General features: G+C 39.6%; 25 protein-coding genes across 25 annotated transcripts; 13 read left to right on the forward strand and 12 right to left on the reverse strand.

Annotated features, from left to right (window-relative positions):
• Window positions 1-3,101: 3,101 nt before the first annotated feature.
• INS49_006707 (uncharacterized protein) lies at window positions 3,102-4,202 on the reverse strand (the record flags this gene model as incomplete). Its single annotated transcript, XM_043167476.1, has 1 exon — window positions 3,102-4,202. One exon carries the CDS (start codon window positions 4,200-4,202, stop codon window positions 3,102-3,104), a length of 1,101 nt encoding a protein of 366 aa, XP_043028620.1.
• A 1,011-nt stretch (window positions 4,203-5,213) lies between these two features.
• On the forward strand, window positions 5,214-9,275 carry INS49_006708 (uncharacterized protein; the record flags this gene model as incomplete). The annotated part of the gene is made up of 4 exons (XM_043167477.1): window positions 5,214-6,579; window positions 6,640-7,688; window positions 8,578-8,594; window positions 8,882-9,275. The coding sequence occupies 4 exons, from the start codon at window positions 5,214-5,216 to the stop codon at window positions 9,273-9,275; spliced, it is 2,826 nt and encodes a 941-aa protein (XP_043028621.1).
• Window positions 9,276-10,777: 1,502 nt separating this feature from the next.
• On the forward strand, window positions 10,778-11,149 carry INS49_006709 (uncharacterized protein; the record flags this gene model as incomplete). The annotated part of the gene is made up of 2 exons (XM_043167478.1): window positions 10,778-10,889; window positions 10,983-11,149. The coding sequence occupies 2 exons, from the start codon at window positions 10,778-10,780 to the stop codon at window positions 11,147-11,149; spliced, it is 279 nt and encodes a 92-aa protein (XP_043028622.1).
• A 415-nt stretch (window positions 11,150-11,564) lies between these two features.
• On the reverse strand, window positions 11,565-12,381 carry INS49_006710 (uncharacterized protein; the record flags this gene model as incomplete). The annotated part of the gene is made up of 4 exons (XM_043167479.1): window positions 11,565-11,652; window positions 11,713-12,005; window positions 12,094-12,149; window positions 12,363-12,381. The coding sequence occupies 4 exons, from the start codon at window positions 12,379-12,381 to the stop codon at window positions 11,565-11,567; spliced, it is 456 nt and encodes a 151-aa protein (XP_043028623.1).
• Window positions 12,382-12,687: 306 nt separating this feature from the next.
• INS49_006711 (uncharacterized protein) lies at window positions 12,688-13,602 on the forward strand (the record flags this gene model as incomplete). Its single annotated transcript, XM_043167480.1, has 1 exon — window positions 12,688-13,602. One exon carries the CDS (start codon window positions 12,688-12,690, stop codon window positions 13,600-13,602), a length of 915 nt encoding a protein of 304 aa, XP_043028624.1.
• A 2,506-nt stretch (window positions 13,603-16,108) lies between these two features.
• On the reverse strand, window positions 16,109-17,486 carry INS49_006712 (uncharacterized protein; the record flags this gene model as incomplete). The annotated part of the gene is made up of 2 exons (XM_043167481.1): window positions 16,109-16,725; window positions 17,444-17,486. 2 exons carry the CDS (start codon window positions 17,484-17,486, stop codon window positions 16,109-16,111), a joined length of 660 nt encoding a protein of 219 aa, XP_043028625.1.
• A 6,276-nt stretch (window positions 17,487-23,762) lies between these two features.
• On the forward strand, window positions 23,763-25,688 carry INS49_006713 (uncharacterized protein; the record flags this gene model as incomplete). The annotated part of the gene is made up of 1 exon (XM_043167482.1): window positions 23,763-25,688. The coding sequence occupies one exon, from the start codon at window positions 23,763-23,765 to the stop codon at window positions 25,686-25,688; it is 1,926 nt and encodes a 641-aa protein (XP_043028626.1).
• A 1,380-nt stretch (window positions 25,689-27,068) lies between these two features.
• Window positions 27,069-28,466, reverse strand: INS49_006714 (uncharacterized protein; the record flags this gene model as incomplete). Its single annotated transcript, XM_043167483.1, has 2 exons — window positions 27,069-27,609; window positions 27,907-28,466. 2 exons carry the CDS (start codon window positions 28,464-28,466, stop codon window positions 27,069-27,071), a joined length of 1,101 nt encoding a protein of 366 aa, XP_043028627.1.
• Window positions 28,467-30,830: 2,364 nt separating this feature from the next.
• On the reverse strand, window positions 30,831-32,565 carry INS49_006715 (uncharacterized protein; the record flags this gene model as incomplete). The annotated part of the gene is made up of 2 exons (XM_043167484.1): window positions 30,831-31,840; window positions 32,055-32,565. 2 exons carry the CDS (start codon window positions 32,563-32,565, stop codon window positions 30,831-30,833), a joined length of 1,521 nt encoding a protein of 506 aa, XP_043028628.1.
• Window positions 32,566-33,338: 773 nt separating this feature from the next.
• INS49_006716 (uncharacterized protein) lies at window positions 33,339-34,154 on the forward strand (the record flags this gene model as incomplete). The annotated part of the gene is made up of 1 exon (XM_043167485.1): window positions 33,339-34,154. The coding sequence occupies one exon, from the start codon at window positions 33,339-33,341 to the stop codon at window positions 34,152-34,154; it is 816 nt and encodes a 271-aa protein (XP_043028629.1).
• A 780-nt stretch (window positions 34,155-34,934) lies between these two features.
• INS49_006717 (uncharacterized protein) lies at window positions 34,935-35,423 on the reverse strand (the record flags this gene model as incomplete). Its single annotated transcript, XM_043167486.1, has 3 exons — window positions 34,935-35,159; window positions 35,232-35,305; window positions 35,372-35,423. 3 exons carry the CDS (start codon window positions 35,421-35,423, stop codon window positions 34,935-34,937), a joined length of 351 nt encoding a protein of 116 aa, XP_043028630.1.
• Window positions 35,424-36,308: 885 nt separating this feature from the next.
• On the forward strand, window positions 36,309-37,718 carry INS49_006718 (uncharacterized protein; the record flags this gene model as incomplete). Its single annotated transcript, XM_043167487.1, has 4 exons — window positions 36,309-36,554; window positions 36,626-36,751; window positions 36,814-37,402; window positions 37,474-37,718. The coding sequence occupies 4 exons, from the start codon at window positions 36,309-36,311 to the stop codon at window positions 37,716-37,718; spliced, it is 1,206 nt and encodes a 401-aa protein (XP_043028631.1).
• A 1,465-nt stretch (window positions 37,719-39,183) lies between these two features.
• On the forward strand, window positions 39,184-40,623 carry INS49_006719 (uncharacterized protein; the record flags this gene model as incomplete). Its single annotated transcript, XM_043167488.1, has 1 exon — window positions 39,184-40,623. One exon carries the CDS (start codon window positions 39,184-39,186, stop codon window positions 40,621-40,623), a length of 1,440 nt encoding a protein of 479 aa, XP_043028632.1.
• Window positions 40,624-44,548: 3,925 nt separating this feature from the next.
• On the forward strand, window positions 44,549-44,881 carry INS49_006720 (uncharacterized protein; the record flags this gene model as incomplete). Its single annotated transcript, XM_043167489.1, has 1 exon — window positions 44,549-44,881. The coding sequence occupies one exon, from the start codon at window positions 44,549-44,551 to the stop codon at window positions 44,879-44,881; it is 333 nt and encodes a 110-aa protein (XP_043028633.1).
• Window positions 44,882-44,960: 79 nt separating this feature from the next.
• Window positions 44,961-45,275, reverse strand: INS49_006721 (uncharacterized protein; the record flags this gene model as incomplete). Its single annotated transcript, XM_043167490.1, has 1 exon — window positions 44,961-45,275. One exon carries the CDS (start codon window positions 45,273-45,275, stop codon window positions 44,961-44,963), a length of 315 nt encoding a protein of 104 aa, XP_043028634.1.
• Window positions 45,276-48,218: 2,943 nt separating this feature from the next.
• Window positions 48,219-50,669, forward strand: INS49_006722 (uncharacterized protein; the record flags this gene model as incomplete). The annotated part of the gene is made up of 7 exons (XM_043167491.1): window positions 48,219-48,403; window positions 48,475-49,215; window positions 49,276-49,569; window positions 49,661-49,689; window positions 49,755-49,919; window positions 50,054-50,182; window positions 50,515-50,669. The coding sequence occupies 7 exons, from the start codon at window positions 48,219-48,221 to the stop codon at window positions 50,667-50,669; spliced, it is 1,698 nt and encodes a 565-aa protein (XP_043028635.1).
• Window positions 50,670-52,413: 1,744 nt separating this feature from the next.
• INS49_006723 (uncharacterized protein) lies at window positions 52,414-53,158 on the reverse strand (the record flags this gene model as incomplete). Its single annotated transcript, XM_043167492.1, has 2 exons — window positions 52,414-52,456; window positions 52,731-53,158. The coding sequence occupies 2 exons, from the start codon at window positions 53,156-53,158 to the stop codon at window positions 52,414-52,416; spliced, it is 471 nt and encodes a 156-aa protein (XP_043028636.1).
• A 1,847-nt stretch (window positions 53,159-55,005) lies between these two features.
• Window positions 55,006-55,683, reverse strand: INS49_006724 (uncharacterized protein; the record flags this gene model as incomplete). Its single annotated transcript, XM_043167493.1, has 2 exons — window positions 55,006-55,122; window positions 55,201-55,683. 2 exons carry the CDS (start codon window positions 55,681-55,683, stop codon window positions 55,006-55,008), a joined length of 600 nt encoding a protein of 199 aa, XP_043028637.1.
• A 1,733-nt stretch (window positions 55,684-57,416) lies between these two features.
• INS49_006725 (uncharacterized protein) lies at window positions 57,417-58,352 on the forward strand (the record flags this gene model as incomplete). Its single annotated transcript, XM_043167494.1, has 1 exon — window positions 57,417-58,352. One exon carries the CDS (start codon window positions 57,417-57,419, stop codon window positions 58,350-58,352), a length of 936 nt encoding a protein of 311 aa, XP_043028638.1.
• A 947-nt stretch (window positions 58,353-59,299) lies between these two features.
• On the forward strand, window positions 59,300-64,453 carry INS49_006726 (uncharacterized protein; the record flags this gene model as incomplete). The annotated part of the gene is made up of 6 exons (XM_043167495.1): window positions 59,300-59,450; window positions 59,533-60,993; window positions 61,129-61,842; window positions 62,982-63,179; window positions 63,275-63,293; window positions 63,367-64,453. The coding sequence occupies 6 exons, from the start codon at window positions 59,300-59,302 to the stop codon at window positions 64,451-64,453; spliced, it is 3,630 nt and encodes a 1,209-aa protein (XP_043028639.1).
• Window positions 64,454-70,800: 6,347 nt separating this feature from the next.
• On the reverse strand, window positions 70,801-73,480 carry INS49_006727 (uncharacterized protein; the record flags this gene model as incomplete). The annotated part of the gene is made up of 10 exons (XM_043167496.1): window positions 70,801-71,209; window positions 71,282-71,312; window positions 71,373-71,398; window positions 71,467-71,636; window positions 71,692-71,792; window positions 71,907-71,949; window positions 72,245-72,392; window positions 72,446-72,461; window positions 72,527-72,757; window positions 73,477-73,480. 10 exons carry the CDS (start codon window positions 73,478-73,480, stop codon window positions 70,801-70,803), a joined length of 1,179 nt encoding a protein of 392 aa, XP_043028640.1.
• Window positions 73,481-96,239: 22,759 nt separating this feature from the next.
• INS49_006728 (uncharacterized protein) lies at window positions 96,240-99,542 on the reverse strand (the record flags this gene model as incomplete). The annotated part of the gene is made up of 2 exons (XM_043167497.1): window positions 96,240-96,245; window positions 99,228-99,542. The coding sequence occupies 2 exons, from the start codon at window positions 99,540-99,542 to the stop codon at window positions 96,240-96,242; spliced, it is 321 nt and encodes a 106-aa protein (XP_043028641.1).
• A 2,590-nt stretch (window positions 99,543-102,132) lies between these two features.
• On the reverse strand, window positions 102,133-103,257 carry INS49_006729 (uncharacterized protein; the record flags this gene model as incomplete). Its single annotated transcript, XM_043167498.1, has 1 exon — window positions 102,133-103,257. One exon carries the CDS (start codon window positions 103,255-103,257, stop codon window positions 102,133-102,135), a length of 1,125 nt encoding a protein of 374 aa, XP_043028642.1.
• A 5,146-nt stretch (window positions 103,258-108,403) lies between these two features.
• Window positions 108,404-108,868, forward strand: INS49_006730 (uncharacterized protein; the record flags this gene model as incomplete). Its single annotated transcript, XM_043167499.1, has 1 exon — window positions 108,404-108,868. The coding sequence occupies one exon, from the start codon at window positions 108,404-108,406 to the stop codon at window positions 108,866-108,868; it is 465 nt and encodes a 154-aa protein (XP_043028643.1).
• A 20,455-nt stretch (window positions 108,869-129,323) lies between these two features.
• Window positions 129,324-131,129, forward strand: INS49_006731 (uncharacterized protein; the record flags this gene model as incomplete). The annotated part of the gene is made up of 4 exons (XM_043167500.1): window positions 129,324-129,359; window positions 129,624-129,968; window positions 130,051-130,083; window positions 130,260-131,129. 4 exons carry the CDS (start codon window positions 129,324-129,326, stop codon window positions 131,127-131,129), a joined length of 1,284 nt encoding a protein of 427 aa, XP_043028644.1.
• Window positions 131,130-132,055: the final 926 nt, after the last annotated feature.

Here is a 132,055-nt window from a genome sequence, read left to right on the forward strand (position 1 = left end):
GCAGCCCCTTTAGGGCCAGCCTATAATAAATAATTTAAGCTTTAGGGTTAAAGGTTTAAGTTATATTTGCTGCAATATATGGGCATTCCTTTTATAAAGAAGAACCTTGGCTTAAAAAGGCAATATTGCGGGTAAGCCTTGGGGGTAATTATACCACTATATTAAGGGGGTCTTGGGGGAAGGGGCTATGTAATGGGCTTAGGCTATTGCCTAAGCCTTATATAGTATGGCTAGATAATCCAAGGGAGCTTGGATTATTATATACCTTTTGGCTTAATTGGTTGCTGCTTTTGCAGCTTATGGAAGAAGGCGCTAGCCAGCCTGCAGCCCCTCTGGGGCCAGCCCATAACAAAGGGCGTGGTATGGTGATTTATGAAGTATTTATTTAATAAGATTTTAAATCTTTTATTTATATATTCGCCTTTATTATTAGTAAAGAATTCTTTTATTTTTTTATTATATTTATTTTCTGCCTTATTTTTATAATTATTAAAAGCTTTTAATGCTTCGTCTTTATTTTTAAGCAAAGAAACTTTTAAATATTAAGTTTTTTTATTAAGGAATAATATATAATATTTATATTTATTACATGTAGGTTTTAAGGGACTGCTTATATTACTATATACTCTTTTAAATATATTATATACTTAGTTATTTAGGTTAGTCTTATTTATTCTAGTTATATGCTTAGCTTTTAAGCATACTTTATAGTTACTTATATATTCTTAAATAGGTTTATTTATTAATATATTTATTTTATATTTTTAAAGAAATATTTTTAAAGCTTAAATATTTATATGGCTTAGTTTATAATGCTATTTATATATTTCTTCTTTATTTTTATTATTTATATTTAAATTTTATTAAGTTATATATATTTTTTAAGAGGTATATTTAGGCTTGTTTATTTATTTTATTATATTAATTCTTATAAAGTATAAGCTATCTTTTTAATATCCTTAAGTTATTAGCTTATTTATTTCTTAAGAGTATAATTTAATAATATTTCCTTTTAATTTTAGTTTAATTATATTACTTATATACTTATAATTAAGTATATTTAAACTTAAAGAAGGTATATAATATATATTAAAGAATTTCTTTATAATATTTATTTCTGAAAACTTAATTATTAAGTTCTTTATTTTATTTATAAATATAATATTTGCATTACCCCATTTTACAATTTTATTAATTGTATATATAGTATTAAAGAGATAAATATTTTAAAAACTTATTATATTTATAGCAATATTTATAACTATTTTTATAGAATTTATATATTATTAATTTCCTATAAATTTATTATTAGCTGCTATGGTTATTATATATATATATAAGGTATATAAGGGGTTATTTACCTTAATTTCTATTGAGTTATTAAAAGAGAGTTATAAGAGATTTAATAGATTTTTATTATATTTAATATTTTCTATTGAATTATTTATAGCCATATAGGCTATAGGTTCTTTCTAAGCGCCTTTTAAAGCCATGAAAAACTCTATGCTAGCTAATAAAGCTAAGAGTTGCTCTTATATTTTCTCTCGTTTCTCTTGGCTTATATTCTTCCTTAAAAAACTTAGTTTTTCCTTTTTTTATTTATTTATTTTCTAATTAATAAGCGCCTTATCTAAATAAAGGAAATAATAATTTTCTTAAGTATGCCCCTTTATTTTGCAATTAAGGTATATAATAGTTTTTTTTTTATCTTTTTTACCCTTTATATATAAAGCTTTTTTAAATAATTTAAAGAGTTTCCCTTTACTTTTATTTAATAAGCTAAAGAAGAGAAATTTAATTATATAAGCGTTTAAATCTTTTTTAAAACTTTAAGTTATATTTTAAATAAAGCTAATATATTTATTATTTAAGCTATGGAGAATTTAGCTAATTATAACTTATTTAGGAAGAATCATATTATTAAACTTTAAATCCTTTAAAAAAAGCTTTAACTTATTAATATATTTTTTTATAATCTTAAAATTATTAAAACTAATATTAAAGAACTCTTTATAAAATAAATATTAGCTTATAAACTTAAAGAATTTATAATAAAATTTAAGTATATCCTATGTTTCTTAGGTACTATTTATATCTTTTATAAATATAATAAGCCCCTGTTTATATATAAGTTTAATATTAGTAAAGGCTTTTTTATTTTAAGCTAAAGATAAGCCTTAAAAAAGATTCTTAAGATTATTTTTAATAACGTTTTCTTTTTTAAGCTAAGCTTAAATTTTAATGCTTTAATATATATAGTTTTTTATTTTATGAAAAAGTAAAATATTATATTTATTAAGGGATATTATTTTAAGATAAATAAATAAAGTATTTATTAAGATAATTAAGATAATAAAGAAAAAAATATAGTGAATTTTAAATAAGTTTAATAAGTTAAGGAATAAAGATATAAATATTAAAGTAATATAATTATAAATAAAAGAAGAAGGGCTTTTAAATAATATATTTTTAAGGTATTATGAATTGGAGATAACTGAGATATAGCTAAGTATTTTTAAGGTTGTTTAAGGTATTATTATTATTTAATTAAAATTTGCGTTTTTAGTGCTAATTTAATATAATTTTTTAAAATTTAAAGAAATGCTCTTATTATTTTTAATAAAGGCTCTTAAATGGTATATAAATTATATAGGTAGGTTAAATATTAATGGAGAAATGGTTAAGTGTTTAGGTAGATAAGGTATGGTTTTTATATATAGGCTTTAAGTTAGGAGATGAGGTTAATTTATAATGTTAAATGGGGCGATTTAATTAATTAAGAGTTTATTAATTAGCTTAATTAAGTAATTGGTTAAAAGGTATGTTTTTAAGTGTAAAGCTTATTTTATTTAAAAGGTTTAAAAAGTGGTGGTGATTAAGGGTGTTATATAATGTGTGTTTTTTATATTGGGTTAGCATTGCCGTTTTAAGTAAGCTTTGGAGCTTATAACCTTTGAAATAATAGCGTTAAATGCTTAGTTTATTAAGCTAGTTAATGTCTATTTTATGGGAGGGAAGGCCCTTATTTATAGTTATTATCCTTTATACAGTAGCAAACATATGGGGAAAAGGATATCCCGTATTAATAATAGCCTAGATATCTAGAATATTCCAACAGCATCGACCTGTTGATACTGCGTGAAGAACTTGATTCGCAACGATAGGACTTGTTCGAGTGAGGGGACGGAGTTGAGGAAAATGCCAGTGGTGGAATTCGAGGCTTCGCCTTCCTTTGAAGTCGTGACAGTGAGGGCTTGTTCTCTAATATCATTGGTCGAGTATGTGAAACTGCATTTGGTTCCATTGCAATTGGTCGGAGTGTGCCCGTTGATGGTAGTCCCAGCATTGATCCGTGAACCCGATAAGTCGATGGTGCTATTTCCCCCCGGTGTTATTGTATACTCTGACGCATTGAACGCCACAAATTGCTCCGAGATATCTTCGCATTGCCGGAAGAAGTCGTCCCAATTTTGGTGCCAAAAGAACGTCCACTCCAGCTCGCTTTCTTCTCCAGGGCCAAGAGTAGGCATAGCCGGATGTAAAAGGAAGACGCCTCGGGTATTCGAGAGAGTTGTGTCATCGCGTCCTTCCACGCTATGTCCGCTCAAAGCGCCTTTGACGAGCACGAGCCCGAGGTCCCGATCATGCCCACCCACCTGGTTCATCTTGACCCACGCCGTACTTCCTCCATGTGCCCATATGTGGGCATGTGCACGGTTTTGCAGGGCGTCAGACGTGTTCGAGTAGTGATCGTTGAAGGGAGTAAAGATAGCAAAGGACACAGCTCCTTTGCTTGTAAGATTCAGCGATTCATTGCCCACATTTTTGAACACGTACTTCTTGGTCAGTGTGCCCCGATGACCAGCAGTTGTGCGTTGGACGGTGATATCCAGTGGGCCTGCACTGTATCTTGAGGAACACGTTTCCTCGCCGTCGCATGAGACGTGAGGTGCGTTCCAGTACTGCCGGTGCAACGAGCTGGCGCCAGCGTCGAAGTCCCCGAGACCCCATCTGCGGCCGGTAGGTTGCCAGGGCGTGTTGCTTGATGATCCGACCCAGTTCCTGGCAGTAGAAGCTTGAGGGTCCGCAAGCTCAATTAAGGCGCCCGTATGATCGTCGACGGTGGCGCGGAATGCATCGCTTGTGATTACTTTCGCAGCGGCCACAGCCGCACTGAAAGTAAGAACCGACAATATTCTCATCTTGACAAATTCGGCGGACTCTTCAGTGTGGACAGTGGGTATGGGCTGGATGACCTTGTGGTTGGTGGTCGATAATTGTGTTTGCAATGACCAAACCAGAACGGCAGATATACATTCTTGTGCACGAGGACGGAGGATGTTTGGACTCCCTACGGAAGCAGCCCTCTGCAGAAATGTGGCAGCTTCCTGGGTCCCAGTCGACCCTTCCACAAGGATGTTTTCTTGTTAGAAATGTATCTCTATGATACATCTCCAGCTGTTAAACATGTAGCAGGCGTGATCCTCAATACAACGTTGTACGAATAGTAATCCTGGTGAGTCCCGGATTCCTGTCTTCCCCGCTACCTCCACTTGGATTCAGTCATTCGTCTTACCTTCAATCAAGATTCCTTCCACCCGAAATACTTCGCGACATGTACTGCCGATATTTCTTCTTGTCCCTGTGCATTCACATGTGAGACAAGAGTCATCACTCGGATTGTTGGTCACACGACATGTCCTAGCTGTTGGCCATGGAACCCCGAGTTGCAGCTCGATGGTTACACCTGACCAGCCGCAGTCTTGGCTCACAGCTATGAGAATGAGGTTCCCCGCAGGCCTCCTCCCTACAGGTTCCCCAAGTTGCCGTCATCTTTGAAAAGTATACATGTGTATTAGACCTTGACGCTGGTTAGTATATTAAAAGATTTTAATTTACATGTTGGCAGAAGCCCTCGTATCTCCAGTGGCATGTCCAATAACATAGATGCGTAGTGTGTATGTGTAGGGCGCAGGTGGGTCTTACAAGAGAAACTCGCCTACACGTCGAATACAGGGTAATGGGCGGTCAACGTCTTATGCAGCACAATGCCTCGATGTGATCTCATGACGGAACATCTCGCTATAGTGTAGACCGAGTGTCGAAATATACTAAGACTGGGCACACTCACCCTATATAAGAGTCACTTCTTGATCACCAGGTCGCTCGCTTATGTAGCAGCTTGTACTACTGTGAGATTCCAAACAGCCACCATGGCGGTCTCGATATCTGCTCTCTCTTTCGAACACCACCGGCAGGCACTTGGCATCGCCGAGGCAACACCTCGTGTATCATGGAGGTTCGAGGGAGATGCCGTCGATTGGGAACAATCAGGATACGATTTGGAGATCACACGAGGGCCTGACGGCGTTCCCAAGATCTACAACACACCCGATTCCTCTGAATCTGTTTTGGTCCCGTGGCCCGATGAGGCACTTTCTAGTGCAGAGTCAGCAAAAGTCCGAGTACGGTCGCACGGTAAAGAAGGACAAATATCGACAGACTGGTCGGAATACCACTCTGTTGAGGCTGGCCTGCTAAGCCCCGGAGATTGGAACGGCGCAGTGCCTATTGCGGCCGATAGAGCCACAGAGGTGGACTCTGCAAAGCGACCGGTTCTGTTCAGGAAGGGTTTTGACGTCGATGCCGAGGTTGCATCAGCACGTCTCTATATCACTGCTCTTGGGCTATACGTCGCCGAGCTCAACGGCGAAAGGGTTGGAGACCATCAGCTTGCGCCTGGCTACATGTCATATCAGTTCAGACATACGTACGACACTTACGACGTGACCGAGCTTATCCAACAGGGAAACAATGCCATCGGAATCACAATTGGAGAGGGGTTCTGGGCCGGGCGATTCGGTTTCAATGACCAACGAAACATCTGGGGAGATACGCTCGGTGTTCAAGCTTTGCTGGTTGCTGCCTTGAAGGATGGCAGTACGTTTACAGTGAAGACGGACCCCATCTCCGACTGGCATGCCACCGCGGAAGGTCCGATCATTTCTTCCAATATCTACGACGGTGAATTTTACGATTTCTCTGAGGAGACACCTGATTGGTCGACTGGAAACTTTGACGACAGCAATTGGCTGGGAGTCAAAGAATTACCTGCTCTAGCCGGCCGTCTTACAGCGCCCGATGGCGCCCCTATGCGGAAGCTCCTGGAGCTCGAGCCGCAGAGCATCTCCACAACTCAGAGTGGAAGAACGGTCATTGACTTTGGTCAGAACCTTGTTGGCTGGTTGAACATAAACGTCTCTGGCCCTGCTGGTACGAATATCACCTTCAGACATGCCGAGGTGTTGTTGCCGGATGGCGACATCGCTACGGAACCCCTCAGAACAGCTAAGCAGACCGATACTGTGATTCTCGCCGGAAATACCACCGTTTTTTGGGAGCCACACTTCACATACCACGGATTCCGCTATGTCGAAGTGACGGGTTGGCCAGCGGACAGTACCAGTCTGGACGCATCAAGCATCAGAGCCCAAGTCGTCTTCAGCGATATGGAACGAACAGGCTATTTCGAGTCTTCGCACGATCTGCTCAACAAGTTCCACGAAAATGTAATCTGGAGTATGCGAGGGAACTTCCTAGGTGTGCCAACTGACTGCCCCCAGCGAGATGAACGTCTAGGATGGACCGGCGACGCTCATGCTTTTGCACCTACGGCGAACTACCTTTACGATGCCTCGGGTTTCTGGCGCGCCTGGCTAAGAGACGTCTGGTCAGAAACGGACGCTGATCCTGAGAAAGCTGCGCCGGAGATTGTCCCCACGAACCTTCTCGAGGTCAGCAGTGGCAGCTTTCCTCGGCGGCCTGTGGCTGTGTGGGGAGACGTCATTGTTGGCAATCCCTGGGCGTTGTTCCAGGCCACAGGCGATCTGGGAATGCTGGAAGAGCAGTACGAGGGCGCGCGCACGTGGATCGATCAGGGCATCCCACGGAACGAAGCCGGCCTTTGGAATAGATCAACCTTCCAGTATGGAGACTGGCTCGATCCAAAGGCGCCCGAAAGTGATCCGGCCCGCGCGACCACGCACAAATATCTCATTGCAGATGCGTACCTTATACAGATGACACGTCTTCTGTCCAACATCAGTGCCGCGCTTGGCAGGGTCGATGAAGCTGAGAGATACGCCTCTGATCGACTGAATCTGATTTCGGCTTTCCACGAAGCCTGGATTGAGCCTTATGATGGTCTGATCGCGAACGTCACCCAATCGGCCCTCGCTCTCGGCATCCGTTTCGATATTTTCGACGCCGAAGCTCGTCCTCGCGCTGCAGAGGCTCTCAACAGCATCATTGCGAACAATTCTTACCTGGTTGGTACTGGTTTTGCTGGCACACAACAGCTTGGTTTTGCGCTAAGCTCTGTCAACTCGACTTCCACTTTCTACAACATGTTACTGCAGACACAGGTGCCTTCTTGGTTGTACCAGGTGGTCATGGGCGGGACAACTACATGGGAGCGTTGGGACAGTTTACTGCCGAACGGTACCATCAACGGAAGTGGAATGACAAGCTTCAACCATTATGCATTTGGAAGCGTAGCAGATTGGATCCACCACAAGATCGGAGGTTTGGCACCAGCTGTACCTGGCTGGAAAGTGGTGCGCGTTGCACCGAAGCCTGGCGGGGGGGTCACCAATGCTGATGCGAGTTACCTGAGTCCTTATGGGAAAGTCAGTACCAGCTGGACGGTAGGTCCTGAAGGGAAAGGGTTTTCCCTAGAGGTTACCGTACCTCCAAATGCACGAGCAGTAATAGTGCTCCCTGGTAGTCAGAGGACGGAGACGGTCGGAAGTGGAAAGCACGCCTTCCAGGACGGCACGTTTGAGATGTCAGGGTAAATTTGAAGTGATTGCCACAAGAAGTGGAATGTCGCAGAGGGATTTTGCATTGTTTCTATCACGCTCACAACTATGATTAATCAGAGTACACATAGCCACTTTAAGAGACTCCGGCCGTCTACGTGTGGAGTGGGGAAGGGTTCTGCACATTTTAGCAAGCACCCATGTCGAAAGATTGACAATTGTCTTCCACTATTGTTGACGGCACGGTGCCCACTAAACATAGAGAAGGAGGCAGAAGTGAGCCTGGCGTATGTGAACCTCTGGATATAGTTCGGAGTGGTAGAGTTGCAGTCGTTGCGATATATCGAGTGATATGTTCTTTGTGTCATGGGCAAGTTCAAGTTTGCTGCACGAGGCAGTCAGTACCAGACACACAGTCTCATGGATCTCTCCCGCCTAAGAAGGACAGGGCGAGGGAAGGACTGAATACAATCGACAGGTTTGACCAAGCCTGTATCTATTTGAAGAGACGTTGATGTTGCCATTGAACTCACTTCAGCCAAAGTTTCCAGCCGCTTTCAAGCGTAAACGATACATTACCTATCGTAGGACTGTGGCCTAGGTACTTGGATAGTCTGAAAAGATGAACGTTAGAAGGGAAAGGTGATTACTAGGCAAGTACACTGCCAAGACCTGAAGTCTGACAGTCTTACAAATCTACCACATCTTTTACGTGTCTCTGACAAATCTCGTCTGACTCAGACCACCGTTGTAACAGCGTGAAGATATTCCCAGGTATAAGGCACAAATACAGTGGGTAAGACGTGAGGTACTGCACACAGATACTATAGTATGTTCTCGTCCGGTCTCATCTGCGCTGAGCCTTGTCATAACTCCGCGTCATCCGTGCAAATGACATAAATTGTAGAAACTCTCGACTTGTAAATAGTGATCGCTTCATTCTTAAAATTATTCTTTTTCTACCAGTCTTCAGATATAACACATTGGGTATCATATTTGCCGCTTTCCGCAATGGCTTCTCTTATCGACGCTGTCTTCCTCGCCGTACGCGACGTACCTAGATCAATTGCGTTTTATAAAAAGGTCCTGCTGCCCATGGGAATCACATACGTCTTCGACTACGACGGAAAGAGCGCGCCTTTCGGCCATCCGAACCTGCACGGGTTCGGCAGAGACGGCCGTATGTTCTTCTGGCTTAGACAAGGCACGTCTGGCAACACCGGCGGCACCCATGTTGGCTTTGCAGCCAAGAGCAAGACAGAGGTCGACTCGTGTTACGAAGCAGCGATCAGCGATGGAGCAACACCGAACGATTCTATGGGCGGCCCGCCTGGTGCCAGGACTTGGTACGACCCTCAGGGGGAATACTACGCAGCCAATGTGTTGGATCCAGATGGGTACAGCCTTGAGTTCACCTACAAGAGCTTCCAGCATCCTGCGCCAGGAACAGACTGAATTGAATCATGGAAGGAACAAGATTGTCAGCGACCTAGGCTAGGGGATACATGTGAGCGAAAATGGGACTCTTGAGTGGGGCCAGGTCTCTACGCCAGCTATGGATGCCGACGAAGAATACCATGCACTTACGCAACGTGCTTCTAGCCCTGGCGGTGGGTCACAGGCAGGGGCACAGACTAGCAGGCGAGATCAAATGACGAAGCAAGCAGTTCTAAACTATGGAATAGGCTGCAATATTTTCACACGTCCAGACAAGTTGCAAATGGCTCTAGTACTAAGCAAATTGCTGGTTCAATCCACCCATAGTTTCAGAAATGAGGCACAAATGTCATCCACTCTGCGGCCCTATTACAATCCTCTAAACGACTCCGTAAAGCGAAGAACACAACGAGAATGTGGCGGATGACAAGAAGAGGGAAAGTATAACCTGCGCTGCTTTGACAACGGAAGTATCAGGTGCAATCACGATCTAACATCACAAGCTTGCTCGATCGTTGGGAACGGAAAATGATCTGTTGAAGCTCCTTACAACGGGGTTCACATCCAGCTTACCCTCGGGAAGCAATCAATTGGAGTGGAGTGGCAAACTTTTTGACCATATCAGGACCGGTGCCGTCGTCCACCCGGAGTAGCTGACTCGCAGTCAGATGATAGATTGTATCAAGCCTTCGACTCACGGTAAAAGAACTACTCCGTACTACCGCTGGCATGTGACCAAAAGAGAACAGCTGGCCATCAAGGTGGCCGAATCCCGCTCACCCTATAGTTCCGGTCCGGGGGCAAGAGGACCTTGCTCAACCATCAGAGTAGAACATACGGAGCTCCGAATTTCATGACGCAGGTTGAAATTAGAACATCTTGGTGGACCCGAGTGTGTCGATATCTACCGTATTAGATCACCGTTGCTGTGATGTTGATGGGACGTAGAGGGTCTCGCCTAGATCAGGGCAGTCATTACCCTAAAGAGCAGGCTCGTTTTCGCGTATTTTCCATGAATAGCGACTGAGAAATTCCCATGAATTATAGGAAAAGATCATGTATTCATCCTGAAGTGACTACTTATTGTATGGAGACAAGACGAAACAGGTTGCAGCAACGGCGTGACCGGGTGGTCGAGGTCGACTTGCCCTCGACCTAGGTGCTCATCGCAGAAGCTCCCATTTTCGGGATTTTCAGCGAAAATCAACCGTACTCGAGAAAATTGACTGAATTTTGCAAAGCATCATCATTACTCTTTGAAGACGCAGGTTATCGCTTGCGATATGTATCTTTAGTTCGTGGATCAGGGCTGAGGTTGATCTCCAGGCTTGGGGAAGTGGACGTACAGGGGTCAAAGCTTTCTAAGCGGGAAGCACCCGATTAGATAGCGCAAAGCCGAGAGTAAAGATTCTGAGCGTCACTCATCTTCACCAACCCCAAGCTTCGCAGACAGCGCCTCCTCTCCGTGACCAGCAGAAAGTAACAAGCCGCAGCCGAGAACATCAGCCACCGACGAAGCCATGGACGCCTCCACGATCGACCAAGCCGACCTCGACAGGCTCACCGACAAGGACAAGCAGGACCTGCGCCAGTTCATCCAGAACGAGCAGCAGCGCACCAGGATCCAGGCCCGTATGCGACCATCCCTCCCATACACGCCGCCACAACCTCCCGCGCGTGTTGTTGTTGTTGCCGCGAGCTAATCAAGGCCCCTTACACGGACAGAATCCCATGACCTGACAGAGACGTGCTTCAAAAAGTGCGTGACCGGCTCCTTCAAGAATGGCAAGCTGGACAAGGGCGAGGAGGCGTGCCTGACGAACTGCGTGGATCGCTTCATGGACGTCAGTATGCTGGCCGTGAAACACCTGCAGAGTATGCGCCAGGGCTAGGGAGGACATCGATGGGACGAGATTCATTGAACCACTACAATAATACGCCATACCGCTCCAGCTTTAGAGATTGCACGGGAATCATGACGAGAAGGCCGGGATCGCGTAGACGCATGCACGGCGTCGGACATTGAGCCCAGGTCTACGGGTCACGCTCCAAAATAAAGGGCCTTGTATTTATAGAAGACAAGTCGAACAAGCAGAGAATCACGCGAGTCGCGTTGGACATTCTGATTCTGGCAGCATGCATGTAGAGGCGCACTATCATGGGAGGACATGGACGTGTCAATTCATTCAATTGGTATACCCTTCAGAACCCTGTTGACGCCAATAGATGCCATAATCCCCTCCATTTTTTACTTGGTATCCGCAGACCCTCTCAAATCATTGCAATAGCCCACTTTCCAGAAGACATTTAGACAAGGGCCAGCTTGGTGGCAGCGATGTCGAGGGCATCGACGTCAGGGGTCAGACGGGCGTAAGCCTTCTTCTGGCCGTCGGGACTGTAACTGCGTGTTAGCGTTCATCCCCTCTTTAGATGTTGAGAGTCCATGTAATCATACCGGATGAGGGTGTTGATCTTGACGGTGTCGATGTCGTAGAGCTTCTTCAGGGCGTCCTTGATCTGGGCCTTGTTCGCCTTGACGTCGACAATGAAGACGAGGGTGTTGTTCTCCTCGATCTTCTTCATGGCGCTCTCAGTGTTGAGAGGGTGGACGATGATCTTGTGCTCATCGAGACGGGGCTGGTGGTGGATGGCCTTGCGGGGGTACTTGGGGGCGCGAGCCAGAGACAGGGTCTTGGGCTGGCGGAAGGTGGTCGAAGTCCTGACCTTGACCTTCTTGTGGGAGTGAACCTGGAACGCGGAGGTTTGGTCAGCAGATGGCTTCCAGACTCTGGTCGCTGTGTGCGCTGCGAGCACACGATGTTGACGGATTACTTACGCCCTTCAAGGCGGCCTTAGCGGCGTTCTTGGCCGAGGTCTTGCCCTTGGAAGTACCTGTGTGTAGAATGACGCATCAGCAATCGCTCTTTCCGGGATGAAAGAACTCGCAAAATCTGCTGCTGCTGGAATGCATCGTCGCCTGAGGGAGGGTTCGTGCGATCCGAGGTTGTCGTGCGTCTGCGGTCGGTGGAGACCTCGCCCTCAGGGTGGAAGCGCCGGCAACATCATCTCGAGCGAGCGAAGGAAATCGGTCTCAGGGTGTCGAACCTGTCTTGGAGGGAGCCATTTCGAATTCTCTGCGGGGGGGGGGGATGCGTCGTTGAATTCGGAGTCGTGGGGATCTGAAGGGTCGTTGAATATCAAGGGTTAAGGAGGAAGTCTGAAAAAGTTTTGGGGCTTTGAGAAGGCCGAATGCAAATGGTGGGCCGAGGTGTCTGCCAGCTGGTGGCCAGCTGGCTGCTCGGCGGCTATCCCTCATTGACGCGGCTCTACTCTACTCTACTCAGGCCAAAACTTCACCGACTACACCTCGTCTCACTCAACACAAGAATGTGAATTTTCGAGATTGCTTGCAAGGAACTCGAAGACGAAAATGGGAGTTAACAAGAAGAAACGACCCAAGCTCAATCTGACTGCTGGCCGGCCGCCAACTGTCCAGAAACCACCAAAGTCCATCTCACGGAAAGCAACCAGGACGCTCATCAACCAGATCCACACCCTGGAGAAGAGGAGAAAGCAAGCGGCTCAAAAAGGCGATGTAGCTGCAGAAGCTGCCATAGCCTCCGAAATAGCCTCTCTAGGCGGTATCAAGAAGTACCAGCAGGCAAGCCTCCAGGGCCAGAGGAACGACCGCGGGGGAGACAGTTCCAAGATCTTGCTGGACTGGCTGAAGCCCGTCGAATCCAGGCTTCAGGCCCTGGCAGATTCGGACCCCTCAAGCCGTCTACGCATGCTGGAAGTCGGTGCCCTGAGCACGACGAATGCGTGCTCCCTTAGTGGTCTTTTCGACATCGTCCGCATTGATCTGAACAGCCAGGCCGAGGGCATCTTACAACAGGACTTTATGGAGCGACCCCTGCCCGAGAACGATTCCGAACGGTTCGATATCATCAGCCTGTCATTGGTGCTCAATTTCGTTCCTGAGGCCGGTGGCAGAGGTGACATGCTTCTCCGCACTCTCGAGTTCCTTCACCCGCCGTCACGCTTCAGAGACGGGACGAATGCAGGGCTGAAACGGTACTTCCCAAGTCTCTTCCTCGTCCTACCTGCACCCTGTGTCTCGAACTCGCGCTACCTGGATGGGGAGAAACTCAATGCCATCATGTCATCCCTTGGCTACCAGGTCACGGAATCCAAGACTACCCAGAAACTTGTCTACTATCTTTGGACGCGGGTTGTCGATAGCCCCCCGCTCCTGCGGACAGGCGCATCCTTCACCAAGAAGGAGCTACGCTCGGGTGCGACACGCAATAACTTCGCCATCGTTCTCAAATCCCGACCTGAATGAACGGGAGAAATCACCTCGACGCATTTTCACCCCTTCTCTGGTATCTTGCGCGCCGCGTAAGCTATCGGACAACCTCCACGTCCTGATAAGACGAAAAGCAGTTCGCACCGCCATCCCGGGATCAGCGTCACGGACCCTGGCCAGACCTCCGCCGTAAGTTATCACGAGACAAACCTTCCCAATAGACCTTCGGGCGTAATTTGCCCCCCGCGTTCAACAGTCCTGAAAGCTTGGCTACTAAACTTTCACCTTACCCGCCAGGGCGTTTCTGCCCTGTCGTCGTCGCCTTGCGAACGTGCGGGCCGGCGGGATTGGCTGTTCTCGTCGTCTGGGCTTGGAGCCATGGACAAGTCGACCACATGACGGACTGCACATCAGTGATGTCAGGGTCAATTTCGGCACCTAGTATCGTTGCATGGCCTTGAGCGGACGTCCTCTCTATGGCTGCCGTGACTGCCATGGACTCTTCGCATTTGAACAAGGGCCTTGGGTTAGGATTGGTCTTGACTTGTCGGCGGTGGCCAGCAGCATCAGCTATCAGATCGGATGGCCAAGCTTAAATTGTTTCATACCGTCCTTTGCACTGTCCTGTACAGTCCGCACAGTACGACAAGATGTCATCGAGCAAAAGGGAAGGGGGTAGTCGCTCTTCAAGAGATTGAGAGCCTTGGGTCCCCCAGTCCCAGAGGCCTGGGACGTGGCTACCAAGGGCTTGTCATTGGGGCTTTGCAGAGACGGGCAAAACAACGTGCTCAACTGCAGCACAGACTCGAAGTCTAACTCCGGATGTGATGTCCAAACACCTCGAACGGGGAATGGGCTCACGTCGGGGGTGCATGGCGAAGCAATAGACCGAGTTTATCGCCAGCCGCTTCTTTTATGTGCCGTAAAGGGAGTTGAGTTTCCGGACATCGCGTAGGCTACCGTTCCCGGCAATCCATCAGGAGCTGTCAACAGGACCTATGTTGGCGGAATTCTCCTGTTGGTGGCACTAATATGATTCGTGTCCATAACCCGTATACCTACTTGTCAATCATCAGTCGCTGAAGCACAATTACAATGAGTGATGGGCATTTTGACGATTCTTACAAAGTGGTCGGCAGGACCGGCTCGGGTATCAGGGGTCCACAATGATAATGACCCGACCGGCAAACGTTTCCTGAAGCCCGGTAGGGACATATGCGCCAGAGGGACGTGCTAATATGGTTGATAAGTTCGTCAGGGCGGACCGTCAGGGTGGATACTTCCCGTGCCCTGCGGAGCGGACGGACACCCCGCCTAGACCAGATCAAAGAGAACGGTCCTCGCGTTAGACACACGCTGCCGTTCCCACGGCCGGAACCTTTTCATCTGAAAGCTAATAGTCGAGAAAGCCACATTTTCTAGACTCCTGCAAGAGTTAGGGGAAGCTTTGGCAGCTCTGCCTAGGTATGCTGGTTTGTTGCTGAATGAGAGACGCCGTTCCTCACGCCGGCACCCCTAGCAGCGGGCCTTCCTGCAGCTACCAGCGACCGCGTCCCAGCCCCTCGGACGGCGTTCGCGAGCATTCAGCAGCACAAGTCCCCCAAGCTCCCGCTAACAGCGAAGCGCGGCGGCCCCCGGCGCCCGGCGGAGATCTTGGGGATTGGGGGTGGCCCGTGACTACTAACTGAGCCAGCGATTGCAGCGGCCCGTCTGTCTCGTTGGGAGTGGTCAGACGATGATAGCCTCACTCACGCACGATGATGGGGCGATGAGGGACGCTTTCCCTCCTCCCCCCTGGTCCGCATTGGGGGAGCTCTGACCCTGTACTACCCCCCCGTCCCCCATCGAGGATGAGGGGGCATTGGCGAATCAGGGCGCGTGTCCGGCGAGTAATGGGGGTGCAGGTGACCGGGCGATCGAAACCGGAACTGGGAGCTGGAGGAGAATTGGAAACGTAGGGACCTCACCTTGTCTTACCCCGGATATTGCCTTGGAACAGCTCGGCGATCTCTGTGGCCCCGGCCGTGGCGGGGCTTGTTGAGGTCTTGTCTACCTGGGCCATATTTCTATGGCACGTACTGATAACTTGGATATGGGTTGGGGATAAATGGTCTTGTTCCGAGTGAGGTTGGATATTGTGGTACAAGTCGATGGGTGCTTAGTCACGACAGTCCAGCAGCATGCCGGGGGTTGTTTCATGGGTATTACAACATTTGTCAACTTGATGTAGACAACCTGCCTGATTCAATATCGTCTCATCGCAGGATCTATTGCCGAATCTACCGTATCAGAGCCTGCAGTGATGGACGGCACGTTTTCCCGCTATTCTCAGGGAGCAGTGATACATTGACCCATTGGAGTTTACTCAAGGGTAAGATCCTCGAATCCGAGGAAGGGGGGTAGCAGATACCATCATCTACAACTTTGATAACCTATCCACTGCGTAATTGGTGCCATCCATCGAAAGGGTGGCTTTGATGACGTCGGCTTGGTCCTCCGGATGGATAACCAAGGACGCCTGTGGGCTCTGTCGTTCGCCGAGCTAAGCCCCCGATAACGAGATCTCATCGAAGCTGCTGATGACCTTGTGCTGCTTCTCCATATCCGCCGGTAGGTCCGAATTCCCTGGTCTCTGGACGACGAAGCTCTTCATGCCAGCCGCCTTTGCCGCTTCTGCCTCCTTGACATTGTCGCTCAAAAATAACCAGCTGCTGGGAGGATACTGGTCATGAGCGGCCACAATCTTCGCGTAGCTCGACGCTTCTGTCTTTAGACCAGCGTTTACCGTATCGAAGTAGTCGGAGATGAGAGGGTTCAGGTCGGCTGGCTCAGAGTTGGTATATCTGAACAAGAGTCTCTGGGCTGGCACAGACCCACTGGAGTAGATCACGATCTCCAGACCCTTTTGCTTCCACTCCCGGAGCCGGGGCGCGACGTCGTCAAAGAGAGGTGCCTTGAGCTGGCCAGACTTGTAGCCGCTCTCCCATAGGTATCCCTGAAGAGCCTTGAGATACGAGATCTTGACGTCGCGGGCCATCAGGTCCTGCACATGAGCCTGGAACGCCTCGGGCGACGCCTTGTGCTCGGCTGGGAAGGCATCTCTGTAGGGGACGAACTCTGGGTCATCCCACTTGGACTTCAAAGTTTCAGGGATGGCCTCTAGGGCATAAGGGAACTAGAAGGGTGGTGGTGGTCTCGTCAGTTAGACGATCGCTGGTTGCTGCCACATTTCCAAGCCGAACTGGAGATCGTCGCGAGGACGAACAAAGAAGATGGTGGAAGCACTCCCTGAGCATGAGGTGCTCGTGCTCGTGCTCAGTGTGTGACATCAGCTAGCACACTGCCCGACCGTCCGTCTATCGACAGTCCAAGAATGGACACTTGTTCCAACATCAGGGCCCAAACGGAAAAGGATGGGTGACATCCCATAGGCCTGGTGTCTCGGGGACAGGTCGCGTGCATGCACATGGAGTAGGGAAAATGGGGTCGACTGGGGACGAGAAAGGGAAGATCAATGTGCCCACCAGAACAGCCTTCACGAATGAGATCGGGCAGACGGTACCCTCTGTCAACGACGCTCATCAGCTCATTTGTCCGGGCCAATGCACCGCTGCATCTGGATTTGGAGTCGCATCGCCCGCCGGTGAGGACTGGCGACGGAGCTCGGGTGGGAAAAAGTGGCATAGGGGGAGATGGGATACTGCATCTAGCAAGTCATGAGCTCGTAGGAAGCCCAAGAAGGGTCAGGATGTGCAGCGATGGTGTCGGCAGGAGGATGCAGGTTTCCTGACTGCCGGACTGGGCGCCTGGCGTTTGGAACCTGCAGGAGCTGGGTGCCTCGTCTGATTTTTTTCGTTCTTCGTTCTTTGTTCCTTACCTATGTCTAGCAAGGCGACCTTCACGGAGGCTAGTTCCGCCATGGTACCGGCCCAACGCCTGGGTGCGCTAACTAGCAGTTGCTCTTTGGTCTGGCGCTTTTCGCGGTGAAAAAAACCTTCGACAAGATGCGTTGCACCAGGTGAACAGCCCGGACGCCGATGGACAGATGGTCGATGAGAAGGTGCAAGCTGAGCGGTGAGAAGACAAGCTCCCTTGCAGGAAAAGCCTTAAGAGGCTCGAGTATGGGAAGTAGTGTTTTTTAGGCTGCTTGAAAAGAAAATTTTTCTGTCGTTGTGCAGCGCCAGACGCGACGTTTGCAGGCGGTGATGGTTGTCGTTGTTGGTGTGTCTTGCTAGAATAAGACCTAGCCGTTGTACTTACGGGATAGGTCATTTCCCTTCCAGACCACCATTCTCTAAGCTGATTCAGGCAGCAGACAAGCAGTCGGTACCTTGTCTACCTCACGGAGCGCCGATTACCCTCAAACACATAGGGCGCACCAGCTGTTGGCACCACCATGGGTAAGGGGAGCTCCAGGTGCGGAAAACAGCACAGCAGATTTCCCAGACCGGAAGCGTAGCGGCCCCCAACGAGCGGTAAGAGCAGCAGAAGGCCAGTGCTGCCCAGTGTCCCCCGTATTCTGGGAGGCCAGCCCGTGGCCAGGGAGGGCTTGGGATGGTAGTGCCGATCTACTGTGTCTGCCAACCCCACTATCACGCCTTGGCAAGCTGGCACAGCAGTGGCAGGGAAAGAAATGGAGACACGAACATGCAACCTCTTCGTCAACAGATAGATGATGACAATTTTCCGATGGGACTCGGTGACCTCCTGCCGCATGCGTATGTCTCCACAATACAGACGCTCAGTCTCTGCTAGATACACAGTACCCAGGCACAGTATCGCCAGGCTCGAACTGCACATGGCCAATTTCAACGACAACACCACCAGGAGCAAGCAAGGGAGGGGAGGCAGACGGTCAACAGACGGTCAACAAGTACTGACCTGACCGACTGGAGCAGACTAGGTACATAATGGCTTCAACATTGTGCACGAAGTGGCCTATGCATTAACCACGGGAGGAGCTAGGCCGGCTTCGTGCAGTCCCACGTCCACCCAGCCGCTTCATGTGGCACGGCAGTTGGACCGGCGCGCACAGCAAGACGAAGCGAGGACGAGATGGCGAGATGGCAACGAGGAAATCTGACCACACGACGCGCACCCGGCCACTCCCACTGCCCACTGCCACGGTAACGGCCAACACCAGCCTTCCACTTGCTGCCCGGCCGCCCGGCCTGCTGCAGACTCAGCCAATCCCGGCCCGCCCTGTCACCTCGTTACTTTAGCCAGGCATCCAAGCGTACAGGACTAGCACCTCAGGTACGGATCTTCACTTTTTCCGCAGTACGATCACGACAGCGACAGGCTGGTGGCGAGTCAACAAGCTCGCTCGGCATCGCAACGTGGACGGGGCCGAATCGGAATCGTCATGGGCGTGGCCAGGCTCGTGAGGTCTGCCAGCTTGCCAGGTTGCAGAGGATACGGTGTGACAGGCGATGCGCTTCAATCCTGCGTGCGTGCTTGGGACGACATGCGGCCGAGACAACCAATAACCACACGCATCAGCCCCGGTGCATCACAAAGTATGGGCTGGAATCCAGCAGTAAACAATGCGAGTTGTGACCAGAAACCCTGACCGCCAGAACGTCAAACCAGTTCCAATCTCAGCCAAGGCCCAGCTGTGACTGCCTCGCTCGTCACGCCCCGAGACGGCCCATTGTAGGACCCAGCAGCTGCTTCCAAGGGCCAATGGAGCCGTTCCGCTCCGCGACGCGTCAAGCAGAGCTCCTGCAGTTGCAATACCGTGCCGCCTCTCTTCCGCTGGGCTGACCTTCCCCTGAGCGGCCGCAGCAGCAGGCTGGCAGGCAGGCCAGCTGGCAATCATGGGAGGAATAATAAGAGAGTCCCCAAACAAGCCGAAGGGCTGAAACGCAGCAACGCAGCGCGGGGCAGATCGCACGTATCGCGATGCACGCCGTTTCTGCGATACCGAAAGACGCCGTTGCATTCCTGCCCAGGTCACGAACGCAGGGGTCTCCGATAGCTTGCCCCTATGGTGCGTAGCCTGTCAGGAGCTGAGGTAACCACGCTACCACCCACAAAGCCAACTCGCACGCATTGGCCTGTCCCTCCGATCCGATAGCGGCTCCGGCGCCTGTCACACGGCCTGAAGGATGGGGTCTAGACACTGGGCCAGTCTCACTCTTGCAAATGTGGCGGCCCGGGATTCAACGACGGCACGACGGCGCGATTGACCAGAAGACAAAGGAAAGGGGCGAGATGGGCTGCATCGTGGTCAATGAGACGACTTCCCGTCCGTTCACCAGCCATCGAGAATGAAAAGGCAGAGGACAGCGTGTGCAGTTGCAGCTCCGCAATGGCGCCACAGCTTCGTCGGCTCCCCGGGTCTGATGACCTCGAGGCCGCGAGGAATGGCTCGACGTCCTGGGCCTGTGTTGAGATTTCATCATCAAGCGCGCCTCTCGGGAGCTTAACTGGCCCCCCTGGCAGCAAAGGGGACTCTGGCCAGCTCGGTGCCCGTTTTGAGGGCGTCCCCTCCGGGCGGCCGTCCTGGACCAGCGTTTCGGAGCTCCATCCCAGTCCGCATTATTGCCGCTAGCACCTGGCATGACAAGATTGACGATGAGTTACGAGTTGCTGTGGGGTCCATCACAGGTCACGATGGGACGTGGCCCGGTTTGATTGATTTCTGCGGTTCCTGCGCCTGGAAGTGCATTGATGGAGATTGAATTCAGCCACCTGTTATGATTATTGTTATTTTGTCGGGCTGCCAATGACGTACTACGTACTGCCCTCTTGTTTGTTGTTGCAACGCCTGGCCAACTGCTGCTGGGTGTCTCTGATGAACCGCCATTCCTGCCACGGAAGCACGCACACATGGGGAGCCAGCACAGCGGTCTCAAGTCGTATCATGACGGAGAATTCCAACCTTGTCGCTATCGCCAGTCTCTATCTGAGACGGCTGACAGAGAAGCTCCCGTGCTAGTGGTCATGTTAAGCGGTTGGAACGCATGCAGTGGAAAAGGAGTACCTGAGCTTCAACCAATTAGGGGCCGCACGCCTACCGAAGTGAAACGGAACGGCATGGGGGGATACGTGGTGGGGGATGTGAGCTCCCCCATTGCTCCCTCTCATCTTTGGGGCCCCAGGCAGGCCCGACGGCCATTGCAAGCCAAGGAAATGGATCCAGATAACGTGGCTTCTTTTGCTGTTCTTGATCTGCAGGGACAGAAACGGGGTCCCTGGGGGGCGGCACGCGATCCCTCGAGACCATGCCGTGAGGGTTGAGCATAGAAAGACCCAGCCTTGCGCAATTTCGGGCCCGGACGATACCCAACACCGTGGTCTCGATGCCATTTCTGGTGGCCTCAGCAGTACGCGGGCAGCAGGTAACTGGCGGTGAAAGCGATAGCAGACGCACGCCTATGCAAGGACTGCTGCAACTTGTACACGGTGCATCTGCCTACTGCGGCGTCCTCCTGACCAGCCCCAAACAAGGCAAGGCCAAGCTCAGCAGGCTCAAAGAGTGTGACTCCCAACGGGGTTAGAGGGGCAGCCCGGACGGAGGGCGGACGGTAAGGGAGGCTAGCCCGATCTGTCGCCACGGCCCTCAGGGTCCCCAGGCATCGCTGGTCCCCAGCGGCGGGCGGTTCCTTGTTTCCTGATAGCCCGCGTTCCAAGAATACCAACAGTTGCCACAGGGCGAAGCGCATGCGACCAGGTACTGCACGGTACTCATCTACCGAATCCAACACAAGCCAGTCATACAGAAAGTCATCAGCCAGTCAAAGCATGGGCTCCTGACGTGCTGTTCCCGCCCGTCGACGTTGAAATGATGGCAGTTCAATTTACCGCCCTCCCCAGGCCCCCCCTGCCAAAACACCGTTCAGAGATAGCCAGAGCTCGTCATCTTCTGGGCCCCGTCACACCCAGTGCAGATCTCCCACAGCACAGTAGCGATGTCTCGGGCGGTGGTCAGAGGTTGCCCAGGGACACTGTGCCATCGAGAAAGCTGGCATGTTGTCAACAACGAGGAACTGGCCAGACTGGAATCCGACTGCTTGCACATGCAGACGTCTATGCCAGAGCCGGCCAGTGCCAGACAGACAGACAGGACTGAGCGACTGTTAGTCGCCGGGCAGGACAGGAAGCGGCCGAGCAACACAGCCCGATCTGCCCACCGCGGCAGATGGGCTGCATGGCGCACTGTGGGCACTGTGACCACGCGATGACTCCCAGACCTGACGCTTGCAGCCACCCCTGCCGCGGAGGCCCAGGACTACCCCAGGCGAGATTGCTAATCTCACCTCCAGGCCTGACTCTTTGCCCTTCCATCACCCCCAGAAGCTGCTGGACTGTCCCATCCGTTTCCCTCGGCTTCCATTGCTGCACGCCGCCCACACCCACGCCCTCCGTATTGGCCCAGATACTCGCACACCCACACAACCACCCACCCTCCCACACTCCCAACGCTCCCACACCCCATCCCTTCTTCCCTCTGGCACTTCCTACACTGGCTCTGGCTCTGGGCCTTCCTGCTGCTGCCGCATAGATACTGTACGCACACTTCCTACTCCTTGGCGCCTTGTCCTGGTCCTGGGCCCGGGGCCGGGACCAGCTCCTTGTCCTTGTTCTCGTTCTTGTCCTCACGCCCCCCCAGGCCTTCCGCTGCACAACTCATAGCTCGCACTCACACTCACGCTCTCTCACTTGCGCACCCAGGTCCAGGTCAACCAATCCTCTTCTACCTTCTTCTTCTTCCCATCACTTGATCCCTCCACCGCCATCTTCGTTTCGACTCACCCAACCTCCTCCCTCTGTCCTATCTCTCCCTACTTCACATCGCCATCCCCCTCCCACCAACCTCTCCCATCTTTCCCGTTCACAGCGTCCTCTTCCCACGTCAAGTCAAAGTCCAGTCATCCTCCTTGCAAGCCAATTTCACCAGTCGATAGCCATCGAAGCATCAACTCGATCGATCCAGCCATCCGACTCCCCCGTTATCAAGGAACACTGTGACGTCGGTCCTATCCGCCAAGTGATCTCTGTGACTCGCTCAGCGTTCAGCTCTCACACTCGGCCACGGACCACCGACCTCGACGACCACCGACCCGGCCTCGACCTGTCTCGAAGTCATTTGCACGCCCGCCTCTGTGCTGCCTACCGTAACTGCGTGTGCATCAGTCCCGAGGACACTTGACCAGCGCTTTCCTGCCTGTTCCGCGTTGCTTCACACACCCACCTCCTTGGCGATATATTGGTCACCTCTCATCCCCGACCCGGACCACGTCACCTAGACCGCTGCTCGCGAATCCGTCTCTCGTGATTCGCACTTTCTGGGGAGAGCTTATTGGGACGCCGACTATTGAACGAGGAAGGTTTGAAGAGTCATCTCTTCGCCTGCCTGTTCCGAACAGAACCCACACCCGGATGATAACGACTTGTGTGGCACCGGTGCTTGGATAAGTGCCTACACCTCCCTCACCCGTTACCCACTCGATTCCAGGGTCCTCCCAGCACCCGAGGTCCGCTTTCCTTGACGGCAGTGCCGTGCCTCAACGATTACTCACACTTCGTGTCCGGACCTCGTCATCTCCACCCCTTGCGGCCCTCCACGACAACCTCATCTGGAACGCAACCCACCGCCGTCGGGACGACCTTGCTGTTTCTTTAAGGACACACAGCACTGTCATCCCTCTTTCCATCGCCAACCCTACCACCCTTCGCTGAACGGACCTTACTCGAACAACGTCGCTCTTTATTCAACAATACATCTTTTCAATGCAACTTTGACGACCTTCCTTTTGTTGCCTCTGCTCTACCGGGCACCGTCGACCGACACAATCAGCACCATTAAGCCATCTTTTTCCATTTGTCTTGACCCACCGAAAATACCCATCGATGAGCCTCCGAAGTTGAACGATCTGGAGTTGCTTTTGTTTTCCACCTCGCGTTCTGTACATCGCCTTCTGCCACCTTCGCACCTTCCTACCAACGACTTTCCGCCTCCAGGCACCCACACCTTCCGCCGCTACCTGTTCGACTCTGTCACGCTGTACACAACTGGTAAACTGTTCATTGTGGATTCCAAAAAACGCTAGGCAACATCATCATTCTTCATCGACATAGACTGGCCTTGGGCTCTCGACAAAAGCATTCCGGGGATTTTTGTCACCACGCGGCCTTGTTAATTTGCAATTTACATCTCTTCTAATTTCTGATACTCTTTTAAAACGACAATGGAATGCTTGCGAGACGAGTTTACCGGCGGCGTCGTCCTGGGTGGACGATATGAAACCATCTCACCCCTCAACCATGGATCATTCGGCATGGTCTTCAAGGCCAGAGACCTCGTCACTGGGGACGTTGTGGCTATCAAGTGCTTGACGAAGAAGGCGGCTGCCGACGATGCCGGCCTGGAGTTCGCTATCGACGACAAGTCGGAGGAACTCACACTTCACCAACACCTCGGTAGCCACCCCAACATTGTCAACTTGGTCCACTCCTTCGAGACTGATGCCCACATGTATCTGGTCCTCGAGTTCTGTCAACAAGGTGATCTTTATGAGGCTATCCGCGTTGACCAAGGACCACTGGAGACGGAGCATGTGCGGCGATTCATGTTGGAGCTTGTCGACGCCGTTGCCTACATCCACTCGAAGGGTGTCTACCACCGAGACATCAAGCCAGAGAACATCTTCCTCGCCAAGGATGGATCTATGAAGCTTGGTGACTTCGGCCTGGCCACCACCGAGAAGTGGACATACGAGACAGGCGTTGGCAGCGATCGGTACATGTCACCGGAGCAGTATGACTCCGCCGGTGCCGGGTACGCTCCTGCCCAAGCTGACATCTGGGCCATCGGTGTCTGCCTTCTCAACATCCTCTTCTCGCGCAACCCCTTCACCACTCCGACTGAGTCCGACCCGCTGTTCTTGGACTTCTCCCGTGACAAGCAGTCCCTTTTCGACGTTTTCCCTTCGATGTCCCAGGACACCTACGAAGTCATCGTCGAGTGCATGAACATGGACCCGAGCAAGAGGTCTCTTATTGGGGCTCGCCGTGCGCTGAACCGCGTCGTGAGCTTCACCACCCTCGAAGAAATCGACGACGAGTTCTGCTCGTCGCGGGCCAACATCGCCTCGGCCAACCGGGAGCCGCTGCGCACACCGTCGATCCAGAGTCCTATGGCGGATACTGGTGCATTCCCTTGGGCCAAGGCCCTACACACCACAAGTGCTTTGCTGCCCATCCGGCAGCTGAGCGCCATCCCGGACGACGAGAGCTACTCCGAAGACTTGTTCTCCAAGTCTGCTGCGACGACCGATTGGTTCTCCACCCAGACCCCGTCCATTTCCTCCATCATGGACTCCAGCTTCCCCACCTCCATGCAGTCTCTCAACATCAACAGACAGATGCTGAAGCCAGCTGCAAAGGTGTCGCCGATGGCTGGGTCCCTCCCAATCACCATGTCCAAGCCACGCAACGTGCCTGCCATGTCCATGGTTTTCGGTGACAAGGGGGCCGTTTCCAAGAGCTGGAGCGACCTCTGGGAGGAGGAAGAGGAGGAGCACCAAGAGGAGGAGCGGGCCCGCCAGCTCCGAGCCCTCAAGAGGATGAACTCCCGGACTTGGAGCGAAGACAGCAAGGACGATGACGACACGCCCCGACAGGGCTTGTCGCCCAACGTCAAGTCTTCCGTCATCAACGCTAAGCCCCGAGTTTCGTCTATCGAGGACGCCATCGACATGGATGGAGACCTGCCAGACAGCTTCTTGTTCCAAGATGTCAGCCCGGTCAAGTCTCATGACCTCCATCGCCAATCGCCTCCTCACAAGCAAGGGTCTATGGACAAGTGGGCCAAGCTTGGGGAGAAACGTCGTGCGTACACGGGCACTCGAGAGTCCATGCCCAAGCCGGACTTTACCTTGAAGGCGGGTCACCAGGGCGGGGGCTTCCTCGGCCAAGGCCTCTTCGGCATTGATGGTTCGTCACATCACAACAATTTCACGCTCGCCAACCATCACAACCATGCGATGAACAACAAACATCAAACCCGGGAACGGGTCAAGGAATGTCCTTGGAGCAAGAACAAAGGGCGAGATTTCAATTGGAACTGGCGCTCTGAGAAGCGCCTAGAGTGGGTTGGTGCTAGCCCGGCGTAGCCGGCTTCACCACTTGTAGTTGGGTTATCACTTGTCTTTTCTTTCATCCTTCTCTCCAGCATCTCAACGGCTGGATCAGTATGCTGCTGGGTCTCTCTCTCTCTCCCCTTTCATATTTCCAAAGATGTCGCGCCTCGTGTTTGCCGCTCTGGGAAGTTGCATTTTTCTAGTTCGTTTCTCGAGGGTGGATAGGCTCGTCGTAAACTGCATCGCGTATGGGGTTGAGGATTCAAATATTGCTCAGCATTGGGAGTTCTTGGTATTTTATCTCTTTTTACATCTGTTTTGGTTGGAAAACACCACAAAAACAAGTCATTCATGGGAAAGGCGGCGCAGCGGCGAACTCGAGGCACTTTGGAAATTACGGGAGAGACCGGCTCAAACAGCAGCAAGCATACTAAACGGGAGAAGGGATCAGAAGAGGCATAAAGATCTTGCCTAAACTCGCTTTCTGTGTATTAGATATCTCCACACCATCACTCACACAATACCAGAAGTTACCCACTCATGTTGAACTCTCCTGAATGATCCTCGTTCACACGTGACTGCATGGCACTGTCAGACTGTTAAAGTTGAAGACTGGCAAGCCGGTCTGTCGGCCCCAGGTTGCAAGACATTCCATCGCCGGCTCGTAGCACCATGTACGCCCGCGTTATCATCTCCACTGTGACGGGGTATGTGTGACGATGCCGCAGGCTTTCCAACAACCACCAGGATCAGCCGTTGGACCGTCCATCATCTGGGTGACCGAACAGTGCTGCTTGTCCCCACCCATGATACCACCGTTGCACATCAGGCCTGCAAGAGATGTCTGGGGTGGCCGTGGTGGTGATAGGCTGTGTGTGTATGTGTGTGTGTTCTGGTTCCACTCGAGTGTGCTGCCGCACTGAACACGACATGTCTGTGTCTGTCGTGCGACGAGGCCATGTCGCAGGACCGGCCTGGTGGCTGGATGGCTGGATGGGCGACCGGGTGGGCTGACTGACTGCGCCAGTTATGCTGTCCTACTGTGCCATTTCATTTGACGGGTTGGCCGGTCAAGAGGGAGTACATGGTGGGTTGGAGGGGATTGGCTCGATGCCTCGGGTGTGGTTCCAATTTTCTAATTCTACTTGCTCTCGTTGAGGGAGGCGGGTTGGGCTGACCTGCTTGGTGTTGTCATGTCAGCGTTACCACAGGGCCCGTAATGTTGTTGCCAGGCCGTTGTGGGAGACACGTCACAGCTATCAGGTAATCAAATACATATGCATCATGAACGGAACTGTTAACCAGATGAATGGCCTCTACATAGTCTTCCAGCTCATAGAAACCGGAAAGCAGAAACCAAGATCTGTCCTGTGGGCCAGGCACGATGACATGTCTCTGCCTGCTGATTGCGGCTCAGGACGTAGCGCCACGAAAAGGTACGCCGGGTGGTATATCCAGCAGCCACTGCCGGAGGAGGTCGTTGAACCGCCGCCACGTTCTCGGGTCTTCGCCTTGCGGGAAGGCCTGAAAGCGCCGAATGATTTCATGGTAGGTCCGATCTCCGTTGCAGAACATGCCGTCGGAAAACCCTTCCAAGTGCTTTGCTAGGCATTCTTGGACTTTGCCAAAGAGAAACTCTAGGTATACTTCCTTGGGTTCGAGGAAATGGCAAGGGTCGTGCAACACTTCAGCAGAAGTCTCCAATTCAACGATCTTGTACACCACCTCGTTCAGTTTCGCTGCTTCGGTATCAGCCCACGAGCAGCTGTCTAGAGCCTTTCGCAGCTTCTTCCTAAACTGTCCCCAGTCGCTAAAAAGCTCCAGTGGCCCCACGTGCCCAAGAACTCTATAGTAGAGGTCCTCTGCTGAAATTGTGTAGTCGGCCAAGAGCGGTTTACTAACTGCTCCTCGCTCGATCAGTGTCAGGAGCGCATAGATCCGGTCTCGCGGGTCGCTGCATTCTCCATACGTAAAAGTGGTCAGGATATTGTCGATCGACTTGGGACTGGGTGAGTGCAAGAAGGTGTTGAGTAAAACATCCCACCAGGAGCGCCTTGCGGATATGAGCACAGGCAGTCCACCTTCCACAGTAGGCGGGACTTCCTCCCCCCTAAAGTGCTGATAACCCCAATATGCACCAGGCACGAACTTCCGATCATGCCAGAAATGGAGGAGGTCCTCCCACCACGCTGCCTCATGCCCACACAAGATGACAAGCCAGTACGGAAGCATAAACTCCTGTACAACCCACATACGGCGCCAGTATGATCTTTTTGCGAGCGCTTTGGTGGCCTTCTTCACATCGAAGTTATACTCTTGCGTATGTTTCGTGGCTCTGATTGCCTCCATGACCGAGCCCGAATTGTCGGCTTCATCACCCAGCCAGGATATCACAAGGCTAGCGATTGTAAATATCCTCCCCATCATATTGACCTGATGGTTCTTTTCCAAGGGGTCAGACTGGTTGATGCAGATGGCATCGATCCACATGAGAGGGTAGCCATTCTCCTGCTTCCTTGACTGTAGCACATCGAAGACCGGCGCCTTGCTTGGAAAAAGGCTGCGCAATACCTTCAGTGCCAACCGGAGATTGTCGCGGACAGATAGCACCGATCCATTGACGAGGATGTCGTGGCTCGGCTCGGGGCTTCCCCAGGTGTATGAAAGTGCCACGAAGCGAGGCACTCTGGCAACATCGTACGTCTCTAGAGCGAAGTGATCAAGCTCTGCGGACGGAGGCTGGTCTAGGAAGCGCAGGAGCCTGATGCACTGTTTGGATCGGTCAAGTGGGGTATGCTGAAACTTGTCCATGCTCAGTCACTGCGCTGTGATATCCTCTACATATACAGAGAGAAAAGTCGGCCGAACAGGTGAGAGCTGAAATATCCCAAAGGGTGACCTGGACGAAGATTGGGCTCAGGTCTTGAGCCACGAATATAACAGCACCAGGGTGTTGAAACAACGACATCGGAATAGAGGTAGGGTACTGTTTGCGGTGAAGCCTGCCCAATTTACACCGGACAGTCCCTCGATGGCAAAGTGCATGCGTAGTGAGTTTTTACACTTGGTAGCTGAAAAGTAGCGGCTGCTAGATGCGTGATCATGCAGCAAGCCCCTGCGGCCAGCACACACCACTCTCCGAGGACTGATTGGCTTTCCGCGAAACCACTCTACCTACCTAAATGTATGCAACTTTGATGAGGCCTTTCTGCCAAGGCCGCCCGCTTTTTCGTTGGTAAATTAGCTCCCAAGCGGGAAACTCTTGCTATGTCGACCTTCATCCTGTTGGTCCTTTCCACGCTGCTCTTCCTTCCATTTTCATAATCTTTGATCAATTGTGGCTGAAGGGCTCTCAAGGTACCCAAATACCTTGTGAAAGCACTATCAGGTAAAGCTTCCGTTTAACCAATAACCCTGCAATCTGTCTGTTGTCTAATGGTCCATGTCAAAACCGAGCAAATTAGCTCAGCTTGCGATGACCTGACCTCGTAATTTATAAACATCTTCGCAGGTGACCCCAGTATCAGCTAAATCTTCATCATGGTATCTGGAGCCTTCACTCGTTCAGAATCGCCTGGGCCGCTTCTGTTGTCACTCAACAGAGTGGCCGTCCTACCAACAATGATACGGAAATTCCAGACTCTGCGATTGCGGACACACTATCGTTGTGCATGCTAGACAATAAAAGCAGCAAGAAACCTGAAGTGGCGAAGCCACACGTTGTCTCATTGTTCTCAGGTTCGGTGGATTGGATTCATCACTGAGATCATGGTGAAATCACGTCACCATAATCTGCTCTATGACCATCATTCCCCATACTGACTTGTATGGAACACAGGAACACGCTCAATTGACATCTATTGGGATCCGCAGGGTTTCAGTCTCAAGCTCAATGAATGTGTCAAGCACCACAATTATGCAGACGACACCCCTCAACATCTTCCGACCAGGCTGCTTGACTTGGATAGTCCTGATCCAGACCGTATAAATCTGATCGTACCTTTCGATCTGGTCGCCCGGAGGAAGGCGTCTTTCTGCTTGGAAAAAGCGTGATATGTAGTCCCTTCGTACTGCTGGGCCATGAGCCTTCCTGATGGGATTTGCGATGCCCTTCCGTAGATGAGGTGAGATCAGGCGCTCAGATGCAGAGAAAGCGTAATGTAATTGCGTTGCCTCAAAAGTGGAAAAGCAGGCGAGAAATGAAGGAACACCTAGAGTCTCATGTCATTTCGTTGTACATGGCCAGCTCGTCCGGGCTGTTGTGCTCTGTTCGGGTGGCAAGTAAGAGCAAGAAATGACACGTCTCTCACTAGGTCAAATGGCCATTTCGGAGTTGCAGACTTGAACCGATTTGAGTGTAGAGTTTGTAACACATCCATAAGAACAGGTACATTTCTTAACACGACGTTGAGCAAATATCATGATAGATAAGTATGGATCTAGGAGTAGGCACCCGGGATAAATTTCGCACGTCATATATTACTATGCGCGATTCATTTTTAGACAACTTTCTCCGATAACGTTCATGAATCAGAATAATGTCGTTCCTCATGGTGGATGACAGATATCACTTGGAATATTGCACTTCGTATTGCCAAGAACTTCTCCATGTGTAGTCGGATTAGTGCACAGCGCACGTTCAGTTCCCAATGGTTGACATCGGCAGTATTGGCTAGTCAGGCCGTCACGTGTGGACCTCGAGATGACTCAAGCTCGAGGGCTTGCGCACTTGGTTTGAGCCATCTGGTATCGAGCGGAAAACCTCTTTTGCGAACAAGTCATGAGATTCGCGTGCAAAAGTCCGAGATGCCTAGGGACCAAGACCTCCAGATGGGAGTTGTCTTGCAATGCTTGCTCAATATCCCAGTTTAGGCTCAGTCTGCAGGAAGTTGTTCAGAGTGGAAAGGCTGTGGGTACACAAGCTCTGTTCCTTAGCCGACAGTAGGTATACCGTTGCATGGCCAGACCAGCCTGCAGGTCGCTGCCAAACGTTTCCATTACATTCACCTGATCGTGCTTGTCATTTGAGCGATCGACACATGTGGCCCGCGTTGTTCACCGCCACCTATGTTACAAAAGACCAGGAAAAGGCCAAATGTTAATTGAGAGCCTTCGGGCTTGATTTACACAACATGGTGAACCGCTGTAGTTACATGAATTTTCCTGCCGCCAAATCTAATACATCTCATACCGCCAGCCAAGAGAAACCATTTCCTGAGTAACACCACCCTTCATAGCCTTTGCAATCTCAGCCGGATCACCCGAGTCCAGGCGTCTGTTCTCGCGAAGCACCAGCCAACGGTAGACGGTGATGGTGGCCGCGAACAACACGGCACAGCCCATGAGGGCGCCGAATGCAGCGTAAAAGTGTGGAGGCGCATAGTAGAGATATGAAGTCCAGATGTTTGACGTGCCACCAATGGCATTAATCAGAGCAGAAGCTGCTGCGCGCTTGGAGACGGGTCGTGCGAGGTGAAGATTCATCGTCTTGTACAAAAGAATCTGAGGACCGACGGACGCGAAAGGCAGGATCATCATGGAGAAGTAGCGTGCACCAACGTTGTTTGTCGCCATGGGGATGATATACATTCCTGTTGCAATGGCGATGCACGTAATAATGATCGGGTACACCGTGTTCTTGCGGTCTGAGTAGAAGGTGATGCCGTAGTAGATGAAGCCAGCGAGGATGTAAGGGGGAGCGGTGAGCAGCAAGCTGATGGTTTGAGAGTAGCCGAGCGCACCGACGAGGGTGGGGAAGTAGTTCGCGATGGAGCCCTGTCCTTGCGAGAGCAGGTTGCAGAAGATGAGAAGAAGCAACTTCGGGTCAGAGAGGGCTTTCACGAAGCCGCTCATGGTGCCTTCGTCCTCTGTGCCCTCAGCTGCTCCCGCCTCAGACTCGATGCGCCACACTGCAAGGTCACGCTGGATCTGCGAGAGGACACGACTGTTGTGTGGGAACTCGGGCATGATGCAGGCACAGATAGCACCAATACCCACGGTCGCAGAGCCCTCGATGATGAAGAGCCATTTCCATCCTCGGATGCCATGTTGTCCATCAAGTTGCAGAATGGCCGCGGCGAAGAGTCCACCGAAGGCGTTGCCGACTTGCTGTGCAATGTAGAGACCGGCGAGTCGCTTTCCAAGCTCCTTCTTTGTATACCAGGCAGACAAGTAGTAGATTGCACCTAGTATTGGATCAGAAATTGATGGACACGAGATGGTTCTCGAACGGGGTAAGGGAGGAATATGAACACATGATGTTTGGATGTAGCCTCGTCCAAAAGCCTTGCGGATCCACAGGTACGTTCTGGACACATTGAACTTCCGGACGGCCAACAGAGGACACAACAATCGCGATGTGAAGCAAGAAAATAATATGACAGATAGAAATTCACTCACCAGGGAAGAAGACCGCTTCGACTGCTCCAAGAATAGCCCGAACAGCAAGCAATTGACCATAATTATGCACCGCAGCTGTGGCAGCAGATATGGCACCCCAGATGACAACAGCCGTGCATATGTACATGCCAGGACGAGAAATCTTTGTGATGATGAGGTTACTCGGGATTTGGAAGGGTAGGTAGCCGACGAATAGAATTGAGATGGCCGTTGCGAACTGCTCGGTGGTCATGTTGAGATCGTCTGTGATGCCTTGTAGCTTGGCTGCCGAGAGGTTCTGACGATCGATGTAGTTGAGAATGTACAGTATGCCGATGGGTGGCAGGATGAGCAGGTCGATCTTGCGGACGAGCTTCTTGTTGAGGGCCGCGATCTCAACATCCCCCAGGTTCGCGAGTGACTCTGGCCTGCGGTCGCCTGCAAAGGCAGTGTCCCCAATGTCGATCTGGCCTTCAGCACACGACTGGCCATCGCCAATGTCGCTGACGGGGAGTTTCTTGTCCGCGTCCATTGCACTCGGGAATAGTACAGTGAATATTAGGATGTAAGGAAAGAGATGCTGCTCTGCTCCCCGCAAGAACCACGGAAGAAACTAGGTCACAGAGCACCTCGGTGATTGTCTAGTCTGTGGCGTGAGGAGCCCTCATGGTCTTAACTGCAACATGGCTTACACTCCGAGTCTTGCAGGGCCCGGCTCTCAGGAACCTGGGGCTGCCCGAGGCTGTTTGCCGATAAGCATGCTGCTGACCTTTGGGTTCGTCCTGGGCGTTATCTTCCAATCTGCCAAAATCTGGGGTATCTTTCCGCAGCCCACCCGAGACCTTGGCACGGGTCTTGGGTTTAGTCAACCGCAGCGTCATGTGGGACCCCAAGATAGTGGGAGGAGCTCCTCCCGATTACACGCACCGCCTACCCTGTCCTCCTCCTCACTCAGCTCTGGCGGACGCGATCGCCTCGCGTAAAACGACGGCGCTCCTCCTGGATGCTCCTCCCAAAGAACATGTATGTGTGTACAGGCCAAGCAATGAGGCCTAATTATGACGAGAGAATGGAGGACACTGTACAAGCGGCAATAATAAGCCACAGCACACTCAAGTTAAATAGGCTGAAGACAAACTGCAATTCCGTGCGATACCTGTCAATCGGCCCCATTACCGTTTAGGAAAAAAGGCGAGAAAGAATACTTTGATACTTTGACAATTGCCTCTTGTCACATTCCTTGCCGCAATATCTTGATCGCGTCCGAACTTTACTATCGCACCCCTACAACAAAACTGTGGAAACATGGCTGCACAAACCACGGTCTGGCCGACCGCCCAAACAACCAATGTCCAAAACCCTCGACTCAAGCTCCTCGAAGGCCTCCGGGCTGGGAGGTACCCGCTCATGACGTTCATGGCCATTCCTTCGGTGCGCCAGGCCCAGATAGTCTCCCTCTGTGGGTTTGATGGCGTCATAATCGACTGCGAGCATGGTCACATTGGCGACGAGGCCATGCACAACTCGGTGTCTGCCATCGCGGCCCTGGGCGTCTCGCCCATCATCCGCATCCGCGGGCCAGCGCACGACATCATCAAGCGGGCGCTGGACACGGGCGCCCACGGCATCATGGTGCCGCAGATCAACAACGCCGAGGAGGCGAGCCAGATCGTCGCCTCGTCAAAGTTCCCGCCCCAGGGCGTGCGCGGCCAGGGGTCAGCCTTCCCGGCCATCGGCCACGGCCTGACCACGCCGCAGTACATGCAGACGGCCAACGAGACAATCATCACCATGATCCAGATCGAGACGCGCGCCGGCGTCGAGAACGTCGAGGCCATCTGCGCCGTGCCGGGCGTGGACCTCGTCTTCATCGGCCCCAACGACCTCGCCCAGTCCCTGCTCGGCTACACGCCCGCGCGCGGGGACGAGCCAGAGTTCGTGGCTGCCGTCGACAAGATAGTGGCGGCGGCGCGGAAGCACGGCAAGTGGGCTGGGCGCATGGTCAACAACGGCGAGGCGGCCAAGGAGGCGCGGGCGAAATACGACACGGTCGCCATGACGGGCGACACCAAGGCGATACAGAACTGGTACATGGCCGAGCTCGAGGTCGCGAGGTCATGACACATTGAATCGCCTCCGTAGTAACTGCATAGGGCTTATCACCTCCGTGGCTTGTAGCGTTCTAGCTTTTCCAAGAAATAGTATTACATAAAATTGCAACAAGCACCTGGTATCTCTTCCCCACCACAGTGTGAGCCTTGTCTAAGGGGTGCCGCCAGTACACGAATGCGTCTGCCGCCTAGGTAACCCTAGTAGTTGGCACGAGAGCGAGGGATTGATTGACTTGGTGAAAGCTTAGCCCTCATTGGACCTATGAGGTTTCCGGTCGAGGCTGGAGTGCCTTGCCCTAAGGGGCAAGTGTCTCCATCTTGCAGGGAGACTTATCAGACGGTGAAGGGCTGAGCGGTGGACGCGCAAGTGAGGCGTCCTTGATTGACAAGCAGATCTTACGAATTTGAAAAATGTACTTGTAGGTTCAGCTCATCATGTACCTCTGACATGCTTCAGCGGTCGACTGCTTCTCTGAGCCAAGTACTCTATCCTTCAGTTCTGTTGACGGTAGCCTCCATGTACAACTGAACCTGTGACTGTTGGTTACTATTTAGATAACAGATACATGAGACAGGAATAAGGTAAATCAATACCAAGGAACAGTACCTAATAGGATATCTCAGGCAGTGGGCGTCATCGCATTCAAGGGGACAGTTTAAATTGTGAGCAGTAAAGTCAAATCCTTCTGGAAAAAGTACATTGTCTTGCATGTTGATGGCCTAATTCCATTCCTTTCCTCAATTCTAAGAAGTGACAATCCATGATCCACCCGGAAGCAATGCTTGCAATTTAAGCCTGTGCAATGCACTCGATCTCAATGACCGTGCCGTCTCCTGGAGGAAGTGCCTGGAGGCACGACCGCGATGGCATGGGCTTGGGGAGGAATTCAATGTAAACCTCGTTCATGGCTGCGAAATCCTTCATGTCTGCAAGGTAGACATTATACTTGACCACCTGCTCAAGAGACGATCCTGAGAGCTCCAAGACCTCCTTGAGATTTTGCAGGACGGTCCTCTGAGGGAAGGGACGCAAAATCATCAGCTCATGTTGCCCAAAGCAAGAACTGATTGAATTGATCCAACTCACTGTTGCTTGCTTGATCTCACCCGTGGCTGTTTGACCAGCGAGGAAGACAAGACCAGGCACTTTGGTGGCAGGGCCTTTGAATCGTGTCAGCCATCTTTGCCTGAGGCGCATGACCGCTGGACTTTTCCCTGATTACTCACAGTTGTGTGGCTTAGGTGGGAACTTCTCGCTCGAAATAAGTTGACGGGACATTTTGGCGTCTGACAAGGAAGAGTATGTGGAGGTGTGTGGTGTGTGCGGTGTATGATAGGGATGGGAGGCAGGCCGGAACAGTGTAGAGTGAGTAACTTGGTTTGCTTGTCAAAAGTACATTGGTGTTCCTCTCCCCTATCCGTTTTAAGTATCTACAAAGAAATAGTGGCAATTGTCGTTATGGGTATGGCAGAGGAGCTCTCAGCTGTGTCTGTGCCCCCGGGCGATTCACGCTGGGACCCACCGGCAGTGCCAAGTCCAACCCTTCATGGCCAGTTGGGAGGAGCTCCTCCCACCGACCTGCAATGCGAAACCTAGCACTGTGGCTCCCGTATTCCGGAAGGCTACAACCTGGTCGGATTTGGTTGAATATGCCATTAATTCAACTGCCGCATAGCGGCATGGATCTGACAAGGCAAAGGAGCTCTCGGGCGCAAGTAGATCTGCGGCAGCGGCATAGGAGGACAAGGAGGAGCAGGAGGCGACCCCCATCGAGATTAGATTAGAGCAGGGAGGACAGGGAGGACATTTTGGCACGTGGAGGACGCGTAGGAGACAGAGGTCAGGCGAGGGTGCGAAGCAGAGCAAGGAGCATGATTGTTCCTGGCGAAACCCGAGTGAGCATCCAGGACATCAGGCCATTCTAGCCAAGCTTTGACTGCACCCAGGAACCGGTTGCGCAGTCTCATCGTGTTTGTCGAGCTGAGAAGCCCACACAAGCGATCTTCCTCTCTTATTCCGTAGCCTTGTGCGGAATATCGCAGTCAACTCGTGCCCAGGCTGCGAAAAGATATAAGACAAGGCTGCGCTGCTCCGGAAGGGATAGGATTCAACAGCATCAAACCCAGGAACATCCTTCTACAGATCATTCCAACAAACTCCATCATGGCACCTACTGCACCTTTCAACCCGCCTGCTGCTGACCTGCCGGGCAAGCCATCGGTTCCAGCATGGAACCCCCCTCCGGTCACGAAAGAGAAGCATGACTTTGCCGAGCTGAGCTCAATTGACTTGTCTCTGCTTGACTCGGATGACCCAAAAGTCGTCGATGCCCTGGTGAACCAGGTAAAGAGGGCCATCCGTGAGGATGGCTTTCTGTTCCTTGAGAACTACGGCATCTCTCTTGAGCAGGTAAGACCAGCACAATTCCCAGCCCCTAGGCAGAACGAAGCCACCAATGCTGACGGGCCTCCGTTTCCCAGCTCCACCGCCAGTTTGCCCTAGCCCAGTACCTGTACAACAATATCACCGAAGAAGATAAAGAGAGACTTATCTTCGACCCGGACACGGGACGATGGTCTGGATACAAGCACCCATATGGGTTCAAGGTAGGAGGACAGCGTCCCAACACAGCTGACTACTGGGCATCTCACTTACTCGCGCGTCCCAGCGTCATCGTGGAGTCCCCGATGGTATCGAGCAGTTCAACTGGTACAACCGCGAGTGGCAAGACATCAACCGTATCCCCACGTGCCTGCACCCCTTCATGGACGAGATTGAGGAGTTCTGCAACTACCTGACAAAGTCGGTCAACCGGCGGATCCTGAAACTCTTCTCCCGCGTGCTGGAGCTGCCCGATGACTACCTCTGGGACAATGTCCAGTCGCATGGCAGCCCGACCGGTGAGGGCTACTTCCGCCACGCCCTCTTCCGTCCGGTGGAGCAGTCAACCCGCGAGAAGTCCAAGGGCCTCCGGATGCACGGTCACACCGACTTCGGGCTCACCACGCTGCTGTTCTCTGTGCCCATCTCCTGTCTGCAGATCTGGGGCCAGGACGAGAAGTGGTACTACGTGCCCTACAAGCCCGGCGCGCTTGTCATCAACATCGGTGACACCCTCGAGATTGTCTCTGGCGGTCACTTCAAGGCGACTCGCCACCGAGTCTTCACGCCTCCGGCTGATCAGCTGCACGAGGAGCGCCTTTCACTGGTGCTTTTCAACAGCTCCGTCGGTGATCTGCGCATGGCACCCGCAGCCTGTGAGTACAATTTCCAAAATCTGGGCGGATTCGACGAGGAACATTCACTGACATTGATGGCTCTCTTGCAGCTTCACCACTGATCCAACGGGAAGGCTGTGTCGAGGAACAAGGCGTCTACAAGGAATTCAAGAGGCTCACCGAGCAAGGACAGCTTGTGCCCACAAACCGCCAGTGGCGGGAGATGCAGATTGCGCAGGCCACAGACCCGACGGACACAGAGCGCAACCGCGTCGGCGCCGACCAGATCGTCGTCAACGGCAAGCTCATGCAACAACGAGAGTATATGGGTGTCAGGGTTGTCCTGCCGGTGTGATAGTACCATGTGGTTCTCTCAACCTAGAGATTGTGTACAAAAGACAGGACTGCATTTTGAATCTCATAGCAATCAATTAGTCAAGGTCACTGAACAGTTGCAAGGGTTGTGGCTGAATCTCGTAATCCCAATCCCACGATGTTGGACCTGGAGAGTAACCCCGGAAAGGGACCCTGCTGCTCCCAGCCCGACACCCGACACCCGATCTCGGGATTCTCGGCGGGATATCAGAGACACGTAGGTAGTCTGGCTGGGTGCTGGCGCCACAATGTCCGGGCTAGGGTCCCATAGACAGACTGACTAGATTGTAACGGGCAGCGTGTTATTGGCTGAGGGGCCCTCGTCCGTCGTCCTCTCCCTCCCCCCCCCCCACTTAGATACCGAATCCAGAGTCCCGGCACCGCCCCCAGAAAAGCCGACACGTGCCCACCCCCAGAAAAACAGCCTCCTGATACGGCCCAGGGACCGTCCTATCGGCACCCACCTGGGCAAGCGAGTTGATCGCTGCAGATAGCAGGTGCAGAATGCGGGGGAGAAGGCAGGGACAGGGCTGGCATGTGGGCGAGATGAGAGATAAGCAAGAGGGCACAGCGGCAAACACGTCCCAGCCCCCTGACGAGAACAACCACCGGCTGCGGCTGGTCTCGTGTCTGCTCTATCGACATTCTCCATACCAGATGAGCCCATCCTCCCACCGCTGAACCGATCACCGAGCCGGCTGCTACTACTACTACAGTATGTCTCTGGTCGCGCCCGCTGCAGGGGAGCAGTCCCAGCAGCCTTTCCAGTGCCCAGACTGTCGGACCCGTTTTACCCGACAAGAGAACCTCAAACGCCATGCTGCACTTCACACTCGCTCCCAAGAGAAGGTCTCATTCCCCTGCGGCTTCTGCCGTACCACCTTCTCCCGGAGGGATCTTCGTCTTCGCCATATAAAGAGGAAGCATCCTGAACAAGAAGATGGATGGCCTCCAAAGAGAGTGCGCCGCAGCCCACCGGCGGCGGCGGCGGCGGACCTCGATTGCTCCAGTAGCGAGGCATCTGAGGACGCCAAGACGCCCTCGGTCTCGCTTTCAGAAAGTCAGTATAGCTTACTCTCCCAGCAGTGGGAGAAGGAGATGCACCTGGACTTGAGCGACGCGGCTTGGAACATCGAGCTGCCTTGTATGGACGGGCAAGGCCAGCTCGAGCACGACTACCAATATCGTCATTCCCGGGGAAGCTTGGCTTTGTCCACCAGCTTGCCAACAAGTGCTGGAGGGGGCGATGTTGTCCACAGCCGGCGGTTGATGGCGGCGGGCTCGACACCAACTGGTTCCTATCCACATGGCACCGCGGACTTAGACATGGCCATGTCACTTGGCACATCCGTACTCGACTATGAGCATGATGCAGGTGCTCAGATACCTTCACCCTCAGCAGAAATTTGCAGACCTCGTCTCCGGAAGCCAGTCCAGATACTGTCATGTGTAATACGCATATACCTGACGGCCTGTCACCCAGGGACCTGGCATATGTACAAGATGACTGGTATCCCTCAGGATCTCAGACAGTACGCGGCCTTGACCTGTACTTCGTCCACGTGTCACATTTCGTCCCATTTCTTCACCAGCCGACCTTCGATGCTACTCAAACCGCCCCTTACTTGGTGCTCAGCATGCTGTGCCTGGCCTATCAGCACGGCGAGGACCCCGACCGCGGTGACCAGGCGGGCTCAGGCAGCAGCATATCATTACGTTGCTTTCACAGGGCTCGGGTGCTGCTTGCGACGCAAGAAGAGAGCGACGACGACTTCACACACAACCTCGCACTGGTGCAGGCAAATCTGCTGCTCGAGATCTGCGCCATCATGTACCTCTGCGGGAAGGACTCGGCGTACGGCCTCAAAATGCACTCGAGGATAATATCTCTCGCGCGCTTCAGCGGACTGACGCAACCGACACCACCCGAGGTTGCAGCGACCAAGGACCTGGAGGCATTATGGGGGGAATTCATCAAGGCAGAGTCACATAAACGGACACTGTTCGCCGTCCATCAGATAGACGCGCTCCTGTACCAGTTCCTCTCCATCCCCCGCTCGCTCTCGCACCTCGAGATCAAGCACGAGCTCCCCTGCCCGGAGGCCTGCTGGGCCGCCCGGTCCGCCGCAGACTGGGCGTACCAGCAGCTGGTGACGAGGCAGTCCGCGCCGCCGGTGCAGTACGCCGAGGCGGTGCGACGGATCCTCTCGCCCGACCCGGACCTCGAGTCGCTCCCGGCGTTCGACCCCTACGGGGCCATTAATATCGCGCAGTTCCTGCTCTCCAGCGCCCGCGAGGTGTCGGGCTGGTCCACCATGACGGGCCGCCTGAGCCTGGAGAGGCTGGAGCCCCTGAGGTCCTCGCTGGTCGCACTGGGCCCTTGCATCCGGCCGCAGACTGGGACGGCCGCCGCCGGTGCCAGCAGCAGCAACGGGTCGTCGCCACTCGCCGCGTCGCGGGAGGCGACGTGGGAGATGGCCATGATCGAGCTGCAGATCTGGTCGCCATCACACACCTGCGGTATCGTAGGCGGGAGCGTGGACGCGGTCCTGAAGGAATCGACGTACCTAGCATCATCCAGCGAGATCCTCTTCGGCGCCGAGACCGCCCACGCCACGCAGCCGCACATAGACTGGTTCCTGCGATACCTCGACACGACGCTGGCGCCCGAGTCGGAGCCGCCGTGGGTCGCCCTGTACGCGTTCAAGGCGTTCCTGATCGCGTGGCAGCTCGTGCGCAAGGGGGTCTCGGGCGCGATGCAGGCCGTCGGCGTGCTCGACGGCGATGCTACGGGGGCTATCGAGTGGGCGAAGGGGGCGTTCCGCCGCAGGGAGCGGTGGCGGCTCGGGAAGTTGATCTTGGCTTGTTTGGAGGTGTTGGAATAGTGAGACAGCGCTGTACGAATTGATGTCTTATGCCAGCTTGGTAGGCTGAGCAAACTCCGTTAAAAGCGAATGGGTTCTCATCTTGTGCATCGTGATAACTTTTTTGTTTACTTACGCGAGTCAAAATTTGGTATGCGCTCCGACTTTGCGTGAAGAAACGCAGGTCCTATTTCGGGGATGCCAATGTGCGTGAGTTGACGTACGTCCGAATGTGTGCAAGGGCACGCATTTCCATTTAGATGGATCCTGGCCGAACCATCATGCTTGAGCAAAGCACTGCTTCTTTCGTTAGCCAAACGTCAGTTCTCGAGTGACACTCTATTGGGATATAGGTTCAACCATAGCGTTGTGTCTGATTTCCCCATTGTAAGGGGCTGCCTGGATCGCTGCATTCAGACTGTGGCATCTTCTTTCCACTAGACCATGTGCCGTGTGCCTCTAACACCCTCCTTCATTGTTGTAATCGTGGGAGGCAATTATCAAGAGCAAAATCACTTTAGAAGGTGGATTACATTGGGGGACTGCCTCCAAAAGCTACCTCAGCACTGCTTAGTCCGATGTAGCTCTGGATACTGTCTGTTGACGAGGCATCGCATGCGAGTGTCGAAGCTGTCTGATGCAGGGGGGCAAAGAGGAAGCCCATCGGCAATACTCTGTCCGCCAGTAGCCACAGCTGTTACACAGGTCAGAGCTACCCGGGAGGGCCCTATAGACTTGATCGATGAACGAAGTAGAATTTGTAGAGACAAATGTTAATAGACCAGGAAAGGGCCAATCACCATTTCAAACAAAAGTATCTTGTTGCTCATTGCTGCCACTGCTCTCGTCCTTATCGCAGTATTTTCAAAGCACCCAGGCCCTTGAGACCTTGTGGCAACTTTCATACAAGACTTAAAAAAGGAAGAGGAGGGAGAATTTCGATACACAATATCATCTTATGTTGTACTTGCGTATTGATGGCCCTCGACGCCCACGGCTGTCCGTGGGCATGTGCAGCCAGCCAATCATCTTACACGATATTTGTCCAATTATGGAGCTAGGGAAGATCCGGGATTAGGCGGGCCACATTGCTCATACTGCGCCAACATCTAAGCATGTTTTACCTCACCGTAATCTAGGAAAGACTTTCAAAGTGGACGTTAATCAAGAATAGTGCTTTTCCACAGCTGAGACCAATCATGCAACCTGCTTGCCCGTATCTGCTGTGCCTAGAGATCATATGTGCAGCCGAGGAGGCGGGCCATGGCAACCCGCGATAGCTGGTTGATGTTCATATTGAACATGGGCGTCTTCATTATTTATCATGTTTCATCCTGCTGACCGCAGCAGTATTTCTAAGAGCTATAATGTGAGACTCCCACTCATTTCAGATCACTTGTCGCCTAATGCCATCTTGCAGGTCTTCACCTCAGGTAACATTCATAGAGCTGTCACTTCCCACGTTCTCGAGTTTCTGAGTCAGATCGGGGGAGCTGTTCCATGGACTAAAACTTTTCAGCGTTCAAAATCACGCGATAATTCCATTGGGAGCCATAGACTATGATATCCCTACGGAACCAGCCCAATTCTTTATTAGCAAAGATCCATTTAGTCTGACTCTCAGCCCATCAAAGCACAAAACCAGGGCAATTATCGCACTTCGAGTACGTAAAGCATTCAGCAATGCACCTAGAATGATATTAGTAAGAGCTCATGCAGCTGCGAAGATGTAAAAGGAGGACCAGAAATCTTGAGAAACTCGCTTTTGATACTCGTCGGCCGACCCCAAAAGGTCCAAGCAATCGAGGCGGCACTTGATACAGGCTTCGCAGCTCGGAGTCCTTGGACTGCAGCTCAATGACTGGACTTTCGGGAGGTCACCTGGTGCGTTGGAACAGCCCGGGTGGTTGTCGTAAGAGACCCCGCCTTTGACCTGGCGTATGCACTTGTTGTCGCGGTAGATATTACAGCAGCCATCTCCCAGATACCACGATTTTGGCTGGAACGGCCAGGTCCCACCACAACATTGTGCATTTGGTGCGTCGCCGGAACCGTAGGTGCAGCTCACGTTCCCTCCGTCTGTCTCGAGCTCACTGGGCTCGCTGATGCAGTAGCTGTTGGGCCCCTCGCTGAGCTGCGTGAAGTTGTATTGATAACGTCCCCTCACCCGATTTGGACCACCCCTGATTCGGACCGCCCTCGCCACCACATATGCCACTATTCCCAACCTTAATTGCCCGCCATAACTATTACCAATCCCTCTTCCGTTAATATTAAGGAATTATTAAACTTTTCTTTATTTATAAATACCTTATTAGCGTTAATTTAAGCTTTTTAAATAGCTTTAATATTAATAAAAACTATATTTAAATTAATTTAAACCTTTTTCCTTATAACCTTTTTATTAACTTTAATTTAAGCTTTTAATAATTAATTTTTTTAAGGTTATTATTAACTTAATAGCTATTTAATTATACTTTTAAAGAATTATTTTAAATAATAATTATTATATAAGGCTTAAGTATTTTTATTAAGTATAATAAGCTATTAAATTTCTCATTTTTTATAATCTTTTTAAAGTTATAAAAATAAGGTTTTTAAGCTAAGAAAAAGATTAAAAGGTATAAAATTAATTATTTAAACTATTTTTATTATTAAATTATTATAATTTATATTAATTTTAACAATTTTTAAAAATATAAATATTTTTAAATACCTTAATTTTATTAATTAATTAAAGATTTAATGCTTTTTATTTAAAATATATATTTATTTTTATAAGTATCTTTATATAAGCTTTATAATAATAATAATAAAATATCTTTTTTGCTATTATTATTATTATTATATAAAGACTTAATAAAGTTTAAGTTAATAAAGATGCTTTTTAAATATTATTTTAAGTAAGTAAAAAATAGTTATATTAAAAGGTTAAAAAATATAAAAAGTATATATAAATAAAAAAACTATATATATTTAATGTAAAAAGCATTTTTATATAAAGTTGATAATTATATATATATAATGCTTATTTATTATTAATAAACATTATTTAAAAAGGTTTAAAAAGATAATTTAAAAAATGAATATTTTTTAAGCTAGTTAATAATTATTCTTTCTTTTATTTATTCCTTTTTTTAAGCTATAAATTACTAGTTATTATAATCTTTAAAGATTATAAGAAATTATTATTATTATATACTTAAATTTTTAAACATAATAAAAAGTAATAAAATCTTACTTATAATAAATATATATTTTACAAAGAAAGTTTATATTTTTAAATTATAACTTTTTTAATAAATAAGGCTATTATTAATATAATTAAAAATAAAGATATTTTTAAAATAATTTTTATTAACCCTTTTTTATTAACATTTTAATAATTATTTAACTTAATTATCTTTATAATAAGTAACTTAATAAGGTTAAACTAAGGCTTAATATTAGCTTTTAATAATGCTCTTAATCTTTTAGCCTTAATATATTAATTTTAATAGCTTTTAAGTTAAAGGTAATAAGTAAGAAAAAAGGTAAATTATTATCTTTTAAGGGGAAAGCCATTAAAGAAAGAGAAAGCTATTTAACTTGCAAGGATTATTATTTTAAAGTAAGTTAATGCTAGCCTTAAAGTACTTTAATTAAGTATAAATAAAGCTAATTAATTCTTTTTAACATTAAAAAAAGCCTTTAAGGATTAATAGCATTATAATAACTTTATATATTAATAAGGTAATTATATAATATAATTTTAAGGATATATTATATTTTAAAGGCTACTTAAATTAACTTATTATTTATAATTATATTAAGTATTTTATATAACTTAACTTTTAAATATAGCTTTATAATAACTAAATTAATAAGGAAAAGAAGTTTAATAATTAGAAAAAAATCCCTTATAAAGATATTTAGGAGTATATATAGGGTGGGACCAGACGCGTGCATGCGCGTACGCGGGTGTGGGGCGGTCCGAATCAGGGGTGGTCCAAATCGGGTGAGGGGACGTTATCCCGTGCAAGCTGGTTCGGAGAACAGTGATAGAGTCCACGGAGCGCCCGATGCTGAAGTCGACGATGACCCGGCAGAAGTGGAGCTGGAAGACGTGGCTGAGGTTTTTGTGGCCGTTGAAGATGATTCAGAGGATACCGAGCTAGCAGTGGACGAGTTCAAGCTCGTGGAGGTCGCAGCCATGGGTGAGGTCGAGTTGCTCGCAGTCAGAGTCACGGTTGAGAAGCCTGACCACCCGCTCGGCAGGTATGTGGGATCAGATGTGTAGGACACGGTGCCTAGAATATACAAGGTTAGCTTTCAAGAAGAATCTGGCGCATTGGATATTGTAACAAGTCCAGAAGAGATCATCCCCAGGCCATTGCCGGTGCCTTGGATAGAATAGCCTCAGGGAACTCCTTACCAGTGCTGTCATCGTCTGGGCCCACAGTCCCACCGCTGCCGCCTTTTTGTTTTGGACAGAGAATACCCTGTCCAGGTGGGGGATTGGGGAATCCGTTGACATTCTTGCATCTCTGGTCACCAAATACACCGTTGTAGATCACTGGAACGTAATCTGGTACTTGCCAGGGGAACTCGTCGATGCCCTTCAGGGCCTGGTTGATGATCTCGTCGTGGTCCAAGCGTTGGTAGGCGTAGAGCTTCGCAAGCATCACCTTCATCCGATAGCCAACGCTCACCGACTGCACATTTGGATCAAAAGGGTTCCTGCCTGCTGGCCAACGGTAACTCAACAGTGATGCTGCGAGGCCTGCCTGTTAAGAAGCCAACAGTTAGAACTTATTTCCCGCGGCACGCCACTCCCGATGCTGATGGCAAGTAGATGGATGGACTTACTACTTGTGGTGCGGCAACACTGCAACCGCTCTCAAGATAGGTTTGTCTCGGTCCTGTATTCGCTTGGCACGTCCTGACATTTACTGCCTGTGCGTACAGCGAAATTGTGGCATCTTCCTTCGTGCTTGAAAACCTGGAGCATGGGGGAGTAGTGTATTCCCAAAGAGAGCCATCATGGTACTGCGAATGTCAAAATTCCGTGAGTGTCACTGGATATGCTATCACAGTCGATTGATTGAGGTTATTCACAAGAAACCGTCTGGAACAACTGAGAGTTTTGCGACCTCTTGCCAGACTCCTTGAAGCAGGAAGGGAATCAGTTTCATGTACCGAAACAGAAGACCGGGATTTCGCCCGACTCTAAGATGCATATGTATATTATAGAAAAGCAAGGTTCACAGCACATCACCATACCATCCACTGATTTCAGTAAGTCGTATGTGTTGACCGCTCCTGCGAAGCGCACTCATGGAGGGTTGAAATTTGCGAACGTTGTAACACTCGCTTCCCAATTTACCCAACTTTTAATATGGATTGCTTAGATACGGCCACCATAACTTCTAGAAAGGTCGATTGTCTTGAGCTATTCGACGAACGGCTTCGTGATCGCACTCTTCCCGAGGCAAGTGCAGGTCCATTCTCACAGTGAAGAGCTTGTATTTATGTTGGAGTTAAAACATCAATTCATGACGCCATGTAGGAACACTTGAGCATTTTCTGTTGCCATTGCCCAGAGATGGACTTTTTGTTACAAGACATGAGCACACTCTGTCATGGATGTGTACTGGTGGCGAAGCATATGCCAGCAGGCAGGCATACGAGTCAAGGACTTGAGCACCGCAGTTTGAGAAATGAACAAGCTTGTCCAAACCTAGATAGCAGGGCTCACGATACCTCGGCCAGAAACCCAATAAATTCGGCATGTCTGCGTGGAAGGTTCGGTCAACCGGTAGTGTGAATGTCAAAACTTTATCGAAGTTCTATGATCTTCACCAGAACCTTTCTGGGAAACCACCTTGCTATCTCATGCCAACTAGTGTAGCACAATGTCGGAAATAAGCAGAAATATGAACCATTGGGAAAGGATTTGTGGGCGGCATGCTATATGGACTACACATGTAGTTTGCCTTAGCCATATGGCTGGTCGGTCACCATGTCGACGCAATTGGCTATTGCAGTTTGTCTTGCCCAACAACTTCCAAGGTTATTATTGACTGAACCCGCTGGTGGGCCAATTGCTGCAGCTCCACTCTGGATGGGCATGCTGCCTGCAACGCACCAGCGGAGCCATCCCATGCTTGTTATACGGCTTCTTTGAGATGCCAAAACCTACATTAAAACCATGGGAACGAAGCATTATGTACCACCGAGTCACACTCTACTTCCAACCACCTGCGATTACACACAGACAAGCTTGGACTTCATGCACCTGTCTCCTCTCCTCCAATATATCGACATGGTCTAAATGTGAAGATTTACGATGCTAGTGCAGTGCTCGACATAGCACTACCTAGGGAGATACATAGGTAGCTGCTGGTATGGAAGAAGCCACAAGTCATGCGTGGCTCAAAACAGTGAAGGCTCATCGTGTGCCGCCCAATCCGCCAGCTTATGCTACAATGTTATTATTAATGTGAAGCGTGTCTCGGACACTTGCTTGAGTTATCGGAGAGCCCGTGAACGGACAGAGACTCTTGTTGGCTATTTTCGATAGGGCACCGAGTGTTGCAGTACCAGGAACGGGTGGGGAAGTACCTGCCCGGACTGACGGCCCGTGGCTGCATCGTGTCGTTGAGGCTCAGAGCCTCCAAGTGATGTCTACACGAGATACCCGGGTACGGTCAATACACCTAAGCCTTGAAGCTGCAGACCGACCAGAATGACCCATCTGAATCAGATCCGGCACCTGTTTTGATGTGTGGCGGGTATTAGACATCAGGAGAGTGGACGTTGTTTACTGCGGACTAGAAGAGTCAGTCCCAATGTCATGCGGCTCATGCTCATGACCCGCTGACGCGGGGGAGTTTGTCAAGCTGCCATTGCCCAATGGGTGGGTAGAAGTTGGGCCCCGCTATCGCGATAAGCAAGCTCTTTGGAGAGTTGGCTTGGCGGCACGGTTGACCAGGGCAAGCTCGTACCCACCCCGATGATAACCTGAAGTGGGCCGACTGCACCTTCCTGAACCTTAGCACCTGCACGCGCCGCACGATCCCGTGTTACAGGATTACTTCAATGCATCCCAGTCCTGCATCGTTGATTTCTCTATCAAATATCACCTATCTATCAGTTTCTACCAGACCAGTGGCTGCAGCGACCTGAGGGCCGATTTGTGGGTACTGGCTCGATAACAGCAGTCTCGACCAGCATTGGCCTGCGCCTGGGCCTGCACCCGCGCCTGGGCCGCGGCATCACGCGGGCATTTCTGCTTGCTTTGCCCTGCTGGAGATTCTGCATCATTACGTATTGCCCTGCCCCAACAGCCAGGCCTGAGGTTTCTTCCTGCCCTGCTGCAGATAGACTCGGGCGATAAAGAGTCTGGCCATCACCAGATCCTGCTCGGTGGTTCTTCCCCGTTGCAACACCAGCCGGGGTAGATATTTTAGAGGGCTAGTCGCTGTCCCGTTCTTGTGCATGCCTGTTGACTTGATTTTGGACAAAAACTCTTTCTCCCCAACATCACATTGAGCCAGCTAACTATATCCTCTCCTCCCCATTCGAGCTGTCCTCAGTCCACCAAACCCGTCTTGCCTTCAGCACATCCTTCCTCCATGTCAGGAAGCAGCCGCAGCCGCAACCCCTCAACATGGGACCAGTATGAACGAGGGGGTTCGCCCGGCCGCGGCAGCGTCTCTTCCAACGGCGGGAGAAGCGTTGCCTTCGAAGATGAATACCTAGACCACAGCCCCGGCGCGGGCGCTGACGACCGGAACTTGACCAACGCGCGGCGCAGAAGGTACGGCAGAAACCTGCATGCAGTGCCTGCACTATTTGATCGTACCGTACTAAAATCTCCTCGCACCGCAGATCTTCCGTGACGCACCGAATCTCAGCCCTGGGCGATGTTGGTGGAGTGAACAGTATTAGGTCCTTCGCACGATCCTGGCAGCGGGCTGCAGGTTTTACTGAGGTCATACCCCAGCGGGCATCGTTCGTGCTGGCACCGGAGCAGGACCCCATCGGCGCCCACGATGGCCTACAATATGGCAGGTCGGATGAAGAGATTGGTCGTGCTGGCTTCCCCCAGAGTTCTGCCCCGCGCGTGTCGCTGTTGCGCCAGCATCTCGAGGCAGCTCCAGAATCGGCCGTACGCGATGACAGCCCAGAGCCCGGGGCAAGCGAGACGCAAGGGCTGCTCGAACCCGGTAGCCACCCCAGCATAGGCTCCTTCCGCGACCGCGAGCGCAAGGCCCTGGACGACGATTTACGACGGACCATCTCGATCAGCAGTGGCACGCCGACATCTCGCTCCATCTTCGCCGTTCCCCCGCAACTGGCTACACCAGACATCGTGGGCAGCTACAATGATTTCGTGGGAAGCTATGGGTCTCATCGCACCTACGGGACTATTGCCAGCGACGACAGCTTCAGCAGGGCGTCCATGGCCCAGGCGGCTGAGATGTGGCGACAGCAGCAAGCGAGCGGCAACGTGCCGGACGGAGAGACCCAGCCGATCTTGGTGAAAGAGGTCGAGGATCGGGACGGGAAGATCGTGTTGACGGTTGAGGGGCAGAGCACACTGCCTCAAACCATCTTCAATTCTACCAAGTAACAAACCCCCCTCCAGCCTAATTATGTCTGGTACCATTGCTGATTTATGTCTTGCAGCGTCCTGATTGGAGTCGGTCTTCTGAGCTTGCCAGTGGGCATGAAATATGCAGGCTGGCTGTGTGGCATGCTGATACTGTTCGGAGCAGCTGCAGTGACTTCGTACACGGCGAAATTGCTTGCAAAATGTATGGACCTGGACCCAAGTCTGATCACCTTCTCGGACCTGGCCTACATTTCGTTTGGCAGAAATGCGCGGATTGCCACAAGTATACTGTTCACCTTGGAACTACTTGCGGCCTGTGTTGCTCTTCTGGTCTTGTTTGCCGACTCCATGGAGCTGCTTTTCCAAAGGTGTTTTGTCTGGGACAGAGTGGAAGATTGTGTGTGCTATTATTTTGATACCCCTCAATTTCCTCCCATTGCGCTTTCTGAGCTTTACCAGCATCGTCGGGATTGTGTGCTGCTTTACAAGTAAGTCCTCACGGGCAACCACTGTTTGCTACTGGGCATATTTGGTACTGACGATGCTTACACAGTCGTTGCCCTTGTCATAATGGATGGCTTTATAAAGCCATATGCTCCAGGCTCGCTCCTTGAGCCAGCAGCCACATACCTCTTCCCTGCAAACTGGCTGACTCTGCCCCTCTCATTTGGGCTCTTGATGTCTCCATGGGGAGGTCATGGGGTTTTCCCTAGCATCTGTACGTCCATTTCGTTGTGATCCAATTCAGCTTGTTGTAGGAGTGCGAAGCGTGGCCTGCCCTACTTTTTGGGGGTGAAGGGCGGGCATCCCCTAGTGAAGGTATCTCCAGCCAATTGCTAACAGTTTGGGCAGATCGAGACATGAGACATCCGCACAAGTATGGCCGCGCATTGAAGATCACGTTCTCCTTCACTTATTTACTTGACGCCACGGCCGCCGTTGTCGGCTTACTCATGTTTGGTGACGACGTTATGGATGCTAGTAAGTCAATCGAGGAAGAACTCCCTTTTATGAACGGCGTCGATGGTCATTATATCTATGCCACGGGGATTCAGTTGAATGATCCTTGATAACGCCTTTGAAAGGTTATTCTTTGCAAAAAAAAGGACCAGAAAAGCTTGCTAACTGAGGGCTAGTCACTTCCAATATCTTGACGACTTCTGGCTACCCCCAGGCGATATCGTATATTCTATGCGGCGCCATTGCCATCATTCCCTTAACCAAGATCCCACTCAACGCGAGACCGATTGTTGCGACTCTGGAGGTGTTGCTAGGCGTACACCAGCAGGCTATAGCTGAGTCGTCCGCAATAGTTGGCATGTCGAGCTATTTCCGGGGCATAGCGAAGATTGCTGTGCGCATCGTGACGATCCTCATATTCTTGGCCATCTCAATCATCTTTCCAGCATTTGATAGTATCATGGCTTTTATGGGCTCTGCGCTCTGCTTTACCATCTGCGTCACGTGAGTCGGACATCCCATCGCTCCATCCCATTCCTCCTTACCTCTTTGCTTCCCCTTTTTCTTCCCGTTTTCCGTTTCCCATTTCCGGTTCCCCTCCCATTTCTTGCCTGTCTCAGGTTTCTTCCAGTACCCTTAGGGGCCACCAGATGCATACTAATGAATCTCCTCCAGCTTGCCCTTGTGTTTCTACTTAAAGCTCTTCAGCACAGATATCCCACGGCTCGAAAGGGCTTCTATATACGTTATGCTTGCTATATCTATAACCCTTTCGATCATCGGCACTATTTTCTCCTTCCTCCCACGATCTGTGTTTGAATAACAACAACGATTGTGGTGGCATGGATGGGTTGGCACTCTCGAGAGATCTGTCAGGGCGGCAGGGAGCGCAAGGTTTGGGCGGGTGGGAGTGATTGGGAATGTGAATGCTAGAGACTGGAAACTGGAATCGAGGCGCAGGAAACAGGAGAACGCGAAACTGTGTTTGCCAAACCGTTTTCAGGATTCCGACCACACCACCAGCCGGCCGACGCACAACATGTACCTGGGTCACGATGTACTTCGCCTGAACATCTCTGATTCCTGGCCTCGATCGCGCATTCTTTCTACCAATGCTACTACTTGGTCTCGAAATTGAATCTGAGGCATACTGTGAAGCCGCCGTGACCCACTTTCGAAGATGTTGCTTCCCCCCATCCCCTCCATTTAAAAATTCTTAGCTGCTCCCGCTCCATTTCCCGTCCATGGTCCCCCTACTGTGTCGTCTTGCACGCATAGATTACCAGATATTCTCAGAGCTTAAGGCTTGTTCTCGTAGTTCACAAAATGAATCCCGAGCCGTTCGACGAATTGGATCTTTCTTCTCTTGATCTGGACTTCCTTGGAGAATTCCAAGGCAGTGATGATGATGGAGTATCAAATGCACAACATACCAGTGCTACCAACATCTTCAGCCTCAGGGGACAAGACGTTTCTTGCCGCTGCTACTAAGGACCAGACAGACCACGGGAATCCATATACGCCTTCCGCTGGAAAGGTAGCAGAGCTAGGGACGTTGTTTGATGTCCCTAGTCCAGGAGAGGAACGACAGCAAATGCCTGACCTGGATGGGGCTGCATGGGCCAGGGACAACACGGCCTTGTTCCCGACGGTGAGCATCCAGCTAGCTATGCTCAGCCGCCAGACAACGGTCAATAGGGTAATGATGCCTTCATCCATGGCCACAGAAGGAGACAAGAACGTGTTGCTTCATGGTGAAGGGTGACCCGCCTTTTCTGTCTTGCATGACCTGGTCACGTCGCTAGGGAACAGCTTCAGTCGCATCGTCCCGAGATGGATCAGGTGGACGTGCCGGCTGGGGAACAGGACGCAGGTGCCGGAGGGTGAGTATTGCTTCCGTGTGTGCCCGCTGAGTACATGGGAGCATGCTGCCGACCTGGACGCCGTTCGGGACTGCATTGTGACGGCCTCGTTTGACCTGAGGTATAAGACGCAGCGTGCTGGAAAACCTGTGTTTCTTCGTGATTTGCATGATCTCTTGCAGAGTTTGATTTGGTCGACCTCAACCAAAGTTCTGATACATGTCTTTGAATAACGTGCTCTCCGCCGCCGCCGATGAAACCAAGTGTTCAGCTGCCCCATTATCGAAGAAAACAATATATCGTCAAAGGCAGCTAAAGCAAGAAGTGCAAAGAGATTCAACCGGAAACGAGTGTGTATATTCAGAATGTGTCTGTGCTATTGCCGACCCCTTAGGTTTCCCGCCATGCTGCTGCTGCAACGTCGCAGGTCAGCCTGAAGTACGAAATGTCTTAGCCTATGCATGGCGTTGGGTAAACAAAGGACTTGGCGCAGGACACCATCAAAACCTGTGCCAGGAACAATGCTTTCTGGCCAGTGTGGTGATGCCGTACCTTCTCGAATCAAGACCCCAACTCCGGCTTGCCCGGGCCCTTTGTCACGCTATGCGCGGTTCGCCCGTTGTCTCGTGTTTGGTGTGGTGATCCCTGCCCTTTTGTGACTTGAGCTGGGTTGGATTCCTCAACATGATCAGTCACTCGAGGCGCACCCTCTGCATCCACAACTGACGCATTGGATATCTTGATCTTCCTTGAGCTGTGTTCGAGGCACTCGACAGATACAAGTCGAGGCGAAATTGGTCTCCTTCGTCTGGACGCATCGCAAGCAGCAAAGCTTCTCATAGCCCTGTCTCTTCCACTTCGCGATCAGCATAGCATCCGCATAGCCGTTCTTTAGCAGCCAGTTATAAAGCTCCTTACTAATAGCCTCCTTCTCATAGTAGAGCTCGTAGATGTACCGACTCCGCTGGTGGGAGACCTTGAATATGGGCCATTGAGCCTGGTGCTTTGGGATGTCGTTGGTCGGCGTGTTCTGCGCGTCCTTCATCTTATTGCTGAAGATAAGTAAGTCGTCCTCGATGTTGCTGAAGCCTTCTGGTGGCGGCTTGCGCTCCGAGGTGTGTCTGATGGCAGGCATGTTGAGTTGATTCGGTGGCGGTTTGATCGGAAAGAAGTGTGGTGTTCGAAAAAATACAGAGCAGAACTCGTCGCACGAATAGTGGGGGGAAGGGGGCAAGATGCAGCTGGTTGTGAGGGTCTCTGATTCGGATGGTAGTTCTCGGTATCTGCCAGTCCCCTTTGTTGACATACGGAAGATTCTGGAAACAGCGTTGTCGGGGTGATCTGGGCCTTGGGGCAGGAACGAAACGGGTTTCAAAGGCAGGGGCGATGGGTTTGCTGGTTGAGACTCTGGCTTTACGGATACTTGGGGGCTTGTTTGGTCGGTCCGTTCTCCTTGTGTGGGCTTTGATCGGCTCAGGCTCGGTTTTAACTCTGGGATTTCGATCTTGAGGACTTGATCTCTGTGTCACGATCCGAATAGGACCTCCATGTAACTCCGCGACCAGTATGCGGAGAAGAAATGCATTAAATATAGTGCATACGATTTCGGGGATTTGGATGTGTAGTTATTGCTCGAAAAGACTAAATCTATCTCCGGGCCTAAAAACTGCCTATAGTCGCACCACACCAGGAAGTGCAATGCACCTGCGGCCACTAGGCAGGCACAAGCCAGTCAGTGCCAGACCAGCGTCTTAGCTTTTGCTTATAGAACAAGTTTAACCACGGAGGCACAGGATTGAGGTAGCGCTCTAGCCGGTTGTGGCAGCAGGTTGGGCCTGCCCCAGGAAAGTTTGTAGCTGGGTAGTGGGCGTCTAGTTGTAAGATGTAATATGGTACAGGTCAGCCTTAGTTCATTGACCTATTGTGTTGGCTATTGTGTTACTGCTTTGCAGGTTTCGAATGATTTGTGACAAAGGCTCCCGAGGTCGGAGAGTATCTGAATCAATCGACATGAACCGACCATACTGCTAGTACATATTACAAAATCTGCGAGTTTGTTCTTTGTAACTACACCACTTGACAACGGGGTCTGATATACCTCAATCACCGTCAGGTCGGCGAAAGGGACTGTTTCCATAATTGTTGCCACGAATCCTGATATCCCAGTCAAATCCAGTGGTGCTGCATAAACAAGGAATTAAGCGAATCTACGCCCACTCTCTTGCACCTTGATGACATGTTTACATCCAACCTCTTGTGTAAGCAGTACAGCTTTCCAGCCACCCTCTTGTACAATTCTTGTTTCGATGTTCGCGTCTTCCATACACCGAAGACAGTGGACGGGCTGCGGCGATGACTACGGCGGCTGCCCCTGCCCACCTGGCTTCCCCAATTTGCTTGTTATGGTGGCAAGGACTTGTGCACACGGCCGTGACAAAGTGTGCTTGTGCTTGTGTTGGATTCCACAAGCGACAGAATTGTGGCTGGGGGGGGGGGCGGGAGTGCCGTGAACACAGCCTCGCCTCCGTCGCGCCCGGAATGAGACAGAGCATAGTATGTGGGCTTTTTCGATGGTGGTAACGTAACGTCCTCCAGAAAACAAAAGAAAAAAAAACGACAAATCCAGATAATTTGGACTTCATTCTCTTGGAAGCCACGGGCGTGTCAGCATGAAACACAGCTGTTTAAGCCCCAGCAAGGCGGCCGGGGGGCGCAGAAACAATCAGGCAAATCGTGGCGTTGATCCCTGATTCCCAAGCGTGACACAGTGCTGGGAGCAGTATCTGGGGGGCTTAGGGAGGGACAAGATATTCATGGCAACGAATCTGATGCCTGGTGGTGATTACTATATGTGTCTACTCAAAGTCATTACCGTCATTAAATAAACCCATACCTGCACTCCTCCGAGGCGTTGATCAAAACTCAGCACACCGCTCAACACATAACCAGAGAGCCACGAGAGTGCGCCCTCGCTTGGCTGTCTTAGACAAAAGTGCGGGTCACATTGACCTCCTCGCACGTTGGGTTGATCGGCTCCCCCGTGGTGGCCCAAGCAAGAGCGTGGTAGTAGTAGCCAGTGTACGTGTAGCACGCGTACCACTATGGTGCAAATTGAGATTAGCCAGTCGGTTACACATACACACATTATCAGGTCATGGAAAACAGGGCGACACTCACCTGGTACTGCGGCACCGACGGCGCCCCCACGGGGTACTCGCCAGCCACGAAGGTAGACTCGTCGTAAGGGCCGGAGTAGATGAAGAGCTTGTTGTCGGCGTCGAAACCGACGTAGTCATAGCTGGGCGAGGGCGTGAACGTGGGGACGGCGACGTTGCTGTGCAGGTTCTGGCTGAAGGACAGGCCCGAGCTGAGGTTGAAGTCGGCGCCCCGGAGGATCCAGACGAGCGGCCCCGTCTCGAAATCGGTGCTGCCGGAGGTGACGTTGAGGGTGAAGGTGTTGTAGTTGACCGGGGTGCCATCCGTGCCGGATAGGCAGAGCTGCTCGATGGCGGCGCCGGCGTGGCAGGCGCCCAGGAACTGCCCGTTGAGGTCCTCGTTGTCGCTCTCGAGCTTCAGCGTGAAGGGGGCCGAGGTGTTGTATTCCTGAGCCGAGACGACTGAGAGCGTCAGGGCGAGGAGGGCGGAGAGAATCGACTTCATGGTGGTGGAGATAACGTCAAAGTTCGACGATGTAAGTTGACGGGGAGAGAGGAAGAGAGAGGAGACGTAAAGGTGAAAAGCACGGCTGACGGAGTGGCTGGAGTGGGTAGTAATTAAAGATTAACAGTAGATATGCTCGGTTGATCCTACGATGATCGACACTGCACTGAGTGGAGCGAGATTGAGAGAAGCCCTTGGCGGGGAGAAGAGGCGAATGTTGCATTTATATGTAGACCGCCTGCGTGCAGCAACTGCCTACCTAGGGCAATACCACGCAAATGTCCATAATAGGAAAGAGGAGGTGACAGACCTACACGTACGGTTCTCACAATACGAACGGTTGCGTACCTTCTGCTTCTTCACCTGTCGGGCTGTGCGGTGTTTGACCGACTCGGACAAGTTGATTCCACGGACCAGTGGTGAGCAGTCGCTAGAAAGGACACTGGCGATGAAGCCGGACGGCCCATCTCAGACACCTTGTTGGTTTTTCCTCTCACAATAAGCGAGCTAGGTTGCTTGCTTGGTGGCGGAGACAGCACTTGCCGTCAAGCGCTGGCCCCGGGCGCGATTAGCCTGCGCAACTGCACGCTCCCGTCGGTTCATGACTTGACGACTGAGGTCGGAGTCGGCTGTCTCGGGCTCGATCCATGGAAAGGGATACCTCGCCACAGGGCAAAGGCTTCGGTACGAGGTCTGTCGTACGACTGGCACTCACGCCCGCGGCTCAGAGTCGCCATGTGTCAGACTGCGGAGTGCGGTGAACGGATTGGGATACGAAATGTTGTTTTGGACGTTGCCCTTCTTTTTGGGTGCCAGTGAGGGAGTAGAGTAGAGTAGACCGTGGAGGGATCGGCAGGTCTCGTGACGATCTTCAACAGGGGCAGGGAAAACGGGAGGGGTAATCACTGCTCCTGTCGCCGTGTGGCCGTGCGGGTTGGCCTATGGCACATCATCCCCAAGATGCAGAGCACACTGCATTGGTGCGTGAGGCCAAGAGGATTTTGGTCTTCGTATTCGAGTGTCAGGTGTCATTCTAGCTTGGTTTTTATGAGCGTCCCTTTCTTACTCTGGCTGGCGCTTGCATTTTACATCGAGCGGACAGCTGCTGGCATTGGAAATGCAAAAAAGCAGCTAGTGAGTGGTCGTGCATGTTAGACCTCCGAACCCCTAGGGGAGGTCGTCGAAAGCCGGTGGGCGCAATGTATCCCTGCCTGACGAAGTGGATATGGGATATTTCCGCCGTGAGAATGCTGCTTCTGAAGAGCCGGCTGGTGTGCAGTTCATCGAGACAGTCAGCATGATTTCGCCTAGTTAGGATAGGCTCAGCCATAATTGATCCGATCTCTCCGATCGTTGTATACGTCACAAGTAAGCTGGGACTCGGAAACAAACCGATCAATTAAGAATATATCATGATCCAACGTCATAGGACCTGGTTCAATGGAAAGCCACCACGGGGTCGGAGCATCGGTAGTAGTAGTCCAGTCCTGTCAGTGACACTAGTGCCGCGAGAGGGGCACTGGGAGCAAGAGCCGATATCAGATCGAACTACTACTGTAAGGAAGGCATGTACGTCTGTCAGGCCTTCACACGTCTTGCTCCCCAACCGGTATGTCAGGGACAGGCCGGCCAAACCGAGCTTACCTGACCCTCCTGAAACGTTGTGCAGCATTTAGTGCAGCATTTCCCTCAGCCTTGCATTGAGCGCTGCATCTATTAAATCAGAGCCCACGATGACCGAGACAGGCTCGCCGCCGCCGCTCCGGGCCACCTTCGTGGGAGTGAGCACAATCCTCCTGTCCGCTGGGCGGGACGCGGTCCTCATCGACGGATTCTTCACAAGGCCGTCATACCTGCCAGTCTTTCTGGGCAAGATCCAGCCAGACGAGAAGGTAGTCGCGGAATGTCTCGCGCGGCTAGGTGTCGTCGAGGAGGATGAGTCGAATACAGCCTCGCCAACAGATCCGCGGACGCAGACGCTGCACGCAGTCCTGGTGGCACACACGCATTTTGACCACGCGCTCGACGCACCGCTCGTGTGCAAGCGCACAGGGGCGAAGCTTGTGGGCTCGGAGTCGCTGCACAACCTCGGCAGGGGCCAGGGCGTGCCCGAGGACCAGATGGTGCTCGCCCTGGACGGGGCGGTGCTGGAGTACGGGCCGCTACGGGTGAGGGTGCTGGAGGGGATCCACTCGCCGGGGGACGTGGCGCCGGGGGAGATCGACGGCCCGCTCGCGATGCCGGCGCCGTACAACGCGCTCAGGACCGGGAGGTGCTACAGCTTCCTGGTGGAGCACCGGGGGCGGCGGGTGTTTGTGCACCCGAGCGCCAACTACGTCAAGGGCAGGCTGGGCGGGCTGGGCGAGGCGGACTGGCTCTTCCTGGGCGTCGGGGTGCTGGGCAAGCAGTCGGGCGAGTTCATGGAGGAGTACTGGAAGGAGGTCGTCGAGGTGCTGGGCCCGAAGCAGGTGGTGCCGATCCACTGGGACAACTTCTGGAAGCCCCTGAGCGTGCCCTTGTTGCCGCTGCCGTGGTTCCTGGATCGGTTCTCTGTCGCAGAGGCATGGCTTCGGGAGAAGTGCGAGGCTGCGGGCATCGACCTCCGTGTGATGCAGGCGTGGGACAGCGTGGATTGTGCAAAGCCAGCCTCGAGCCAGCTCCAGCCATGAGTCGACTGCTTGCTGTGTCCCCGTTGATTTGACACATGCTGCATATTGCTGGTCAGTAATCCGGTCTAGCAATAGACCTATTGGTGGACGGTTGCCATTAGGGTGAGGGTAACGGAATAGCATCCGAAGACGAAAGGGTGCTTGTCCGAAACAAGCTTCGGCCGAGTGAGTCGGGCAGAGCTGGGACGGGAGACGGAGACGGGAGGCAGGGGTTCTTCTTGTTGGAGGAGCAACCAAGCTGCAGCGCCGGGCAAGGGTACACAGCTACAAGGTACACACACAGCCCAGGTGAGCTGGCCCAGCCGGGCCCACTCTCCCAGCCTCATGTTTACTCTAGCTTGCCTATTGATGATGCACCCTCAGGCCCAATGGTCTCAAATCCTGCACAATTCTCAATTCTCCTCTCTGTTCCTGGCCGTCAAGCGAGACATTCATTTTTTTTCCTACCGGGCGACAACGTGCAAGCACACCTGTTGCAGGGAAGACGCCGTTGCTAAACCGCCGTAGCTCAGAGCTTCTTCCTAGCACCCCGCCGCTGATTGCCCCGAGCTTCAACACTCACACGGCCGCACGCCTAGCGAGTGGTGTTAGTCTTGGTTAGCTGCTGATGAGTTGTCTGGCCGACCACCACCACCAGACAAATCCCATCCGACCTGGACACCCTTCCATGCCAACTTTCCGCTTTCCAATGACGAGTGGGCATTCCTTGCCTTGAGTGTTTCTCCATTCCTCGCCTATCGCTTCCAACCTCCTTCCATTCCAACCTTATCAGGAAACCGCGAGGCGAGCACAGCACAGCACAGCACATTGCTTCCACTTGATCGCTCCCGCTGTCTGTCTCTGTCCCCACGTGGTCTCGATTTGTCAATTCGTTCATTTGAAACCGAACGAACAATTCCGGCCGCTTTGCTACGCCGTCAGGCAGGCCGGTCGGGCGGACCGCCACCATGGCGCCGCTGAACGACATGTCGGCGCCCGGCACCGCCTCCTACGAGTCCGATACCATGGAGGTCGGTGACGGGACATGGGACTTCACCAAGAATGACTTCCTCCTCCCAAACCTCGTTGGTCTCAACTTCGAGACCATGCAATACAATGGTGAGTACCCGAATGTCAGAGCTGCAAATGCTGCAGCTGCAACGACAACTGCGGGACCGAATCTCGACACAATCGCTGACAGCATCCTCCTTCCTCACCTCTTTAGGCATGGGCAATCGTTTTTCGACTCTCGCACAATACCACACACTCATCAAGGCCCACGGCATAATAGGCGCCATCGTCTTCCTCTTCATCGTTCCCATAGCCATCTTCTACGCCCGCTTCTACACCAAACGCCCGGGCTATGCCATCCGATACCACGCCTACCTCCAGATCCTCGCCGTCCTCTTGACCACCGTCGTCTTTGTTCTCGGCTGGTTCTCAGTCGGCCCAGAGCGGAGCCTGACGAACCCACACCATGGCATTGGCGTGGCCATATACACCCTGATCCTCCTGCAGATCATCGGAGGGCGCATAATCAAGAACATCAGGGGTCGTTCGCTGAGGGTCATGCTGCACCAGTGGTTCGGCCGGACCATTGCCCTGCTGGGAATCGCCCAGGTCCCACTTGGCCTGACTCTCTACGGGTCCCCGAAGTACACATTCATCCTCTTCGCCGTCTGGATGGCTTTCCTGGTGTTCCTCTACTTCGTACTCGAGTACCGCGCCTACGACCGACCAGACTACGTTGTCCGTGAGGGAAGATCCGAGATCGTCCACTCGGAGCGCAAGTCCAGTGGGGGAGGTTCACGCTGGCTCGGCCCCCTCGCGGCCGGCGGTGCCGCATGGGCTCTGCTGCGTGGCCGCAAGAGGGAGCGGTCTCGAAGCAGGAGCCGCAGCCGCTCACGCGCGTCCCGCCTCCGCAGCCGAAGCCGAAGCCGTGCCCCAGAGGTCATCCCATCTCGACGTGCTAGCTACGTCGAGGATGAGAAGTACACCGATCGCTACAGTGAACGGCCGAGGAAAAGCACCGACGAACACGGTGGCGGCTTCATGAACAAGTTCCTCGGCGTCGGAGCTGGGCTGGGAGCTGGTGCGCTCATCGGCCGCATGATGGGCAAGAGAAAGCGCGGGGTCGACGACGACGAGTATTCGGCTGTGGCAACCGACACGCCCAGCAGGAGACGTCCGTCGAGGTCCGGCAGGAGGCACGGCGGCACGGTTTATAGCGACGAGAGCGAGGAGTATCACAGAGATGGGCACAGGTCACCTTTACTACCCGGTCCGGGTGGTCCATCAGCAATGGCAGCAGCTGTGAGCGCAGCCGAGGCTCGGCCGGGGGCTCGGAGATCATCGAGACCCATCACTCCGCCACCTTCTCATCGCCGGGGAGATCCGAGGCTCGAAAGTGTGGTAGACTCTGACTACTCGTCATATGTCAGCCCATCGAGACGGGAACGGGTGGCCAGCCATTCGGGCAGAGGGGCTGCGGAGAAAGGTCTACTCGCAGGGCTGGGTTTGGGCTGGTTCGCCAAGAAGATGAGAGATCGACGGGAGCAGAAGGAGGAGGACCGTATGAGGATTGAGGAAGAGGAGAGGCGTACAGGGCGCCACAGTCCGAGGTACACAGGAGATGGATACTCGCCGCGCAGGGACTCACGGCGTGCGTCCATTCGGCCAGCTGGGCCACCCAGGAGGGGGACATCACCATCCCGTCTGACGGAAGAATCGTCGCTTATCGAGCCGCGACCTCTGTCGGGATACGAGTCACACCCGCCACTTGAACCTCTACCGACAGGGGGCTACCGGCCACCACCGACAGCGTCAGGGCCTGCACCTCCGCCGGTCGGCCAGTACGCCAATCTAGTGTCTGCGCCTGCGCCAGGCGTCATACCAGTGCCAATGGATGGCGGAACACATTCTCGAACGCACTCTCGCCAGAGTATTGTCGAAATGCCTCTGATGCCCTCTGACCCACATGGCGTCTTACACACGGCTAAGTCGTCAGAAAGCGAATCATACCTGTCCCGGAGAGACAGGCGGTCCGAGAGTCGTCGCAGGGCAGGCGACGACGCGGCTGCAGCAGCGGCCGCATCGGCCGGGATCCTTGCAGCAGAGCAGGAGGCACAGCGCCGAGCGGAGTCGGACCGTGAAACGTCGAAAGACAGGACACCGCCGGTGAGCGTCAAGGTCAAAGTGCACGACGACAAGGACCGGAACGTGACGCTGCGCCGCCTCACCGAGGAAGAGGCTCTTGCAGCCCGGCGAGCGCGGAGGCGACGCACCGAGTCGATGAGCAGTCTCTCCGGGAGCGAAGCACCAGGGGGCTCCTCTCGAACGAGGTACAGGCGTGACACGAGCCGCCGGCGGGCGGCAGAGGAGGGGGCCGAGAGCGCAGCGGAATCGTCACTGTCACCGCTGCCGCAGCCGACAACTGCGTTCGCGGGCGGCAAGAAACCCAAGGACTCAGCGTATTACTCGGGGCAGCCTCTCCAGCAGTTCGGACCAGCAGGTACGACGCCAGCGGCGGGCGCGACGGTCTCAAGCCTGGGAAGTATCCAGAGCCCCGGTAGCCACGGGACCTGGAGCGGGATGAGTCCGGCCGGCCCATCTGTGGCTGGAGGCATGCCGGCGGCTGGGCCGAGTGAGGCGAGCGCGACCGCTTCGGCGGCTGACAGGAGGCGGCGGCGGCGGCTTGAGCGGCAGAATGCGCGGCCTGGGGCGAGCGGGACGGTGGACTTCACATGAGTGAGGCATGGCCGATTTTGCGTCCCCCTCCCCCCAAATTCCCACCCTTGGGGTTTCTGTTGTGCTCTTAAATCTGCATATGGCAGGTGGAAACGGTCCTGTCTGGCGTTCGAGGTTCGCTCAAGCACAGGGCGATGGGCACATGTTGAAGACAAGATCTGACATGATCTGGGTCAGGTCCGGTCGGGCTGTTTTCTAGTGACCCCTTTTCCTTTTTTGGTTTCACCTTGGGGGAGTGTAAAAATTGATGTCGAATAAATGAGACGAAGGAGGAGAAATGGTGGGATATGTGCACATTACGAAAGACAAAGATGTAATGACAGTAATACCAAAGATGCTCATGATGCAGTGTTGTTCTGCCTCTGCCCGGAGAACAAATAACCAAGTGTAGATGTTGATGTGTCGATGGTGGAAGTGGAGGCAACAGGGCTTGCCGAGCCGAGAGCCGAGTAACCCCTGCAGACCCAGCAGCGTGGCGTGGCGGGTTGTCAGGGTTGGTCTGGTCTGTTGCCTGCAGGGGTGCTTGTTCAATGTCGTCGTCTAGTTTAGAAACTTTCTGCTCCAATCTCAGCATGTGAGGCAGGCCTCAGCCCGCCCAACAGCAACCACAATACGCCTGTATATCCAGGTGTCACCTTCGTTTCCGCCTTGGTGTGATGCATTGTGATGCGTACTTTTCCCCATTCCTCATATCTCTCCAGAGCAGCGTGTAATACTCACGAGTTCGGGGCTATGACACGATCCTTGGCCGGGCCCCACACAAAGCGCGTCGACGAGGATCGGATCGAATTGTTGAGGTCGCCATCGAGATCCAAATAGATTCGAGTCTCCCATCGTGACCGTTGCAGCCACCACGTCTCGACTGCAGCGCCCGCCTCCTAACCTGAGCCATGTCGACGATAGCTCATGGCCAGTACCCCCAGCGCCGGCCCAACGGCCTGTGGCGAGGGTCCTCTGCCATGGTCATGGGTCTCACGGGCACGCTCTCCAAGGGCTTCCTCAACGGCCTCAACGAGGTCCAGACAACCGGGCTCGACAACTTTGTCAAGCTGCTAGACAGCCGTGAGGATCCATTTCGGAGGCAGAGAGGTCTCATCACAGGTATGTCATCACCACGTCTCGCACATACCTTCCCATTATTCATCATAATTCTTGTTGTCATCATCATCATCATCATACTCACGTTCACTTCATAGTCAGCAACCACATGTCAGTGTAAGTGAGATAGCTTATCCTCATCTGGGTTCTTGTTCGGGCAAGCTTCGAAGTTTCTCACACGGCCGGACAGAATCGACGACCCTATAATATGGGGCGTCCTCCCCCTCCGCATGGCGTTCCAGCCCTGGAACCTCCGCTGGAGTCTCGGCGCCCACGACATATGCTTCAAGAACAGGCTGCTGAGCACCTTCTTCACCCTCGGCCAGGTGCTACCCACCCACCGCGCCCTGCACTCCCAGCACGCGGGCCTCTACCAGCCCACCATGACCCAGGCCGTCCGCCTGCTGTCCGCGTACCCCTTCAAGACCACCGGCGAGCACACGGCCCTCGCGCCCGAGCAGCCCCGGACCGTCACCGCGCAGTCCCTGCTGCAGGACCTGCGCGACCCCTTCTCCGAGGGCAGCCTGACCTTCAGCACCGACGGCCGCGACGTGCACACGGCGCCCTCGGCCTTCCTGTCCAACCGCCACGCCTGGGTGCACATCTTCCCGGAGGGCCTGGTGCACCAGCACGCGCAGAGGCAGCTGCGCTACTTTAAGTGGGGCGTCGCGCGGCTCATCCTCGAGGCCGAGCCCATGCCCGACATGGTGCCCATGTTCATCGACGGCACCTCGGACATCATGAACGAGAACCGCACCTGGCCGCGCGCCGTCCCGCGCCCGGGCAAGAAGGTCCACGTCGCGTTCGGCGACAGGGTCGACATGGAGGCCGCGTTCGGCGACTTGCGCCGGCGCTGGAAGGCGCTGGTCAAGAAGGCGATGGAGGCGCGGGAGGCCGAGATCGCAGCCGCAGAGAGGCTCGCCGAGGCGGCCAACGGCGCCTCCACCACCAGCGCTGCCAAGGCCGCCGCTTCCGAGTCCAACTCGGGCAGAACGGGCATCGTCGCCGCGCTCCCGAGGCGGTCGCCCGTCGCGAAGCCCGATGTCCTCCGCGTGGGCGACCTCCCCGAGGAGCTGAGGAACAGCAGGGAGGCGGAGCAGATTCGGGTCGAGGTGGCGCTGCGGGTGCGCGACGAGGTGCTGAAGCTGCGGAAGAGCCTGGGGTACCCGGACGAGGACCCGGCGTGGGGGCTGGGGATGGCGGAGACGTGGGCGAAGGACCCGAAGAACACCAAGAGGAGCCCCGTGGACGGGAGCGCGGAGAAGCCTAGCACGTGATATAGATATTTAGATGTACAATGAACCGTGTAAGATTTTAGAACAAGACTGAAGGGATTGTGGTCGTGGTGCAGGTTGTTGTTGCATGCTTTGATCACACCAGCATCCCTACGGCCTCAGAGTCCCACATGCTTCGGAGGGCGAATGGCCTCGTGTGGGGCTTGAGATCAACACAGTGATGATTTGGATTACATGTGTCACCTTCGATCGAGTAGTACATGAAATCAAGACAAGGACGAGGCGAGACGGTGCATCACATAGAACCGATCAGCGGGTGGTCGTCCGCCCGTAGACCTATCTAGACCTCGTCGAAAAGGCCGCTTCGTATATCACAGGCCGACTGTGCCATCTCATTGCTTCTCCAAGTCGTGATCTTGATGCTCTGCGTTTGACGTATCGCTTGTGGCCTGGATAGGGCAAGTATTGGGGGATATCACGTCTGGTCCACGCAGGGGTCCCAAGGTGGAAGGGCTCAGACTGGAATCAACTCCGCAAACGGTCTTGGGAACCTCATTAAGTGTCTGGATTTTGCTTTTCTCTATGATACTATGTCTTCCTAGCTTCAGCGCATGTGCGCTGCACGAATCCCGGTACACACAGATGTTCCCGTTTCCTTGGCCTTATGAAAGGGAAGGTGGCCAGCTGGATCGAAGCGTCGATCAAGCCCAGGAGACTGCCAATGATGAAAGTCCACCTGCAAGTTACCAGTGCCAACTTGGGGATTCTCGGACTCCGAGTTATGCAGTCCTGTCTCGACCCCCTTCACGATACTTTTCAGCTCCCCACCATCGCGGACTTGAGCAACCGTGGCATCGTCCTGTACTAATTGTGATGGACTCTTTTGATAGTAGTTTACTCAATTTGACACACGCACGCAGAAACTTCCCACAGATGTCACACCGAACATCAAGTTGTCGAGCCATAGAGAAGCAGCAAGATACTGTGCACCCTTTGTGAGAAGCCAGAACTGACCAACACAAAGGCTCACATAAAGAGCTACCTGACACTATTGATCTGACCATGCACTCCTTTGCTCTGGCGTGTGACAGCTTTTCTTTTTCCTCTGGGGCCAGCACCCCCTAACTCAGTCTGACCCGTTGGCGGCTGATCGCCGCGTCTCGTGTTGCACGACACGAGGCCGATGAAGACTTCTTTATCGGCCTTGAGCACTTCCCGGGAGAATCACTTGTGGGAAAGACGGAGAAGAAGGAAAAATCGGCAAATAAAGACAACGGAAGGGACGTGGCGGCGCCTCGGAGGGGCGCGCCCCGAGACCTTGCCCTTGCTTTTCCCCTTGCTGCAGCCAACGGTTGAGCGTTGGCCACGCAGCTGCCACGAAGGCCGTCAGTCTTTGGGTGTGGCTTGACGATTCCTTCCACGCACGGTATGTGAAAAAAAGCAGGCCTGACATAAATTCCCCTCGCATCCGGCCCCCCCTCCCCCACGCGGGACCTGCGGCTCGCACTCGCGAATATGCTCACCGGTGTTGGACTTGTCCCCGGTATTTGCTGCAGGAAGAATACCTTGTATCGTGCAGGCGAAGTGCCGGGAAGCGCATATAGGCATTATATTACCCGAATGCGACGGGCTAGAGCCTGAGGCTTGACCATGGGATCAAAGGCTGCTTGAATGGTGATCCTGTCTGATACCGAGCAGGGCAGAGCGCACTGGATTGGGCAGATAGGCGTGGTTCAAGACCTGCGCCCCGTTGATGCTGTCTCCGGATGCCGGTATCCATCTTCAACCACCAAGGATCGATGCTGCCCCGGTACATATTGTCATGGCCATCCACGCGTTGCAGGAAGTCATGAGTGAAGATGTGCCCCCCCCCCACGAAGCAACACCGCACCATCGGAAATCCGCTGCATCTGAGTGAGATTCGCCTGGACGGGCTGATAGGTGCAGGTTGCAAGGTGACACCGTATGCGCATGCATGCCCTCCGATGCCGTGAGGCTTCACCGGTCCTGGAAGCGAGGAGCTGAGATGCGAGATCTGTAGAGGACGTGCCGTCCTGCCTAGACCACGCATAACCTGGCGGGAACAGATCCGACATGTCATATATTGACTGTCAAAGCTGTTACCAGCGAATGTCTCAATTCGTGGTCAATGCGAGCCGGTCCTGCATCCTGCACGAGGACGGACAGATGAGAGGCGTCACGTCGTCGGTTCCCCCAGGCGTGAGGCTCTCGGGGCCCTGTGGTTGCCCGCCCCAAGGTCTCTCTTTCTGCGTCCCCGCCCGAAATCTCGAGAATTCCACTCTGCGAGACGTGCTTTCGCGACTTCGGCCGCCGAACGGCTAAGCCCGTCGTTCTGCCAAATGCCACGTGGTGCTCCGGCTGGGGCTCCCCTTCCTCACGGCCGAGTTGCGCGGTAGTCTCAGCCCGGCTGGAAGGATCAACAGGGCCCCCTCCCCACACTGGATTCGTGACGGGAAATGTGACTTGACTCGCCGGGCTCGGATTGTAGGTGGTGATCTGCAGCTGGGTTGGCTGCGGTGGCCGATCACGTCGGCGCGACGACGCGAGTGCGTGGCACAAGTACTGTAGGTGTGTTGCAAGAACAGGAAGAGTGAGGGGAAGAAAGGAGAAAGGAGATAGCCGTCGTTGGTCTCATCAACGGGCAGCGCCACATGCGTCGTTGGGACGGCGTACTAAGGAGACTAGCGATTTATCCTGGGCGGACGGCAGTATCGAGAAGCTGCATACATAACTAGTGGAAGATGGATAGGCGAGGTAGACTGTGCGGTAGGTGGTCTAGATTGTATGCGTAACGAGGGGGGGTTACTACTTGTAGAGTGTAGACTGACTGACTACCTGGAAAGGGGCGGCGCGGAGGGCAGGGCCTGCAGGGCGGGCTGGTGAGTGCTTTCAGATGTCAGATCCCGGATCTGGCACAGGTGGACGCCCACTGCAGGCAATTTTGTCGCGGCCGCACCTGCCACAGGCACACGGAATGTTTCCACAAACCCCTGTGCAGGTAATACCTGTGATGCGGTCTGCGCTGCCGCTTTCGTGATTGGCCTTATTAGCTGCGCTGCACTGGCAGCCTTGTAGGTTTAGAGCGATACCCGGCCGGCAAGTTAAGCGGTACCTTTCTAATTATTAAATAGTAATTAAGTAGTTATGTATATTATAGCCCTTAGCTAAGGCGGTAGCGCTGCAATAATAAGCTAGGCTTTTTTATATATATTAAAATTATCTTGCTTTATAACATCCCTTTAGCTAACCATAATTAATAAACATAAAATGCTTAATTTATATTATTATATTAATATTATACTTAAAGTTATAATATATATATATATATATATATATAATAAGAATATAAGAAATATAAGAAATATAAGAAATATAAGAAATATAAGAAATATAAGAAATATAAGAAATATAAGAAATATAAGAAATATAAGAAATATAAGAAATATAAGAAATATAAGAAATATAAGAAATATAAGAAATATAAGAAATATAAGAAATATAAGAAATATAAGAAATATAAGAAATATAAGAAATATAAGAAATATAAGAAATATAAGAAATATAAGAAATATAAGAAATATAAGAAATATAAGAAATATAAGAAATATAAGAAATATAAGAAATATAAGAAATATAAGAAATATAAGAAATATAAGAAATATAAGAAATATAAGAAATATAAGAAATATAAGAAATATAAGAAATAAAAGAAATAAAAAGAAAAAAAGCATAATAATTTTAAGAAAAGATTATTTAATAAAACATAAAAAAAAGAAGCTTAAATATTATATTATATAAAGTTATTAAAAATTAAATTTAAATCTTTAAATAATAAATAAATATTATTTATAACTTTAATTATTAAATTATAACTACTTTATAAATATAACCTTTATATTTCTTAAAAAGTTAAAGATTTTAAAATATATAAAAATAATTTAAATAAAGTAAATATTAAAAATATTATATATATATATATATATATATATAATTAAATAATTAAATAATTAAAAATAATTAAATAATTAAATAATTAAATAAATAATTAAATTAAATAATTAAATAATTAAATAATTAAATAATTAAATAATTAAATAATTAAATAATTAAATAATTAAATAATTAAATAATTAAATAATTAAATAATTAAATAATTAAATAATTAAATAATTAAATAATTAAATAATTAAATAAATAATTAAATAATTAAATAATTAAATAATTAAATAATTAAATAATTAAATATAAGAAAAGTTATAATTATTATAATAATTTTTATTAATATATTATTATATATATATATTCTTTTATAATTTAAATATAAAAAATAAGTTAAAACTCCCTTAAAATTATTAAAATATTATTAAATAATTAATTATATTAATATGTATATATTTAAAGTTAAGGGAAAAAAACTTATATTATATTAAATAATATAAGTATAAATATAATTTATTAAATTTATAAATCTTTTATAAGGGTAATTTAAAAGAAATTTCCTTTTAAATTTCCTTTTCTTAATTTTTTAAAAGTTAAATAATAATTTAAAATATTATTAATATTTAAATATATTTTTATAAAATTAAAATATTAATTACTTTTTATTATTAAATAAGGTTAAGTTTATTAAAATATATTTAATATAATTATGTTTTAAGATTATTAATTAAGTTTTATTTTAATAAATTTAATATTAAAATATATATTAAAATAAAAGTATTTTAAAAGTATATTTATTTTAAAAATAAGGTTAATATTTATAAAGTTAAACCTTAGGAAAGTTAAGCCTTAAAAAATAAGGGGCTTTTAAGGTTTAAAATTTTATTAAAATTAAAAAGAATATTATAAATCTTTAAAAAAATATTATTAAATAAAGTAAAAAAACCGGCTTTTAAATAATAAATAACTTACTTAAAAATATAAATATTTAAGGTTATATATAAGGCTTAAAAAAAGAGGAAAAGAAGGAAAAGGGGGTAAGTTAAGAAGTTAAGAAATATTAATATATATTTTATTAAATTTTTTTAATAAGTCTTATATTAGGTGCACTTTTTAATGAGCAAGGCCCTAGAGAAAATAAATTTAAAACCGGCCGTAGCAATAGTCCTTAATTACCTTCACACCACCTATATTATATCTATCCATGGTTTAAGTATATTAAAATAAAGTATATATCATGAGAGGGAATATAAAGACAAGATAGCTATCCTTAATATATTAATTTAGATTAAGATGGTGCTACCTTTTATATAAGGAAGAAGTTTTATGGAAATTGCAAGGCAGGGGTTTTATGCCTAAGGGGTATAGGGCTTAAAGCCTTAATAAATGCATGCAGTTAATGGGGTTCTTTACCCATACACTCACTCATAATATAAAATAAAATTAATAATAATATTATAATTATAAAATAATAATAAAGAAATTGTTTTAAAATATAATAAATAATTATAAAAAAATAATAATTATTTTAAAAAAGAATTAAAAATTATATAATAATAATTTTTAAAATAATATAATTATAATATAAAAAAGATTTATTAATATTTTAATTTTTTTAAAAAAGAATTAAAAATTAATTTTAATTATTATTAATATTTATAAGTAATATAATTTTTATTTAATTTTTAATTTTAATTTATTTTTATTATTTATTAATAATAATATTTTATTAATTCTCTTAATTTTTAAAAAATTAAAATTAAATAAATAATAATTTATTTTTTTTCCTTAATATATATTTATTAATAATTAAAACAGTCTTTACATTAAATAACAATGAAAATATAAAATAATAATAAAGAATGGTTAATTTATAATTAAGATTGCCTTAAAAAAAAAGAAGCAAAAATTGCCCAAAGGCTGAATTGCAATTGCTTTTAAGGCCAGTTGGGCTGATAGGATCAGCCAACCAGACGGGCCCCATAATGGGGCTTGCGCACAATCAGCCCCACGGCCCTGACAACAGCTATATTTTATATACTTATAATAAAGTAAGCTGTCCCATTTAAAATCTCTTTTAAAATATCTTAAATTAAATTCATATTATAAGCCTCCTTAAATTATATTAAACTCTTGCCCTTATATAAAACTAATAGAAAATCTTGTTATTGTGAGTATGTATATGAGTGAAGGCCCCATTGACTGCTTGCATTCACTGGGGCTCTGGGCCCCACACCCCTCAGGCATAAAACCTTTTGCCTACGATTTCTGCAAGACCTCTTCCTTACATAGAAAATAGCGCCGTCTTAATCTGAATTTACGTATTGAGAACAGCTGCCTTGTCTCTGTAATCCCTCTCGTGACAGTTATCCCATTTCAAATGTTGATATAAAATACATGGACATGTTACTACCCTCCCAAGGGCGCCTCTAGGAAGAGTAAATACGTTGGGCCTCCCGTTCAACATCGCTCTCTGACGCTAGTGTTTGGTTTTGTGCTTGCTCAGTGTTCCGTGACTTCTCATCTTGGCCTTTTTGGCAAGATCCAACACGTTCCCTTTCTTTAGCAATATGTTTGATATTGAACCATTCCATCCCGCACGATGCTGGAAATGCAATACAAGCCGCGGCGAGCGATAGGATCAGGGTTTTGCGGACAGAGCTTGCATAAGCCTGACGCAGAGCTAGAAGGACTTCGGCCGAGCCGTTGGACAATGCTCCAAGACCAGTAGCTCCAGCCGCTGCTACTTGATCAGGTTTCACGGCCTCCGTGTAATTTGGCACAGCGCTGTACAGCTCACGTATCAGTAGATTTTGGCCTATCGCAATTCCGAGCGCCCTGTCTAGCGTCAGTTACTGTATAGAGCTGTCAAGAAGGATGCCAGGTCTGGGAAGTGACTGGCAGACTTACCCAGCGAATTGAGAGGCGAAGGTCGCAATGGCTACCACAGGTCAGAAAGGTCATCAGAAGTGGCAAGTCAGAGAAATTAATAGATGCATACCATTGCCAGTGGCCACATCAACCGGGCTAGCAGCTGTTAGCTCATCCGCGGCGCAGCATAGAATTAGAAGGATGTGAAGATCTGTCCAGCTTACTCAAGGACAGCCTGCACTGCCATGTAGGGGATCTGTCCACACATCCCGAATCCAAAACCAGTTACAGCGAGGTAACTAGCCCATTTAGCAGTCGGCGAGTAGACATCAATGGTTATGAGCAGACCACTCCCGACACATGTGATCGCCACACCGGCTATCATGTAAGGAACCTTATGAGAGTGTTAGCGGCTACATTTTGACATAACCGGCGTTATAAATACTTACATAATAGCCCCATTTAGTTACAATAGCACCTGTAACGGCCAGAGCTACCATCTGAGGTATAATCGACGACAGATAGCGAACCCCGCTTGTCACAATAGAGACTATAACAGGTTCAGGTCAGTTCTTGGTTCAAGTTCTTGCGCCTGAACATGAGTGCCGTGAAACTAGAAGTAGTCTATGAATCGATCGTCGAAAAGCTTGGTAAGCATGCTCACCTCCTTGAGCGGATTGAAAGAATATTGGGAAGTAGTAGCTGTCCTATGTCCTATGATGTTAATATGTGTAGTTGAGTAAACTGTAAACCAAGGGTCTTGTGGGAAATACCCACCACATTCACAGCCATATAGATTCCAAATAGCGCTACGGCCCCTGCGGATATCGAGCGCTGTCGAACCACTCGAGGTGGGATGAGAGCAAAGTCTCCCCGTCGCCACATCCAGGCGCAGAATACTGTTGTCAGCAACCCAAATCCAGTGAATAAACCAATGATCCTAGAGTCACTCCAGCTATATCGCTGCCCACCCCAGGTTAGAGCCAATAGGACACAACAGACAAGACCCAAGAACAGCACTGTGCCAATAAAGTCCATATGTCGTAGCTTTTCTCCTAAAGGCAAACTCCTGTTCGGTGCGTTCGATTGCTGTGTCTTGGGGACGAAGACAAAAACCATGATAATCACAAGGAAGCCGCATGGCACATTGCTTGGTGAAATAGATTAGCTACGCCTGCGGAGTAAACCTGCAGGTTCACTTACATCCAAAAGCACCAACCTGTAAAAGTCAGCTCAGCATTTGACATCCATACGAGCCATTGGAAATTGTGACAAGCCACTTACGCCAGCTGGTGTACTGCGTTAGGGCTCCGCCTATAACCGGACTTATTGAGACGCTCACGCCCAGGGCGCTGATGACAATGCTTTGGTACACTGGAACTTTCCCCAAAGGCACCGAATTCGATATGATGGCTAATGCACCTTGAAGCAGACCGGCTGCCCCAACTCCAAGAAGGGCTCGCCCGAAAATGAGAACATTTGATGATGGCGCAGTAGCACAAACGGTGGAGCCAACTGTTGTTTATGGTGCTTCAGCCAGATAATTGACACATGGGGAAAGAGATTGTGCACCAGTGAATCAATCTCACCTTCAAAGATGATCAAAGAACTTAAATACGTTATTTTGGGGTTGAAATAGGAATACAATGTGCCGAATCCCGGTTGAAATGCGGTTACCGTTAACAAGTATGCTGAGCCGTACCACGATATAGTGTCAAGTGAAGCAAATTCTGTCGTAATTTGGGGGATAGCAACGTTTAGGATGTTGATATCGAGACCAAACAAGAGAATTCCTAAGCAAAGGCTCCCAATAACAACAGCCAATCGCCATGATTGAAGGGGTTGGGAAGAATTGTTGAGGCCTTCCGGGCTCGCTGGCAACGGCCCGTGGCAGTCAGCGCCTGACATGTTCGAACTTGGAGCTTTCGCTCTCGCGTAGTCTGATAGTCTGATAATAGTATTGGCCAGAACCGTTTAGATTTGTTCTCACAAATAAGATAGCCTCTCCGCTGTGAGCGTGAGTGGTGCAGGACAGGCGGCTCCCAGGAACAACACAAGAAACTTAAAGGTCAGTAGAGCAAGATATTCAAGGAAGTGTGAACTTGCGGGTTTTACTGCCAAAAATGAGAGGCGCAGTGCGAAGTCTGCAGTGCATGCATTGGTGCACCTGCACTAGCAGGGAACTAAATTTGGCGAGACAAATGCAACTTGCGGGCTGAAAACTGGGCACCCACACATTTTTGTACAAGGTAGAGATTTGTACAACGCTGACTTGTTATTCAAGCATATTCACGATCTCTGTCATCTGCGAATATTTGCAAAGGAGGAACTTATCACTGGATGACAATCCAGCTCATTTGCGCTGCCACGATGTGGAATATCACATGTCGTCCATTGCATAAAAGTGGCTTGCCACAGCAGAAGCTGTGCGCAGAACTTCGATGGAGCTCCAAGCTAGATACTTTGGAAGCGTGGGCACGCGAGACTAGGAGAAGGCTTGTGTTCCTAACGGCATTTAGAAAACAAAGGGGGAAGATCTCGGAGTATGTCAGCTGTTGCAAGCCCGCCAGCGCATCGTGTTGGGCGTGGGGGCGGTCATGGGGCGACTGAGACAGACCCCTGTTGATGAGTTCGTGAGCAGTACACCACAAAGGGTCTTTGCAACGAGAGGCGACATTTTTCAGCTTGCATGTGATTGAGAATGATATGTGGATATTCTCACACGGCTGAGCTCAAAAGTGAAGTGCTGACAGCTGATTTGATTGCCACTTAATACAGGACACGCGTCCTTCCGGCCGCGTCTTCATAATTAGCAACGCCAAGAAATTGAAAGTGTTGTCTTTTCGGATCAAGACATGGCCATTGTCACATTAAAGGGCCAAATGATCTGTCGCAACGGTTATACGACATTTCGTGGTGTGAGTCACTCGGTTTGAATGAAGCAGTGCACAGTCTCATCAGGCTGAGATGCAGGCCAATAACTGTTGGAAGGTCAGCTCGGCTTGAAAGATTATCGTTATCGGCATATTTTCCAAATTCCAGGGCCAATGAGCATGAAGTAGGCAGAGTTGTCGCCATCAACGGTCGTTCACAAGGGTAGCATTGTGTAGGCATGGTAGCACAGCAGGTGGTCTGGAGCTCAGGGCGTTTAGCTGAGGACGTTATGGCTCGTTACAATGCCTTTAATCTCATGAATCACCTTGCAGTTCACCCAGGCTGGGGGTTAGGTAGGTGATAGGGCAAGCCAATATTTCTGCCAAAGATAGAACGAGAAGCAGTATGGCAGCACAGCAGGTGACTTGCAAACAGCTGGCATTCAGTGGTGACCAAACAACATGTTCCTACATGTCGCAATCTGCCACCCTCATTTATGCAGAAGTGGCTCAAGCGGGCTGAGAGGTGAGCTGGATCGTAGCAAGGCAGAGTTCAGGCAGATTTGCTTTCATCAATAGAATGAATGCAAGGGGTAATGTTATGTGAGTACAGCAGGTGATCTGCAGCTCTTGGCCTTCAATGTGGGCACCAAACTTGTTTCAAGGCTTCCAATATGATATTTGTATGACTATCGCTTACACACAGGCGGCCAGATGAGCCAAAGTATGCCCACCCAGCTTCCACAGTACGCCTACTTAGCTTTCAGCATTAACTCACCCAGTATAATTAAATTAGCTATATATACTTTAAAATATAAGTATATCTTAAAAGCTAGCTTTTTAAAGTTATAGTTATTTTATTACTTTATTATATTTACTTTATTATTTTTACTTTATTATTTTTACTTTATTATATTTACTTTATTATATTTACTTTATTATTATTTTTATAATATATTTAATTTATATTTATTATATTAATATAAGGTATAAAAAGGTTTTTATAACTTTAAATTAACTTATATACTTTATTATTACTTACTTTATATAATATTTAATTTAATTTATAACTTTATTATAAAATAACTTTTTATTTATTTATTTATTTATATATTTATATATTTAATTAATTAATTTATAAAATAATGTTTATTTTTTTAAAATTATTAATTATTTTATAATTTTTACTTTTAAATATTATTTTATTATTAATATCCTTAAACTTAAATTTAATATAATTATAATTAATTAAAATAATAATTTATAAATAATTTAAATATGTAAAATATTTATAATATATTATTTTTATTTTTTAAAGTAATTATAAATATTTTATAAATATAATTTATAAACTTATATTTTAATTTAAGTAATTTTATTATTTATTTATTAAAATATAATTTAATAATTATAATTTTTATATTAATATTTATAAAATAAAGTATAATGTTTATTTTTAAATGTTATGGGCTAGCCTTGGGTTATCTATCATAAGGTGTTTAAATGGGGTTTATATTTAAAGTATAAAGGAGAAGGTTTACTTTCCGTTTATATTTACGCTGAAGCCTATTCTTATAAGGCTAAAGCTTATTAATTAATTATAATGAGTAAAGCTTAAATTATAATATATCCTTCTTTTCCAGGTTTTTATAGCGGGTTTTAAAGGGTAGCTATATAATAAAAAATAAAGAACATTATAATTTAATTATAAATTAAATATTGCTCTTTACTTAGCTATTTAATTATACTTTAGCGCCTTTTAATTATATTAAAGGCTTAAATTATTATTTATAATTAGCATGCTTTAATCTTTATAATTTAATATACTAGCTAAAGCAAGCTAATGAAAAATAATTATTTAAATATAAGTTAATAGCTAAATTAATAGTATTTTTATAATTTTTTAATATAAGCCTTTTATATAAGCTTCCTTATTTAAAATCTTGGGATTATGGATTTATTATATAATTTGTAATTAATTAATGCTTAATTATAAGTAATTTGCTTTATTAATAGGAATTTCTTAAATTTTAAGCGTTTTTATAAAGCTAAACTAGCTAGTATGTAGTTAGTTTGCTTTAAGTTTAGGCTGGCGTTAAGCTGGCATTGCTTTTAGGCCCTACCTTATAGATTAAATTTTGCACCTTTTTAAATAAACTTCTTTTCTTTGCCAGCCTTAGTTAATAAAAGTTGCATCCTTATTCTTTTGCAGTAATTAAAGTAGTTATGCTTATAATAGCTAAGTTAGTTATATATAAAATATTTAACTTTGCTTATTAAGATTATTATAATATTAATATTTATTACTTTGTTATTTTAAGGTTAAGTATTATTTTCCTTTGCTATGGCGTTAAAAATATCTTTATATTATTATAAGGCAAAGTAAAAGGCCTTAAATATATTTAATTATTCTTTATAATTAAGTTAGGCTTTTATTATAAAAATTAAGTTATTAATTATTAATAATATTTTATACTTATTTAATTAATTTTAAGTCTTTATTATATAAGTTAATTAATTAAATTAAGTAAGAAATTTTATTATCTTCTTTTTATAGCGCTATTATAATATAATTAAGCTAAGCTTAATATGCCTTTACTTAAAAGGGTTTTTAAGCGCAAAGCAAACCTTTTTTAAGAAGCTTTTTAATTACTCTTTAAATATTTTTATAAAATTAATATAAAGTAAAAATTAATTATGGAAAGTTTTTAGCTAATTAAATATATAAAAGAATTAAGCCTTTTTAGCATTAATTACCTTTTTATTTATTATAAACTTAGCCCTTATCTTTATTAGCTAAATTATTAAATATTTTTAAGATAAAAGTTTTTTTAAATAAGAAAGGGCTTAATAGATTATTATTATTCTTTTTAAATTTTATTATATTAAGTTTTATATAATTGTATTATAAATTTATAATATAAAAAGACTTTAAATATATATTATAAGTTAGCCTTAAGTTATTTACTATAAGGTATTTAAATAAGGTTTATATTTAAAGTATAAAGAAGAAGGTTTACTTTTTATTTATATTTATGCTAAAGCTTATTCTTATAAGGCTAAAGCCTATTAATTAATTATAATAAGTAAAGCCTAAACTATAATATTAAAATATATTTAATATTTAAATTAAATTATATAAATATATAATTATAATTATATAAATTAAAAAGAGATTATTTTATTATTAAATTATTATTAAATATATATTTAATAATAAAATAAAGTATTATAATAAAAACTTAAATAAAATAAAAAATAAATTTATTAATAATTAAATATATTATTTAAAAATAATTTATTATTTAAAAGTAATTTATTATTTAAAAGTAATTTATTATTTAAAAATAATATATTATAAAAGTTATTTTTAAATTAAATATAATAATTATTATAATTAACTTAAGTTTTTTTAAAAAAATATTATTAATATTATTTTTATATTTATATTTATTAACTTTATAAACCTTATTAATTAAAATATTTATTACTTATTATTTTTAATTAATATTAAACTTTATAATTATTTATTTTATATTTATTTAATTTAAAAGGCTTTTATTAAATTTAATACTTTAAATAAGTATTTATAATTAATTTTATATAATAAAAATTATAAAAATAATATATTTAAAGTTATTATAATTTAAGCTTTATTAATTATAATTAATTAATAAGCTTTAGCTTTATAAAAATAAGCTTTAATATAAATATAAATAAAAAGTAAACTTTTTTCTTTATACTTTAAATATAAACCTTATTTAAGCACCTTATAATAAATAATTTAAAGTTAGCTTATAATATATATTTAAAGTTCTTTTATATTATAAACTTATAATATAATTATATAAAATTTAATATAATAAAACTTAAAAAGAATAATAATAACTTATTAAGCTTTTTTTTATTTTAAGAAATTTTTATTTTAAAAATATTTAATAATTTAGCTAATAAAAATAAGAATTAAGTTTATAATAAATAAAAAGGTAATTAATATTAAAAGGGCTTAATTTATTTATATATTTAATTAATTAAAAACTTTTTATAATTAATTTTTATTTTATATTAATTTTATAAAAATATTTAAGAAATAATTAAAAAGCTTTTTAAAAAAGATTTACTTTATATTTAAGGACTTTTTAAATAAAAGCATATTAAGCTTAATTTAATTATATTATAATAATATTATAAAAAAGAAATAATAAAATTCCTTATTTAATTTAATTAATTAATTTATATAATAAAAGCTTAAAGTTAATTAAATAAATATAAAATATTATTAATAGTTAATAACTTAATCTTTATAATAAAAACTTAATTTAATTATAAAAAATAATTAAATATATTTAAGGCTTTTTATTTTATTTTATAATAATATAAAGGTATTTTTAATATTATAATAAGAAAAAATAATACTTATATTTAAAGAATAAAAGCTATAAATATTAATATTATAATAATTTTAATAAGTAAAGTTAAATATTATGCTTATAATTAACTTAATTATTATAAGCATAATTATTTAAATTATTATTAAAAAACTTAAATATAATTTTTATTTTTTATTATTAATAAAAAAAGGTATTTAATTAAGTTTATTTTTAATATATAAATTTTATTTATAAAATAAGGCTTAAAAATAATATTAACTTAATATTAACTTTAACTTAAAATAAGTTAATTAATATTAATTAATTTAATATTATAAAATTTTTAAAACTTAAGAAATATTTATTAATAAAGTAAATTATTTATAATTAAATATTAAATTAATTATAAGTTATATAATAAGTTTATAACTTTAAGGTTTTTAATAAAAAAGCTTATATAAAAAGCTTAAATTAAAGGATTATAAAAATATTATTAATTTAATTATTAATTTATATTTAAATAATTATATTTTATTAATTTACTTTAATTAATATATTAAATTATAAAGGCTAAAAGTGCATTAATTATAAAAAATAAGTTAAGTTTTTAATATATTTAAAAGATATTAAAGTAAAATTAAATAATTAAATAAAGAATAATATTTAATTTATAATTAAATTATAATATCCTTTATTTTTTATTATATAATTATTTTTTAAAGCTTATTATAAAAACTTAAAAAAAAGAATATATTATAATTTAAGCTTTATTTATTATAATTAATTAATAAGCTTTAATTTTATAAAAATAAGTTTTAATATAAATATAAATAAAAAGCAAACTTTTTTCTTTATACTTTAAATATAAACCTTATTTAAGTACCTTATAATAAATAATTTAAGGCTAGCTTATAATTAAAGCTTTTTATTAAGTTTTTAATATTTATAAATAACTTAATAAGTTTTTAAAACAATTAAATAAATAAATTATTAAAAATATATTTAAGGCTTTTTATTAAGTTTTAAATATTTATAAATAACTTAATAATTTTTAAAAATAATTAAATAAATAAATTATAAAACTTAATAATTATATATATTATATTTAATATAAATTTTTAAATTTCTTTAAAATATTATGTTTTTTAAATAATATAATAAAAGGATTAAAATTATATAATATATTATATTTTATAATAAATAAAATTATAAATAAATTAATATTTATATATTTAATTTTAAAATAATAATTAAATATTTAATAATTTAACTTTTTTTTATAATTATTTTATATTTAATTTAATTATAAATTAAGTTAATTATTATAATAAAACTTTAAGTTATTAATTTTACTTATTTTAATTATATTAATTAATATAATTAAAGCTTTAAAATATTTATATTTAAAGTTTATAATTATATATATAATATAAGTTATGCTTAATAAAGCTTATTATAATATTTATTAAAAGTATATTAATATTAAAGTTAAGGTTTTTAATATTAATAATAATAATTATTTCTTTTTATAAAAATATATTAATATAAATAAATAATATATATAAATTATTTTTTTTTATTATTATTTATAAAATTTTATAATTAATTAATATAAAGAAATATAAAGATATAATAAAATAAAGTTAATATTAATTAATATATAAAATTTAATAAAAAGTTTGATTAATTAATATTATAATAAATATATATTTATTTTTATTTATTTATTAAATATATAAATAAAATAAATAAATTTATATTAAAAATTAAGTTAAAATATAATTAAAAATTACTTTTTACTTTATTAAAATAATATAAAATAAATTAATATTTAAATTAAATATATATAATTATTTAAGGCTTTAATTATTAATATTGTAAAGTAAAGCTTTTAAATAAATAAATTTTAATTAAAATAACTTATTCTTTTTTTTTTAATTTTTTTTATTATTTTATAAGTTATTATATTAATAAATTTATTATTTATTTTTAAATTCTTAAATATAACCTTATTTAATTATATTATTACTTTATTTAAAATTTATAAGGCTTAAAAGTTAAATTTATTTATAAACTTAATATTAAAGATTTAAAATAAGCTATTATTTAAATAAGCTTTAATATTCTTATTATTATTATTATTAATATATTAAAAAATAAAAACTTTATTATTATAATTTTTATTAACTTAGTTTTTTAAATATTAATAATTAAGTTTTTAAAATATATATTTATAATATTATTTATATATAGCTTTAAAGCAATATAATTTAACTTATAATATTTAATATAATAAACAAAAATATTATTATATAAATAAATTAATTATAATAAGTTATTTATATAATTTAATAATTTTAAAATTATATTTATTTCTTATTATATATTTATATTATTTAATATATTTTATATAACCTTTTTAATTATATTAATATTTATTATAATATTATATTATTATTTAATAAATAATAAATATTATTACTTTTAATTTTTAATAATAATTACTTTTTTTAAAATTTCTTTTTAATTATTAAATATACTTAAATTACTTAAATATTTAAAATCTTTTATTTTAAAGTTTACTTTATTAAATATATTATTATAAAAGTTTATAAAAAGTATTATATTTTTTTAAAATAAGCTATTTAAGTTATAATAATTATTAATATTATAAAATTTAATATAAAGTTTATTAAGTTTTATTTAAGCTTAAAGCTTTAATATAATAATTTAATATTTAATTAAAGCTTATAAAATTATAATATATTAATTTTATAAAAAGTATAAACTTTATTATAAATTATATAAGTTTAATAAAATTAATAAAGATAAATAATTATTTTATAATATTTAATATATTAAATTATTATATTTTTTATTATAATTATTTTTTTATTTTAATATTATATTAATTAATTACTTATAATATAATTAATTAATAGCTTTATTTAAATGCTTTTAAAATTAAACTTAATTAATTTATTATTTTTATTATTTTTATTAAGCTTATTAAGCTTATTATTAATATTAATATTAATATTAAACTTTTTATAACTTATAATTTTAACTTTAATTATAATATTATTATAAGCTAACTTTATATTTTTAAAGTTATAAGTATTTAAATAAGGTTAATATTTAAAATATAAAAAAAAGGTTTACTTTTTATTTATATTTATATTAAAGCTTACTTTTATAAAATTAAAGCTTATTAATTAATTATAATAAATAAAGCTTAAATTATAATATATTATTTTTTTAAATTTTTATAATAAGCTTAAGAAAATAATTATTTTAATAAAAAATAAAGAATATTATAATTTAATTATAAATTAAATATTATTCTTTACTTTATTATTTAATTATATTTTAATGCTTTTTAAATAAATTAAAAGCTTAATTTATTTTTTATAATTAATATATTTTTAATTCTTATAATTTAATATATTAAGTAATAAAAATAATTATTTAAATATAAGTTAATTATTAAGTTAATAATATTTTTATAATTTCTTAATATAAATTATTTATATATATTTCTTTATTTAAAGCTTTAAAATTATAAAGTTATTATATACTTTATAATTAATGCGTTTTAAGCTTAAATTAATATTAAATTAATTATATTTTAAGCCTTACTTTATAAAAAAACTTTTATATTTCTTTAAATAAACTTTTTTTCTTTATTAATTTTAATTAATAAAAGCTATATTTTTATTTTCTTATAATAATTAAAATAATTATACTTATAATAATTAAGTTAATTATATATAAAATACTTAACTTTATTTTCTTATAATAATTAAAATAATTATACTTATAATAATTAAGTTAATTATATATAAAATACTTAACTTTATTTATTTAAAATTATTATAATATTAATATTTATTATTTTATTATTTTAAAATTAAATATTATTCTTTTTTATTATAATATTAAAAATATTTTTATATTATTATAAAGTAAAATAAAAAGCTTTAAATATTTTTATTTTTTTTTTATAATTAAACTAAGCTTTTATTATAAAAGTTTAATTATTAATTATTAATAATATTTTATATTTATTTAATTAATTTTAAGTTTTTATTATATAAATAAATTAATTAAATTAAATAAAAAACTTTATTATTTTTATTTTATAATATTATTATAATATAATTAAATTAAGCTTAATATACTTTTATTTAAAAAGGTTTTTAAATATAAAATAAAGTTTTTTAAAAAGCTTTTTAATTACTTTTTAAATATTTTTATAAATTTAATATAAAATAAAGATTAATTATAAAAAGTTTTTAATTAATTAAATATATAAAATAATTAAGCTTTTTTAATTTTAATTACTTTCTTATTTATTATAAATTTAATCTTTATTTTTATTAATTAAATTATTAAATATCTTTAAAATAAGAATTTTTTAAAATAAAAAAGGGCTTAATAAATTATTATTATTTTTTTAAGTTTTATTATATTATATTTTATATAATTATATTATAAGTTTATAATATAAAAAACTTTAAATATATATTATAAATTAACTTTATACTTTTAAAGTTATAAATATTTAAATAAAGTTAATATTTAAAATATAAAAAAAGAAGTTTATTTTTTATTTATATTTATATTAAAACTTATTTTTATAAAGCTAAAGCTTATTAATTAATTATAATAAGCAAAGCTTAAATTATAATAAATATTAAAAATATAATTTAAGTTATTTTTTTTATTATTATAAATAATATTATTAAAACCTTTTATAATTTTTAAGGTTAAATATTCTTTTATTATAATCTTTTTTAGCTTAAAGTTTAAGGTAAATATTAATAATTATTAAATAAAAAATATTAATTTGCTTTTTATTTATTATAAATATATTATTATATATTTTATATTTTTATAAACTTTATTAATATAATTAAATATTTATATTTATAATAAATATAATAATATAAATTTTAATTATATTTTATATAATTAATTATATATATATATATAAATTAATATTAATTAATATAAAAATAAGTTATAAAATAATATTAATTAATATTAATTTATAAGAAAATATATATTTAAAATAAGTTATTATAATTTATAATTACTTTTATTTAAATAAAAAGTTTCTTAATTATTATTATAATTATTTATAAGGTAAGCTTATAATTAATATTATTTTTTAATTTATAAAAAACTTTTATATTAAAAGTATTAATTAAAAAATACTTATAAGTCTTATTAAAATATTATTTAATAATATTAATAAGCGTTTATATTATAATAAGCTATATTTTATTAAAGCTTTTTTTAATAATATTATTAAATATAAATAATTTAATTATTTTAAGTATAACTTTATATTTTAAAAAATAAAAATATTACTTTAAAATTATAATTAATATTTTATTTATATTTATTTTATTAATAAAAAAGGTTTTTTAATAAATTATTTATTATTTAATATATAATATATAATATTTATAAATTCCTTATTAATTAATTTAAAATAAAAGTATAACTTTATATTAATTTATATTAATTTAATTTATTTAACTTATTAATAACTTAAATTATTATAAACTTAATATTATATAAATTAATAAAGTTATTATTAATATTATTATATTAATTAATATATAAATTAATATACTTTATATTACTTTTAATATTTAACTTATATTATTTTAAAACTTTTAAAGTTTTTATAAAATTAATAATTATAAATAATTAACTTAATATAAATATAAATAAAATATAATATTATTTAAGATTTTTAAAGTATTATTTATTTACTTAATTATTTATAAATAAAGTATCTTTATTAATTATTTATTATAATATTTTACCTTTTTATTTTTTATAATTATTTATTATTAAATATTATTATAATTTAAAAGCATTACTTTAATTTTTTAAAAATATTTTTACTTTAAATAAAAGTTATTTTTAATTATATAAGTAAACTTTTTATATAAACTTTTTTAATAAAAGTTATAATAATTTAATAATTAATAAAAAAAAGTAATTTATATTATTTAAAGTATTTTTATAATGCATTATTTTATAATTAATATTAAAGTTTTAATTAAAATTATAATATATATTAATATAAATAAAACAACTTATATATTTATATAAATTTATAAGTATTTAATTTATATTAACTTACTTATTTTTAATTTTATTTTTAATAAACCCTTTTTATAAATATAACTTTATTTTAATTTTTAAATACTTTTTTATAAAGTATATATTTATATTATTATAATTATAATTATCTTTTAAGCTTTATTAATAAAAATAAATTTTAATATATTATTTATATTATTAATAAAATATTTATTATAATATTAAGCTTTAATTTAAATAAGTTTATAAATAATTATTTCTTTATTAAGTAAATTCTTTAATAAAAATAAATTACTTATCTTTTTTTTCTTTATTTTAATAAATATAAATTATTATATAATATAATTATTCTTTATTAAATTTAAATTATTTATATTACTTAATTATAATAATGCTTAATATAATATTAATAAAATAATATATAAAGTTAATAATTATATTAATATTAATACTTTTTAATTAAAATATTATACTTAAGTTATTATTTTAAATAATTATAATAAGTTATAAAAAATTAATAATAATAAGCTAAAAAATAATGCATTATTATAATTAATTAAAATTTCTTATAAGCTTATTAAATTACTTATTAATATTAAGTTAAATAAATAAATAACTTTAAAAGCTTAATTTTTTAATTTAAATAATAATATTAAAAACAATAAATATTATAATATTATTAATTTATATAATAAATATTAAAGAAAAGTTAATATAAAGTTAATATTAATTAATATAAATATATAAGCATAATATTTTATATATATTTTTAATAAAAAAGAATTAAAATAAAAGTTAATATTAATTAATATAAATTATTATAATAAAAACTATATTAATTAATATTAATTATTTAATATAAGGTTAAATAAATAATAATAAATATTAATAAAGGAAACTTAATATTATTTTTATATATTTAATAATTTTAAATTTATATTAATTAATATTAATTTAAAAATTAAATTAATTAAATATTATTTTTATTTTATCTTATTTATTATTATTTAATGCTTATAAATATACTTTATATTATAAGTTGGCCTTAAGCATTTATTAAAAGGTACTTAAAAGGAGTTATAAATTGCAATATTTAAAAAGTAAGTTAAGCCTTAAAAGGGCTTAACTTTAGATTTATCTTTTAAATATATACCCCGTTATATAAGAGGGTTAAGTGTAATATAGGCTTAGTATAAATATGCATTATGGCTTAAGCAATAGCCTAAGCTCATTATATAGCCCCCTTCTTACTCTTATATTATATGCAGTAAGGATTAAACCTAAGGCTTTTGCAATTTTATGCCAATTATATATTTACCTTACTATATACTTATCTTAAGGCTATATTTATCCGCCTTAAAAGCAATAATTATCCATTTTATTCCCATATTAACTATATTTATATACTATATTTAGCGTAATATAATGCAAAGTACATATTATATATGCTATAAGCTATTATAATATAATAACATTACTACCATATATATAATTCTTTATTAATATATTGCAATTATATATAAGCTATATATATTGCCAGCCTTAAGCTATAACGCGCCCTTATTAATGCATTAATATTACTTATTGCAGCCATTACTTCCATACTATATTTATTATTGCTACTTAAAACAACTTTCTTATAATTACACTCTTTTTTATAATTCCTTTTTCTTAATACTATATTATTATTATAACGTATTTATTACGCATATCATTTTATTACCTTTGCATAACTTTTTTACTATTTTTATAATTATTTCTTTATTTATATTAATTACTTTTTAGCTTTATCTTGCTTTTAGCTAAAAAGCCTTTCCTAATATAATTAATACTTATATAATTTCTTAGCCTCCTTATAATCCAATCCTTTAACTATTTTTTCTTATGCTTATTATACTCTTTCCATAGCCACTTTTTTTTATTAAAAAGCTATTACCTTAATATATTAATACCCTCTTAATCCCTTAATGGTTTCTTAATATACCTTTTTTTATTTATATTTTATTTATTAAACGCCCTTTTCTTAGCTTATTAATACCCTTTTAATCTCTTAACATTCTTTTTAATACCTATTCCCTTTTTACTATATAAAAAGAAGAATAAGAAATAGCTTTTATTGCAGGTTTTAATAATTAGCATAGCGGCTTTAATATAATTATTGCTAATAATAATAATAATAGCAAGCTACCCTATTACCTTAGCAATATAACCTTTAAAGTTACTTTATTTTTCTCTTAATATAAATTTATTATAATTATTAATTAAGTATAAAAACATTATATTATATAATTATATTAAGTATTTAATAATTTTAATAATAAAGATTAGCAACTTACTAAGCAGCTACCCTTCCTTTATAAATTATATATTATAACTTTTTATAAAATTAACAAGCCATTTATTTATATTCTTAAAGATTATAATGCATTTTATATTAATTACTGCTATTATAAGCATAAGTATATTTAATATATATATATATTTATTAATTTATTATTATTATAAAATATATAATATTATTTAAAAAAAGTAATTATTATTAATAATAGCTATATTCTTATCCCTAAGTAAGTTAAGTTTACTACCTTTATTTATAATAATGCAATTATATTTACCTTAGCCTTTAATTGCATTATTATTAATTTCCATAAGGCTATAAATATTATATTAATAAAGCCGCCTCTTACTACCCTTGCTATTTACTTAAGTAGCTATGCTTATTTTTGCAATATAACCTTAATTAATACCCTTACTAACCTTATTAAGAATATGCTCTTAACCTTATTATAGCTTATTAATATATTTTTATTCCCTATTAATGCTAATATAGTTATATATTACATTAATAATATTAGCGCTAATAATTACTAGCTAATCCACTTTATTTAAAAAATAGCAAATACCTTTATAACTTTTAATAATAATTAAAGAGTTAAGGTTAATTATTATATTAATAATATATATGCTCTTAATATAAGTATTCCCTTTATTCTTTTCTTATATTTATATTAACTTAGCTTTAAGCATACTTTAATATATTTAAAGATTATTATTATAAAAAGTTTAATATAATAATTAATACCTTAAATGCCCTTATTAGCTAGGTTTTTAGCGTTAAGCAATGTAATTATAATTTAAGTTGCTATTATACTTATAATAAGTTTAAAGAAAAGGAGTAAAAAGATAAGAAGGAGGATTTTAAGGACTTGCCCTTTTTTAATCGTAATATCCCTTATTATAAGCATTAATTAGCCTAGCCCATTATTATAGCCATAATAAGTTTAAGTAATTAAAAGCTTTATCTTTAAATAAAAAGTTTATAAATTTAATTTCTATTATTATTAAGTTATTATAGCTTTATTATTAGCTTTTATAGTTTTTTAGTTTTATAATTAAATATTTTTAATATGCTTACTTAAATAAATAATAGTAAAGGAATTTTAAAAGGGTAATATGCTTAGTATAGTTTTACCTTATAAGAGATTAGCTATATAGCTTAGTTTTCTTTTAGCTTAATATATTACTTAATTTTTATAAAAGGGGAATTTAATTTATTTATTAAATAAATGCATAATAAGTTTTAATTAATTAGGAGTGTTTATATATAAATAAGGTTATAAGTTTAAATCTTATTATTATTATGCTTTGCTTAGGTATAATAAATATTTAAGGCTTGTTTTATAGCTTTATTTAAATAGCTTATAATAATATAATAGGATTTTATTTATTTCCATTTTATCCTTATTTATAACTTTTATCGCTTTGCATTATGCCTTTGGATAAGCTTATTAAGCTTAATGCGGGCTTGCCCTATAATTACCCTAAATAAGCAATCCTTTATAAATAATGGCATTCCCTTATTATGCTTTAAATAAGTTAAGGGCTGTTAATCCTTATAAGTTCCTAAGGAGTTTTTATATTAATATATTTTAGCCTTTTTATTTAATATAAACTTACTTTTTAGGGAGATTATTTTATAAATGCCTTAGTGTATTTTTAATTATTAAAATTTCCTTTATAAGGTATTTCTTATTTTAACTCTTATTTACTTTATTTAAAATTAATATAATACTTAGCTAAGTATTTATAAATATTTAAGTAAGTAATAAATTCTTTATAATATACTTAACTTAGTTAATATTAAAAATAGGATAAATTTAGCCTAGTATATTTAGGATAACTATTTAAGGTATAAAAATATTTATTATAATATATTTTTAATATAGCTAATTAAGCTTTTTTATTAATTAAGTAATTTAAAAGTACCTTAAAAATAGCTATATTTAGTTATTAATGCAAAACCTTTTCACTATTTAATAGTATTTATTAACTATTTGCTCTTATTATTATTAAATAAAAATAATAGCGGCTTAGGCAATATTTATTTTGGTTTGGAAATGGTTTAAGAATGCAGCTACTTAGTTCTTAGGATTGGCTGCAAACGCTGTTATATTTAAGGGGCTTGGAATCACCTATATATTAAACTTGTTTATTAATTAATTTAGGCTTTAGCTAATTATTATTAAATCCTTATTATTTAATGCTATTTAATAAGCTAAGAAGTAGTTAGCTTAATTATTTTATAAGAAGGTAATGATATTATGCAAGTACTTTTATATTTCTTAATTTATTTACTTTATGCTATTATTTGTTTTTATTATGGGCTGGCCCCAGAAGGGCTGCAGGCTGGCTAGCGCCTTTTCCCATAAGCTGCAAAGCAGCAACCTTTTAACTAGGCTAAAAGGTATATAATAATCTAAGCTCCCTTGGATTACCTAGCCACATTATATAAGGCTTGGGCAATAGCTTAAGCCTATTACATAACTCCTTCCCCTAGGGCCCCCTTAATATAGTAATATAATTACCCCCAAGGCTTACCCACGATATTACCTTTTCAAGCTAGGGATCTTCTTTATAAAAGGGGTGCCTGCGTAGTTGCGGCAGATATAACTTAAACCCTTAACCCTAGAGCTTGGATTATTTGTTATGGGCTGGCCTTAAAGGGGCTATAGGCTGGCTAGCGCCTTTTTTCATAAGCTGCAAAGTAGCAACCTTTTAACTAAGCCAAAAGGTATGTAATAATTCAAGCTCCCTTGAATTACCTAGCCACACTATATAAGGCTTGGGCAATAGCCCAAGCCCATCACAGTTTTAAAGTAGTATGCTATAAATAAGAGGCATTTTATACTTATTTAGGCATATAAAAAAGCTTAAAACGCTCCCATTTAATTAAAGCCTTAATTATTAATAATAAATATAAGGAACTTATAATAGCGTTATTATAAAGTAATAAAGCATTATATATAATTCTTTATAATTATAAAGTATATTGCTTTTAAGAGAATTTATTTTAAAAGGTAATTTATAATAATTATTAGGTAATATAAGTTGTTTTTATAGGTTGGCAAGTTTATTATAAAGTTAATAAATATTTAAAATTAATAGTGATTTAAAGAAGGGATAAGGCGAAGTAAGCCTTGCCATAGCTATTAATTAAGCTAAATTTAGCGGTATATATTGCAGTTTTAAATAAAATGCTAAACCGCTTATAATATATTATTTTAATAAAAGTTATATAAAAGGACTTAAAAGGTTCCTTCTTATTTTAAATACCCTGTTATAAAAAAATTATAAGCCTGCTATAGCATTAATGTAATAAGCGGTTTTTAACTTAAAAGCTATAGCTGGCCCTGAAATTAAAGCACATTATATATATTAAGGGTATAGTTAGTAATTTAAGCTGCTATTTTAGCCTTTTTAGAAAATTACCGCTAATTAAATATAATTACCTTATAATAAATCTTATATTATAAATCTTATTAAACTTCCTTATTTTAAAGTATAGCTAATGCTGGTTTATTAAATAGCTATAACTTTATAAGTATAATAGCATAAGCATTAGAAATTATTATTAAGATTAATTAAAGCATTTTAATTATATGGTCCTTTTTAAGGTTATTTTATTTTATTTTTATTATAATAATATATTAAAATATTATGCTTATATCCTTAAGCAGTATTAAAGATTATAATAAAAAAAGGATAAAGTTTTAATTTATTAAGCTTGCTTTTTTAAAAGGAGTTAAGGATTAATAAAGTATTTAAGGCCTTTATAATTTATAAGTATTATAAATAAGTAGGATATATTTTAAAATATAAATAATCATACTTTTAAAGCTTTAATTATTGCTAATAGCTTTTTATTATAAATAATATAATTTTATTATATTAAAGAAAGCTTTATAAAGTAATAAGCAATTAAGTAAAGGGCCCTTTTTTTTAAATTAATAAGTATGCATTAAAAGCTGTCTTTAAGTAATTTACCTTTATTATTATGCTTAAGTTTAGGTTTTATTTAGCTAAGATTAATACTTTTATAAATGCTGCCTTAAAGTAGTAAAAAGCCTTATTTTTCTTGCTTTTTTATTAAAAAAGAATCCCCTTAATAATAAGATAAAAAAGAAGGTTAATAATTTTAAAAACATTCTTAATAAAGTTATAATAAAAGTTTATAAACCTTATAAAGCTTTAAATGCTATAAATTATTTATAGCGCTTTTTACTTTTAAATTACCTTAACCTTTTTTAAATTTGCTTAAATACTTATTTTAGCTATAATAATAAAGCTTAAGTACTTTACCTTTTTTATTATAAACTTATACTTATTTTAATTTAAATTTAATTTAGCATTTTATAAATAATATAAAACCTTTTATATTTTCTTTATATAATCTCTCCTTAAGCTTAAGGAAAATATTAATATATTATTTAAATATATTATTATATAATTTTTTAAAATATTAATTAAGATTAAGTTAATATATTGCTAAAATATAATGGGTGCATTAAATAAATTAAAGGAATAAATTAGCTATTTAAATAACTTAAATTAAGTTTAAAATATTATTAAGTGCTTTTACCTTTTTATTATTTATATTTAATAAAAGGCTATATAAATATTTAGCTTTATAAATTATTAAGCATTAAAAAAGGAACGTAATATTTCCTTAATAAGGAGGAAAAGGTAATAATTTTATTAAATTATTTTATTAAAGGCATGGTAGTTTATATAAAACCGCTACCTTTTATTTACTTTATATATTAAGAAAATTAAGGCTATTATAAGCAAAAGGCTAGCCCTTATTTAACCCTTATTATAAAGTTTTATAACTTATTTTTATAACTTAAATAACGTAGTTTATTAAGAAGTAATAAATATTAAGAAGTAGCGAATTTTTACAACTTTAGCTAACTTTAACCAGCCATAACACCCACTTAATACAAATAATTTAATTAAATTTAGCATTAATTAATGCTAATTATTTTAATAACCTTATTTTTAATTAATTTAATTAATTTAAAGAAATTAATATAATTACATTTAAGTTTAAAATAATTAACTTTTAATAAGGGGAACTTATTTTAATGTAAATCGCGTCTTAGTTTTTTGCATTAATCTTGCTTTAATCCATTTAATTAAATATTTAATATATTAAAAATTAATAACCATTAATATATTCTTTATTTAAAGAAGATAAAATCCTTTTAGCTATATAAGTAATTAAAAACTTAAAGAAAAATAATATAAAACCTATGCTTATAACTTAAGCTGCCAGCATTTTTAATATCCCTAAAATTATATTATGCCGTAAAATAAATTAATAATGCTTATATAAAGAATTATGCATTAATAAGCATAAACTTAACTAAATTAAAAAGCAAATATTTATTTAATATATTATTAATTAAGATATTTAAAGACTTTCTCTATAACTTTTTAATATAAAGGATATAGCTAACTTTTTATTAATATTATAAAATGCTAAACTTATTAATAAGCATTAAGCTTAATACTTTATAAATTAATAACTTAGCCTTAAGATTAAGTTTAATTATTCTTATAATTATTAAAGGGCTCTTTATAAAGATTTAAAGATTATTAGGAATTAATTTAAATTACTTTGCAATATAATAGCTAAGTATTAAATTATTAATAATAATCTTTATAACTTTAATAAAATTAGCTTTATAATAAGCATAATTATTGCATTAATAATTATTATATACATTAATAAATATAAAAAGGTTAAATTAATTTAGCTTAATAATTAGGAATAGATACTTATTATTAAATATATTAATATAAGTAGGTTATGGATCTTATTATTTATAATTATTTAAAGCGCCTATTATTTTATTAATTAAGTAATAAAGTTAGGTTTTTTAAATAACTAGGTTATTAAGCCTATTCTTAATAAATAAATAGATAATAAAATTAATTTAAAATAAATTTAGTACTTTAATAAGTATATTAAATTAAAGAAAAATGCTAATTATTAAATATTAATTATAAATAATTATAAAAGTTATATATTAGTTAAGTTTAATTAATATTACAAGGATAATAAGATTATTATTATTAGCATATTGCTATATTTATTTTACTTACTTTAGCCATTAAATATTACGTTATATTTATCTTTAAAGCATATATATAGCAACTAAATTAACCTTTTTATTTAAGCCTTTATTAATTATATTATTAAGTTTAAGTTTTTTTTTGCATTTAAGGTAGCTTATAATAAGACTTTTATGGTAAAAAATATTAAGTTTATATTTAAAGAAGCTGGAATTTCCCCTTAGGATTTTAATTTTATAATTTCTAAGCTTAATATTTACCTATAAACTCTTATATAATCTCTCCTTATTTTTCCTTAAAAATAGGAGTTTTAAATACTATTAAATGCTTAATAAATTATTTAGTAATTAAGTTTTATTAAGGGTAGGATCTTTGCCTATTAAGGGAGCTCCCTTATATTAATTATAAACGTTGTTAATTAATTAATAAAGAGTGCATAAGTAATAGCATATTTATTTATTATAATAAGCAAGCAGATTTATATACTTTAGGAGGCTAATATAATGCTTATAAAATGCTAAAGGGCTAAAAGAACTTAAATATAGCTTAAAAAAGCACTTATTATTAAGGAATTCTATGCTTTTATTTAAGAAAAATAAAAGGGGAAATGGCTAGCTAATAAAATTAATAATAATGCTAAGGAGTTAATTTATAATGAATTAATTAAAAGATAATATAGTAATTATAATAAAACTAAGCATAATATAAAAACTTATAAAAAAGATAAAAAAAGGTTTATTTAATTAAATTTTAATTATATTATAGCAAATTTAGCTTAATTAGCATTAATTAATGTAAATATATAGGTATTAGTAATTTATAGCGAATTAACTTTTTAAGGGTGTAATTAGCACTAAATAATGCTAAATGCATATTTTTCATTAAAAGTTAACTAGTTTAAATTAGCATTGCAATTATATTAACGCCTTTAAATTAATAAAATTAATTAAAAATAAGGGTTTAATTATAATTAGCACTAATTAATGCTAAATCTCATAAATCTTTTTACATTAGGTAGGTGCTATGGCTAGCTAAAGTTAGCTAAAGTTGCAAAAATCCGCTACTTCCTAATATCCGCTACTTCTTAATAAACCATGTTAATTAATTTTAAGGTATATTATATAATAAGCCTTATAATAATATTAATATAAATTTATTCTTTATTAATAATAAATAAATATAATAATTAAATTAACCTTAATGCAATAAAAAGGTAAAAGCTTATTCTTTATTAAAAAGGTTAATAAAGTTCTGCACTTTTTTTAGCAAGAGCTTAGCCTTATACCATTTTGCATTATTATTATCTCTTTTTTAAGAAGTTATAGCTTAAAGGATTTATATAACTTTACTTAAGTTTATTCTTATTAAGGTAATATTCATTATTTTATTATAAGATAAGCAATTTATTTACGCCCTTATAGCCGCTTTAAAAATTAATTAAGCTAAATTACTTATATTTTATTAACTTTCTTTCTTTATAATTATTCCTTAAGTTATATTAATTATTATATAGCTATAAGCTAAGTTTAATAAAACGTTATAATAGCATAACTAAGATAAGCTTAATAAAAGGGGATAAGCTATATTTAAAATTATATAAGCTAAAATAAGGGCTTATTATATATTAATATTTAAGGAAAGCCATATTATATATATAATATATTAACTTTATAATAAGTTAATAATTATTTTTAAGTTTCTTAAGATAAATAAAGCTATTAACTTTAATTTTACTTTTATATTTATTGCTTACTTATAACGGCATAATAGCTATACTTATTATTTACTTAAGTAATAATAATATATTTATAATTTATAATAATAAAAATTAAAAAAGAAGGTTTATTTAATTTATTTTATATTTATTAATATTATTTTTATATAAATTAAGCTTATAAAAAGGGTTTATATTTTTAAATAAAACTTTGCTTAAAAGTTAATTTTTTCTTTTAAGGCTAATAAAATCTTTTTTATAAAGTATAACCAGCTTTATAATTTAAATTTAGGTTAATATAATTATAAAAAGAAGTTTATAATTTATTATAAAGTATTCTTATTAATTATAATATAAGCATGCCTTGCATCCTTATTAAGCCTTTCTTTTAAATCTAGAAATTTAAGGTACCTTAGCTTAATTGCTAGCTAATTAAGAAAAAAAGGCGCCTTAATACCCTTATAGCCCTTTATTCTTAGCATTTTAATTCCTTATTATATTTATTATAATTATATTTATTATTACTATATCCTAACTTATTATTTATTACCCTTAAGCTAAGAGCTTTAAAAAATATAAAGTTAAGCTTATATATTATTAATGCTTAAGGTTTTATGCCTTTAACTTATAAGTAATTTAATAATATATATTTATTACCTTATTATAATTTATATATAAAATTAATGCCTTAATAACTTTATTATAAAGTTATAAAAAAAGCTAATTATAAAAGTAGTTTAACTTTACTTTATTTAATTACTTAAAGCCTTTAACTTATATTATTAGCTATTTAAATTAAATATAAAATTAAATAAAGTTATTGCAATTCCATATTTAAAATATCTTAAGCTTAATTAAAATAGCTACTTATTAATATAGATTTTTATAATAATGCTTTAAGTATTTAAAGAACTTATTTATATTAAAGCTATTTTAAGGCCTACCTTGCTTATAAAATATTATAATATATAATTATACCTTAATAAATAGCTAATTTTATAAGAAAATTTAATATTTTTAAAAACCCTTAATAAAGTTTATATTAATTTATAGCTTATATTATATTATAATCTTTTAAGTTAAAAAGCTATCTTAGCTATTATTAAATAAGGGCTTAATTAAGAGCGGCTTGCATTAAATTAAGAGTAAGTTAAAAGGATTTATATATACTTTAAGCTTTATAAATTAATAAAGTATTATTATAAGAAGAAATATAATAGTATTGCTATTAATATTAATAAGCATTGCTATAAATAATTAAGAAGGCTAAGGCGCTTTTTAAGCATTTTTATAACTTAATATTAAAATAAGTTAAAGAATTCTTAGCTATGCATTTTATAAAAAGATTAATATCTTAAATATAAGGTTATTTACCTTTATAATATAAATATCCTTTTTAATATAATTTAAAGATTATAATTTAATATTATAAGTTAACCTTAAGTATTTACTAAAAGGTACTTAAAAGGAGTTATAAATTATAATATTTAAAAAGTAAGTTAAGCCTTAAAAGGGCTTAACTTTAAATCTATCTTTTAAGTATATGCCTTATTATATAAAAGGATTGGGTGCAATATAGGCCCGGCATAAGCATGCATTATGGCTTGGGCAATAGCCCAAGCCCATCATACTTTATAATTTTTATTTTAATAATTATTAAAAAGTAAAAAAGCATAACTTAATAATATTACCTTTTAATTTATTTTTAATTTTATATAATATTTATATTTAATAATATTTAAAGCTTAAAATTAATATATTTTATAATATTATTCTTAAAATCTTATTAAATTAAGTAAATTACTTTCTTAATTTTAGTTTTTATTTTATAAATAAATAAAAAATTATAATTTAAAAGTAAGTTATATTTTATTAATTAAATCTTTTTTTAATAAAATTAACCTTTATTTCTTTAATAAAAACCTTAAAGTATTTAAGTAAGCTTAATAAAGCTATAATAATAAAAAGGTTATTATTATTATAAAATACTTTAAATTAAAAAATATTATTACTTTTAATTAATTTATTATTTAAGGAATTAATTAATTAAGTTAATTTCTTAAACTTTAATATTTTAATTAATTTTTATTAATTTTTAAAAAGGGTATAAATTTAAATTTATTAACCTTAAAAGGTAATTAAATAATTAATTTATCTTTTCTTTAAAGTTATTTATTAAATAAATTAAAAATTATAATATTACTTTAATTATAATTTATATATATTATAATTATTACTTTTAATATTTATATAACTTTAATTTAATAATGTTAATAATCTTATATTAAAATCCTTAATTAATTTATTAAATATAATATTTTTTAAATAAAAATTTAAATATAATATTATCTTTTAACTTTTTAATTTTATAATTATAATTTTTAATTTTTAAAAGCTTATATTATTATTTTACATTTTTTAATCTTTAAATAATTAATATAAATTAATATAACTAAGTTTATATACTTATAAAATTAAAATAAAAAATAAAAAATATAAAAAAAAATAAAAATAAAAAAAGAATAAAAAGTAAAGGATTTAAATATTCTTAAGAAAAGAATTTTATTATTTTATAAATAAATCTTTATTACCCTTTTTTAATTAAAAAAGGTGTTATATAACTTAACTTATTAATATTTATTTATTAATGCTAAGTAAGGTTTTTATTTACTTAATAATTATTAATAATATTAATAATAAAGCTTATTTATCTTTATATTTTATAAATTAAATAATTTACTTTAATAAATAAATAAAAATAACTTAAAAAATATTAATTAATATATAATAATTATATATTTAAAGTAAAATACTTAAAATATTTACTTTATATAAATAATAAGGTAGCTATAGCTTTAAAAAGCTAACTCCTAAGATATAATTATGTTTTGGAGTATGTGCAGCTAATTTGGTTATATTAAGTAGGCCAATGCTAGAAGCTAAGTAGGCGTACTGTGGAAGCTGGGTAGGCGTACTCTGGCTCCGGCCAGATCAGGCTGAGACACAAGTGGGATTGCACGGACTGAGGGTGCTTATGATCGGGAGGGATGGTGGGATGCAGGCCTGACAAGCTTGTGATGGGCCCATGTTGTGTGACATTCTCCATCTCCAAAGTCCCACAGCTATGTATTGGTACCTTGGATTTGTCAGGTTTCACAGAACGCGTAACCTGAGTCTGGGCACCTTTCACTCCAGTTGCACATGCCCTCACAGCCCCCTAAGACATGCGTGGGTTGGCACTGACCGTGTGAATTTACCTGCAAGTATCATTGGTAGGCGGGGCAAATCATCCGAATAACAATGCTAGCCCTTGATCAATACTCGTCCAACAGACCCCGACCTGCCAGCACTCTGAAGTCATGGTCTTTGGGTGTTGACAGTTCCTGATATCAATCCGGGTGTTACAATGGAATGAGCTGACGTCTATTGACCCTGTGTGGACTTGGAGGAGCCAATTGCGTGTGTCTACATTCTCAAGGAATGAACGTCTTGTGGAAAGTCGTCGATAGAGAACACTCCCCCCAGAGAAAAAGCCCTCCCTCATAGAGGCTTTCGGCCAACAGCAGTTATGTATCCTCCTTAGTGGATCACAAAGCCTTTCTCCGTCTCATTGACTGCCGCTGCAAAGAGGCCAAGCCATGCCTCGCGTGTTAGGTGTGCATTTAGGTCCTGTGCTCTTGTCGGGTCAAGCTTATCCCAGACCACCGGGTAATCATCAGTCCAGCCTCTGTAACCCTGGCTTCTCTTCTCATACCGGCGCAGGCACGCGTTTGTGAAACCATACTGGCCGAGATGTGTGATATATAGTCTAATCAGCCATATTCCGTTGCCACAAGTAACGTCAGCAATCTTTAGCCGATACCCCTACCTGGGGTCGACAGAGAATCTTTCGATGGTGGGCTTCAAAAGAGAGCTGATGGTATTCTTGATGAGGAAGTGCTGAAGGTGCAAAAGTACAGATGTTCTGAAATTTCTTGGCGGAGCGACCGAGTACTTGGACTGGTCATAGTCCTCGGCATGGACAGAGGATTTAGTCGTCGTCTTCTTGAATCGGTGACATGAGAAGGCGAAAGCAGGAAACTACCTGGGTATCTGAAGAAATAATATAATTTGTACTCAAAGAAACCTTGATCGATTTATGAACCCCCCAGAAACAAATATTTAGATTACATGACGCACATCTCAGGCTATCTTAGGTCATGCCTACCCCAGTGTTCATACTATCTTGCCCAATCTTCCGGAAAAGAAGATATGATGTCCGGCGTGGAATGGTAGAAGTCCGGAAGTAAAATCTTCGTGGGCCGGTATCTGGACCCAATTGCATATCATAATTTTGGAGAATATGTGCAATAGCGAGTTTCATAACAAAAGACGCGTAGAATCTTCCCGGACTGCTCTCCAAATCAGCAAGCGAGCCAAAGTAAGTCGAGTTTGGACAGTACTTACCAAACATGGCCCCCCAAACCCCAAAGCGGGTAGGAAAATACCACGTCTGTAAATCTGCTAGAATTCCGTAGTTGTCCATTCTCATCCAAGAATCTCCATGGAGAGAAGTCTTCGGCGTTCAGATAGTGAGCTTCATCCCTTAGAATTGCATTCATGGGCACACAGGCCACGTCTCCTGGAAGAATCTGCGTGCCGTCTTTGAAATTGAAAGTTGACATGACTTTTCTGCGCACGGAGATAGCATCTGACGGGCGTAAACGCGAAGACTCCTTCATAAAGGCATCGAGAAGAGCGATATCCTCGAGCGAAGCAGCGGGGTTCTTCTTTCCGATCTCAGTGCCGCCAGACGCATCCATAGATGAGGATAGCTCTTTTCTTAAGGGCTCAATGTATTCTGGGTGCTCACATAGGTTCTCCAGGGCGTACACGAGGGTGAGAGCGGGCTGATGCACTGATGCAAACCACACACCGAGCAGTACCTGAACGATCCTCTTGGCTGTCCATTGGCGTTTGCGGCTGTTGGCATCGACAAAAAATTGGATACAGTCCACTGGCCGTGATGCACGAGGCTTGTCATCTAACAAATTTCTCGCCTGACTAAGTCGCTCTTCGACTACCGGGGTGAGATGCTTTATAATTGCCTGGGACGCCCGGTGATTTCGCATTAGTAGTGGTCCGACAAAGGGACGTAAGAATGTTGGCGACCAGCGCAGTATCTCTGCCGTGAAGAGAAGATCTTCTATAAAAGACCGGAGGGCGCCATGGAACGTAGGGTTGTTGGCAAGGTCCGCGCCGAAATAGGTTCTAGCGTTAGCGGCTGTTATAACTGTCTTAGCCACAGACCAACTCGAGACTCTGGTCCAACCACCCTTTACTTTGGCACCATTGGACAGCTCTTCTTGAAAAGCAGTTGAGATCATTCGTGAGACTGGTTTGTAGAGATGGGGAATGCAAGAAGTGAGGACCACACGAAGTACTCGGTGATGCAAAGTGCCATTCGCATTCCCATTGTCGTCAACCTTCAAACCACCCATGGTGTGATCTGGCATGAACATCTAAAAATGTGAGCTATCAACATATGAATTGGCCACCCAATGGAGAGTAATAACTTACATCGTTTGCCAATGCATGGAGTGACATCTGTTCCTTTGACGACGTTCTCAGCTCACTCATGTGTTGATCTGACGAAACGTTCACATAGACAGCTTCTGGAGTCTGCAGGATGAACGGAACGCCTGGAATCTGTTGAAAATTAGACATGCTCTCTGGGCCAAGCTGAAGGAAGTATCTTTCCATACATAATTTTGAAGAATTATATCAGGCCCAGACCACATATATGTAAGACCAGGAAACCATTTTCCAAACCAACTGCGATATCTTGCCTGAGCAACGCCATTTCTTTGCTGCTATGCATGGTCAGGATCAACTTTGTGAAGAGGCTAGCAGGGAAAGAACCTTCGACTTCCAACGCCGGACGTAGAGTTGATGGACCACCCAGACAAAGCACAAGTAGGCTATAAAGCCATGGACAGAGAAGACCCAGAGGATCAACATGATGATATGAGCACTTAAGCAAGAGCCTTTTTTTCAGAGACTGGGTTTCAAGGCGAAGTGAATAATCACAAATCTGGTGTCATTTTGTGTGAGCATTCATGGAGAATTTCGTCAATACACCCTTAGATCTTATACCTTAATACCCATCGAGCCCATTTCAGTGGCTGAATACCTGGTTTCCCAAAGATGTATGAGTTTATTCTTAGAAGTGTTGCGGGCACACAATGTTCACGAGGCACAGCAAGTGTGTGCTGGGTGAAAAGGCAACCCATTTTTGAGGCTTGTAGCAAGGCTCTATGCTGCGTGGCCACTGCCTGATTTGCGAGGCAGTGCATGGTACAGCATGAATATCGTGGGGTCCATTACTGGTGTGTGACTCAGCTGCCTAAATCACGCTGACACACCTCTCCCTCCACACCCGATGCACATGTGATGGGTGGTGGCATTGCATTTTGGAAGAGCCCCCACGGACGCACATCTCGGATAAAATAGGGCATCTGCGAATGTGTTTCAATTATGCGCAAGTGACTCAAAGGCTCAGCAGGTAGTCGGGCTGATTCGTGGTTGGGCATCAATGTCCAGACCTAGAGACCAGGTGCTTGTGGAAGCCCGAGGGCCCCCATCCAGTGACGGAGCTCAGATTCTCAGACCACTTCCAAGGGCAGACTCGGAGGTATGAACTCCTCCTCAAAGAAAACACAGCGGGTTCATTGCTAAGTATAGTTCATTTGGGCCCCTAGAGGTTGTCCTGACAGAGCACTTGAGATTTGCTCTCAGAGAACGATATTCACTTGAGCATTGACCAGCGCCTCTCCCTAGATTTATGAATAGAGTCATCCTCAGAGCCACTTGTTCGGAGATGGCAATTCAACCAGCAGGCCTATAAGTGCTATCTCAACATTCTGCTAAACAGCTTGTAGCGCCGGAGCTCGAAATACACGTGGAGTGAGAACGAGGCTGCTCTGAAGAAGGTTCAAGACAGCTGACTTTTTAGAAATTCAATATGCCAAGTATCGTATAGAGAACGAGATTGGCCTACAGTTAGTTGCCTCCAGTTGCGAAGTTTTTATACAGGCCAGAACTTTCCCAGTAAAACAACTAGGAAAGTCCACTCGGTGCTTCTGGATTTGGATGTGAACCAGCGCGTGATGGGGACAAGGTGGCGTGTGATGGTATGGTCTTGCGCATCTTGTGCACGGAAGTCACAACGGCAGGAGTATTTTGCGTAATCGGCATGTATTTGACACAGTGGAACAAGAAATGAACCCTTTCAAATAAGCATAGGAATTGAAGCCACCCGTCATCGAAACAAATTATGGGCTAGAGATCCATCTCACGACCTCAGCATGGTTATGCTAAAACATTCTGTTCTGATGAATCGATCCCCTAGAGTCAGGTCCTCTTCTTCGCGTCCTGCGTCTTTCTCGCCTCATCAATAAACCATTTCCCGGCCCTCTGCAGACCTTCATCTATGCTGATCCTCGGGTTATAACCGAGAATCCGTTTGGCTTTGTCACACTTCAATGTCCGCGTGATAGTAGTCAAGTGGATGGCTTCCCGGGTAATCGAGGCTTGTTTTGTCCCGAAAGACCCTATCCAGGTTGCCCATTCAGTTAAGGTTGCCACCAGCATAGCCAGCCAGCGAGGAATGACTCGGATTTGTTCTCGCCGGATAGGTAGATCGACCGATGCAGCAACTGCTCGTTGAAACTCCCAGAACAACATTGGCTCGTCGTTGGTAATGATGAATGTCTCCCCATCCACACGCATCTCCGGGGGTAGAGGAGCCTTTCCGTGTGCTTCGACAAGAGCGTGAGCGGCTAGAATATGGGCATCTGCTAGGTTCGTGATGTAGGTGAAATCATATAGGTTGTCTCCGGAGCCAATCTGCACGTTTCCTCGTCCAGCCCTACACTGCGCCACGATCTTTCCCATGCAGCCGAAGTCTCGCTCCCCAAAGGCTGTAACAGGGCGGATAGATGCTGTCAGCATTGACGAGTCATTCTCTCGGTTGGCTGCGAGGACTTCAGCTTCAGCCCTAGCTTTGGTCAACGTGTAGACACGCTTCTGTGCCGGGTATTGAAGGACCGGAAGAGTGTCGTCAGCATCAATGAGGTTGCTGATATTGTCGTGGATGACTGATGATGAAGAAGTGTAGATGAACGCTTGAACAGTATTGATCTTTTTCGCCGAGACGAGTAGGTTCTGAGTGCCACCAACGTTAACACTTTGAAACCTGGAGGGATTCAGGACCAAGAAGTCTGGACAGGCGGTATGGAATACAGTTCTCGGTTTGGCCTCAGAGAAGACTGCATCAACCTCATTGGGAGACGCAATATCACAGCTGTGATATGTAACGCCTGGAAATCGGTTGCGCTCAGTGTGTATGTCGATAACGTGTATCTCGTAACTGGCATCTTCTTTCAGGAGGGCCTCTACCAAGTGAGAGCCGACGAAGCCACATCCGCCGGTGATGATGATAGGGCTCAGTGTTTTCGAAGTGCGGCTGGCTGCCATGATTATTGTGTGCTGAATTGGTGAGAAGAATTCGTTGGTAACGAGAGCGTCGGGAATGTTGAATGAGTGGCAGCGAACTCAACTGATCATTGAGCAAGTCTGAAATATAAGGATGGTAGACTCCCTGGAATGAAAGACGAGTTGAGAAGTTTCCAAGAGAGTTGGGGAAAAAGAAAGGCGAGAAGCAAGCCCTGTCGGCTGTTCCAGGCAGCTGGGGGTAAATCTGACCGGTCGCACGGAATGGGGTTGTTGTATGCGTTGCACAGACCAGACTAAGACATGTAGAAGCTCCCAACGGCCAATCTAGAGACAAGGCTCTTCCGTGTCTGGTGTGTGGCACGGCCAAAAAGGCTCGGTCAGACTCCCTAGTAGGGTGGGACGTCATGCATGTACCCGACAGATAAGCCTGGTGACTAATGTTGGTCGTCTTTATATTCCAAAGTACCGAAGTACAGTACCTCGGACAGCGTCACACAAAACGCAATAACAAAGAACACGACGCATGATGAGTTTTTGCAACGCTCTTGGGGTGCACAACAGAAATCGCCCGACCCCTCGCCCCTAGCCCCCAATATGTGTTACCCCAGCCAGCCTGCTTCTAGATGTCTTAAATTTGCCTTCTCGCGGAACACTTCGGGGGTGCGGGGCCTCCTCCTGGCCACCCCCAACGCTATCGGCTGTCGGTCGCTATTGTAACCATTTTGGCAGTCAAGCTGAGATCTCAGCCTGCATATTGGTGCCATCAGAGTTGAAGCATTGATCATCGTGGGCCCACCATGTGGTTCTCGAAGAGACGTATAAGAGGGCATCTTTTGTTTGCTGACTTGACAAATTTGATAGATCCCATGCTCTCAGCCTGATTCTTGTGTGGATCTACTGCCTCCATTTCTTTTAGCTGTCACACTTGACTCACAACAGCGCCGCTTCGTTTCGATTTCAAGGCTTTCCATTTGATTAGCAACATGTCTTCAGGCAATTCTAACAATCCATTGTACCATATTCCTGCCCAGCCGGCCCCCGAGGGAGAGACATCCAACTTGATTAACCCTCCGTCCAGAAGCCAAGAGCTCCGAACGACAGAAGTTGTTTTTGTTTCCATAATGCTCCTCACGGTCTGCATTCGTGTCTTTGTACGCTTGAAATGGACTAAAATCTGGGGATGGAGTGACTGTTGGTGTCTCTTTATACCTATCCTTTGAAACCCGTATTCTGACACTGAGGCCTTTAGATGCTTGTGTTATTGCTGCGGTAAGGTTTACTTCCGTCTGCGCGGAAGGGTTTAATGAATCTCATTGAAGACCACAGCTTGGATCAGTAGCGCATATGGTAATGGTTTTCCAATGTGAGTGTCTTTCTGTTATTGCAGACTGTAATTCATATAACTCATTCACTGTATAGCTACCCAAATTGGCTTTGGGCGGCACATGTGGGATATCCCTGTGGCGTGGCTTATCAATAACAAGAACATTCGGGTAAGTATTCACTTTTCCCATCCAACTTCTGGTACTAATATTTATCAGCTTATGTCCGCAACCGGCATTATCTTCCCAGTGACCGTCTTTTTCACCAAAGCCTCAATCCTCCTCCTCTACCTCCAAATATTCAGCATCAGTAGGCCTCTGAGGATGAGCATTCACATTGGAATGCTCATTATGGCCCTGTTTTATACTGCTATGCTAGCAGTCTCGATACCTTCCCTTGTCAGATGCGTTGGCTTAAAGGCGGCAACGACTCAATTCTGTAAAAACGCCGGCGGGCTAGTCCAAGCACTCAACTCAGCCTTTAATGTTATTACAGATTTCTGGATCCTCATTTTGCCAATGCCCCTTATCATCAAATTACAGCTTCCAAAGGCACGCAAGATCGGTCTAATCGTTGTCTTTGCAGTTGGTTTGGCGTATGTGATTCTCCTCTTTGAAATGAAAATGATAATCTGACGAGCGAAGTTCATGTGCGGCAAGCCTGGCACGTCTTGCACAGTTCGCCATTCGATATCATAGCACAGACGTTCTGTGGGACCATGCTGTTGACTCTCAGGTCAGGTAAGTACCGAATACATTTCTCGATCTTTGGACTCAGTCCTTTTATAGTGCTAATTTCAATTGCATTCAGCGTGATTGAAATGAACACCGCTATTATGGTTTCATGTGCGACTAGCCTGCCATCGTTCTTCTTGAAGACAAAGGTGTACTTGCAATTGACTACCTCGTCTATTCGAAGCCGAATCACGGGTTTCGTTGAATCTAGAAGCGCATCCCGGAAACCAAGCCGCGAAAGACTCGGAGACAATTCAGACCACTTCACTGAACTTCGAGACTTGGTGCCACCCGTAAAACCAGACCGTGTCTATACTCACCCGGCACCAAAACTGTCTCCAAGTCCGTCAATACGAGCCTGAGAATGTTGAAAAAGTCACTGCGACAGGCAGGAGCGGTATGGAGTATGGAAGGATGTGATGGGCTGGTGAAGTTCCGTTTTACACCTTTGTATGGAGTCTGCTGCCGGAAATCAGTTCCTTTACAATGTTGCATTGCAGAGGGAATCCTCGTTTTATGACAGAGTTGCGTTGGTTACCTCCATTCACTTTAGTGTTCAACTCAACGTTTCTGGTAGTAGAAACACAAACTTGTTTCGACTCTTGCGCTGTCTTTCGCGGCAGTACGGCCATGGTCTCTAGAAGAGGTCGAGTGAGCACGATCAGCAGCTGCCGTAGGTCTTCGAGAAGAGACGTAAATGCCGTAGGCTGGGAGTACGCAGTAGGAGTGGCGGGTTGTTGTTGTTGTGGAAGGGGACCAGTGGCTCTAAAAAAAACTCAATTGACAGGTGGCTTGATCAATTGGGGCCTAAATGTCCTGAACAGGCTGGCCAGCAGGGAGAATTGACATCTACTAAACTGCTCTGCCTTTTTTTTAAATATTCCCATGGACTGCAATAAAAGAGACACAAGTCTTTACCATGAACGGCCTCTACGGAGCCAGACGAGTTCAGTAAGTTGGCCAAGAGCCTTTTGAGCAATTTGTCCATATTTGTATTTCGTTCTGTCAGGACTCAGTCATGGAAAATTAATGCTCAAATTACATATCAACTTCTATTTTGGTTTCCCTATCTATGTTACTGTAGCGGTCAATTGTGCCCAGCAACGCACCGAGGCTTACTTACGCACCAGAACTATGGATAGGCTAGTCCTACCAGCATTACATATAAGTCTCATGGTGTTCTAGCTTCATGTTGGAGCAAAGCCGGCCATATCCTCGATCCTCAAAAGCCACATAATGAGCGGCGTGACGTGGAGAAAAGCTCGGGCTGGACAGGATCTGTTGAATAGCTTTACGTGAATTCGATAAACAACATCCGTAGGGAAGTAATCTAGGCGGGGTAGTTCAGTGACTTGGTCATTTGCTTGCTGCTCAGGTAATATGCTCTTTGCATCTTGTGCGATTTAATGAAGTCCTACTAGCCAAGTTAAATGACTCTGTTGCACGCATATCTGTCTGCTTTATTTATAAATGCAAATATTCGCGCCGGTTAAAACGGCTGCTGCACCAAGCATAAACCAATTCCAGTTTCAACATACGATTAACGCCCTGTTATTAAATTAATATAAAACAATATTAAATTATTCTTAACAATAAACTCATTATTATTTTCATTATAAAAAATTGTAAATTATTTAATTATATTTAATTATAATTAATTATATAATATTTATTTTATTTATTTTATTTATTTTATTTATTTTATTTATTTTATTTATTTTATTTATTTTATTTATTTTATTTATTTATTTATTTTATTTTTTTATTTATTTTATTTATTTTATTTATTTTATTTATTTTATTTATTTTATTTATTTTATTTATTTTATTTATTTATTTATTTTATTTATTTTATTTATTTTATTATTTTATTTTATTTATTTTTTATTTATTTTATTTATTTTATTTATTTTATTTATTTATTTATTTTATTTTATTTATTTATTTTATTTATTTTTTTATTTTATTTATTTTATTTATTTTATTTTTTTTATTTATTTTATTTATTTTATTTATTTTATTTATTTTATTTATTTTATTTATTTTATTTATTTTATTTATTTTTTATTTTTTTATTTATTTTATTTATTTTATTTATTTTATTTATTTTATTTATTTTATTTTTTTTTTATTTTATTTATTTTATTTATTTTTATTTTATTTATTTATTTATTTTATTTATTTTATTTATTTTATTTATTTATTTTTTTTTATTTATTTTATTTATTTTTTATTTATTTTATTTATTTTATTTATTTTATTTATTTTATTTATTTTATTTATTTTATTTATTTATTTATATAATTTATATAATTTATATAATTTATATATTATTATTATTATTATTATTATTATTATTATTATTATTATAGATTATTATTATTATTATATTATTATTATTATTATTAAAATTTTTAATAATTAATTAATATTTTTTATATTTTTATATATTAATTCTTAATTCTTAAATTTATATTTAAAAATATAAATATAAATAAAATTATATTAAAAAAATATAAATTATATAAAGCCTTAATAATTATACTTATAAAAAGTAATATAATAACGTTAGGAAAAATTATATAATTAAGGGTGGTTTATATAAGTGGTTTGCGCTTGGTATAGCAGTTGTTTTCATCGGTGCAAATATCTGCATTCTTATTTATATTAAAGCTCTGCTGTTTAACAAATATCGCCGCGGCTTTGCTATGAAAAGATAGCTGCGGCTGTTATTTTTCAAGAAATATTATAAGTAAGTTCCATGCCAAACCTATTAAACAATAACCAACAACATACCGGGACCCTGTTAGCTTATCCCTGTAAAATAACTTAACACAACCAATATATAAGCATTAATTCATTTGGAATTGGATAACCCTAATAACCCCATAAAGCCCAATACCAACAACCCTTAGGTAAACTTCTTTAGGACGCCGAAAGACCATTCCCTATCTTTCCGCCAGATCCAGGCTACCAACTCGATCCAGGGCAGGTACACGCAGCCCTCCGCGGCCGCCGTCCTGACACCGGCCCTGAACATGAACAACCCGTTCGGGGTTGCAGGTCAGCCCAATCAGCCGTCGCTGAATAGAGGTTACAACCAACTATCCATGCAACCGCCACCGAGGGGCCACTTCACGTCTCCCCTGGTCAGGGATGATAACTACAGGCCTCAGCAGCAACAATCTGGAGAAATACTCGGCGCCTTTAATCTCATTCCCTCCCTGCCGTCCTCATCCTTCGGCGCACCAAGCGGTCCCAATATAATCCAGAGCAACACAGGCTCTTCCAACGCCCTGGCGTACCCGGACCCGACGTCGTGCGCCTTGTCTTGGACACCCAACGACGCCAACGGGGATAAAGAGTTGTCCAACGCCTACGAGGCCTTATCTCCGATGGGATATGGGTCCACAGGTGGACCGACGGCCGTGGACATTTACAACACGGCGCCGTTCGACTTCTCCGGCATGCCTGGGTCCGTGGATCCGGCACCTGCAGATCCACCCGCGTCTCAGCGCCGTCCCGGCCTCCAGCCCGGGTCGATCGATCCAATACTCTCGGGGGCACCGCACTAGTCCCGCGCATCCAACTACCCCTTCCCGATGGCCTACGTTGCTGGTGACCCTCGGTTTGACCCGGATGTCTGGTCGCCCGCACGCCCCGTGAGCAAAGGAAAGAGGTTGGATGATTAGTTCTTTCTTTTTGGCTCACAGTTCTGCCCACTGCTGTTCAACACTCGTTCGTGAGCGGGCTTTTTCTTGTCTAGTTTTCTCTGGCAATGGAGAACGGTGTAATGATGAATTCATTAATTCAATTAATTCAAGAACTATTCGGCCTCGCAGCCCCTACATTGAGATCTCATTATTGTTACATTCCATGCCACCCTCGCTCCTGGGCAGTGAGCAGGCCCAATGCTTGCCACCCGTCAACCACCCTGAGTGACATGTTGTCTCATCGCCCCATCATCGCTTTGCGTGCGCATCTGTGGACCCCCGTGTTGCGCCCCATCTACACATCACATGTCCAGGCTCTCAATATTTATCTTATTAGCGTGCTCCAAGGCCCCAGCTACCCTAACCTTGCCGCGAGGCAAGCCAAACGCATAGGGAAAGAATTGCCGCTAAATTATAGCGCGATCACTGCCCTTTTTATAGTCTTAATTAAGGGGGTGGTTTATTAATATTGGCATTATAATGAACTTTATCTTTATAACATATATATATTTATATATATTTATTAGTTAATTTATAAATATATAATAAATAAGGGCGGCTTATTAAAGTATATATAATAAGTATTAAATAATAATTAATAATTTTAAATATTAATTAAGATATTTAAAAGTTATATAAAGGTAAAGGGCGTAATAATAATAATAATTATAAAATAAAAAATGTTTTAAGAATTATAGCTAATTATTTATAATAAATATATATTTATCTTAAGGAATAAAAATAAATAATAAGCATTTTATAAAAGTAATTAACATTAACATATCTTAATAATAAAGTTAAATAAGAAGTTAATAAAATTATACTTAATTAAACCCTTGCAATAAATAAGTTAATTTGCGCTTAAGTAAAATTAACGCAAGTTTAAGCTTTAATTACAGCGGTATTTATTAATATTACTGCCGCTTTATAAGGCTTAATCTTGCGCAAGGTATGCATTATATATATATAAGGAGAAAAAAATGCCTGCTTATATATGCCTTGCTTTTCGACGCAATAATAATTAATTAATTATAATATTTATATAAACATGTTATATAAAATTTCACGCCTTTATCTTACCTTATTATTACTTAAAAATTTTAATGTTAATATAAGTTGCAACCCTTAGCTATAGCAAAAGAAGATTAAAAAAATAAATAAATATTTTAAGTAAATTATTGCTTTATATCCTTATTAATTAAATAGCAAAAATGTTTACCTTATTTACCAGCATATATTTAAATCTTATATAAAGAAGATAAAAAAGAGGGTTTTTATAAGTAATATAAAGTGGTTATTAAATTATTATACTTATATTGCTTAAGCGTTATTATGTTAAAAACTTATAAGTTTAATTTATTGTTGTTAATTGGGGATTATATTAAGCAAAAGAAAAACGGGCACTGCGTATATAGATTTATGCAGTGATCGCCCTATGCTGGAAAGTAAATGGACTGGGCTAAATGAAAGGGCCGTGGAATACTTAATGAAAGGCAGCCTGCCCATAGCTTATATTAACACATCTCGTTTATGCAATAACGCCAAGATACCAACAATGCAATCATAACACAAGGTAATTTCAGGGAGCTTATATTATATAATTAACGGGTACTCTTAGTTGCCCTTAACTGGACTAAACTTAATGTTATAGCCGGCTAAAGGAGTGCATGTGCTTATATGCCGGTGAACAAGCTGCATGGGAGGAAAGGCCAGTGGTTACCAGCATGCACGATGGGTAAATATGTGCCGTATAAGCAGGGCAAATATAAAAGAGCGGCGTTAAGCCATCTCATGCATTGCCATGCCAGCATTAATCCTACATAAGGCAGCAATAACAGGCATGCATATGAGGGGCGGGCGGCCTTGGCGGTCCTTTGCTATTACTTAGCACGAAAAGAATAATTACCTTATTATATAAAGATATATAATGCGCTTTTCTAGGTAATAAAGGTTAATAATTAAGCTATAATTAAAGTAAAGTAATAAATAGCCTTAAGTTTATTTTATTATTTAATAAATAATAATAATTAATAATAAATAAGTTATTTTAATATTATTTATATAATAAGGGTTAAGGTATAAGCTATAAAGTTTTATAAAAAGTTATTTACTTAATAATATTATATATGCGGGTACTTACGTTAATAGCTAAATATTATTATAATTATAATTAATAATAAAGTAAAGTAACTTATTAAATAATAATATAAGAGTAATTTTTATTTATAAATTGTTTTTTATAACTTAATTATTTCATTTTATAATTAATTACTTTATTTTTCTACCTTAATTTGTTTATATATTATTAAAGGGTAATTAATAATAATAAGTTATTTTAACATTACCTTAAATAAATAATTAAAAGCTTTTAATTTATTTATATAAAGTAAGGGTTAAATATTAATTATTTATAATTATTATGGTTTAAGCTTTACTTATTATAATTAATTAATAAGCTTTAGCCTTATAAAAATAAGCTTTAATATAAGTATAAATAAAGAGCAAACTTCTTTCTTTATACTTTAAATATAAACCTTATTTAAATACCTTTTATAAATAACCTTAAGTTAGCTTATATAATATATATAAGATCCTTTTATATTATAAATTTATAATATAATTATATAAAACTTAATATAATAAAACTTAAAAAGAATAATAATAGCTTGCTAAGCTCTTTCTTATTTTAAGAAACTTTTATCTTAAGAATATATAGCAACTTAATTAATAAAACTAAGAGTTAAATATATAATAAATAAAGAAGTAATTAATATTTAAAATATAATTAAAAAGCTTTTTAAAAAAAGTTTACTTTATATTTAAATACTTTTTAAATAAAAATATGCTAAGCTTAACTTAATTATATTATAATAATATTATAAAAAGAAAATAATAAAATGTTTTATTTAATTTAATTAATTAACTTATATAATAAAACTTTAAAGTTAATTAAATAAATATAAAATACTTTTAATAATTAATAATTTAATATTTATAACTTTTTATTTTACTTTATAATAATATAAAGGTATTTTTAATATTATAATAAAGGAAGATAATGTTTAATTTTAAAATAATAAAGTAATAAATATTAATATTATAATAATTTTAATAAGCAAAGTTAAATATTTTATATATAATTAACTTAATTATTATAAATATAATTACTTTAATTATTATAAAAAAATAAAGATATAGCTTTTATTAATTAAGGTTAATAAGGGGGAAAAGTTTATTTAAAGAAATATAAATAATTTTCTTATAAGGTAAGGCTTAAAGTATAGCTAGCTTAATGCTGGCTTAAGCTTAAAGCGTATTAACTATATATTAATTAATATAGCGTTATAGGATATACTTAGCTTTAAGGGGAAACTTTATTAAAAAAGTAAATTATTAATATATTAAATGTTAATTAATTATAAGGTATATAATAATTCCGCGATTTTAAAGCTTTAAATAAGGAAGCATATATAAATAATTTATATTAAAGGATTATAAAAATATTATTAACTTAATAGCTAGCTTATACTTAAATAATTATTTTTTTTATTTAATATATTAAATTATAAGGGTTAAAGGCATATTAATTATAAAATAAGCTAGGCTTTTACTATATTTAAAAAGCGTTAAAATATAATTAAATGGCTGGGTAAAGAGTAATATTTAATTTATAATTAAATTATAATATTCTTTATTTTTTTATTAAATAATTATTCTTTTAAGCTTATTATTAAAACCTAGAAAAGAAAGATATATTATAATTTAAGTTTTGCTTATTATAATTAATTAGCAGGCTTTAACCTTATAAAAATAAGCTTTAATATAAATATAAATAAGGAGCAAACCTTTTCCTTTATATCTTATATATAAACCTTATTTAAGCACCTTTTATAAATAACTTTAAGCTAGCTTATAATAATAATAAAGGGATAAATTAATGTTATTTAAAGATAATAAGATAAGAGCTAAATATTGCTAAAAATAAGCTGGTAATAGCTTAAAAAGAGAGCGATAAAAATGGTAAGGCAACCTTAGGAAGCTAATATATAAGTTGGTATTAAGGCATTAAAGCTTAAGGGATCCTTAGGACGGGCTTGCTTTTTAATTAAAACCATTTAAGCTTTCTTATAATTTTAATTAATGGTTAAATATCTTCCGCTATATAATATATAATGTTTTTTATATAAGAATTATTAACTTTAAGCTTAATAAAGCTATTATTATCTTTATTTATTATTATGGTTTAAGCTTTGCTTATTATGATTAATTAATGGGCTTTAGCCTTATAAAAATAGGCTTTAGCATAAATATAAATAAAAAGCAAACCTTTTCCTTTGCATCTTAAATATAAACCTTATTTAAAGCACCTTTTAATAAATAACTTAAGGTTAGCTTATAATATATATTTAAGGTTTTTATATATTATAAACTTATAATGTAATTATATAAAACTTAATATAATAAAACTTAAAAAGAATAATAATAGCTTGCTAAGTCCTTTTTTATCTTAAGAAACTTTTATTTTAAAAATATTTAGTAACTTAGCTGGTAAAGATAAAGGTTAAGTTTATAATAAATGGAAAGGTAATTAATATTAAAGGGGCTTAATTCTTTTATATATTTGATTAGCTAAAAACTTTTTATATTTAATTTTTATCTTATGTTAATTTTATAATAATATTTAAGAAGTAATTAAAGAGCTTCTTAAAAAAGGTTTGCCTTATGCTTAAGGATTCCTTTAAACGTAAGCACGCTAGGCTTAGCTTAATCATGTTATAATAATGCTATAAGGAGGGGATAGCAAAATTTCTTACTTAATTTAATTAATTAGCTTATATAATAAAAACCTAAAATTAACTAAATAAATACAAGATATTATTAATAATTAATAATTTAATCTTTATAATAAAAGCCTAGCTTAATTATAAGAAATAGCTAAATATATTTAAGGTTTTTTGCTTTATTTTATAGCAATATAAGGGCCTTTTTAACGTTATAATAAAGGAGAATAATACTTATATTTAAGGGGCGGAAGTTATAAACATTAATATTGCAATAATTTTAATAAAAAGAGTTAAGTATTATGCTTATAGCTAGCTTAGTTACTATAAGCGCAACTACTTAAACCACCATAAGAAAACCTAAATATAGCTTTTATTTCTTATTATTAATAAGGGGAAGGCATTAAATTAAATTAATTTTTAATGCATAAACTTTTTTTATAAAATAAGGCTTAAAGCGTTGCCAGCTTAATGCCAGCTTAAATTTAAAGCAAGCTAGCTATATATTAGCTAATTTAGCATTATAAAACTCTTAAAACCTAGGAAATACTTGCTAATAAAGCAAATTATTTATAATTAATCGCTAAATTAATTATAAATTATATAATAAATTTATAATCTTAAGGTTTTAAGTAAAAAAGCTTATATAAAAGGCTTAAATTAAAGAATTATAAAAATGCTATTAATTTAACCATTAGCTTATATTTAAATAATTATTTCTTATTAACTTGCTTTAGCTAGCATATTAAATTATAAAGGTTAAAATATATTAATTATAAATAATAAGCTTAGCCTTTAATATAATTAAATAACGCTAAGGTATAATTAAATAGCTAAGCAATTAATAATATTTAATTTATAATTAAACTATAAAAATCCTTTATTTTTTATTATATAACTACCTTTTAAGGCCCATTATGAAAACCTAAGGAAGGAAGATATATTATAATTTAGGCTTTGCTTATTATAATTAATTAATAAGCTTTAGCCTTATAAGAATAGGCTTTAGCATAAGTACAAACAAGGAGCAAACCTCTTCCTTTACACCTTAAATATAAACCTTATTTAGGCACCTTTCAGCAGATAACCCAAGGTTAGCCCATAATATTTATCTTGTTTTTTTAATTACTTAATAATGTTTTATTATTTAATAAAAGAATTACTTAAATTTATCTTCTTATTTTTTAAATACTTTTAAATAAAAAGTTTATGCAACATATTTAAATTAATTTAAATAGCTGCATTAACTTTTACCTTTATAATATCTTTAATTTAAATATTATATAATTAATATTAATTAATATTAATAATATTTTTATTATTAAAGTATTATTTTACTTTTTTTTAAAGCTAAGAAATTAAAATTCAAAATTAATTACTAATAAGAATTATATTAAAATGTTAAAATTATAATAAGGTTTTAATAATTAAACGCAGTAATTTAAATAAACCCCTTACGTTGTTTGCAAGCGGCCTTAAAAGATAAACAAGCGCAAGCTATCCGGTCTTTATTATTACTATGCCCCTTATTATACTAGCTAATGGTTAATAAGCTTAAGAATTTCACTTGCTTAAGTTTTATAAAATATATTATAATTAACATATTGCATTATAAATTAACGGCATTTCGCCCTTATATTAATAAGCATAATTAAACTTATAAAAGCTTTAATAATTAATAATTAATAATTAATTTTTAAGCAACTATTTACATAGCTTTAAATAAGCATTTTATTAAATTTATTTAATGCCATTTCTCTTCCCTTTAATAATATAATATAATTATCCTTTAAAAATAATTAGTATTTCTAGCTGCAAGCTCATACCTTAAGTTTAATATTAAGCCTTAAATTTATATATAAAATACTTCCTTGTTAACTAAATTCCTTAAAATTGCTTATAATTTTACTTTTAACATAATATATTATTTCTTTAATACTTTATTTATTAATAATTAAAGGGCCTTAACGTTTTTTATTATAATTTATTATCTTTAAAAATATAACTTTATTCTTATAAGGTTAAGATAATATAAAACTTAATTATTACTTTTATAATATATTATAAAAGCCTTATTTAATATCCTTAAATAATATTTAAAATAAGCTGCTTTATATATTTTAACTTTAAATAAATACTTCCTTATAACGTTATTAACTAGCTTATTAAATATAAATAAATAATAATAATAATAACTTAAAATTAAAATGAAATATTATTTTAATAATAACTTATAATATATTATTATTAAATTAAAATTAATCTTTATTATAATTTAATATTAAATTTTAACCCTTTAATATTTAACTCTTTATTATATTATATATTATAATTAAATATTTATTATATAATATAAGTAAGTTAATTAATATTAATAAGTATTATAAATTAGCTTTATAATTTAAAGTTATAAGGTGCTTAAATAAGGTTAATATTAAAAATAAAAAGAAAAAACTTTCCCTTTTTTATTATGCATTAAAGTTTATTTTTATAAGGCTAAAACCCATTAATTAATTATAATAAACAAAATTTAAAATTATAATATATCTTCTTTTTTTAAGTTTTTATAATAATTTTAAAAAAGTAATTATATAATAAAAATAAAGAATAATTTAATTTAATTCTAAATTAAATATTACTTTTACTTATTATTTAATTATTACTTATATATAATTAACTTATATTATAATAACTTTTTCTTATCTTTTTATAAAAAAGTTTTATTTAAGCCTTATAATTTAATATATTAATCTTTTTAAGTAATTAATAAAAAAGAATTAATTTAAATATAAGCTAAGGTTAATAATTAATAATATTTCTATAATCCCTTTAATTTAACTTATTATATAAGCTTTTTATATAATTTATTAAGGCTTATAAATAAGTAATATAAATAAAATATAATTAATATTTACCCTTTATTTAATTATTAATTAATTAAGGCCCTTAAATTATATATTTTATAATATTATATTAATTAATATATAATTAATATACTTTAAGCTTAAATTAATTATAAGCTAATAATACTTTAAGCCTTATATTATAAAAAGTTTTATATATTAAAAATTTACTTTAAATAAACTTTTTCTTTTTATTTATTTTAATTAATAAAAAAAATATTATTAGTTTCTTATAATAATTTAAATAATTATACTTATAATAATTAAGTTAATTATAAAACGGTCCATACGTTTAAATAGCAATAAAGGCATAATATAATAATAAAGAATAGTTAATTTATAATTAAGTTTGCTTAAAAAAAAAGAAAAAAAATGCTAAAAGGGTAAATTAAAGTGGTTTTAAAGGTTAGTTAAGTTAATAAAATAAGCTAATTAAATAAGCTTAAAGGGTCCTTATGCATAATTAGCCTTATAGCCTTAATAACCCCCCTTTTTTAAAAAGAGTTAAAAATATATTACGTTTTAAAATTAAACTTTTAACCTTAGCATAACATAATTAAGTAATGCATTTTAAGTTAATATAAGGATAATTCTTAAAACTTATTATTATATTAAGAGCCTTAAAATCCTAAGTTATAACAATTTTTATATTAAATAGAAAATTAATATAATTAATGCCTTATAAGGAATTCCTACCTTAATTACATTATTTTTAAAGATAATTTATACTTTACTTATAACTCATTATAATATTACCCTTAATAATATTCTTATTATAAATATTCTCCTTATTAATTTTCTTATTATAAAGCATTTTATAATTAATAATATTATTTATATTATTTATAATTATATTTTATAAAATAATACCTTTGCCCTTAATATACTTCTTTATTAAATAAATACTTATTTCTTATTAATAACTTAAGCATTATAATTACTAGCCTTATTATATAAGCTTATTATTATTATTATATTTAAAAACCTTTTATTCTTAAAGCTATATATTTAGCCATTCTTATAATTAATAAGGTAAGTTAATATAGTTTAAGTATTAATTATAATATATCTTTTATGCCATTAAAGTATATTTAAAATTATTAATTAAGTATTATTTAAAATTTAAATCCCAGCCCTTTTAATAAACTTAATATTAAAGCATTTCACAATGCACTTTAAAAGCAATAATTTCCCTAACTTTTCACTCCTTCTTATTTTTAATTAATTTATCCTTAAGTTATAATAATAATTATCTTAATAATAAGTTTTAAAGATTATAATAAAGTTAATTAAGCATAAATATCTTATAGCTTTATTAAATAAATAGCACTTTAAGCTTAAAAAAGTAATATAAATTATTATTAAAAATTTAATAAAATTATTAAATATAAGGAAAGTTAAGTTTATTATTAAAATAATTAATTATTTAAGTTTTCTTAATAATAAAAATATAATTATTAATGCTAAAATTAAGTTTATACTTATATTAATTTACTTAATTAACTATGCATTTTTATAAAGCTTATATAGCCGCTTAACCCTTATTAATATAACCTTAAAAGGTTTATATTATATATTATGCTTCTTATTATAATAAGCGCTTTTAAATTAACCTTACATCCCCTTACTTAATTTATTACTCTTAATTAAAGGAAAGATTTAATATAAAACTTATATAAACCTTAAAGAAAAAGAAACTATTAAGTAAATTATATAAAAAGTAAGCTTAAATAAAGTTAAATATTAATATTATATTTACTTAATTATCTTAATAACAATTAATAAATGTATATAACCTTTAATTAATTTATTATAATAAGTTTTTTATTTAATCTTAAGATTAAAAATAGCTAATAATAAAAAGCTCCTACTTAATGCTTAAGATTTAATAAAGCCTATTAATAAAAAAGGAAATAAATTAAAAGCCGTAATTAAAAATAATAAATTTAAGTAGCTTAAATATATAAAAAGGACCTTTATAATAAAGGCAAGCAATTTAAATTATAATATAAGTATCTTTATAAAAAATATATTAAGCAATCTTTAAAAAGCAATTAATTATAATTAATAAGTTATTAAAATTATATTTATTCTTTAATATATTTTTATAATTAATAATTAAATACCTTTAAAAATAATAAGGTATTAATAAAGGCTTTAATAAACTTAAGGTTTTATTATATAAATATTTCATTAAGTAATAAGGATAATTAATAATATAAGTAATAATATTAATATATAATCTTAGCCATTAATATTAATATTAAATTAATTACATTATTTTATTTTAACTTAAGTGCATTATTATAATGCAAGAATAAGCATTTTTAATTACCTTTATCCTTAAATTATTATAATTAAATATTACTAGCTATTTATAATGCATAATATATTAATTATTAATAAACTCTTATTTTAAGTAATTATAATAAGTGTTATGGGCTCGGCCCCATCTGGGGCTGCAGGCTGGCTAGCGCCTTCTTCCATAAGCTGTAAAAGCAGCAACCTTTTAACTAAGCCAAAAGGTATGTAATAATCCAAGCTCCCTTGGATTACTTAGCCAGCCACTATAAGGCTTGGGCTTCCAGCCTAAGCCCATTACATAGCCCCCTTCCCTAACTACTAATGGCGCATAATTACCCCCAAGGCTTACCCATGACATCGCCTTTTTAAGCCAAGGTTCTTCTTTATGAAAGGGGTGCCCATACATTATAGCAAATATAACTTAAACCTTTAACCCTAAAGCTTAGATTATTTATTATAAGCTCGGCCCTATTTAGGGCTATAGGCTGGCTAGCGCCTTCTCCCATAAGCTGCAAAAGCAGCAACCTTTTAACTAAGCCAAAAGGTACGTAATAATCCAAGCTCCCTTGAATTACCTAGCCAGCCACTATAAGGCTTGGGCTTCCAGCCCAAGCCCATTACAACAAGCTAACTTATAATAATGCTTAAGTATAAGATTATCCTTATTAAAGCATAATAAAGAGTTTAATAACTTAGGCTTAAATTACTTAAAGAAAATAAGCAGTATAATATTATGCTTCGGCTTAATAACATTCCCATTATTAGCATTCACTGCATTCCCTATATTTATAAGTAATAAGTTTAATAACGGCTACATACCTAGCGTTTTTAACAAGGTAAAATTTAGCAAATTATTTACCTGCAAACTAAATACATTGCAGGTTTCCTCTTAAAAATCCCCGGGTTCCTTTCATGCCTTAGCCACAGCCTTATAAAGATTAATTATTAATTTAGCAAAGGCACCTATTTAAGACTTAAGGGTAATAAAATTAGCATTAATTTATTATAAGATTATTAAAAACTTAATTAATAAGGTATAAGCTATAAAGCTTTAAAGGCTTAAAAGTTAAAACTTGCTTTATATTACCTTTATATTAATTTTTAAGTACTTCTTAAAGATTTTTATTAAAATAAAGCCCTTAATCTTTTACTTTTATTTTTTATTTTTAATTAATGCAGCTTAAAAAAGCTTTTTAAGGTAAATTTAATTAAAGTAAGTAACTTTATTATTAATATTATTATTAAAAGTATTAATAATAACTTAAAAGTAAATAAAGTTTTATAAAGCTGCTTAAAATTCCTTAAGATAATTATTAGCTTGCATAAGTACTTTATTAATATTTATACTCTTATTATTACTATAATTTAAAGTATTAATAATTATTTTAATAATAAATAAAAGGAATAAATAATATATGCTTATTAATAATTAATTTAATAAGGTTTTAAATAGCTTATCCTTATAAAGCATAACTTTATTAATATTAATTATGCTAAATTAAATGCATAAGTTTTTTTTAAAAAAGGTATTTATTAAGCTAAATCTTATATCCTTAGCTAGGATATTATTAATATTAAGGAGGGACTTATTATTATTTATATTTATTTTAAAGGGGTTGCTTAATAACGAAATCTTATTTATTAAGCCGTTATTAGCCAGGTTAGTTAAGATAAATATCTTATTTATTATAATTATAATAAATAAGTAAATAAATATTTTCATAGCTTTCTTAAGCTATAAGGTTAAGAAGTTATAAATTAAAATAATCTTTATATTTAAATAGTAATAAGGGTATAATATAATAATAAAGAATAGTTAATTTATAATTAAGTTTGCTTAAGAAAAAAAAAAGAAAAGAAAGAATTGCTAAAAGGGTAGATTAAAGTGGTTTTAAAGGCTAGTTAGGCTGAAAAGATAAGCTAATTAAATGGGCCCAAAGGGCCCTTACGCATAATCAGCCCCACGGCCCTAACAAATTATATATAAAATACTTAACTTTATTTATTAAAATTATTATAATATTAATATTAATTACTTTATTATTTTAAAATTAAATATTATCTTTTCTTATTATAATATTAAAAATACCTTTATATTATTATAAAGTAAAGTAAAAAGCTATAAATATTTTTAATTATTTTTTATAATTAAATTAAGCTTTTATTATAAATATTAAATTATTAATTATTAAAAGTATTTTATATTTATTTAATTAACTTTAAACTTTTATTATATAAGTTAATTAATTACATTAAATAAAAAATTTTATTATTTCATTTTTTATAATATTATTATATATAATTAAGTTAAACTTAACATATTTTTACTTAAAAGGGTTTTTAAATATAAAATCAACCTTTTTTAAAAAGTTTTTTAATTACTTTTTAAATATCTTTATAAAAAATTAATAAAAAATAAAACTTAATTATAAAAATTTCTTAATTAATTAAATATATAAAAGAATTAAGCCTTTTTAATGCTAATTACCTTTTTATTTATTATAAACTTTACCCTTATCTTTATTAATTAATAATAATAATAATAATTTATTCACGCTATTTTAAGCTATTACTAGCTAAAAACTATTTAATATGCAATCCCTTTATTAATTTACCTATAAGGAAAAACCATGCTAAATAATTAAAAAAAACCCCTATGCTACAACCTTTCCGTAATAATGCAGCTACTTATCTACGTTATATTAAGTAATATAGGCATTATACTTATACTTAAAAATCCTTAAAAAGGGAAATTTTTCCTTTTACCTTATAATTCTTTTATAAAATTCTTAACTTATTTATTTGCTATTTCCTAAATAAAAAGGTAATAAAAAACTATTTATATAAGCAATAAAATTTAAACTAGGAAATATAAATAATTATAATTCTTTATTTATTTCCCCTCCTTTTTCCTTTAATAATATATTATTCTTTAAATAAGTCCTTAGCTATTAATAACCTTGCAAAGTACTTAAATGCTTTGCAATAATATTATAACTTCTTTATAGCCTTTCTTTAATATTTCCTAGCCTTATATTCTTATTATTATCTTTGCAATCCCTTTATAATCTTTATTATATTAAATAATATTAAAAATATAGCTAAGGCCTTAAATTAATATCTTTACCCTTACTTTATAATTTTTAATAACCTTATTAAATTTTTTAATAAAATTAATAATAATAATAATAATTTCTAAATAGTTTTAATATCCTTTTAAAAGCATTACTATATTAATACCATAACCCTTAAAAAATCTAGCTTTAAAAACATTATCTTAATTATTATAAAAAGTATTATTAATAACTTTATTATAACCTTTTTTAAGGCCTTTAAGGTAATATTTATAAATATAATTAAGCTTAATTATATTTTAATTTATGCTTAAATCTTTAAAATATTAAAGTAAATTCTTAATAAATTTATTATAATTATTAGCTATCTTTTAGCTATTATTATTACTTAAAGTTATATTTTAAATAATATTTATTTTTATTATATTTGCGTTAAGCGCTATGTTAATTGCAGCTACTTTATTACAACCCCTTATATTTAAGCTATAAGTATATCTTTATAACTTCGCTATATCCTTTTTATAATCCTGCTGCTAATTATTTAAGTAAGAGGAAAAGCAAAGGGCTATTGCCAATATCGCAAGAGAAATTATTAGGGAAATTGCACTACCGTAAGATCCCTTCAATACCTTTCCGCGACTCATCGCTAACTTCTCCGCAGATTTATGCTTATCTTTATTAATTAAGTTACTAAGCTTTCTTAAAATAAAAGCTTTATAAAATAAAAAAATGCTTAATAAGTTATTATTATTCCTTTTATATTTTATTATATTAAATATTATATAATTATATTATAAATTTATAATATTAAAAGATTTTTAATATATATTATAAGCTAACCTTATACTTTAAAGTTATAAGGTATTTAAATAAGGTTAATATTAAAAATAAGGAAGAAAAAGCTTTTATTTTTTTATTTTATATTAAAGCTTATTTTTATAAGGCTAAAGCTTATTAATTAATTATAATAAGCAAAGCTTAAAATTATAATTATAAATATATATTAACTTAATACTTTTAATTAAAAAATAATATTTATATTATTTATTATCTTCTTTATATATTATTTTAAGGATATTTTAATAGCATTAATTAATATTTACCGTTATTTTCATTAAATAGCTTATTTTTAAGGGAAAAAATATTAAATAATAATATTAATAATTTATTACGGGATAAGTAATATATTTAAATTATTATTAAGGTTAGCATTAAGATTTCTTAAATTAATAATATTAATATAAGAATAAGAAATTATAATACTTTTATATTTATTAGTTTTTATATTACTTTATATTTTTAAAAAGCTAAGAATAACACGCCCTTTTTTTCGTTATAATGAAAAGAAATAAAGAGTTAATATAATCTTTTTCGTTTTTTTAAATCCCCTTTTAAGTAAGTTTTAAAATATATATCTTAATTAATCCCCTTAATAATTTTAAATTAATTAAGCAGATAAAAAAGTTGCATTAATTGCTTATTTATTAATTAAAACTTTAAAGTATTTAATTAAGCGTGTTAATTAAGTGTGTAAGATGCTTAAAAGAAATATTATTATTATGGGCTGGCCTTGGGTTGTCTGCCGTAAGGTGCTTAAATAAGGTTTATATTTAAAGTATAAAGGAAAAGGTTCGCTCTTTATTTACATTTGCATTAAAGCCTATTTTTATAAGGCTAAAGCTCGCTAATTAATTATAATAAGCAAAGCTTAAATTATAATATATCCTCTTTCTTTAAATCTTTATAATAAGCCTTAAAGGGCAGCTATATAATAAAAAATAAAGGATATTATGGTTTAATTGCGAATTAAATATTGCCCTTTACTTAGCTATTTAATTATACCTTAGCATCTTTTAAATATATTAAATGCTTAACTTATTTTTTATAATTAATATATGTTTAGCCCTTATAATTTAATATATTAATTAAAGTAAGTTAATAAAAGATAATTATTTAAGTATAAATTAATAATTAAATTAATAATATTCTTATAATCCTTTAATTTAAGCCTTTTATATAAGCTTCCTTACTTAAAATCTTAAAGCTATAAACTTATTATATAATTTATAATTAATTTAGCATTTAATTATAAATAATTTACTTTATTAATAAATATTTTTTAAGTTTTAAGAATTTTATAATATTAAATTAATTAGCATTAATTAGCTTATTTTAAGCTTAAGCTAATATTAAATTAGCATTATTTTTAAACCCTACCTTATAAATAAAATTTATATATTAAAAATAAACTTAATTAAATACCTCCCTTTTATTAATAATAAGAAATAAAAGCTATATTTAAGTTCTTTTATAATGATTTAAGTAATTATGCTTATAATAATTAAATTAGCTATAAGCATAATACTTAACTTTACTTATTAAAATTATTATAATATTAATGTTTATAATTTCCGCCCCTTAAATATAAGTATTATTCTTTTTTATTATAATATTAAAAACGCTTTTATATTATTATAAGGCAAAGTAAAAAGCTTTAAATATATTTAATTACTCTTTATAATTAAGCTAAGCTTTTATTATAAAGGTTAAGTTATTAGTTATTAATAATATTTTATATTTATTTAATTAATTTTAAGCTTTTATTATATAAGTTAATTAATTAAATTAAGCAATAAATTTTATTATTTTTCCTTATAATATTATTATAATATAATTAAGTTAAGTTTAATATATTTTTACTTAAGAAAATCCTTAAGTATAAGGTAAATCTTCTTTAACAAACTTTTTAATTATTTTTTAAATATCTTTATAAAATTAATATAAAGTAAAAATTAATTATAAAAAGCTTTTAGCTAATTAAATATATAAAATAATTAAACCTTTTTAATATTAATTACTTTTTTTTTATTTATTATAAACTTTACCTTTATTTTTATTAATTAAGTTACTAAGCTTTCTTAAAATAAAAGCTTTATAAAATAAAAAAATGCTTAATAAGTTATTATTATTCCTTTTATATCTTATTATATTAAATATTATATAATTATATTATATATTTATAATATTAAAAGATTTTTAATATATATTATAAGCTAAACTTATATTTTAAAGTTATAAGGTATTTAAATAAGGTTAATATTAAAAATAAGGAAGAAAAAGCTTTTCTTTTTTTATTTTATATTAAAGTTTATTTTTATAAGGCTAAAGCTTATTAATTAATTATAATAAGCAAAGCTTAAATTATAATAATTATTTATTAATACTTTAAAGTATTTAAAGTGCCTTGCATTTTATAAAGTATTTAAGGGTTTTTTAAGGGTTATAAGCCTTAAGGGTGTTATGCAAGTGCCTTAAGGAATATTAATTGTAAACAAGGGTTTTTAAGGGTGTTAATTATAAGTAAGGGCTTTTTAAGGGTGTTAATTAAGGGCTTCTTATGTTAATTGCAAGCAAGGGCATTAGTAATTAAGGGTATTGCAAGGGGTTTTTTAATAATTAAGGAAGGTTGCAAGGGCTTAAGAATATTATAAGGAAGGCTTTTAATGTAATGTTTTTAATTATATTTAATAAAAGGGTTAAAGGGATAGTTTTTTTTATATTTATAAATATTTATAAATAGCTTTTTTATAAGGGTTTTATATTTATAAATAACTTTTAAAAACTTAATTATTTATGCTTATTAAATAAGCATTAATTAATATTAATTTAGCTTTTATCTAATTAATAATAAATAAATAAAGTATATAATTAATTTAATTATAATAATTAAATATAAATTATAATAAAGTTACAGCTTATATTTATTTAATTATAAGTTAAGTAAGGTAGTTTATATATTATTATATATAATTATTAATTAATAGCTATTATTAATAAGATTAATTTAAACCATGCACCTTTAAATTTATGCATTATATATATGCACTTCTTGCATAAACACGTTATGCTTATATATATTATTTTTATAATAAGTTTAAAGTACTTATATTTAATTAAATAAAGGTTAAGAAAGGAAATTAAAAATATTAAAAAAAATAATAATTTATCCTTAAAAAATGAAAAGTTATTAATTACATAATTAAATTAAAAAAAATTAAATTCTTAAAATAATAAATTTATAAAGCTATATAAAGCATAATAATAATTATTATTATATATTTACTTTATATTTATATTATATATATTTTTATAATTAAAGTAAATATAAGAAAAAAAATTAAAAATTAAACTTAATTAAAGATAAAATAAATTGCTTTTTAAACTTTATTATTTAAATAATTTAAATTAAGTAAAAAAAAAAAGGAAATACTTAGTTTTAAAAGATAAAAAAATATAAGGCAGCTTATAAGTTTTAAACCTTACTTTATAACTTTATATAAAACCTTTATAAAATAAAAAGTTAATTTATTTTAATAATAAATTACTAAAAATAAAAATAAAATAATAATAATAAATAATAATAATAATAATAATAATAATAATAATAATAATAATAATAATAATAATAATAATAATAATAATAATAATAATAAATAATAATAATAATAATAATAATAATAATAATAATAATAATAATAATAATAATAATATAATAATAATAATAATAATAATAATAATAATAATAATAATAATAATAATAATAATAATAATAATAAATAATAATAATAATAATAATAATAATAATAATAAATAATAATAATAATAATAATAATAATAATAAAGAAAATAAAAATAATAAAAAAAGTTAAAAGATATTATAATAATTATATATAAAGAGTAATAATAATTATAAAATTATATATATTATTTAAAAAAAGGTTATAATTTAATATTAATAATAATAAGCTTTTTAGCTTTATTAATTAAGCTTATATATCTTAAATTAATTATATAAGTTATAATAATAAGTTATTAAAGCTTTTATAAGTTAATAAAGAAGGAATTTTAAAAAAGATTATTATTTTAAATAAAAACTTAAGTAAAAATAATATAAAATAAATAAGAAGTTATAAAAAGTTATAATAATATTACTTTTTTAAAGAAGGTATAATTATAATAACTTTTTTATAATTATAATAAATAAAGGAAAGGGCTATTAAAAGGGTTTTATGCTTTCTTTAATTAAGATTTAAGGAAGGCAAAAAATAATCTTATAATAACCTTAATATTTATAGCTATAATCTTAATACCTTTCCTTTAACCTTAGAAACTTATTATGCTTAGTAAGCAATAATTATGATAAATAAAAATGCCCCTTTTATTAAGATAAGGGTATCCGCCTTTACTTTCATTATTTTTATAATTAAACTTAATAATATCTTTTAAGCTTTTAATATTTATATTATCTAGCTTAAAAAGGTAAAATTAAATATTATTATAGAAATTAACCGCAACTACTATATACTCGCTCTCGTTAAAACAGCCCCTGGTAATGCCCTAATCCCAGTCCCAGCCGTCGTTGCTAACCAGTGTCTTATAGTTGAGGATTTCCGTTTCGTTCACAATGGTAGCCCCAGCCGACTGAATCAGCTCCAATATGGAGACGAGAACTTCTCGCTGCCGCGGTGGCGCTTGCCCCCGTCCTCACGCAGGCCTTTGGGGGGGGGGGGTAACCGAGGACCTGGACCCTGCTCGTACCACCGACGGACTGACGGAGTGCAGAACGACAGACACAGCAGCAGACAGAGTGAGAGAGTGTCGTTGCTTTTGCGAGCAGGTAATTTGCCCTGCAAGATAGCTTTAATGTAGGCATGTGTATAATTGTGAGCGAGTCCTGTCCGTAACAGGCATTTAGCGGAGCTTGCGTTAAGATTTGCCCTGATCCGCAGCAGCCGAGGCTGGCAGCTGGTTCGCGCCTGCTGTGGCTCGGTATTTCCCATCCCATCCCAGACCCAACCAAACCTATATCGGGATCGACAGGTGCACTGGGCTGTCTGCATGTGGTCCAACTTCAGCCTTGTCCCGCGTGCCCCCCCATGCCGCCATCTCTGATGATACATACACTGTCTGACAGTACAGGCCATGTTCAACCGGTACCCACGTACCTGTTCCCACCCTTTGCACCCGTCACACCCCTTCCCTGCCCCGTTGCAACGCTGTCGCCGCCGAGGCCGTGGGCTTCCCCGTCCGCGTTCCGACCCCACTCGACTCCCGGGTCGGACAGCACTGGACATCCTTTGGCAGCTGCGGCTAGAATTGGAGTTGACGGACGACCCACGAGAGCACTCAGGGCCGCGCCCGTGACCCATTACAAATCCTCCACCCTGTTCTCGTCCTCTTGTCCACGGTAATCCCATTGCTGGCACTGGCACTGGCTTTGGTACTAGCATTGGTCCTGGCACAGGGACAGAGAGACGGGCACAGACAGCAGTCACGTCAAGCACATCAAGCACTCGCCAGGCCGTGGGAAACAAGAGTCCACACGCCGTCTTGGTCTGTTTTCACACTTCTCCGGGCCCTCTTACCCAAACCATCAGCCTGGCACATACCCACCACCGAGGCTTCACTCCGAGTGGCCCACTCCCTCTCCTCGGCCCCTGGCCCTCTCTCTCTCGGCACATCATTTCACAGCATCGCTGAGTGTGCGGCGGGGAGACGGAAAGAGGGGCCTCGGTTGGTCATCAACGACGAACAGGTTCCCTATTAGGGCATCCCTTTCGCAGTACCATCGCCCGCCCGTCTTGCTCTGTACCGCACTGCTTCCAATAATCAAGACCGGTTCGGCTCGACAAGGCCCCCCCCCCTTTCTGAAGACTCTTACACTATGGTCTATTGCGGCAAGGCGTCCTTGGGATGTTCATCGTGTCGTAAGCGGCGGATAAAGGTACGTCCCCGTCTCATCACTTCTGGGCCCTCCTGGGCCTGCGCCCTCTGATGTCCCGCGGACCAAGTCTTGGGCTCCTCATCGTCGATTTGTGGGAAACACCTGAAGCCTGCTAAGGCATTCTGCAAGGACACCAGTTTCAATTGCTCCGCTTTGATAAACCGTGCAATGGGGTTCCTTCAGTCTGCATACCTCCTTTCCCCAGAGATGCTGCCTCTGGCTCACGCCATGAAAGCACTGTCTGCTCCAGAAAATGGCCTGCATATTGTGACTGGCTGTGGAAATTCTCGTCATACGGCAGGGCCTTCGTACAATCTCACCGACCCTTCGATCGTTACCGTCTGGAAACACCATCATTGAGAGCACAGCCACTGACTTCAATGCCTCTAGTGCGACAGACGACAACCTGAGTGTACACAATGCATCCGGGTGTCAAAAGTATGCCCGGGATATCGTGACCAGCTCTCACTGATGTTCCGGGACGAGACAGTGAAAGTCGAGAAAAGGGTACGCGCCTCCTGGGGGTGTGAAGATGGAAACGCATCGTCGTCGGCCTCATCATCGACGGACGCCACCGCTCGACAAGGTCCAGCCAAGACCAAGAGATCTTCTTCCATAGCGTCCTCAGCAACCTCCGGGTCATTATGTGTATCAACACCGTCATCTTCATACGCCTCGGTATCTCCAATTTCGCCCAACTCACCACGCGCCAGGGGTGGAAGCTCCTCGCCGTTGGTTGCTACAAGCAGCCCTGCAACGACACGCTCGCAGGGCGAGGGCTGGAATTCGTTGAAGCTACCCGTGGCTATACCTACGGATCCGGCTGAGCTCGGGCTCTCGTTCTACGTCGACCACTACATCCTTGGGTATCCGGACGAGGTCAGGAAGCCGGAGGACCTCAGCAGTCAAATATGGTTCCAAAGCTCCTCATCCCAGGCCACCATGGCCGCCCTGGGCCTGGCTGGTTTGGGAAATCTACATGATGACAAGCAGCTACAGCACCTGTCAAGAATCAAATACGGTGAGGCTTTGAGCCTTGCGAATGAGGCCCTGCACAATCCGTTGCAAAACTTGGAAGCGGCTATCAAGACTACCGTCATGCTCGCCTTGTTTCAGGTAAGAAGACCCGTCGAACATGTGTCTCTGCTTTCCAAGAGCGTGGCCTATTTCACGGAATGCCCGCTGACAACAGTTACAGTGCGTCCATGCAACACACGAGGCTCATGAGAATGTAAGAGTTCATCTCCTGGGATGTCTGGCCCTGATAAGGTCAGCCCCACCGATCCGCACCACGCCAGCTCTGGGAATAAGGGGCGTGCTCCAATTATGTTACTCATTGGTTGGTAACCCCCAAGACAATAGCTGACTGTCAAAAGAAAAGATGAGCCTTTCTGACTATCTATTTAGCTTATACCATGCGTCACAAGCGGTGTAAACCTCCCAGAAAACTTTTTCGACTGGCTGCGGGAGAGGAAGACCTCAGACCTGCTCCCCGAGGACGAAAAACCCGGGGCCGACCTCATCCCCATCATCGCAAGATTCGCACGGCTCAACGCCACCTTGCGCACCAGGGTACACGCCGACGGGGACGAATCCACAGAACAAATGCTGCTGCAGCTCCTGGCCGTGGATGCGGAGATGGACGGATGGGAGGCGTCCCAGGAAGGGAAGTGGAAGTACGAGGTGGTCAGCTCGCCGGACCTGCCGCACGAGGCCATCTTCCGCGGCAGTTACCACCGCTACTCGGACGTGTGGGCGTCCCGGATATGGAACCACTTGCGCTGGGCGCGGCTGCTGGCTAATCAGCGGATACTCGAGCTGGCGGCGGAGAACCCGAGAAGCGCCGCGGGCGCCGGGTTGAAGTCGCCGCCGGGCATCCCGTTGCAGGAGGAGCGCATCCGCGAGACGGTGCGACGGCTGGCGGTCGACGTGCTCAAGTCGGTGCCCACGCACTACCGCCACCCGCGGCTGTCAAGGGAGCAGCTCGACTCGGTGCAGTCGCACGGGGGCGCCGGCTCCGGGGCCTTCGGCATCCCGCACCTCGCCTTCCAGCTCCGCGTCGCCGCGTGCGCGCCGGGAGTGCCGTATGACGTCTGGCGGTGGGCGCTGGACGTCCTGGAGACGGTGTGGTCTGAGCTGGGGATGCTACACGCCAAGAGTCTGGCGGACGTACTGAGGAAACACCGGGACAAGCTGGACAGGGACAGCATAAAAGGAAAGCTGAAGACTGAGAGGGACGAAGATGCCGAAGGGGGACTGCTTCGTGTGGGACAGTGAGACAGGTGGTCGCGTCCTGGATTCGGCTTGCAGCCAGTCTGTGTATTTGTGCGTATGTGTCTGCGGGATCTGGGTTTGAGCAGGGCTAGGCGTCTTTGAGGCGCCCAAATAATCCACGTGATTGTGTTTGTATAGTCATGGTTTCCCGGGCAAGGGCCGGTCGCATTACAATGCGGTATGTTTTGTTTTTCTGAGCGGAGGGTACGGAATCGGCGCATGCTCTTATTACGGTGTGGCTGTCCCCACTCCAGGACAATTGTTCTGTGCGCGTGTCGCTAAAAAGAAGTCCCCAGTTTGTATGTACAGCCAGGGAGGTATTGACAGATAATTATGATATCTTGTACCACACTTCAGCCCCCAATTGACAGGATCTAGGCTATGGGGTTTTCCTGAGCGGTTTCACTTGAAGCTCCAATAGTTCAAGCAGGGGCAATTGGGGCAAAAAGTTGTGGCAAAGGTTGTGGTGACAGACTACCTGGGTGCCTAGGTAGTCAACAGCCAGGCTCAAGATTCCTTTGGGACTTGAAGTGTGCACCAATTGTAAATACTCAGAGTCGCTGTTGTTCCCGAAACACGCTTCGTGACAACATCACGGGATCGTCACTACACCCAGCGAAAGACACCAGGCCGGCGTGCGGGCCAGCCCGCAGCCATTGACCAATCTGAGGCTCCAAATTCGAAGCACCGCCTCAAAGGGTATCTCACATTCTGCTCTTGGTCGGTACAGGTCTGTATAGGTAGAACGGGGTTGTTCCCAGGTTGGCTTCATATCAGGCACATCAGGTGTTGGTTGCCGAGACACACCCCATCCAACACCATTCCGACTCATGGAGAAGGTGGGCAGAATACTGGCAGTGCCCCCAAGTTGAATATCAGTATGGGACCCAGTTTATAACAAAGTGTGGACCTGCCGTTGCCGACTTGCA

The sequence above is a fragment of the Diaporthe citri genome, assembly GCF_014595645.1.
Source record: "Diaporthe citri strain NFHF-8-4 chromosome Unknown scaffold_2, whole genome shotgun sequence".
NCBI lineage: Eukaryota > Fungi > Ascomycota > Sordariomycetes > Diaporthales > Diaporthaceae > Diaporthe > Diaporthe citri.